This window comes from Populus nigra, chromosome 3 (genome assembly GCF_951802175.1).
Source record: "Populus nigra chromosome 3, ddPopNigr1.1, whole genome shotgun sequence".
Taxonomy (NCBI): domain Eukaryota; kingdom Viridiplantae; phylum Streptophyta; class Magnoliopsida; order Malpighiales; family Salicaceae; genus Populus; species Populus nigra.
Window position 1 is genome coordinate 2,749,630 of NC_084854.1, and position 127,950 is coordinate 2,877,579.

Genomic DNA, 127,950 nt, shown 5'->3' on the forward strand with positions numbered 1-127,950 from the left:
AGTACATGAGCAAGAATTATGAGCCCGTGGGATATGGTACCTTAGCTAGCCCTGAAACTTGTATTGAAAACACTGTTCAGTCCGAACTGTTACACATCTACCCGACACTGTATAAATGATAGCATCAATTCAATTATTACGTGAGAGATACTCTTTTTTTAAAAAAAAAAATAGAAAAAGAAAAAATGCTTCCACTTTTTTAAAAACCACACGTGCTAGTAGGTACCTCCTCCACAGGTACCCAAAAATTCTCGCAGCATAGAGAATCAAGAGGCATGATTTGTTTACTATTTTTTTTTTTTTTTTATTTTAATTCTTGTCCGTGATTGTCTCCTCGATAACATGTTGATGCTTAGGCTAAACGATGCTTAATTGTTAGATTAAGAACAAAATTTGCCATCCAATTCTTGCTTACGTGGGTAACAGAAGGTAGAGTGCATATTTCAAAGGGGTTATTGGTTTGATTTTTGCTTTTATATATATATATACAGTCTTGCAAGAACACTGGGCATTGGTCTTTTAAAATCTCGGGAGGGGATAAAAAGAGAGGGGCAGGACTCGGTGGTTACTTTGTACTCTTGGGCTGGCATGAGGTGCGACTACTGATACTTTGTATATTGGATTGTAGGCTATACATGGGCCTGGGCTATTTCATTCTCTCGTGCTTTAATTACCCCCGAAAAGTAAAATATTGCTTGTGACAAAAGGTAAAAGTTGCGGGTGAGCCACCTGCCGTGTTTGAGAAAGCACGTGTGGTGGTCATTATTAGTGATTTTTTTTATGCTGTTAGATTCGTTTTATTAAGATTTGTTTTTACGGTAGGGAGGTGTTGTCATTAGATTTTTTTGTGTGGTTCATGATCATGATCATGATCATATTCATTTCTTTTCTCACTCTTCTCTCTTTGTTTTTTTGTCATTCTCTTCATTGGAATTTATGCCAACCAATTTTCACTGTTTTTTTTTTAAATGCCGCACTTTTTTACCGTGATTTTTATCAAACCATGTTATGTTTTTTTCTTTCCCAAAGCTAGTTTTCCGAGCAACGTTGGAAAGGAAAAACACCCCTTCGTCTGCCAATACTCCTGCAAAACTATGTTGTAAAGAATTAAAAAAATATTTGTGGTCCAGCTACTACTTTCTTAAATACATATAATCCATTCCTCTTTCCATAGTTCAAATACTTCCGCATCAATTTTGTCTCATTCGTTAATTGGTTGGAATGGAACTTTTCTAGCTAAATGCATGGCTATCACCACAACTTCAATAATAATAATAATAATTATTTTACGAGTGGATGACTGAATAAAAATGGATTTCATGGGACACATGAAAGAAAGCCCATCACGATTCCAACTACATTGGATCCACCCATCAAATAACAAATCCATCAAGAATCAGAAAATTTAATCGGGCCACTAATTATGTTATAAATAATAGTGTTGGAATGTTGGACAATATGATGATTGAATATGATAATTTTTGTTGTAAAGTTATTTGATGTACTTTTTTTTTTTTGATAGTATAAAAATTAATTTTTGTTTTGTTAAAGGCGGTTTTAGTGGACAAATCTTTGTTTCATTAAAAGTGGCAGGACAAACTTGTCCAATTTTATACACGATGATTAATTTAGTTGACTTTGATCAATATAAAAATAAAAATAGTTATTATTATAATTTTAAAACTTAACTAGAAATTAATTTGGAGCAAGATTCGAGTCACAAGTCTGGTTAATTATTGGTCAGGATCAACATAAAAATAAAAAACTTATTATCATAGTTTTAAAATCTGACTTGAGAGTTAAATTGGAACCAGACTCAAGTCATGAGTTGGGTTGCCTATTGATACCGGTCAACATAAAAACAAAAATAACTATAATTTTAAGACTTAACTCGAGGATCAATTTGGGGGCAAACTCGAGTAGTGGATCGGGATCATTGACTTAGATTAATATAAAGATAAAAATAAATATTATCATAGTTTTAATTTACAATTCGAGATCAAGCCCGAGTCACAAAATAATTATTATTGTTATGGTTTTAAAATTCAAGCCGGAGCTAAGTCCTCTGTGTTAAGTTATATCTGAATTGGTATAAGCCATGCAATAACAATTACTCAAGCATTTCATCCTGCATTCCTCTATGGTCATGCCTGCATTCATTGCCCAATTCTTTGCCCTTGGTAGTTTAATGTTAGGAATTAGAATACTTTACAGATCCATCACCGTTGTGGCAATTCAACGGTGTCCTCTGTACACGCCCACTAGACCAGCCTGCCCTTTCCCATTCATTTTGGTTATTCGGCACCAATCTTTCCAAACACCAACATACAGGGGATTGGTCGACGATGCATCTGCCATAAGCACCCCAAAATGCATAACTTTTGCAGGTATCTCCCGGTGCACCTGAGTGTACATTCCGGTCATTCATTCGGTCAATCCAAGTGAGCCGCTGGACGATACCATCTTGATTCGGTGAAACCAATATGGAAGTCACGTTACCACAGTAAGTAAAGTATGTTTCTGTGTCTTTATGAGCAAGAGCACATCTATAAAGGGAGTTCGAATTCAAGGAAGGCACGCCACCAAACCCGACACCGCTCCATGACCCAGAACACTCCAAGACTGAATTATGCCTGAACCAGCTCCAAACCCTTAGCATCAACCTCAAAAGTATAAGGGCCTTGAGAGAAGGATCATCATTGTTCTTCCATGATGATAGAATCACATTCTTTCATGATGAGGTTGGAGATCGGCTTGACGATTGCTCTAAGTTAACGTAAAGTTTACTTTTTACTCATGTTTTACATAGTCAGGTTAGATTAATTATTCCTTTGTTTTCTGTTAAATTCGGAAAAGTTTAGATTATAGACCGGCCGAGTCTCGTCTAATATTTAATAAATATAAAATAAAACAAATTATTCAGTTAAATTCAAAATATAACAAGACAATTATTTATCCAATCTAATTACTATTATTAAACATACCAAACACTAGTTACAATCGTAATTACTTGAATAAAAAAAAAAATGAAGTTATAATTACAAAATCTACCCTAAAATTTATGGTGAATGAATCACACCTCAAATTCAATATGATAGGTTAATCAAGAAAAAATTAGAATTTATATTTTGAATTAATTTAGGTTTTAAAAAATTCAATTTACTCGGATAAATTCAATCCAAATTTAGTTGAGCCAAGTCTTAAAAAACACTGAAATAATATTATTTTAATAAAAACAAATAATTTAAATCAATTTAGTAACCTACTAAGCTCCTATTTGATATTACGGCTCAAATAAAAGTTAATTAAAATTTATTTTTTATTTAAAATTATTATTTTTATATTTTTAGATTATTTTAATATAATGATATTAAAAATAAATTTTAAAAATTAATCACTATCATACTCTTAAACAAATTAATAAATTGATATGATAATTCAATAATTTTATTAAATTTATAACAATAATATTCCCTTTGATTTCTACGTCTATGTCAAAATTCAGTGGAGGGTGTTTTTGACATTTCAGCTCCTGCAGAAATTTTAAAAATCCCGCTCTATACGATCCTTCCATTTCACGCTCCCTCTGATTCCATAACAAACAATCTATCTCTCAAAAAGAAGCTATATCTTCAATGGCGACTACCGCTCCAAGCGAGCTCGATCCAAACCTTCTTCTTCCTGCTGCTCCATCAGAATCCGAATCCGAATCTCTGCTCTCTTCTCTCGTTTACGGTTCGTCTCTCTCTCTGGCTCGAGTTCATTTCTCTCCGTTATTTTTTAAATTTCGTAGTTCATATCTTCAATTTTGTATATTATGCACTCATTACGCTTCGAATAATCTCAATTTAGGTTAGTTTTTGTTCTGGTGTTGCTGTTATTATTATTAAATGATTTTGTTATTATAATCAAATCTTAAACTATCATTTTCAAGCGTTTTATTTATTAATTGAATTTTGCTAAAGCATTCAGTTATCTGTTCTAATTAGATTTAGATATCACATGATTTTACGCTGTTGATTTTCTGTTTTTCTTTTTAATTCAGATCGTACAAATTTTGTTAGTGTCTACTAGAATTTCTGTGGTTGATTTAGGTTAAGCTAAATAGTTTGAGGAAAAAAAATAATTTCATAATAATTAGATAAGGCTGTTTGTTAATGATAATGTTTTACATATTGATCTCTGTTTGGTTGCGATTACTATGCATATTTTGCTTTTTTGGTTAAAAAACGATCTTCTCATGACTCTTGAAACGTGGAATTTTGAATAATTGTGGAAAATTTTAACTAATATTAGCGACATATAATCCTTATTAAGATTATCTGTTATGATTCTTACTCAAGAAACTGAAATGAAGCTCTTGATTTTATTAACGATGGTAAAAAAACGATGTTTTGTGTTGATTTTAGTCATTTTATTCTTCTTTTTGTGTACAGATACGTCACAGCAGTTTCAGATGGCAATGGGCAACATGCTTAAGATGATAACGTGAGTTAATTATCAGCTTTAAGATAAGAAATTTCATTAAAATTTCTATTACTGTTTTAAATATTTGAAAAAAGAAGGTATATTTTTTCTCTTTTTTCTTGAAGTTTTTTAACTTAAATTCTGTGAATTAGTTTGATGCTTGATGAACTCTGTGCAGTGAAATTGATCAAACCACGGGTGGGATAATGGAAGAGATAGGGAAATGCAAAGATACAGCTTTTGAGAGGAAGAAAGACTTGGAGGAAGAGAAGGAAAGGTTTCAGAAAGCTGCTTATGCCGTGCTAGGCATGCTCAATGACACATAATAGGAACGTTAAGCTCAAAGGTCTCGTGTTATTATCTTCTATGTTTTTATCAGAGGCTTGGCATTCAGATTGCAGTTATCGTTTTCTTTTCACGTTAGGATTAGGGTATGCCTGTGGCTACTGGATTATAACTTAGCATGCCTACATAAATGCAAGTGTATAAAGACATAGACCCATGAACACTCACAATTGCGCAGATGTACACCCGCAAAGGTCAGCATATATTACATGTCTTGAACTTTTACCATGTTGTTTACAAAATTGAAACTCAAAAGGCGCTGAACATGTAGGCTGATGATGGGGTATTGGTTTTATGCTCTTAACATTAAAAAATAAACAAGTGATCATTCTCCCTTAAAGCATCCAATTCTTCTACTTCTGAGCCATCCTCCATAAGAATTTTGTTTCCATGCTTGCCAAACTTCGTTTCTGCATCCATCAAATTTAGCAGCTTTGAAGTTCAATTGGTATGCAAACAATGAATGGATTCATGGATTAATTCACATGGGACAGTGTATGTGAACGTGTTAGGCTCTTCATGGAACTCATGGACTGTCTAAGAATGATTTTTTTTGCTCCTCGATAACTCAAATTTATTCCATTTAGTGTTGGAGAACTGTATTTGCGTTTCTTATTTAGTTTTGGCTCCTTGTGTCTTGGTATTGATTGTTAAAACTGATACCAGCATCCGAGGATAGATATGCATTTCAATACACTATATACCTGCTATGTCGAATAGATTTTCTGTTGAGTCAGGCAAATGTATGAGTTTCCCCATTGTATATCCTGTTGTTTCGTTTGGATGATGCCCATGGATTATCACTCTTTTGGGAAATGTGCTTGGCAATGGAGTAGAATTTTCTTGTATTCCTGAAAAAATTATGGGATGGATCTTTCAAATAACTAAAATAAATCTTAAATGTTTCATCAATTAAAGTGAACAAACCCCACCTCACCATCCACCAAAAAAAAAAAAAAACACTAATGAGATGTAGGTACACCAATCTTTATTTGCTGCCCTTTTCCCAGTCTGGCCACCCTGTTGAGTATGAGTACTACTAGTTTTTTACCTTCTACACTTGTTTCTCTTTGAGAATTTAGTGCCTCAGAACTTCGTAACCCCTCATTTGATGTTGCTTTCTGCAAGGATTAGATAATGACCATTATGTAGAGTATACACAGACAGTCATCAGAATTATTGTCAGAGACATTTTATATTGAACAATACAAGCTTGTATGCACTGTTTTGGGGAGATATACACAGCCCCGTCAACAAACTGCTGTAGCCTCTAGGTATGGGTTGATGCTGGCCTGTGCCAGCCATTCTTCTGAATGGTAACAGGCTTGCGCATTTTACCAGAAATACTGTAACATTCACTACAAATCCAATACTCCTTTTGGTGCGAGTTTGATGATGAATGTATGAGAGCCATTATTTGATAAATCACAAATCTGAATAGTGAACTAGAAAGGTCCCCTATGGTACCCACAATTTTAAAGAAATCTGAAATATAGATTCAAATGGTTATGGTATCTTGAATTAGAACTGAAATGGACTGTACTCTTATATCATTGTTCTCTTATTCATAATTACAGCTTAATGATATTGGAAAATGCACTGTTCTCTTACATCATTTAAAAGTTACTTTAAAATTCCAAGGTCAATTAATTTGTGCATACTTTAATACAAGCCTTGTGTTTACTGCCAGATAGGTTTATTAAGATATTACTATTAGTTGAGTATTTATTTACACTAGCTAAATTGGCTGAAGATAGAAATATACCTCCACAGCTGTGTCTTCCAGCAATTCCCTGAGAAAGGGTATTTCTTCTTGCATCTCTCGTTTCAAATCCTTTAGGTACTGAAATCAAAGAGTCAGCATAAATAGTTACCTCAGCTTCAGAGTAAATTGTACTTCTAAAACACGTGCTAGTCCGTGCACAACTGATTATAGTTGGTCATGCAATGAGACAAACAAGTGTTTCAACCTGGATGAAGTTGAAGATAATTTTTTTTCCATCTTCGCTATGGGGCTGCGCCATTTGCTTGAGATGATGATGACTGAGCCGGATGACCTGGGAAAGTCTCCTCGTCCTCACTGTAAAAGGCTGTGGGATGTTGAATACAACCCCAATTTCCCCTGCCATGTCTGAAGATACTAGTTTTGACAAAACCTGTAGAAACTCTCATGAACATAGATTCTTAGGATATTGAAGAGCTGGTTATATGTTATAGGCATGGATTTCATTTGGGTTTCATTATCATTTCCCTAGAGATTGCTTACATTAGTTTGCCTATGTTATCCTATTTCTTTGAATTCAAGAAATTTGTAATACTAGAATAGATGAGGTGCAGAGATAACTGAAGAAGCAGTCTCTTTCTTTTCTTGTGGCCATAAACATCATTATGCTTTTATTATATTTGCTTCGCCATGTTTTTTTGTCTTTCTCGTATTATTTCCCAGCTCAAGTAGGACTGAAATTTGTTTTCTGATATTGAGTCTTGGACTTTATTTATAGGGATTTCTTGCACGTTTTTGTTGATTTGCTGCCACAGGATACGAGACACGATCTGTGAGGCATTATCTTTCAGGGATTTGCATCCTTAGCTGCTGCTCTCCAGACAAAGTGAAGGTTTACATTAAACCATATGCGTGATTCTGTCATGAGTTCTTTGTTAAATAGATCTGTGTCAGAAAAGTTCCCGAATCTTAACAAACAATTAATTTTTCAAATCAAAAGAATAGAACCTAACTGATTATGATAATTAGTGTGATGTAGATGCATAATAAAAGCGTACTTGCTGAGTCTTTGGCTACGTACGTGCATGATGAATCCTCTTTATAATCATCTGTAATAACTTTCCTCTTTCATCTCTATCACCAGAATGGCCTAACTAGTTGTCCTTATATGCACTAATTCCTTTATAGAGAAAAACCTTTTATGTAGAATATGCATCATGCTTGGGATGTCCTTGCTGTACTGGTCATTCAATCAATTACATATCTTAGCTATATAATTATCAGCAAATTTATTTCTTGAGTATTTGGTATTAGAAAATCAAATTTATTTCAGGATTGATGTTTTGATGCATGTATTTGTAAGTACCTGCTCTGTTCCATTCCTGTACACCAGCACGTCCTGCAGTTTGAGGCATAATTAAGATTTTACGTCTTACACAGAGAGAGAGAGATGGGAGGGGTGGCATACCACTGCTCCAGTTACTAAGACGTAAAACTCTGTCGGAATCTCGTTTTGTAAAATAATTTCAACCTTGGGAGGAAAATATTCTGCTTTCATTTCTGATACCTGGAAGAAGTAAGCACAAGTGGGTCCAGAGTTAGCATTTTGGTTGTTGGTGTCAATCATAATTACCATTCTGATCATAATCTCCCTTTTGTCTTAATACCACAATAATGATATCAATGTCTTGACTGATAAAAGTTTCACGGAGAGTATAGGACATTTACCAACTGGGTAATAAGGTCTTCAGATACTCCTTTGAAAAGGTAGGTTTTTGCAACGATGCTATGGAAAAGATGTTGAGCAATGCTAGATCTGATTGCTTTTGGTAAGTTCTCCAACACCTCCTCTTGCTGCAACTCTGCTGTCTTGAACTTGAGTTGCATGTGTGCTAGCATTTGCTTTCTCAATCCTTCTGGGAGTCTATTCTTGCTTGCATATCTTAATATCTGATCGATGGCATTCCTCTGCGAGACACCAAGCATTAGAAGATTATAACTAACACTGTCTACTGTCTAGTTATGTTCTGTTGGATATTGTTCTAGCCGTAGGATTGTTCAACAGCACGTCCTGCAGGATAGAAGAGAATTACCATAGCAAAAGTATGAACTGCGGAACGGACAACAAGGTTCGTCATGTTTCCGATTATATAAGCTGTGAGGCCAATGTTGAATAGCATGTAGAACATGTTAAAAACCTTCTCTCCCGTGTTTTCTGCATGCAAGTCTCCGTAGCCGACAGTGGTTAGGGTAACAATGGACCAATAAATGGAATACGTGTAGCCCAACCAGATGCTTCTTTGTTCGAAATCTTCAACGTGCTTTCCAATCCAAGTATTACCTTCTGTTACATGATGGACAGCAATCCAGTAGTAGATACATCCTGCCGAGTGAACCACAAATAGTGTAACCTGCCATGGATTCACTCGAGTCAAGTAATGCTGTGGTGCTGGGCATAGGAACTAGGAAGCATGGTTATAAGACTTGACCCATTAGCCTAGATCATGTGCCATGTGAGTTGACTCATATATCAGTAGGTTAATTCAAGGTTTGAATTTTTTTTTTAAATAACCTTTGGATTTTACACCGACTTAGTTCGGGTCAAGTTGGTGGGTTAACTTGAATTGTTAAATTGACCTACCAGGTGAGGTTGAATCTTGTTTCATTGCTAAGAAAGTGATTAATTTTTTAAAATATTTTTTATTTGAAAATATATGAAAATAATTTTTTTTTAATTTTTTTATATCAGTATAGCAAAACGATTTAAAAACATAAAAAAATAATTTTAAATAATTGTTTTTTTAAAAAAATATTGTAAAACATGGTTTCTATTGTAAAAACAAAAATGTTCTAAATCTGAAAGTTGTTATAGGGATATGAAGGAATTGACAATTACACTGGTTAGTTTAAATAATCTTGTCCAGAAGTAGCTGAAGTGTGTGTCTTTCTCCAGCCTGTAGAAGATATGTTGTTAATGATTAGTATAGAGAATGAACACATCCTTTTCTGTTAAACTATAGTGAAATTTACCTTTTGAAGAGTTCACCGACACGCCTGAGTCGCCAAAGCCGAAGCAGATTGAGAAAACCGAAGACCTCTCCTTCGTGTATTTTGCCAGTCAAGATTCTGTGTATGATGTGGAATGGCAGAGTCGAGGCTACGTCCATGGGGAACAATAACCTCGTGATATATCTAAGAAAACATGCAAGAAGTGTTGCACGTTTCGAGTTTATTTTTGTTTTGAAGTAAGAAACAAATTTATTATTAAGAGAATAAATGTTAAAAAAAATTTATTTAGCAATAAATCTTTAAATCAATCTTAATTTTAGGATGCATTTATTTCATGATTTATTTTACAATATATGGATATCTTAATGCTCATATTTTATGCCGTAAATATGTATCAAAATAGATCTTCTAACTAAGGATCTTGGAGCTAAATAATTTCTCTTCACAATCTTTTTAGCTTAAATGATTTTTCTCTCTAAGACTTACACGACCTATAGGCTTAGAAAAAAATTGAGATCCTTTTAAGGAACCCATAGAAGATAAGCACCCTGCCGTTAGAATCCACACAGTATGTCTTGTTGTGATTTGGAATCATACCGTAGAGCAATTTTCTTGTGATCATCCACAAGAAGATAGGTTGTATTGTCCAAATAAGCAACAAAGAAGGTTAGGACTATATCGGCGGCAAAGAAGGCATCAACCACCAAATCGACGGGCAGAAATCCTCCGGTAGCCGCCTTCTTAAATGCAAGCTCAAAAGGAGATGCCCATGCTGAGTACACCACCAACACCACAAGGAATGTTTGCCACCACCTTCATCTCATTAACATTAACATTAACATTAACATTAACATTGAATTAATTCTTGTCACGAATCATTTATACAAATCATTTATATTTGTAGCATTTTTACATGTCAAATCATTAAATTAAATTTATTTTATTCGTTTTATTACCTTAATTTTGACTTAATTTTTTTTTATGGATATATCTCAATGTACTATGACTCGTGTCTTGTATATCAAGTCTTTTGAGGATTTATTTAATACAATGAATATAATAAGCCACACAATGTTAATAAAAAAACCCATTTAAATCAATATAGTATATATATTTATTGATGCATTAACTTTATTAAAATATGGCACAAAAATGAATTTATCACTTTTAGAATTTCTTATACACTCATCTATATATAAATATAAATGATATCTTTATAAACCCAAGGTTGTTTCTTTTTTTCTTTCCTTTTTTTTTTAAAAAATGAGAGTATATTTTAGCATATTTTTATGCGTGGAGACTTAATTTATTTCCAATCAAGTTTCGAACAAATCAATCAAATTAATATATTTAGGAGAAATTATTTTTTTACAGCATGCACATGAACTTCAATATTCAAAGTAAAATTATAATTCTTTCTAATTATTTCTAATGCTGTTTTCATTCATTTATTTCTGTTTCAAATTAAAATTAGTAGTCATGCACAACAGTTAAAACATACACGTGGCTGAACATGGAAGTATCCCTTCATAGCAATATCAATTCGTAAATATATGGTTTTTCCGCTGAAAAAAATATATATGGAAGCATTACATTCATGAACAAGAACCTAAATAACTGTTATGGATGGAAGAGTATTTAAATTGTGCCGGAGAAGAGAAGAACTCACCGGTATCTTCTATCATAAGGAGCAATAACATATTTCTTCAGGTGCAAGTAACCATCATCAACATCAATTCCAAAAGCTGGTAAAAGGCTGCTTGAAACTGAGGCTAAATTCTTTGTGACATCTCCACTCGACCTAGTTTCTAACGATGACATTATTGACTGGAGCAATATTAGTGAGAGAGCTTAATTTGTCCTCCCTCCATCTCTCTCTCTGTTTATATATATGAAGTCTTTAATTTGTTTTATTAACTTGGATCTATATAATATTATAATGTTTTTTTTAAATATATGACGTTGAAAACAATTGATTTATAATATAAAAAATAAATTAAATTTGATAAATATAGTCTTTATAATCTATATAGAAAAAACCATATTACCCTAATAACAAGCCAATTATTTTTTTATAAAGGGCAAAACTGTAGCTATACCGTGAAAGAAGTACTTACAATTCCTACACCACTTCTACTAAGCTATCGCAAGCAAAAGAGATTATTACAACTATTTTTTTCTTTTAGAATAAAAACTTTATCCATAGAGTTCATCTCTGCAGCAAAGGACCTTGAAAAGAAAAAAAAAAAAACCAACACAGACCAAGGAGGCCCAGATGCTCTCAGAAGCGACACCTACAATCTGAAAGAGTGGACGTATATATGGTGGTCTGCAGAAAGGTAAGCATTGTAATAAATTGATCTCGTCTTCGGGGGCTACTACTGCTTGAGTTGCTTGAAATCGGCATTGAAACAGTGAGCTCATGACTATCTTTCTTCTGGTTCAGCCATTGCCTTGCTTCATCCATCGATCTTTGCCCTAATTAGTTCTTGATCAACATTGTTTCTTGCAATCATTAATGCTTCGATTTGAATCTTCAAGGTAGAGCCGAGATCAATCTTTTCTTGTGATTTTGCAATGGTTTGCACTGATGTCGAAAACCTAAACACACACACACACACACACACACAAAATAACTTCAACCTCCCTTATCTAAATTATCTATATAATAATTCTTCCGTGCATGCCCTTATATATATAGATGGAGATTATACTAGGATTCTAAAAACAAGTTAAATATATAAAATAAAAATGAGATCAAATTAATCTGATATAGACTAACAAGGATTCTAAACACTAGTTAATTAAACACATGTTCAGAAAATTATAAGATAAAGATCAGATCAGACTAACCTACTCTAAAGGATTATAAAAACTAGTTAAACAAGGATTATAAACCCAAATCCTTTTGATTTATGATTTTTTTTTTCATCTAGGAATTTTTTTCTATCTCAATAGCTGAATGAGTATTCTACGAGAGAGAAGTGCTGAGTTTGTGGTTTTCAATAGCTGTTATTTATGTCAAGAAGTTGTGATTGGTCACATCACAAGGCGGGTGATGCTTGGTAGAAAACTGTTATATAAAGGAGGGTGTACTGAATAACAGTAGAATTCTCGAGGCATATCTAAAATTTCACGGGATAATTCTAAAAAATATTCAAAGTTTTTCTCGTGTTTTTATTTTTTTCTGTACTTTGAAAAATTATATTTTATATCATAGGGAAATAAATTATATTTTACTAAAAAAAAAAAACCCAAATTATTGTTGTTGTTGGTGGCAACGGCAAAGATGAATTCCTAGCAAGATTTGTGGTGAAAGGTTGGGGTCGAAGAGGAGAAGGAGGGTTTGTAAGTGGATGGTTGAATTCTGTGTTGTAGACGAAGTGTTTGATGAAATATCAAGTGGTTTTTTTTTTTAGTTTAATAGCAAACCTGTAATATTAATATTATAAGGGCTCGAGGGAGATGTTAAATGACCTTTCATAGAACATCTATTATTTTAAAAGTTGGGACGATTGTTTAATTAAATTGGATCTATATAATATCATAATGTAGTTTTTACTTTTTAATACATGACGTTGAAAACTATTGATTGGTAAGATAAGAAGCCAAATTAAATTAGCCAGCTCAAATCTCGAGCTAGCAACAGCTAGTCTCGTGCTGCTGCTGCTGCTGCTGCTTGGCAACTTATACAGCGTGCTGACATTACTTAAGTGTATTATTTGTGCATATTCTCCGCATCAACATAAATAAATAACATTTTGTTCCTCAACTCCTCTATTTCTTTAGGCAACACGTCTTTTCCCGCTTCTATAAAATCGATTGAGTCATTCATATTAATTTCCATTTAAAATGAAATGTATTAGAAAAGCAAATATGAAGAAGAAAGAAACAAATGGTTAGGTGGTTTGCCCTTGTTCTATTGATGAAGATAGAGGAACCGATCAATCCCATACCCAGCTCTGCTTGCGCAAATACAAAATCCCAATCTTTTATAGCAATAATTTTGCCTGCATGCTTGGAAGGCGAAAGCATCATATATTGCTTGCACATTCACACCTACAATTTTTTTTGTCTGCTCAGAGAAGTCCTCAGGCAGCATTTTGCTTTTGTCCCACCATTGGTATTATAGCGCTTACTAATATTATCTTCGAATGCTTGAACTCGTGTTGACCACAAAATAAGCTACAATAATACAAAATATAACAAGCACAGAGAAACGTCAAGGAGCAGACGCCCACGAAATTATTCCAAAAGGAAAACAGAAAACCTGCTATCTCTTTCTTTCTGTTGTTTTCATTCCTAGTTATCTAACCACATAAATTACAGCTGCGAAAATGAACAAATTTGAAGTGAAGTCGAAGCGGTTTCAGTGCTATACATCTTTTTATACCCACAAATTCCTGTATAATGACACAGACGAGCTAGATCCGCCCCCTTACTTTGCAGTCGTTGCACCGTTATGTCATGTATCCAAAAGGTTCCAAAATTAAAATCTCTAGTATCCAAAAGTATTCCAGTTGAATATCTTGTTTGCGTGTCTGGGCAGAATGCCGATGAGCTCCTGTGTAATATCTGACTAGCCTTGTGGTGTAGTTTTCTCTACATGTCCTCGAGACTTAGCAACCCATCAAACACCATGCACGCTGTGTTCAATGGTAGGGATTGTAAGAGCAGCTCGAAGCTAAAAAACATAGGAACAGACATCAAATGCTGACGCTCTGAGAGTTCATAAAGTGCAGGTTTTGAAGGAAACTGTGTTCATCTCAGCATCCTCGAGTGGTGCTTGGAATTACTTCTATCGTTACAACCAATCATATTGGCCTCGAGTAAAACTGCACTTCTCATGAGCTACAAATTACATGTATTGTGCCAACCACTGTTTGCACATATCAAGTACTGGCAGTGCATTTGCATGTAATGCCTGCAATATGGTAACAAAAGGCTATGAGATTTTTTCTTACAAGCAAGTGGGAAGAAAAAAGACAGTAATAAAGAACAAAAACCAAGACATTCAGAAATAATCAAAATATAACTGACGGAGCAATGACGCTCTGGCTTGAAATGTGATTTTCATAATGTTATTGATACAACAACCAGAGCAGTCCAAGCACAGTAACTGGATCCTAAGGTTATGTATGGTCCTATGAAAGATAGTCACACTAGAATCATAACTCTTCGAGTATATACTTAAACAGAAAATCCACTCAACCAAAACAATAGACCACTGGATTTCACACTGGTTTCAACATGAGTTTCCAAATAGCAACATACCAAAAAAAGGAAGCCAAACTGAGTTTTCAAGCCAATTAGGTCTAAGGGAAAACATGTTAGGCACAGGTAGTTTGGACCTTGGGTCAGGAAGCCCAATGATAGAGCCTCTCTCAAGCACAATTTTGCAGCAATTCTTAAAAGAAAACTACTTTCATCTGAGCACAAAACCAAAAAACCAGCAAGAGCATACTTGGCATCATAATTAACTGACTACACAGTACAGAAAGTCATGTGCATATGCAATCCTATTTTTCTTTAAATATAAATCTGTATTTAAACCATGAGTCAATTCAATGCATCTGAAGTTATGATGACACAAATTCCCTCGGTGAAATCTACGTTGATAGAAAGAATAACCTGATGAGCAACATATTGAACATCAGCCACACTTCCACTTCGAGACGCAATTTGAAATGCACTCTTTAGACGACCACAGACAACACAAGCCAGCACCTTCCTGCACAGACAAAAAAATACAGAGCCTTTATTTAAATCACATAATAATTTCAAACTAATTAGTAAACAGCGAACAGAAGTAAAATATCAAGATATACAGGCTGTTTCCAAGTACATGTTTCAGGCTGCCAATTACATCTGTTACAATCAAGTCCAGAGCTCACCACAAACTTAATGGCCAGAATATAGGAAGTTACAAAAACATCTAAATCAACCTCTGTGATCCTTCTTGAAGAAGGCATTGCTTAATCACACTTGTTTTCTGATAAATCTTCCTTATGATGTTTCTCCAAAATGAACTAAAATTAATAAAAGTGAGTAAAATTATATATAAAAAATTACCTGTGACTGCTGGTTAACATGCCGATGAGACGGTCAGGACGTTCTTTATGTTTATTAGCATATATGTTTATTGCAGCTCCCAAGACCTATATTTAAATGTGATCATAAGAACATATGCTTACTGTAAATAGAAGCACAGATATTATGGACTTCGAAAACTTGTGAAGAAAGGAAGGTGACGAAAGAATCAATAATTAGGGGGGGAATTAGGATAATGTATTTGATACTAAGAAAAAAGCAGGAGTATGTGATAAGTTACCAGCTTTGTTCATATTTTCTTGATGTCTTAATTAGACATCTGCATTTTGTTTTATTTTCAATCAAAACATCCAGCATGAACACATCATTTTGTTCTCTATCCTTTATTATCGAAGGAAGGATGATCATCATAATGATGTTTCTTAATATTAACATGTGAGTAGATAAATCAATGGGTTCACCAAAAGTAGTCCCCAGAATGTGCCAATTTTCCAATTCCTCTGTAGAATACCATTGAGAGAGGAAAAAGGACGAATAGCAGATAATATGGCTTTATCATTGCCATTTATTACTTGATCATACTCAAGAAACTCTTGTAAATTTATTATATCAATCTAAGTGATAGTAGCAAGGCATCACAAAAATATGTTGCAAACAAACATGTAGCCACTTGAATGGAATTCACTTGATGCAACTCTAAAATTCAGGGTGACACACTCCTGCTCCAATCCATTCAATTCAATTCTATTGAAGATAATATTTATCACTTTCCCATTTCAACTCTAACTAACCAAAACATACTCTTCAAAGGACATTAAAGGATGCTTTCACCATTCCCAATTGTCATAAATGTGATATCATTACCTGATCCCAATCATCATCATCAATAGTCCCTTTAATATTTCTAAAAAATTCAGTCAACTGGCTGCCTCTTTTTCTCTCAGCAAGTGATGCAGCAACACCAGCATATATATCAACAGCTGCAAGATGAGAAGACTTAAAGAACCATAAAACTAGTGCAGCCAACTCCAAAGCTATACCAAGGAGAGAGACACTGAAGCTATACTAAATTGTGATAAAATTTTAGATGAAGATAAGCAACAATTTAATGGATACCTGGAAGATTAAATTCATAGATTATTTGGAAAGCCAAATCGAAGTTCTTTTCAACGAGTGTTTCTGCAATCTCACACCTTCTCCTGTGGATCGATGACCATTGTCAGACAAATCTCTCTCATCATTATATTATATTGGTCCAACCAGCAACAGAAAACATTAAATATTAAAAGAATAAATCAGATATTTAATGCCATCCCATCATCTGGATATAAGATACGACATTCTTAGGATTTTTTAGATCCAATTCCAACCTAATGAGATATAGGATAAGAATGGAAAAGAATTCCCAGCTTCCCAAACTGATGATTCACATTTTTTCCCACCAGAACAATCTGCCAATATCCCAATTGTGTCCCACAAAGACATCTTGTCCATATTTTCTCTAGCTATTTCTTTTATTATTTTTTGGATGGATATCAGCTCTTACTTTTATTTTCTCTTCTAGTTACAAAGACATAACATACATCCTTCCAAGCATTAGGGCTAAACCCATTTGAGCTCTTAATGAGTCTTTTACTAACTATCAAATGGGAAAGAAACTAAGTGTAATCAATAAAAACTGAAGAGCCATAGCTTATAAAATAGACAGCACTTCGCTGAATAAATTTTTTTTACATGCTACATGATCTTTAGCAAGCAATCTGTTAAGCAAGATAGTTTTACTTATTTTTTGATAGTTGATTTTACATATAAGAGGTGCTATTAATACTGACCTAAAGGTTTCTGTATCATTTGGGTTTCCAAATAGAGAATGTTTCCACTGAGGTCCATCTGAATCATTAGAGGATTTCACAACTTCCACCTACAAATGAAATCCACTGACAGAGTCAAACAAAATAAAAAATACAGGCAACTTTAACATAATTCCGATCTTTGCCCATGTTAAGTATACCAAGGCAGTGTTTGTTTGTGCAGCTGGACCATGATTTTCAATTTTTTTGATTTTTTTTAGCTTCAAATTAATTTTTTTCGGTGTTTTTGGATCGTTTTGATGTACTGGTGTTAAAAATAAAAACAAAATAAAAAAAGTATTATTTTGATGCATTTCCAAGGGAAAAACACTTTAAAAAACAACCCCTATCACATTCTCAAACACGCTCTAATTGTTTGAAACCACGAAGAAAACATGATCATTTAAGGTACTAATGATTTTGTCTGTTTGTCATGAAATACCTTATTGTTCTTTTCTTGTTATAGAGACAGCTTACACAATGATGAATCAAAAAATTGCATGTATCCAACATGTTCGCAAACTTACTGTCTTTGTTTTTGACTGGTACTTTATTACCACAGATCTGTACTTTGACAGTTCATAAATAGTAAAATCTAGAAGAAAAACCACTGAAAGACTCAAGTGCAAACAAAGCTAAATGCTACAAACAACCAAAAATGTGCCCTTAATGGCCTCTAATGAAATGCTTGAGTTCTTATTAGTTGGAAGATTAAGTTAAATGGTGGTTTTAGCTCATGGGATGGGATGAAATCTTCACAATTCCAATGGTAACATAAACGTGCAAACATAATCCACAATACACTTACTAAATTACTACTTTAGCGACACAGAACTAAAACTATAATCTAGAAACGAACAACAAAAGAAAAAAGGATGTGTCTGGAGCATACTATGTCTGAAATCATAATTGAAAGAGCCTCACATGTGAAAATAACCACTAAGTATTAACCTTCAAAATCCAGGAGACATCTTTTCTGTGTAGTAGGACCTAATTACCTGGATTGAAACCCTAGCAGAAAACTTAACAAGTCCTTCTTCTGTGAGCTTCTCAGAGGCACTTTTTCCTCGAACACCCTTGGTGACAAGTTTTGTAGAGTCTCCACCTTTGTATCGAGCTGATAATCCTTCATCAAAATGCATCTATTCCAAGAAGAAAAATTGATAGAAACAGAATCAATATAGACAAGGGTACTAACAACTTGAAAATGGTGCTAAGAGAACATTTCGTAAGAATATAATTTTCCTATGATCACTGCATTGCCATAGTTCTCATAAGAAGCAGCACATGCTGGCTGTGATTGAGCATGAGCTTAAAACCAAGACTTTTAGTTAGTCAACCAAAGATGGTTGAAGACTGCCATAATTGTCAGTTAATTGACCCATTTATTCCAAATGTTCCTATTCACCGCATATGTTGCAACTGATTCAAATACGTTAGCTTCACTGATTTCAAGTTTGGCAATAACTACCTTTCACATTATAATTCAAGTGCTTAGGATCATAAAGATCATAATCATTACAATGTATTTATTAATTTCTTTTGAATTACTCATCTATACTTGCAAATTATTATGCACAATTACTCATCTATACTTGATAAATTCCTATGCATGTACAATTTCTGTTATGTGATCATTCGGAATTGTCTTTAATTTCAAGGATTGCTCCAAGAAACATAGCCATCGTGTAATTTTGGTGATCTGGTCTAAATGAACTCTTTTGAATCATGACAGAGATCTCTAGAAGCATACCAGTTGTTAAATATATTTCATAACATATTTAGAGCAAAATACTGTAAATGATGCACTTGTGAGAGAAAAAAAAAATTCATAAGTTTCATCTCTCATAACAGCAATCAAGAAATTTTTGTTGTTAAGTTCCTTTAGACGAGTTCTTTTCATTAGTATGCTTTTGAGCGCACACATACATATATTGGAAAGTTTACTTCCTCAAATTGGAAATGACCTCTACTAATGTCACTTTCCTTGATAGTTACCATTAGATATTGCCTCTGTAGATCTATCAGTCTATGGAATTTTTCTTGCACAAACACAAGCCAGTTTCTACTCAGCAATGTAACAAAGGGGCTGTGACTAGAGAAAAATCAAGTAGTTACCTTTGCATTCTCCAAGTGTTTAACAGCTTCCTCTTGTGAAAAAGAATTCATAAATAACTGAATACAACATAGTCCAGCAGCAACATGATCTTTCTTGATTACCTGAACCAATGAGTGAATTTAAGTGAACCACAGATGAGCCCTACTTTAAAGTTTTTTTTCTTTCTTATAAATTCATAATGACACAAATACAATCCTACTGAAGGTGATTGAATCAAAATGACAAAGTCAATCATAATTCCCCAAAACCTTGGAATAGCCCAAAGCTATGACATAGTGTTGGCTTGAATTTCTCCCATGTTCACCATCCGCTAATGCAAAGTGAACAATATAGCAAAGAGAGGGTTTCTACCCTTGAAAGGAGCAATGCATACTTTTGTCTCCCCAACTGTCCCACCACTTTTTTTTCATGTGTTCTGTTTTCAGATGCTACATATCACTTTCTGAAAGTACTTTATGCCTGGTTTAGGTCACCTCATTTTATCATAGTGAGAAAATATTTTTGTGTCAACAATAATGAGAGAAAAAAAAACTGACAGCATGAACAGAACACATTGAAATGTAGAATCAGGTTGAAAACAAAGATTCGCATCCACCCAACCAGATAGTTACTCAGAAGTGTTGAGCGGAAAGAATAGAACATATTTCATACACTGGAAAGGTAACTGTGGTAAAAGATCATCCCTTCCAGATATAATCTGATGCCCAAGAAGCTCCTTTTATCTTAAAAAGAAGAAAGAAAAAAGAAGTGAACAGGGAAAAGGGAGTTCCATTTACCTGAAACTGGTAGAGATAATTGAAATGCCTATGAGTTTCACAATAGGTGCAAATACGTGCAAGGACTGCAGCAGTATGCTGGTTTACATCCTGTTGTTTTGCAGATGCTATTCTTGTCGATATCACTTCTTCAAGAACATTCATGGCCCCATAACCAATACACAAGTCACACAAATCATCAATATTCCCATAATCAGTTGCTAAGGGGTCTAATCTTTGTGGCGATGAAGATGAAGTTGCTACTCCCATGGCTGAAGGTTGAGGAGGTGGTGGAACAGCATTTTGTGGAAAGAACAACATGCAGGCATCAGTGTAGTGGCCATGTCTGAACATAAATCCAAGCAAATGCTGACGAGCATACTGCAGAGTCCAAAGAGAGAAGGAAAATAAGTATAACAGACCTGACCACCAAGAAGAGATAATAGAAATAATTGTGTTATCACATGACCAAGGAGCACTAGAGGTGCAACCATGCAGCACGCAAACTAATCAACAGTTTACAATGTGCACATAGGATTCAAGACACTACGCAACAAAATATAACACAATCATACAACAAAATCTGCTCATGAAGGATCTTTCATTTTTTTTCCTAAGAGGTTTGGTGTATGGATACTCGTGTTACCACACTACACCACTTGCATCCTGTGTACCATGGCAAAGCTATGCTGATTTTGCTTTTATTTATTAGATGAAAAAATGACTAGAGAAATAAATTTCATAAGCTCATTTGGAATAAAGTGGTAGACACTAAGTCATGCATATTATTTTCTTAATAAACATAAATTGTTGACTTGTCCGTAATCATGAATAATTTGTGCCTTTATATTCACTATCTTACATAAAGCCAATTGCTTTATATTTATATCTGTTGAATGGGATGAGATTAGTCTCCTAATTACTCAGCAGAAGTAAGGTGAAAAAATAATTCAAAGATAGAAAAAAAAGAAATTAAATTACTATGCTAAAAAACATGACTTATTTAATTTCTTAGTTCGCAAGCATATCCAATAATCAATTTTTTGAGAACAATGTTAAAGAAAAAGTTGTCATGTGAGAACTTTACTGATTGCTATTAAACTAACTAGTTAAAAAGTAACATTCTTAGCAAGACATTATTATTTACAGATAATTCTAGTCTTCTTTAATGCATGCATGTAAAATGTAAGTGCTTTTTCTCAAATAAATTTTAAAATTACTTAATTAAAGTAATTATTCTGTAACCAATAAGGAAAGTCAAGTTTTATTTCAGAAGCAAGATTAAATTTCCTTGAGATTTTAGTTTATTTCATATTTGGAGGGGCCATTGTTATGATTTTAAAATAAACTCCACACAATATACATAACATTACAAAATCTTGCAGTATCTTTTGAGGAAGGAAAGAGGAGGTGTATACATGCCGCCCTAGTTAATCATTTGGTTGTGCCCACATATGAGTGTTTGAAAATAATAATATATTCACCACAACCTGACAGAGTCAAAAGAATGTCCATAAAAAACTAAAGGATATGCTAAAGTTGGAAAGGCAGTTCAACTTACTTCTTGTAAATAATTAACGCACTCAACATAACGAACACTGTCCAAATTGCTGCGAGGTCCATCTTCAAACTCAGAGCTGTAAGCTGAGTTATTATTTGCAGATTCTTGATAACGCCTAGATCTCTCTGAACGTGGAAATGTAGATGGCATGTTCAGAACATTGAGATATGAATCAGCTGAAAGAGAATCATCCAAGATGGTTGGTGCACTTCTGGCCAAATGTTCATACCTGCAGTATCAGTCCTATTAGTATGATTTTACGAGGGAATCATTTGGAAAGTATATCCTTCTTATTCTTTTACTACATTTTCTACATATGAAAAAAAAATCCTTCTCAAATTATGCATGCCAAAAAAACAGTATTAGTTCCTCTAAAATAAAAACCACACCAGTTATACTAGAGTTGCAACATTTAACAATAAGATACTAAAAAACTTCCTAGCCAACACATCACAGCAAGAAACACCACACTATCTCTCCAAATGGAAAGACATTATTGTGAAAACAGAAACTGCTCCAGGCCCGAGTCTTTATACAACGTTGGCTCAACTTCTAATCATTAGAAGCCCTACAAACAATTTTATGCACAAAGATACTTGTATTCATAATCATTAGAAGCATATATAAGAAACTTTCATGCCATCTTACATAGAACGAACAGCTGACACATCCACTGGTGGACCTCCTTCAATTGTATTGATAATTTCTTGAATGATGGCAGTAGGGTCACCCTTGTGCAATTGAAGAGCTTGCCTGAAACCACCAAAGGAAGAATAAAGAGTGAGGTCACGATCACCATGGACGAGAGAGAAAGCAAGATCATACTTATGGACAAAAAATGGCAGCAGATATAGCTTACTTGAATTTCACTCGAGCTTGCGCATAGTGTTCCATCCGAATCAAAGCATGTCCCCATGCATTCCACACAGGGAAAACATCAATCTGACAGAAGCCCCAAAAATTTAGGAGCTCAACATGAGCAATATAGAGTGGTAGCATATATTTAGAATCTCAAGATATGACATTTACCTTACACTTCCGGCAAGTATATACAGCCATGCTGTACTGTTCATCAACAATCAACCTGTCACGGAGACGAGCAGATGACTCTTTATCAGCAATATCCTCAAGAGAAGCAGCAATTCCTGATCCCAGAAGGCTTTGGAGCAACTCAGCACGTCCTAGCCAAATGTCTGCCTGTGACAAGATTTCAGATGGTTCATCTGTGGACTGACTGCCTACACTAGAGTTACCAGCATCTGAAGAGGCATCATCAGCATCCCTACTTCTTTCAGAATTACTTGACAAGTCACTCCCCCCAACAAGCTTCCTCAGCAAGGATTTAGTATAAAGTAGCCCCTGCAAGTGCAACATGAGAATCAATGTCACTATCCACTTCACCGACAATATTGCAGCTGGTGGCATCTGAAATGAGGTAATATCTTGGGTAGCAATGATAACCACATGTTGCCCTAGTTGATGTGGCAATTTTTACCATCTTAATGGAGGACAGTTGTTCCCATTCTGTACAAACTGGGCTAGGCAAACACCAATACCTGAACAAATGTCTCTGTCGCATGATATGCTCTACCAATTGTTTCTGTCGATGCATTCTCCGATAACTGTCTTGCACTCAAAACATTCTTCATCTGATTCATACATAAATCCAGAGCACTTTTGGCGGCCATCAATTCATCAGAACACAATGATAGCAGCGCCTAGAAACAGAAGACAAAAATCTTCAGCAGATCAACAGCATAGTCAACAATAAAATCAGACAAAGCAGGAAAAGCCGTCATCTTCTAAAATTCAGGATCATTGCATGAATAAGAAATGTGTGCTTTATAAAAGCTGAAATTCTTCGATTCAAGCAAAGCAATTGATCATTAATTTTTCACATCACAGGAACAGGAAATATACTAAAAATCACCTGTGTAACAGCAATCTGCATAAGTTCAAAGTACAAGAAGACTCAATTTTTTACAGTGCTGCGCTTTGAAATTGGTAGTAAATCTCATAAATATCAGGCATGAACACAAAGTCAAAGCATAGATTCACTTGTTAATAAATTATGATATAGATAATAGAATTCAATAACCAAACTATCACAGGCATACCTTAAAAAGTATAATGTCAGGGGCACTTTCATATCGGTGTGATGTGCGAACAGCTTCATCCTTAATAGCATCACCAGTAAGCATCCATTCCTCAGCAATTGAAACTGATGGGAGCCGTTCCTGCCCATCTGTAGAATATGATGATGCATGATCCTCTTGAATTCCAGTCATTGCCTCCCATGCCACTCTTTCAGTTGGTGGCAAACCAGAACTCTTTCTTTTGCGATAAGAATCTTTTGTAGCATTCTTATCTCCATTATTTCGTGGGGCCCAAGAAAAGGCTCTGCGAGCCTCTTTTTGCAAGTTATTTAAACTGCTAGTAAAAGATGACCTTGCAGGCACACCTGCTCTCGTTTTAGGTTTTGGTCTTGTTCCAGATACAGAGATCCGTGGTTCTCTGGCGGGAGAGTTAATAATAACAGCAATTGCTTTAGCAGCATATGAAACAACTAAAATGTTGTCTCTCAGAGAAGGAAATTCTTTAAGGATCTGCTCACAAATATTTTCCAAAATCTCAATCAGGATAGCAATAAGGGAAGTGCGAAAAAACTTTTACAGGAAGAACAAGGCATGATCTTGGATATAATTGCATCCAAGGAAATACAAGCATCAGGATTTTTATGCAGTGACATATAATCATGAAAGTGGTATTTGTGATACATTAGCAACTCCAAAATCCAAAAAGTAATGAGCAAAAATGAAGACATTTGAGTAATATCAGTCATTTTATAATACCAGAGCAGCAGACTGCAGCTGTTTCCTCATCAGAAGAACCTCCAATATCAAATGCGGGTGCTCATGCAGGGAAGAACACCTTTGCTGCCATGGCAATGGCAGGGCAGCAAGAACACGAAGGCCCAAAGCCCATGAGTTAAGCCGGGCAACCTCGACATCTGACAGATTCCCATCTCTTCGTTTAAGGAAAAAGTGTACCTTCAAGAAAAAACAAATGGAAAGAAAAAAACTCAAGTTCTAAAGAGATATGATCACTTAAAACATATTTTCAGAAACAATTAATTACAAGAAGTTGCTTTGAACGCAGGTTGGGTAATAGCTGCATTGCACCCATTGCAACTGGTAAAGCATCATCTGAATCACGTAGTGAAGAAAGAAAGCGTGAAGCTTCTGCAGGACCCCCTCCATTGAGTGGGTCTGCAGTAAGAAGTTTCACAAGTTGCCGACCCTTGAGTTCTCTCCTCAAGTCTGTTGACAGTCCTGCACTCTCGGCCACTTCTAGGGCAGCAGAAACAGCTCCTTTCCCAGCTAATCTGAGTGCCAAGCCTTCAGGATCTTTCTTACACTCTTCCTCAACCTGACAGCTCCAGTAAAAGCATAAAACAAAATAGAAGGTAACAATAATCAGAAAAACATTTAAAAATGAAAAAAGAAATCCTAGTTAATTAGGACTTCATTTTATTTTTTTGAAAACATTGACTTTCCCTATTCCAATTAAAAAGAAGAGAGTTATGACCTCTTGCCAGCTGCTATAATGATCATCTGCAGTTAATATATGGTTGTACCTTTGCAAAGCCTTTCTCCTTTGCAAGACCTATGACCCAAAGAATAATGTCATTGCTGGGAAAATATGATAGCGAAAAACAAATCATATTGCTTGAAATATCAAACTTCATCAAGGAACCAATAATTTAAATTCTGGAATTTAAGAGCAGTAACCAGACATTGTGTATAAAAACCAGTACCTCATTCCTGACTGGATCACTCTCTGGTAGGTGGCAGCTGCACATGGTGAGTACATCTAGAGCAGCATCAAGTTCCCATCTGTGCATATACCTGGAAGAGAGCTTCTGATTTGAGAAAAGGGTAATTTGCATTATTTATCTTGATTGTGAAAACAGATCCTATGAGTTCACATACTTGAGGGCAAGTCTAGCTGCCAGTTGTTTATCCTTCAATCGCAAGCAATACTGCCAGCTATTGCTCCAGATACGATGCCCCCCATAACCTTGAGGTCCAGAGAATGGATGGTCTTCTTCTCTGCGTTCAATGAGTAATTGAAGTAACTGGTTCGAGGCTCCATCACGTAAAAAGCGATCCGAAAGTGCAAGAGCATCCATTAATTTTCCTTCACTGATCAATCTGTGAGAAAGAGTAAAATAAGTCAAAATAAATACATAGATTAGAATTTTTTTAAAAAAAATGGCAATAAGTTTGATTTGTTACTTCAATTTTCAGTCTACAGAAAAATACAACTGCCAGTACGTAAAGTTTTCAGTCCTAAAACAAGCCTCCAAATATATGGAGAAGAAAATGTTGGGAGAACTAGATGGGATTGGAATGGGCATGTATTACACTTACAACTAAGAAAGGGGATAGCTTTCTCTTTACCAAACTAGACTCACATAACCAGAAACGTTTTCCATGACATAAATTCTTAGAAACTACAAACAAGCCTTTTGAGAGCTTATGGAGTGTGGACAGCTTTCCATTTGTATTCTCACCCTAAGAAAACCGGTCGGTTTTGTTTATTAATTCTTTAATAGTACCAATAGCAACAAACAGGAATGTTCGCATGCAACAGCCACATAAAGAAAAGGCAAGGCAACTGCATGACAGATAAGACAAGGGAAGCGAGGGGAGGGGAGGTGGATGTACAAAAAAAAGTGTTAAAAGGTAATACCTCTCCACTGCTTTCTCATAAGGTTCTTCATTTTCCCAATCCAGGGAGAGAAAAGCTGTAGTGTCCAGTTCAACTGCGTCAGATTTTGAGGAGTCCTCTTGTGGTTCAGGAGCTGAACCACCTTGACTGCCAAGGTCTGGCAAAGTAGTTGAAATAGTACTGCTACCAAAAGTGTCATCAACTTCTGACTCGGTATCACTATCTCGCTCACGAAATCTCTTAATAGCAACCCTTGTGTCGGCTTTAACCTCACCAGCATCAGCTTTTCGTCCAGATGTCACAGCAAACTCTGAAACTCGATGGAGGTTCGTTTGCATTTGTATCCACCGGTTTAAAGTGGGGAATCTGTTAACATTTACCAATTAAACTAGGGATTTAAGTAACATTACGCAATCATAATGTAAACGAGTTATACCAGTTCAATTGTCAAGCAATGGATATTACCTCTCAGATTGATCAAGAGCAAATTCATAAAATAGTCTGTCATTGTCAGGTTCCTGCAATGAACCATCATCCATGGAACCAGAAATAGAAGAGTCACTGCCACTGTATAATATACTCCTCCCAAAAACACATGCTAGCACAGCCCTCACTGGGGATATTTTAACGAGATGTTTTACAATATCCAACTGGAGGGGGTACAAAGGAATTCCAGGAGTTGCTGAGAAACTACTGTAGCAATTAGGCTTAGCTTCTTTGCAGGCTGGAGACAACACTTTATTCTCTGCATAACTCTTATGGAAGGTAGCAGCGACAGGAATGCAAGCCCATGCATGACCAGACCGAGGTGGATAAACAGGAGGTACACATGCTGAAATAACTTCATGGACAAAATCAGCACACATAATGTCAGCAACCTTTCCAGCTGCGTCAGTGCTGCCTCGGTCAAAGACTAAACGAGTTAGAAGCTGCAAAATAAAATAGTTAAGCATAAGCATATATGACATAAGTGCAGTTGAAATTGCATGCTCAGGTTCAAATCAACTCTCAACAGCAGAATTTTAAGAAAAATGACAATCGGTTTCAATGCCAATCTATGCATTCAACAGATATTGTAGGCTTACAGCACCTAAAAATCAAAGAGTAAGGAAATTCTTTTCACTTAGGGAAAAATATGTAACAAATCTCAATAAAAGTAAATCAGATCAAAATATTGGCTCATTCCTTAAAAAATTACATCACATAATGCTGCATAGTGGGATTCCCTACAACTAATACAGCCAAATCTTAGCGTTCACATAATGCTGCATTGTTGATGGATCAATGGTACCCAACAACTTTGCATGTCCTCGAATTCAAATTTACTATGTGCTCAACTATTTTTCAGTACAAATGAATACATAAAAAGAACAAAAAAGGTGACACCATTCACCTCTCAGAACATATGTTATGGAGGTCAGCCAGATGGGAATAAATTGAATGATTTGCGCGGTGAATTCTAGTCCCCACTAAAATTTATAGTAAATGTTCCCATGAGGTGCTCATGAACAAATCTACCAGGTTCAGAATTTGTGTGATGTATGAATGTCTATTGGCCTGAAAAGCAGTCACCACATAGTACTAACCTCACATATTGTAAGAGTTCTTCCTAATGTTCAAAACACTTGAATGTTGCAAACTTAATAATATTTCATAAAGAATTCACAAAACTACTCCACCTGTCAACCAATCAAAACTCGACTGAAATTTTTATTTTATAAACACTACATGCAAGCCAAAGATCAAAATAAATGCATTGACAGAAATAAAATGATATCAGATGAAGATAATCAACAGCTTACATCTTTAGGCCATTCATAAACGAGTGAGAAAAAGTTGAAATCATGAGTTGTATCAGTGCCATCAACTATGTCACCAATTGCAGCAATATGGAGAATAAATTGTGAAAGATACGTTGTAGGCTTAGCACTCAAAGGACCAAACAATCTCTTCCCTGTATCTTTTATATCATAACCAACAGACTGCAAGCTAGTTTCTCCACCAGCAGAGCTTTTGGGTGTCTGTTTTGCAACTTTTAACCCAAGTCCAAGAACCCCTTCCTTGTCAAAGTGAGACAAGAGTTTACGCTCCGCATATGGGTTGTCACCTTTTACTATATTTACCTCTGTTTCTTCATCAGCAATAGCTCTTGCAAGATTATGAAGCTTACCTAAGATTTTATGTGAAAATGATTATCAGAATCACATTGAAAATCTTCCCAGTATGATAAAAGCAAAAACGCATAAATCCTCCTCCCACAAAATGTCATAAAGAATAGGATACCACTCAGAAACTGTCGCTTCCCCCTGTGAGCATCTTCAATCATCTGATGCAAAATAGCAAGAGTACGTTCTCTTTGCCCCTGCCGGAGCAACTCCTTTGATGACGATATAATAATCTCCCCAGCCAGAAATGCCTGGAGGCCAGGACCATCACCCTAGAACAATAAATCAAATCATGGGATCAACAATAAAACATTCAATCAGAATATCATATACTAAGCGATCCTGATGAAGAGGAGGAGGATAATAAAGCAGCTGCACTGACCCTTTTTCACATCTCAAGCATTGAATAAGTGAAGCGACTAGTCAATAAAAGTAACTTTAAGGGTAAAATTAGTTCAACAATTTCCCACTATTTTCCCTCCCTCAAAGAACTTAAAAATTTTGATTTTAAAAGTACAATTCGCTCAACTGTTTTCCGTCCCTTAAAGATCTCCCACACTTTACCTTCTCACAGTCAGAAGTATCAAAATAACAAGTTGGTTTCATATACTAGAAGTCAAGAATAGGTTTTCTATGAGAAAAAGCTCTGTAGAAAGCATTTCTTTCATTTTCTTTTGCATTGAAATAGGGCATCTTTAGAAAGCATTTTATTCTCATCAGCAGTGATGGCTGAAAATTGCTAAACAAAAGAACAACTAGACCGTGGTCCGTCTAGACTTCCCTGCCTTAGCAGGAGCATTTTAATCTTTTATAAATGGACTGAAGGAAAATTTATGAGGGAAGGCATGAAAGCTAAAACAAAATATGAAGAAAAACTTCCTCCTGAAAACGCTCCATGTTATAATGGTCCTCGTACAAGTTTTCAGCTCTAGCTAGCATTTGGTTCATTTGCAGAGAGGATAAAATAATTTTGAAAGAAAAGAAAAGATGAAAGAGTAAAACAATGGATACATTAATTTCCAGATCTTATTGTGGGCAAGCGCTATAAAAATGAGAATCAATCAAGTATGATCAAGACAAAGCTTGCTTGTGATAACTGTTGATCTAGTAAGTGAACTTACTTGTTCCAAGAATTCATGTAGACGCTTGAGAACACGTCGTGATACAGAAATAATTCCCACTTCAAGAATCTGATCCCAGTAAGTCGAGCCTATCTTTGGAGATGCTCCTGGATATATCTCAGATAACATAACTTGAGCCTGCAACATGGCCAACGTAAGAGCGAAACTAAGCCACTATTCTTGGTACATGAACTGGGACCAAAATGCCCAAAGAGAGAAAATTTTAGAGAACAATATGCATGCAGCAAAATTAGAGAGATAAGATGCATTTCAGTGGTTGGGCATCCCCAAAAACAACGCTTTCATGGGTGCTTGCTACCATGACTTAAGTTGTGGTAATATCAGTTTCGGTTACATAAAAGGGGATGTAATTACCAATTTGTAAGCAACATATTATACTGTTGTATTGTAAAACATGTAAAACTACCTTAATTTTTTAAATTTTATTTAGGATTATGTAGCGAAGTCACCATAGTTGTGGTATGTGAAATGATTATATGATTCACCTTTTTAATGCATATTATTGAAAAAGAACATATAAGCCCTGTGACAAAACCAACCATGTTATGGAAAAGCTTTGATGGAACTCAAGGCCTCTTGCTTGGCTTCGACAGATGCATCATTTTCTTCCTAAAAGCCCTAACAGCCCGGAGAACACAAAAAGGCCAGGAAGCATCAGTCAGATCCCTAAAATTTCTACTCCTAGCAGAAGAGCCTTCCTCTATAGGGGTGCTAGCGCTTTACTAATAGAATATCATATCAAGTAAAGGGGTCTAAAAACCATTAGATAAGAGGCTGATATTCTAAGCTTGCTTCACTTCTTCAAGTTCCACTCCTTATCCCACAGTATAACAAGGATATCATAGGCAACTGGTTTCATCCTTACTAATGCTCCAAAGAAAATTTAAAAAATAATGATTTCTATTTAGGCCAGACCAGCTACAAATTTGAGAAGTTAATGAAGTTAAATCACAAGTGTTGGTGAGAGGAAAGGGGGATCTCAATACCATGGATGTGCAACTAAGACATTGCAAATGTTGCTCAAAACCAGAAAGAGAGAAGTGCAGAACATAGGGTTAAAATAGCAGGAATTACAAACTTCAAGTTCATACGTATGTAAGTACAACCTGATCCAGGAGTTGTTGAGACATATGTGCCGACCTCGCAGAAGTTGCAGCAACATCAATGCATAAAAGAATCTGAAAGCACACAGTAACATCCCTGCCTTAAATAGCCCTCTTACTTGAATTGAGAAACATGGAGTGCAAGTTTTACAATTAGAAGTGCTTACTGCAGCCAAAGAACCCAACTGGGATCGTAAAGAAGAAAAATCTAGGTCTTGCACTGCTGAAGTCCCATGCACAGCACGAGACACTGCATCTTCTACCTGGTAAAAAGAAACGACACATAAATTTAGTTGAGACCGACTGCAGTGTGAAAGTTACAAAAATTCTGATAACCTGAAATTTGAATGTAAAGTTCCTTGTCAACAGAAATAGCTACGTTGAATACATGATCAGATTAAACAACAGGTAGATGGGAAAAAATCAATGTTTACAGATACTGTAATCATTTATTAAAACATAAAAGCAAATGGTAATGGACTGACCAATCTGGATTCAGACGCTCTTCTAACAGCACCGTCAACCCATTCAGCCAATTCAAGGGTAGCTCTATCTTCTGCTGATAAAGAAAATCGATGAACTGCCTCTTCACCAATGTCATACTTCGCTCTTTGCATGCAACTGCAATATAAAATGCCATCAATGACAACACACTCGCATCAATTCAAAGTGAAGGAATAAAGGTTCCTGTAACAAAATAAATGGCATATCCTCAGTCATGTTTGATATAATATACACAATCTCTCCATTACATGTAATCTACTATTACATGACATCTAATTAGGGCAGCGATGACTTAGTCCAGCCCTTGTCAGCGGTCAAAACATGAGCTGTCACAAGATGGAAGGTGCAAAAAACAAATCATTCCCCTGTCATAGTGCAGTAAGTCATCAAACATTGCACAGCAAACATGTTGCAGATAAACCACAAGTGTGAACTAGTTGATATTTGCATACTAGAATGGATTGTCAGAAAAAGGATATATCAAACTTACAGGTTAAGCAGCTTGGATGGGGCTGCACGTAGGACAGTCAGCGCCTCCTTCCATCCCCATTGGCACTCAGATAATGGTAGAAGACTTTGCAAAACTGACAACCGCCACTGCCAATCCTCAATGAAATGTCTAGCTATTGATATTCTCCACTCTAAGGCCTGTCTTCCATCTATACTCATACCATCATTTGGTGTATGCTCTTCAATCAAGCCTGGTGGAAGATTGCGATGTAGAATATCAAGTAGCAATCCTGTGAAAGAAATAACCATTTCTTTCCCTCCTTCACAAAAAGTGACATCAGTATGGTCCCAAGCACATGTGGAGGATGATTCAGAATTGCTCCCTGGTGAGGCACAATGCGTCAAATTGAGAGAGATATCATCCATATGTAAAAGTGAAATTATAACATTCACCATCAATATCTGCATCATTGAATAAAATCAATGTTATGTAAATGTTCCAAAATAAACAGTACGGAGGAAAGAACTAAATTTAGACATCTGACACCATTGCCTACTAAGTAGATGATTGGATAAAAAGGTAGCAAGGCAAACTTAAAGAGGTGAAACAAAATAAGTTCTGTTAAATTGTTGCCAGCTTTCTAGGGAAACACTCAGATCAATTCATAATCTAAAAAAAAATTGCAGGTAAGAATAGTCTAAGATTTTCTGTTATATCAAACCCAACACAAACTGCAAGCAGATAACCTTGCGTGGAATATTGGTAATAGCCTCCAAGTGGTTCCTCAAGTCTTTCAAGTGGCAAAGAGCCACTTGAAGATGACTCTGTCTTTCATCAGTCGTACACCTCTCCATCACTCCCAATGCAAGAACAGTTGATTCCAGAGCATAACGCATGTGCATTAGTTCAATATCTTGCATTCTATCAAAAACACACAGACAAAAGAAAAATGGAATCAGCATATTGAAAATAAGAAATCCTAATTTGACAAGAAGAATATGCTAGGACAAAGAAGTAATTGTAACAAGGAATTGGGAACATATCACATGAAGGCTTGGGCCTTCCAAGTGCCCACATAGCAAATAATTACCATATGTAATGTTAAGGTCCTTAAGTTTTGAAGCTAATGACAATCATAGACAATCATCGAAATTTACAATGCCCAAAGACCATGAAGAAATCAAACCAGCCTATCAAAGAGTAGTATAATTATTTTAAAAGAATTATAAAGGTCCAGCTAAAGTACCAAGAGGTTCTGTCTGATAGACTGGGTGAGTGAATATTGAACACTAGAACCACCAATCACAAAGCAAATTCTAAGCATACAGCAGCCTAGCAAGTCAACTAAAATGCCATGTATAGTGAAAACAAACATCCATGCAGCACTCCTCGGCATAACAGATAAGTTTCCAAGCGTTTCCAAACTTGCATAACCTAAAGTAGGAAAGATACAGAATAAAATGGGCACACACACCTTTTCCAGGCTGCTATGTCAGAACAAATTGGCTGCATGCTAATTAATTCAATAGCATCCTGAAACTTCATGGTTGGAACAACATCAAACAATACCTGCAAAAAGGCAACAAAAGGAGTAAAAAAAAAATCTTTACATTTATATATGAAACTCTACTTGAATGCCACTGACAGCTGAAATTTTTTCCACCTTCACAATAATCACTCAAAAGAAAAGAAGGCAAGGTTCGACTTTTGTTACAATTCCCAAAATAGAACATTTCATCAAAGCATGTATAAATCAAGAAAACTATCTATATAACCAATAAAACAGGCAAAAACGAACATGATTGTGTAAACGCGGACTCCTTGCTGAAAGATGACACTATGGCACCATTCAATATCAAAGCAGTTACCACAAACTCGTCTTCTTTGAGCACAAATTTCAGTGTGAAAAATTAATAATTGTATTGACAAATTCTATAACCAAACATATCCATGAATTTTGCAAAGGACACCTTATGTGAATGCAACCATATAAGTGCAGGAGACTTACGCGAAGAGGGCTTTGAACAGAAAGTCTTTCCAGCACAAAGTTTTCAACAAAATGTTCTGAATGATTATCCTCGCTTGCAGAAATTATTTGTTGGTTTCCAGACAACAACAGTGATGACTTTGAATTCCATGATTGACCAGAATTGACACAAGAAACAAAAGAGGCAAGATCAAGCTGATAACATAATGAATCACATAGATGCTCCACGCAAGACATCTGTCAAAACAACGAGAACAAAAAAGAGGGACTTACATATTCAACTCTTCCTTTGGACAAACAAAACCATTATGTAAAAGATTTGGAAACAGAAGAAGAAATTACCTCATCCAATTGATTACCATATGTTGCAGACTCTTCTAGTCGAAGTATTTGCGACTTCCTGCTTGTCCAGAGAAGTTGCATTAATTTCCTCCGAGCAGTTGTTTTACCTGCCAACAGATCCCAACCCATGGCAGCTACTAGGGGCCTAAGCCGTGGAAACAGCGTGAGAAACTGCAACATGAATGAAAAAGATGAGATTTTCTAACATTTTCAATTTGTGTAATACTGAAATGTCATCTTCAATTCGAGTAAGAACGAAATTTCAAACTCGCATGTTCAATTTAGATGCAAAAGTGAAACATACATAGCTAGCTTCTTGAAGCTGCTCCCTCTTGACAGCCGAGAGGGCTGTATCCATGAAGCATTCAAGTACATGTACTTCTGAAACACGAGCATAGTGGTACATCTCTCTCATGCAAATACTGACAGCCCTACTGAAGGAAAAAGCTGGGTCATTTGAATCTTCATCCAGTTTCATTTCCATAAGATACCCCTGAAAGTGCTCTAAAGGGAGTGGAATTTGTTTGTCAGCATGTGCTTGAGACATCTCAATCTCTTGACGGAGCAAGTCATCCTGGATAACCTGCACAAAACCACATTGGACAATCAACACACCTGATCACAGAGCATTCCATAATAATATTAGATAAGCTCGAATTTCATGAAATCAAACAACATATTCCCTTACAAGGACAGTAGATGATAATCATTAATCTTTTCTATTGAAAAAATTGAGCCATGTAATTTCTTAGCAAAATCAAGTGCATCCTTTACAGCTTCTATTGGTGTAACTAATATTATAAAATCCAAACTACCTAAGGGACCCTTTGAGACTATTTTTTTTTTCATATGGAATCCCGCACAGACTTTGCCTAAGTTTGGACTTTTGAAAGGACATGTTTCAGTACAGAGTGGATGCTCCAAAGTTTTTACAAGACAACTGAGATTAGAAATTGCATTCAATTCATTAACCAGGTTTTATGGTTTCCCCTGCAAACCACCAACAATTAAGCAATCCCAAAATCTTTAAACAAAAGTGTTCTGAGCATTGCCTGAATCATTTCAACAAGATCTCTACAATTCGATGAAAGAGCCTCTTCATAGATCCGAAGCAACTTTTCTTGCATGACATGCCATGAGGTTCCATATCCTTTCCTTGTTGACAAAACCCTCACAAGGAGGTCTTGCAGCACAATGCTATAAAGAAACACAAAACGGAAGGCAATAATTATTCAGAAGAGAAAAAGCATACAGCATGCAACACCTTTTATTTGATTCCCTCAAGCTCAAAAAGTTAAAGAAGACTATCAGAAATTTATGGTAGTGATAACTCATCAGAAAGAGTTTGTATAAGAATTTGGGTGCATGATACCAGAATACATCAGGGGAAAAAAGGTCACAGCAGTCGCAGCAAGACAAGTTCATTGCTGTCCTTCAACAAATGAAAGGCAGTAGAGCAGGCATAAAAGAGAGGCAATCCTGTGAGCAATGGTAGAGACTGGGCACAGGCAAGGTGGCCCCAACTCACGAAAGTTTCAGGGACGCTAAATATAATATCTAGTACCACCCTCTTCCTCATCCCCAAAATTTAATCACAGACCTCTTCCCTTTCTTAGGCACTGTTTGAAAAACAAAATTCCCACAACTGCCTATGGGGAGGAAGAAAACTTCAAGCTAAAATTTAAAATTTAGAAGGAACTTCAAGGAAACAAAGAAAAAACAATCACACTTAAAGCATCTTTGATAGCCCTGACTTTAGACTTATATAGCTATTCCGTCCCTGCAATGCCCTTAATATTAAGCTCCAACACGACAAACGACACAAAACAAGGAGGGAATGCTTTCCAAGCCATCTCAAGTAGACAGCCCCATAACTACTAAAAAAATGCAACTTTTGCACTGGCAACATACATGTATCTTACATACAAAGGTAGCTGATATAACCCATGTTGGTATAATACTTTGACTACTTTCAACTCATGCAAATGACTACTGAAAACATGTAAGACCCCAATTTGGAAGGAGACAATTAAAAACATGCATAAGGAATCCTGGAGAATAATATTGAAGGTGTTTCCTTCCCTTGAACAAGCTAATCCAAAAGCATAACCATATTAATAACAGCTTTACGCATTAAACAACTGATTCCAAAACCAGCAGTAACCAGTCGAAAACCCAACAACACTCGCCTATCACTACCACAACATTTCATTTCAAATAACAGAAACCCAAAAATGCACATACCGATACTCACTCTCCTCCAGGCCACGATCGAGATGAAGAAAGCGGATATGTGAAAAAACTCCTTCATCTCCCTCTTTTGAACACTCCTTCATTGCATCCAAATGCGCTAACTGCACACACTTTCTAATCAAATCAAACAACTCCACACCTTCCTCCTCCACTTTCTCACTCTCCTCCCCCCTCACCGTTACCTCCATACCTGAATTCTCATTCTCAACCTTCATCCCCTTCATTTGGCTCTCTACATTCCAACACAACGCATCAAAAACATCCGCATTGTCCAAAATCACCTTCCTCAAACACATCATCTCCCCTTCCTCAATTGCCACAACACCACCCGAACTGGAACCCTCCCCTCTCCCACTCCCTCCCACTTCATTCCCGTCCAAATCCACATCACCCTTCAATCTCTTCACACCAAACTCCAAAACCTTATCCAAAACCTCTAACTCACCACTCCCATCCTTCAAACCCTCAAAATTATCTAAAAACCCCTCCTCCTCCTCCTCCTCCTCCTCCCCCCTTCCTCCAGAACTCTCTCCCAAGCCAATTTCCCCCTCTTCTTTCTCAAACCTATCGAGATCGACATTCTTGCGCAAACTCTCCGTCACGCGATCAATCAAAAGTTGAATCAACAACAAAAACTCTACACGCAACCGAAGCGTAACGGAATCGAAGCGCCATGTATGCGAAGTCGGATTGTTAAGTTGTAAGAGCTCTAGGGTTGATAAAAATGTGAGGAGTGATGGATTAGGGCAAGATTGGGACCAGAGAATGTTATCGAACCTGCCAGAATTGGATACTATGGTTTGGAGAATTGCGAGAGCGAGGTCAGGATTTTTGGTGCGGAGAGATGTGAGGATGGCTCGTAATGGCTCGAATTGAGCTAAGTGGAGATGGTTCGCTGCTAGGCGAGAGAGAAGGTCGGTTTCTTTGTCCATTTCAATGGAGGTTATTGTTGTTTTCTGTTAGTTATGGATTTTGATTATTCATTTTTTACTCTTTTTTTTTCGAGGTTTTTGAGTTGGAGAATTTGGGGTGTTGCCGGTGGAGATTTCAATTTTACTCTTTATTTTTTTAATTTGATGCGAGGTGTTTCTGGTTTCTCGGATGCGTGAAGTGCAACGCAGTGCAGACACAAAGCGGAACTACGGGGTAACGGAGATAAAAAGTGAGGGTGAAGGTCAGATAAGTCACTGGACTGTGTATGGATTCTCGATTGAGTTTCCAATAGACAAATATACTTTATTTTTATTTTTATTTTTGGAAATTTTTATCCATGAATGATGAGGCATTGTTTCGCGCAGCAATTGAAACATCATTTTGTCCATTTTTTTAAAAAAAATCAATTATTTTTTTTATATTTTTAAATTATTTTAATATATTAATATTAAAAATAAATTTTAAAAAATATATCTTAATACATTTCTAATAAAAAATACTTTAAAAAATAACATTTATTACTATATTAGTCACCTCCCATAAAATTATTGCATGTTTAGGGTCGTACTACGCCTTAGTCAATTAAATATCTAAAATATCATTTTCTAGACAAATATCATCTCTCCGTTCCATGTGGGTTTGATTCGTTGCTAGGAGTACGTTTGATAATATGATAAGGTATGATTTAAACTAAATTTTGTACTGGCTATAATTTTAAAAGTTTTTATTAATTAATACATACCATAGTTTTACATTAATTTTACTAAAACCTTTTCTATTAAAATTTTAGTTAAAAAAACTATGATTAATAATCTTTTTAAAATTTATTTTTTCAAACCAGTAAAAATTATCAATTAAATCACCGGTGATTGTCTTATTTGTTTTTATGTTTTAAAAATATTTTTTTTTGCTTCAAATTAATTTTTTTTTTGATATTTTTAGATCATTTTTACTCGCTAATATCAAAAATAATTTTTTAAAAATAAAAAATATTATTTTAATATATTTCTGAATAAAAATCACTTTAAAAAATAACTACAATCACATTCTCAAACAGACTCGATGAAATCATCACACTCTATCATAGTATGGTGCATTGAATATGTTAATAAAAAAATCAATTTATCTTTAAAATTAATTTAAAATTTCTTAATTCAATAAGTTTTAAAATAATTTTTATTATTAAAAAATAAAAAAAACCGTGAAAGATAAAATAATAATTATAAAAACCACTTGTGTGATTTCCATGATGTTTTCTAGACGAATTCATAGCACTTGCCCAGCTTAAGAACATCTCTAAAAAAAAAAAAAAAGCTATTTTAATGAGGTAAGTTGATAAAATAATATTTTTAATTATATAAATATAACTTTTTTTATTATGCATATTCCAATGAAAAAAAATCATTTGAAAAATCAATTCTATTAAAGTGGAATAAATAAGTGTTTTATTTTTTTAATAATTTTAATGTTTTTTTTTCACGTTGCTAGATTTAATTAGTTTATTCTTTTATTGATGTCATTTTATTAGTTTGGCTCTTTTAAGATGAATGAAGGAATAGCTTTTGCGGGGAAAAAAATATTTTAGTATTTTATTTGGCTTTTCTTTTTTAATATAAAAAATAAATAAATCAAAATCAAAATATTAATTTTTTATTTTTAATTGTCCATTTAGTTTCTTCCTCTAAACAATGTTAGTTTTGAGATAGTCTATGCAAATATTTGAGAGCTAACAATACGAAACTCTTACAATAATTACCGAGGCCAATTATTTCACTTGCTCGATTAAAATGCATGTGAACTATATGTTATATGATGAATATTCATGTAACAGCTACTTATGTATGAAAAGGATAACAACCAATGTTATTTTAAAAAAGAAAATAACTATTATTTTTATACATTTTAGACGAGAAAGAGGGGGAATAAATTAGAGAGTGTTTGAGAGTGTGGTTGCTGTTAATTTTTAAAGTGTTTTTTACTCATAAAAAGCATGACAATAATATTTTTTTATTTTTTAAAAAATATTTTTGAGATTAGCACATTAAAATGATTTGAAAACATCAAAAACATACTAATCAAAAGAAAAAAAAAATCAAAATTTTTGAAAAGTGCTTTTCTACCACACTATCAAACAACTTCTAATGTAGACATGAGAGGGTTGCTTGTTTTTGGCGTGGTCGTGTTTTTCAAAGACAATTAATTTTTGTTTTATTTCAAATTAAACTTTCTTGTGTTATTGAATCATTTTAATATATTAATGTCAAAAATAAACTTAAAAATATTATATTAATATATTTTTAAGTTTAAAATATTTTAAAAAATAACTGTTTTTATAATAACAAATACCACGAAGAACTTTACTAGTTGAAACATTTCATATTATGTTATTAAATTTGGGCTTGTTATATATAATATTGTAATAAATCATGATTTTTTAAAATATTTTTTATTCTAAAATATATTTTGTTTTTTTTCCAATACCATCATGTCAAAATCATAAAATATATATTAAAAAAATATCAATTTCATTTTTTTTGTTTGAAAGTAAATACATTTAAAAAACACAGACTACTGCACTCAAAAGTCACAGGCATGTGCTGAATGGTAGATTGAAGGCTACAAAGACTACCGTCATCCCATGCAAGAAAAAGCTAAAACAATTAATTTAGAGTAAAAATAAATAAATTTATTTAAAAATACTTTTAGGGCACAAGAAGATTAGATTTCAACACAATAAAATAGACCGGTCTCTCCATTCTTATCCGTTTTACTGTGTTGTCTTGTTTGTTTATCTCACAGGTTCTCAGGTGATTTGGGCAATTAATATAGAAAGTAAAAAGAATAGAAGAATCAACAGAGCAGCAAAAATTATGAATGAAATATTACCATGCTACACCTACTCTTCCCTCTGGACATTGTTCTTAAACAGTATTAAAAATTTTATTTTTATTTTAATATTTTTTTAACTACCATACATTTGATATTAAAATAACAATCCTAATAATAAATCATTTATAAAAATTCAATTCAATTTATACTTTGGTTCTTATATTTTTTAAATACATTATAAACATGATTTTATTTCATTTACTATATATTTGTCTTCTAATTATGCATAAAATATATATATTTTTTAATTTGTATGAACAGTCAAATAATTTTTTTAATAAAAAAAATTAGGGTAAAAAAACCTTGAGTGCGCTGAAATAAACAAGAAATATTGATAAAAAAATATTTTAATAAAAAAATTCAAAATAATTGTACGTTCACAAAAAAATTGATCCTCCACCGCGCAATGCAGACACGCAGAGGAGCATAATTTATAAACATAAAGATATTATTGAGAAGAAAGAAAAACTAACAGCCACTATCGCAGTTTTTGAAAACCACTCCCTTCGATTCTGAAAAAGTTTAATGACTGTCGCTAGCTTCTTGTGTTTTTAAGTTAAAAACAAAAACCTTGTCAAGTCTGCTGTCATATCACATGTAAAATTAAATTTAATTTCACGTAACCTGTTACATTTGCAATAAAATATTAATATTGAATCCAATTAATTATTTTAATTATTTTTCTTTTAACTTATAATTTTTTTAAGATATATTTGGGAGTGTGGTTGAATTATATTTTAGAAAACTTTGATTTTTTTTGTTTTTAAATTTTTTTGACAGTTTTTAATTGTTTTACTATGTTAATATTAGAAATAAATTTTTAAAAATAAAAAATATTATTTTAATATATTTTTTTTAAAAATACTTTGAAACATGTCATTAATGCTTTTCATGGTGACTTGTACCGTAGTATTTGGTATTGTGATAATAGTTATTTTTTATTTATAAATATATTAAAATAATATTTTTTATTTTTCAAATATATTTTTAATTTCAGCACATTAAAACAATTTAAAATAATAATAAAATAATATAAAATAAAAAAACACTTTCTAAACACAAAATAAATACACTAGTAATAATCACAGGTATTGTCTAAATAGGATCGTTTGGGAACACAGTCTAATCCACGTTCCTAAAATTTTTGAAAATTATTCTACTTAAAATTAATATTTTTTAATTTGTTTTAATATGTTAATATTAAAAATAATTTTAAAAAAATAAAAAAATATTATTTTATTATATTTTTAAATAAAAATATTTTTAAAAATAACCATACCCCTGGTCCAACTTTTTTATCATCTAAAGATGAAACTCGAAGAAGGCGATATTCCTCTACAATGAATACAAGAAATGCGGGCTACTCTCCTTTCCTTACTGGGTAACAAAGAAAAGGCATCATTGTGTGGTGCCGGGAACCTGGAGTTATTTTTCCCCTGAAAGTACACACTGAGAATATTGGTACTCCTCACAGTTCGTTCATTTTATCATGGAAATGACACGTGCTGCTCTTCTTTCACTTTGGTTTTGTGTTTGTTGCCCTGCCTTGCTTTCTGTTTCCGCACCGCGAAGCATGCTCCCCTGGTTTTGATCCAACGACCTCGTTTTATAGTTTAAAGATCCTGCCTGTGTCACAGTCCAATTATCACGCAGAAGCAATTTTCCGTGTAACGGGGATTGAAATGCACGCTTTCTCGTGCTCTGCCTATTTTCCCAGTGACCCTTACTGGGAGCGTCTACTGTTACGGAGGATGGGTGGCCTGTTGCAGAAAAGAAAGGGTATTTTTGTAATAATATTTTCATATTAATATTTAAATAAATATTCTTAAAAGAATTTCAAATACAAAATTGCTTGAAAAAAATTTTAATTTCAAAGATTCCAATCGGAAAACAAAAATATACAGAAATATCTTTCAATAGTTATTGCAATTTGGAGGACAAAATCCAATAAAATTGATTTTTTTTTAAATTTTAAACTAAATTGAATTTAATCAAAAAATTAAATCAAACTGATTCAAACTAAAAAATTAAATTAAAGGTTTGGTTCTTGTTAAAACCCAAGCCAAAAAACTTTCATCAAAATATGTTTTTTAAAACAAAAAATAGCTGTTTAATTATATATATGATCTTGATTTTTCTAGTTAATTTTCCAGTTTTGTTTTTAAAATATAAAATCATAATCGAATTAAACCAATCTTTTTTTAAAAAAATTTATTACCGGTTTTTTTGTTTGAGATCTCGAATTGTTATTTTAATTAATTAGATCATTTTTTATAGATATTGTGCTCCCTGCTTTGCTGGAAAAATTACTGGCCAAAACGATGGCGTCTAGCAATTGAAACAACAAAAATGCACCGCTTTACGAACAAGGAGAAAATAAAATAAAAAGTGGGAGTGAAGGTGTGCTGTGCTGTCCTCCCCTCCTTTTCCAAAATGATAGCCTAAAATTAATTAACTAATTAACCCTAGAAAAGGTAAAGTAACCTCAACCTTAACATTAATCCAACCACGATCCTTACTCAGGTCAGTAAAATTCATTTAGGCGGGAAACAAGTCCCCTAAATTTTTACCGCCTCCCCCTCCCTCTTCCTTCTCTATTCCATCTCTCAATCCACCTTCTCTCTCCGCGAAATGACAGACGACGAGAAGGAAAAAGGCGTCGTCGTTTTGGACGACGACTCTTATTTGAAATCGGAAATCGAGAAGATTCGTGGACGATGGGAACTCGCTACGGTTCTTAATTTTTTGAGCGTAAAATAAACAAACAGCCCCCCTTCTCTCTCTCTCTGTTTTTTTTTAATAAATATTTCGTGTAAAAAGCTGGAGGTTTCTTGTTTACAGGTTTTTGAGCCAGTCATTGGGGTTGATTTAAAGTTACCGGCAGAGGAGATTGAGAGTGCTCTTGTTGAGCCTAATAAATCACTTGCTCAGCTTCATATTAAGCTATTACAGGTTTTTTATTTTTATTTTTTATTTATGCTTGCTTTGATTATTATTATTATAAATAAAATAAAATAAAATTAGCGAAGTAATTATCCGGTGTTATACATTTTTAATTAATTAACGAAACAATGTTTTTGATTATCATGATGTTTGCAATCAATTGATTCTATCAAGATGTATAATTTATGATCTGGGTGAAAAATCATGGCACGAATCACGACATAAGATAATCACAGGTCTTGCTTACTGGGCTCACGAATTCAATGGCTATGATTCTTTTTTGTTCTTGTGCCGAAAATTTGTTTTTGTAATATCTAGTGTAAATGATTCAAACAAAGGGAATGCGTATTTTGGCTATGAGGGCATTGCACGCTTATCGTGTATTTGTTTGTGTGTTTTCCTTTATTTTGTGCATCAATGTATTTGATGCACCGAGGAAGCTGTGCTGATTTTTAGCATTGAAAATCATGCGTGTGGATGTTATGATAGATAATTGATTCATATAATAAGCCATAAAAAGCAAAAGGATAACGCTATATGACATGAAAGTATCACATGGAATCCCACATGAAAGGGCAAATCGAATGGCTATGGACCTTTTGTGTAGTTATCGATGTCATTAGTTTTGTGCATGTAACACTTTGCAAAGTGAGAAGGATTGGCTTTGCCTTCACGTGGTTGGCATTGCGTGCTCTCTAACTTGGAATTTTTTCCATGCGGATAATATCTTTTTAAGTTTTTTATAAATATGGATTTTTCAACAGGGGATACCACCTGTGAGTAAAACATTGAATGCATCTGATGCGTGGGTGACCGAGCTTTGTAAGAAACTAGCCATGTGGTGGCCACGGGTATGCGGCTTTTCAACTCTCAACTGTGTAGTTAGGATTTTCATACAGTTTTGAATCTGTACTTATTAGTTGTGTTCTCCTATTACAGGTCGCTGAAGGCGAGTTACCACTGAAGGCAGCCAAAGGGTATCAAACTACTGAATATTTGTCTCATATCATTTCCTAAAAGATAGGTTTTCAATTTTTTATTTAGACTTGCTCAGGTCATGATGGTTTCTTGCTGTTGTGGCTTGTGCAGAGATGAGATGTCTAGATACAAGGAACTAGATCCAGCTAATAGATTGCTGATTTTGAAAGCACTCTGTGAACTCAGAGCTAAAGTAATATGCCTTGCCTTTCTGATTAAACATTTGTTCTCAAATGTTGGAAGTTGTTATTTGTATTTTTTTGACTGGATGATCTTCTAAATGTTTATATTTCTGATTTCTACTTTTGCATTCGGTAGGCTTTTAGGGTATTTTATTTTGTGCATTCTTGGCTTTTTGAAGCCATTGTGTTTGTATCTATTAGTGGATAATCAAGTTCTCTATACAGGTGGATTCATTTAAGATGAATGAGCTGTGCAGCTTTTTTCTAGGTTTCCTTGTTAAATCTGTTGTAAGCCACTCTTTCTGTTTACAGCAAAATGACATTGCATCATATGTTAACGATTCTTTGAAAGATGGAACTGAAATTTCTTATTTCCGGAAAGATAAGATTGGGGGAGATGGAACTGCAACTTCTTACTGGTAATTCTTGAGCATGTTCTGAATTTTATATAATTTCCTGTGCATAGTGTTGAAAATACTAACTGTGCTCTCAGGTATGATGGAAGTTCTGTCATTGGCCATAGATTGTACAAGCAGGTAAACAAGACTGGGGCAAATAGTAGAAAGAGGGGAAAAGCATCAAAAAATCAGCCAGCTACCTGTTTCCAATGGGAAATACTTGCAACCAATCTTGAGGAATTTCACAAAGTTGTGGTAAGTTTAGTATTCCCCTGTTTCAACAACTGGAAATTTTAGTTTAATTTGTTTCTTGTTGGTAACGGCAGAATGAACTCTCTTCCAGCAAAGTTGCTGCACAAGTTGCAGCTGGCAAGACCATTGAAACTGATGTCCTGCCTATTATACAGAAATTTCAGAAGGTAAGCTTATGGGTTTCTCTTATAATTGTTTCTTAGTAGTGTGGGTGTAGTCACAGTTTTATTATGCACAAGTTTATTTATCTTTCACATTTATGGTAAGTAATCTGTCACTTTCATTGTATTCAATAGAAGAAAGATAGGGCCCTCAAACAAAAAGAAAGGCAAGAAAAGCTCCTGAACAGTTTTAGACCCTGCACTGCTGGGGTTACTCGTTCCTGCCGCAGTCGCAGACCGATCAGTTATACATTTGGTATGATATCTTGTCTGTATTCATTTTCATAATCTGGTTGTGGCATAATCATCTTTTGTTTGTCTTTTGCTTCTATTTCACTGTCTTGCTGAACTACATCAAATATCTAATTATCATATAGAGCCAATTGAACATTTTTAGAATTATGTAACTGCCTCCCTGTTGTGAAGTGCGTTACTGAGCTTCTATGGGATCTCAAATCATGGATGAGATGGAGAAAAAAGTCACAAACTGAATGATAATTTTCTTGGTTATTTGGGTTTCAGTTCACTTTAGTTTCTTGTTTAATTCAAACATATGTTTTTTTATCTGAGAAACTTGATTGTACTTGTGAATTATTTATAATTAACCTCTTCATTTGTGATCCAATATGCAGATGACTATGATCGTGCTATTGATGAGGCTATAAAAATAACAAAGTAAGACTTCATGAAATTTACTGTCATCACTGCATTTCTATATTTCAAACATACTTGCAACATTCTTTGCTAAACTTGTTCTTAAATTCTTCAACATCTTTGTTTTATGCATTTTGTCCCACATATTGAGAACGAGAATTCATGATCTTTTCCATTGCTGACTTCAATTTATAATCCAGTAAAAGGAAAACAATTGAAGAGCAGAGCAACAATGGCAAACATGTTAAGCAGGAAAAAAATGCTTCTAATGGGGGTTCAAATATGGGCACAAATTCAAAAGAAAGTCATGGTGAAATAGGTGATTCAGGCATGAGTGCAGACTCCAAAGATAATATCGAGAAGGGAAGCTTCTCAGAGAGTGAAAATGAAAGTGACAAGCTTCATGAAGCGGATGATGATGATGATGATTATGATAGCAAAAGGGATCATGATAATGGGAGTGGATCCGACAAATCTGACAAAGAAAATGTAAATTTTGGTGACAAGAACATTGCTCGGAAGTTTGGTTCTCGTTGGAGTTCAAGACTGGCTGGAGTTGCAAGCCATCCTGCCCTGGAAGCTGGAAACTTGTGTAAAAAGAGTAGGTTGAGACAAAGACCCGCTCGTAACGCTGCCCTTGACTCTAATAATGTGCTTGATTCAGATGATGAAACTTTGTCAAAACATACAAACAGAGAGATATCTGGACATGAAGACTCGCCTCCAGTTTCTAATTCAGATGTGGTCTGTGACAGTTAAAGCTATCAAGTGGAATCAACATGCAAGTGATTTTCCTTGAAATTTTTGTTGAGCGAGGAAATATCTTCACAGAAAGATATCTTGAAGTCGGTGCCGGTGAGAAGCAAGTTTTGAAAATGTGCTAATCCCTGTATTCCATATTGGAATCCAAACTCTAGTTTGCAGCCCGTGCCTTTTGTTAGAATTTCTTGAGAGGAAGATGCCACGTACGGAGTTTTAAAGCTACCACTAAGTTGGCAATGGCAGATTTCGTAACCTATGTAAGTTAATTTCTCTGCTTAAATGCAATCGGTTCTCTGTTTAACCGGGATTGTATACAATCCTTTGATGTTCCCTCTCTAGTATCCAAGGATAGCTTATGTATAATTAACTTCCTAATGGCTTGTGAAAAATAAAAGGTAGTAAGATATTTGGAAACATGGGATTTCTCTAATTTTAGGGCTTTCAGATTGATACAATCACCGTGTAGCTCTAGAATAGTGGGCAAATTTACTTTTTTGACAGGTCCCCAAAAACCCTGATCTTTTTCTGATAATTAGAAGGGTTCAGAACATCACTTGAATGCAGCACTCATTCTCCTCCTAATAGAGACAGCATTGCTTTTTTAACAGTGCTGAAGGTTGAAAGTTACTTCCATTATATAGCCAAAAGGTTAACCTGACCTTCAAAATGAACCCCAAAAAAAGGCCTAATTGTAAAGAGCAAACTTAAAACGATGGATTAGAGAGATGATTCAATGTATCAAGGACAGATACAGTGGTTTGATACAAAACTCAATAATAGATTAGAGAAAAGGTGCCAATTTGCTCGTAGCTCAACTGGTATTACTTGTATAAAAAAATCTTGAACTAAAAGCAATCATCTCATCTTCCCAGCATTCTGCACGCACGACTGAGCCTGACCCTGCACAGCTTCTATCTTCACGTTTTTCAAATCCTGGCCGACGCCTGTCAGATTAAAGCTCCTTGAATTCAAGCCCAGCAAATTAATCAGCTGCAAAAACAGAGCAAAAAAGAGCATGTTAAAGAGATGAACAGCTGAAATGTGTGTTTTGACGTGGAGAAAAGAGACATGGATTAAGAGTGCTCTCAGTAAGACTTGCATTTGGATCAGAAAGTTCATGGGATATCTGTTCACATCTTATTATTAGTCTCCTAAGATTAGGCAATCCCCTGAGGAAGGAGGCTATGGTTGGGATTTGGTCTGCAAATGAACCATCGGTTAGTAGAACCAAGTTCTGTAGCTTCTTGAAAACTATCGGAGAATCATTCTGCATAAAGAAAATCTGCAACATCAAAAAAACCTATGCTCATCAGTCTTCTGAAAAAAAGAAAACAAAAAAGGTAATGCTATGTGAAGAAAAACAGGAACAGGAACAGGAACAAAAAGAATAAGGAAGTACCTCGATTGGCCACGTGTTTATACTCAAGAATCTGGCTTCACTTAAACACTGAAGGAACTTGGCAGCACAGTAAATTAAACTCTTTGAATGCTTGCACCGACGATCAGATTCCTCACTTCTATGCCGACAAGTAGGCTTAATATGAATTCTTGCGTTCAATAGCGACACCATACCCTGGTTCAGATAACTAAAATCTACGGGATCTCCAGTCCACCATAAATCCTTGAGTTTGGGAGCAGAAATCGACAAAGGAAATTCATATGAATAAGCGTCTGATGAGCTTACATTCAATGTCTCGAGGTTTTCAGCCTTCATAATAATGCGTCTGCAGGGACCGGCACCTACTTTGATCTCTTTTTTTGGCTTGGAGTATTGGGACCCAATTTCCGGGGAGCTAAATTTGCACTCGGATAGAGTTAAACCTCCAAGGGAAGAGCTTTTGATGTTCAGAAAGCAAACATTTGCAAACCTGCAGCTGCTAATCATGGCATGGATAAGAGATGGACAATCAACCAGGAGTTGGCATGCTTCAAGGAAATTAGACCCACAGACTTCAAGAGTTTCAAGAGACTCACAATCTATCTTACAAACAAAAAATCTGCCAAACTCAGAGTCCTGGACTGTCAGATTTTCCAGAGATTGACAATTAAGGTTAACATGCCACAAGGCTTTAAATTTGCACCTGGATATTGTCAGGACCTTAAGAGATGAACAAGATATGTTAAATTTCCCATCAAAGAAACTATTTGGAAATCTGCAATCACTTATTTCCAGCTCTTCAAGAGATGAGCTTGTCATAGTGAGATCACTAATACCATCAACATTCTCAAGAGTTAACCTTTTAAGACATTTACACCGATCCGAAATTATTTGTCCAAAATATTTATCCCCTATTGTTACTGAATCTAGCCATAAGTCCTTGAGCCAGTCAAACCCTAGTATTTGAAAACTGAACCTTCCCATCTGCAAATTCAATTTCAAAGCCCTCAAAGATTCACATTTATAAACAGAGTCCGGCAAAGAATAGCCTCTTAATGAATCTACATGGACTAGCATGTCAAGTTCCTCAACACCACACTTTGTAGCAACAGTAACCCATGAATTAACAACACTCCCTCCAATATCAAACCTTCTTTGCTTGCAAAACCAATGAACAAGCAAACGTATTAACCCTTCTCCAGTCTTTTCGCGAGATCGCAGAACTTTATCGACATAAGAACAGAAATCAGTATACCTTTTTCTTAAACAGCTATGATCAGAACCAGAATCAAAATCCGCAACAAAATTCAAGTAAGGGCTAGAGGAGCATAGTTTTTTAAACCTTTTCGATACTAAACCAAGACGTGCAGTATCATTAGCTCCAAGGAAGGAGAATATATGATAAATAACTTGGTCTGGAAGACCACTCAATCTATCATGCGTACAAGCAAGGATACGAGTGTCTTGATCAGAGCTCATTGCCATCGACTTAAATGGACTTTCCATGCACCTCAGTGGATAGAATCAACAAAAACAACAGCACCCACTGAATTAAAATAAACGCGAATCCTAACATCAGTAAAGAATCAAGATTATAAAGAACAGGATACAAGAAAACAATCAAGTTCTACTTACACACGCATAAAAGAGATAGTGCTATAATTTCATGAGAAAAAGAAGAGAAGCACCTGAAGCTGCTGGTGTAGACCTTGTTCGAGCGAGCTAAATTTCTAAGATGGTGATCTTTGTTCGAAAGTTTTCGTGTTCTAGCGCAACCCATATACCTCTGTAAGGTTTTTTTATTTTTATTTTTAGTTGCATTGGAATATTCTTTGGGTAGAGGAGGAGGCAAGGGAAGTCACCTTGAGGTTTCTAGGATTTTATTGTATACGACAGGTGACTTGACCACGAAGCCCAAAAGAAAGGGGAGTGCGTTCAATTCTTGAGTGAGGGCTTGTAAGGATGTGGTATTTTTTTTTTCCATGTAGATGACGAAGATGAAAAGAAATATGTTTTTTTTTTAATTTTTTAAATATACAAATTTATTTTATTTTTTCAAGGAGGGAGAGGGGACTGGTAGGGCTGAGCTTTAAAAAAACATTAATAACTTTTTTGTGAATAATTTAAAATTTTAAGGTCAAAATCAGTAGAATTTAATTTTTTACCCCTTATAATTTTAAGGTCAAAATCAGTAAAATTTAATAATTTTTTCCGTTTTTTTTTCTAACAATAAAGCGTTCCCCCTAGGGTTATTATATTTACCTTAAACCCACCTACAGGCTAATAATTAAAGACTGCAAAAATATACTTACAATAATTTGAAGCATCACCAGCCCCAACGGTTGACTGTATCTGAACGTGTTTATATTTTGTATTTATCTATTTTGGGAATATAAACGTCTTTGCTAAGATCTAAAATATTTTAAAACACTAATTTTAAATGAGTTTAAAAAATCATGATTTTATTTTACCAGAAATTAATAATTATGATCCATGAACTCCTCTTCAATGTCTGCTCAACAACCCAAGATGAACTCATTGAATAATTTAATTCATACCTACCGAGGAAATTAGTTGATGTCAAAGGGAAAAATGAAGGTTTTTTTTTCATAATTAATTACCTCTCTAAATTTAATATAAATAGACAGGATTTAATGGTAATTTTCTTCAATGAAACATATTCGGATTCCAATAACTATAATCTATTAAATAATTATATATTAAAGGAGAATTACCTTCATTGCATAGCACAAGTAGTGTGTTCTGACATTACATCACATAATATTTTTTTAAAGTATTTTTTATTTATAAATATATTAAAAATATATATATTTAAAAAAATATTATTTTTTTTCACATCATCACATAAAAATACTAAAAAAATTATTAATTTAATATTTTTTAAAATGAAACCACTCTTGAAACACATAGAAAAACAGAAACTACCACGCTCCTGAGCACTAACAAAACCCAAAAAAATATCTTAAAATCCAGAATCCTTCATGAAGAAGGAAACCATATTATACTGTTAAAAGGGTTTAATAGCCACGAGAAAGAAAAAGCTTCAATACCAAAAAAAAAGAAAAAAAAAAAGGAAAAAGAATTCAAACTATACGCCTTTTGCACTACGTGAAAGCATCCAGCTCATTTCAGTACTCATCTGTCTCCCATTTTCTCCCATCCATGGAACAGATCGCTTTCATGTTGTGATGACAGGGGACGCATATATTACTCTGATTTTACTTTAAAACAAGTCAGGTGAGTTTTTGGAGAAAAAAACGAAAACATAATTCTTTATTTTTTTTATTGCTTACCCTCCCAATAAATAAATTAAAAAAAAAATGAGAATAGTCCCGTCTAGGGTTCGTGATTCCTCTTTTAATAAATATATCTTTTAAAAATTAAATTTATATTCTCATCTTTGCAGAAATATAGCAGTATCTTGACCGCTGGACCAATAATAACATCATAATAATTCTTTATTTGAGTCTGTTGTTTTAATTTCTATAATCTTTATTAACGATGCAGCCTTTCGGTACAATGATGTTGAAATCCGAAGGCTGTTTGCACAAAAACCATTTGACCAGGCGATGGATAATTTAAACTTGTCAAGAGTCTCACACCAGAAAAATAATTCTGATACATTTCTGCTGGCAGAGAAGTGGCTCGCTCGACGTTTTCAGAGCAACTTGCATATTAATATTATTTCCCTTCTCTGCAATCCGTCAAGATGATTGCAGCCAAAAATAAAAAATAAAGGGAAAGAAGATTAGATTGTCAGGCCATGTATTTATGCTGGATTAGCCAGCTACAGATCAACACCGACATCACTTTTATGTAGCTGTTATCGATATTTTTCCAATTAACATGACTATTTTCATGTTAATATTCTTATATAGAGAATAATATACTAGATTGGTGGTCGCATAACATCTAGTACTGCACCAATTTTTTTTCTACAAATAAAATATTTAAAAGATGGTTGTGTTTCTAAAGAAGTAAGAAAAATAGAAAGTATGATAGAAATTAGACGACAATAACAATAAATAAAATTTAAAAACTATCTTCCTGATTAAAGTAGTTAGGTTAACACATGAAATTTATGGCCCCGTACATGAGATTGTGATAAACTCATAAAAGGATGGTTTTGTCAAAAATTATTTGTAAGAAAGTACTTGAAGGAAAAAAAAATTTAAACCAACTTTGCTCAATCTTTCAAATTCGTGACCTTAAAGGTTTACAAAATTTCGATCAATGAAATGTTAAGGGGTGAAATTGAAAAGGAAAGTTTCGATAAGAAAGGATTAAAAATAAAACAAATAGCAATAAAAAAATAAAGACCAAATATGATATAAAATAAAATGAACTAAAATATTGAGGGATACAACTGAAAAGAAAAATCAATTAAGAGAATGATATAAAATAATGGAGGATGCAATTGAAAAAATTATCCAATTAAGAGAATGATATAAAATGTTTTGGGATGCAATTGAAAAAATAATTTAATTAAAACAATAATTAAAAAAATCAAAATCAAAATAACAAGAATCAAATCTGAAAGCTGAAAAAAACAAGGAAAATTTAATTGAAAAGAATTCCAAATCTATGAATAATCTAAAATAAAATAAATAGCAAAAAAAAAAAAAACTATTATACCCCGTCTTCCAAAACCATTTGCGTTATGTTTAAAATAGCAAAATCTTCATTTTACTACTACAATTCAATCTATAACTAAAGTAAAAAATTACACAATAAATATTATAACCCTTTTATTTCTTTTAACTAGTTGACCTGGTCGCTTTATGTTATGACTTAAATTAAAAATTCTTTAAATATAAAAAAATATCAAGATTATATAAAAATTATTTTTTAAAAAATAATTTCGTATACCAACCCATCAAGTCAGATTTATAGAGATTAACAATTTTCTTTTTAGATTTTTAAAACAAAAATCACAAGATTTTCATAGCACGAAAGCTTAAGTTCGCAGGCCCAATACAAGAAAAGTTTACTTGATTCGACCCAATTCAATTAAAAAAAAAATGAAAATAAAATAAAGGCAAGCATTATGACCGAAAAAGCGCGAAGAATGGCATCCACTTCTGGAGAATCAAGAAGGAGAGAGAACGTTGATAGAGGATCTGACCGACTAGCTCTCATCACCTGTCAGATCCATGCCCTCCCACCCGGTTATCCATCTCAACCGTTGAATTCCCTGAACCCACCTCTTCATCTCTCCAATAAAATAACCGGTACGGTACCCCTACTCTCTCTCCTTCTCATGTTTGTTTATAGGAGTTTTGAGAGCCTACAAGAACTGAAAGGATGTGTTTGTTTTTTATGTTTTCATTATAGGCAGATGATGGCGCAGCCCAATTTCTGAGCGGCCCAAACAAGTCATTGGGCACCTTTCCTCTTCTGAAAGAGGAGAGGTGGTGTGGCTAAAAGAAAATGTCTTTACCATGTAAAGTTAGCATGGCTTGCATGTTTTTGTTAGCATTTCCGTTTGTTGAGGGGTGGAGGTATTCGAGGCGATCTATGGCTTGGATGGTTTTGATGGCATTTTCGTTTGCTGAGGGGTGGAGGTATTTGAGGCAATCTAGCATATTCTGCTGATGGAAAAGATGATCATGAGCCGACCACCATTGCTGCTGGACATGGTGGGAGCACTGTTAAACCATCTTCACGCGAATTTGACACAGTTGCGGAAGCATCAATAGCTTCTTCTGCGGAAACAAGCAGTAAAGTAGAATCATCTTTGGCCAAACCATCTAGGTCTACTTCAGGAACAGAGCAAAACTTAAAAAACCACAACGATGGATAAGTAGTTCTGTGACTCCATATCAAATAACCTCTGCCAATGCAGCATCAGAGAAATAATGCTAATGTTATCCGGCTCAATGCCCACAATTTGCATTTGAGCACGAGTACCCCGGATATCGTTGCTGTCCAAGATACTGTAGAGTCCTATAAGGAATTGAATCAAACGAAGCTCTCGCCTTTCTCATATGACCCAATCTAGAATTCCCGGAAAAGATACCATTCCATGAAATCGAATCTCTTTCAATCATTCCATCAAACACCTCGAGTTCATTCTTTATGGTAAATTAAACTTGGCCCAAACTTGCATAAATGGGCATGGGCTTGCTTACCCTTATCATAACAAACAAGCCCTGAACTGGATCATAACAAATGCTCTTCATAATGTGGGTTTCTATTATTATTATTTTATTTAAAAATATATTAAAATATTTTTTTTAAACAAACATATTAAAACAATAATAATAAAAAAAAGTATGATGCACCGCCTTAGTTTTATGAGGTGATGGCTCCCCTGTACACTTCATTGTGTGCGTAGGCTCTTATCATTGCATTGTATAAATACTCATTTGATTCCTTCACTTGCTTAAACAGCAAGGTTGCGTAACCAAGATCCTCACTTTTATCACACATATCTACCATTTTTGTCACCAAGAAGTTGCTCTGTGAAAGTTAGTACTTGATAACGTGAGCATGGATGCTCTTCAACTATACAATGTCTTTTCAGTTCTGCAAAATGTGCACAAATAAATTCTCTAGTTCTCTGATTTTCAAGCCACCAATTCTTGTTGCCATTGCTTTCGGTGTTCTTGGTAATCAATGAATAGGGGGTTGTTTTCAGTGTTAAATGAGAGGCAGAAATTTGCAAACTTTTTGCGGTTTTGTTCAAAAAGTTTGTTACTTGATCAAGGAATGCAAGTACATGGAGCTTTAGTGAAAATGGGGTTTGGTTTTGACTTGATGTTAAGCAATGATCTAATAGTTATGTATGGAAAATGCGGTAGAGTAGGTGTTGCTTGTGATGTGTTTGATAGAATGCTAAAAAGAAATGTGGTTTCTTGGACGGCTCTTATGTGCGGGCACATACAAAATGGGAACCCGCTAGAGTCATTATTACTATTCTCCAAAATGGGCTTATCGGGTGTGAAACCGAATGATTTCACCTTTTCAACGAATCTTAAAGCCTGTGGTTTGTTGAATGGCCTAGATATTGGGAGACAAATTCATGATATTTGTGTGAAAACTGGATTTGATATGGTGAATGTGGTAGGGAATTCTATCATTGACATGTACTCAAAATGTGGAAGAATCAATGAAGCTGCCTGTATGTTTGAAGTTATGCCTGCAAGGAACCTTATAAGTTGGAATGCTATGATAGCAGGATATACTGTTGCAGGATTCTGTGAGAAAGCTCTAGTTTTGTTTCAAAAAATGCAAGAAGGTGGGGGATTCCTCGATGAATTCACGTTTACAAGCACGTTGAAAGCTTGCAGTGATCTTGGTGCAATCAAAGAAGGAAACCAAATTCATGCTTTCTTGATTACTGGTGGTTTCTTGTATTCTGTTAATACTGCTATTGCTGGTGCTCTCATTGATTTATATGTGAAATGTGGGAAGTTGTTCATGGCGAGAACAGTGTTTAGTCATATTGAAGAGAAACATGTGATATCATGGACGGCACTCATTCTTGGTTACGCTCAAGAAGGAAACTTAGCGGAGTCCATGGACTTGTTTAGGCAGCTTAGAGAGAGCAGCATCCAAGTTGATGGGTTTATTCTGTCAAGCATGATGGGCGTGTTCGCTGATTTTGCACTTGTTCAGCAAGGCAAGCAAATGCATGCATTTGCAATTAAAGTCCCCTCTGGTGTAGACATCTCAGTATGCAACTCAATTTTGGATATGTATCTGAAGTGTGGAATGATAAATGAGGCAGAGAGACTTTTCAGTGAAATGCCTGCTAGAAATGTGATTTCTTGGACAATTATGATCACTGGATATGGAAAGCATGGTCTCGGCAAAGAGGCAATTCGTCTCTTTGATGAAATGCAATTAGATAGTACTGAGCCTGATGATGTGACTTACTTGGCAGTGCTCTTAGGCTGTAGCCATTCAGGACTAGTAGAGAAAGGTCAAGAATACTTCTCAAGGTTATGCAGCTACCATGGGATCAAAGCTAGAGTAGAGCATTATGCATGCATGGTTGATCTCCTTGGCCGAGCTGGGCGCTTAAAAGAAGCTAAGAACCTCGTCGACAGCATGCCTCTAGAGGCAAATATAGGGATATGGCAGACATTGCTGAGTGCTTGCAGAGTACATGGAGACTTGGAATTGGGGAAAGAAGTAGGTAGCATTCTTTTGAGGTTAGACAGTGAAAATCCTGTTAATTATGTGATGATGTCCAACATTTATGCTGATGCAGGCTATTGGAAAGAATGTGAGAGAATAAGAGAATTGGTGAAGTCAAAGAAGTTAAAGAAAGAGGCAGGACGTAGTTGGGTAGAGATTGACAAGGAGGTACACTTTTTCTATGGCGGAGATGATACGCATCCCCTCACAGAGAAAATACATGAAATCTTGAAAGAAATGGAGAGGAGGATGAAAGAAGAGTTAGGTTATGTTTACGGGGTTAAATATGCATTACACGATGTGGAAGAAGAGTCAAAGATGGATAACTTGAGAGTTCACAGTGAGAAGTTGGCAATAGGGTTGGCATTGGTTTGTGGGGGTTTAGAAGAGGGGAGAAAGGTGATTCGTGTATTCAAAAACTTGAGAGTTTGTGGGGATTGTCATGAGTTCATAAAGGGTTTATCGAAGATCTTGAGAGTAGTATTTGTGGTGAGAGATGCAAATAGATTTCACAGGTTTGAGGATGGCTTGTGCTCTTGCAGAGATTACTGGTGATTTTGTATTACAGTCATCTTACCCTCCTGAGATTTCATACCATTTTGGGCTTGGAAATCCCACTTAAGAGGCCTCCTTTAATGCTGCTGTAAAATTAGCTTCTGGCAGCCAGGAAAGAGAGGGACTATGGGATACAATATGGAAAAAACATGTAATTGACGTCATGGAGAGACGAGCAAGCATACAATTTGGAAGCAAGGGATCTTCAGGCTTAGCTTCTCCCCCCTTTCAGTGTTGAGCAAGGAGTCTCCTGGCGTGCGAGCAACAGCACTGTTATTTGTTGAAGACTTCGGTGCTTTAAAATGTTGAAACAAGCTTTTGAAGGTTCTTCATCTCCATTTTTATTAAGGTAACGATTAGTTGAGTTGGAAGCTCGAGCTCATTTCAGCTATTATTGTACACCTTCTGTCCAAGTCATTACCACCAAATGCAACTGAAATTCTTTCGTCTAAACCTCAGCTAAAAAGTCTTGACTTTGACAAATCCTCTTTTCTTTATACAATGAACAAAATCTTGACCATCAAAGAAACAACCGCCTCGCCGAATCTTCATTATTTATTAGCTTTATGCTCAGTACCATGCAATGCCATGTTATCCAAAATCAGGGTTCCATTCAACTGAGATAAGACTCGAAAGAAAAAAGGGATTTCCATTGATTTAAATTGTACATGTACAAGGAGATACAATAACTCATGGTCAAAGCCAGCCATCCACGTCAAACCATCACATAGATTTGCTTTGATGTGCAGTAGCTTAAGTTGGACACTTGAAGAACGGATGATTAAGAGCTTGCCAAGCTGTTAGACGTTCGGATGGATCATATTTTAACAAACCATGCAGCAGGTCAATGAGTGAAGATCTTGAGCTGTCTACGTGTTGAGATATCATAAGCTGTGTTGTTCATCGTTAAAATCCAATATCAAGATCATCAATAATCCAATATCCAAGGTCTAAAAATGAAATCCAAAACAGAAAAAATAGAAATCACCTTTAGTCGATCAAGCTTCTTCACGGCTCTGATACTTTCCCTAGAAACTGCTCCTTCAGGCCAATTCAACCTGGATCCTCTCCGAAAATATTTCTCAGCTCCACGACTGCATGTAACAAAAGTGGATGGAATTTCAGTAAAATTGGAAGAGAATTCTATATTCATTAATAGCTCAAACATTATGGGAGTAATGCATAGGGAAGACATGGATCATGAGAAAAAGGAATTGGGAAAACAATAGAAATTAACCCAAAAACTGGACTAAATCAATTTAATCCACTCAACCAGGTTTCTCCCTCAAATATTAGAAAGGAACTTACTTAGCCCTAAGAATCATGTGCTCTGGCAGAGGTCCCAATACCCTCTCCATCATAGCTAAATGTTCCAAGTTCTCGTGTGTCTGGAATAGAGCTTCGCCCTGCATAAATTTTCCCACAAATTTAAGTATTTCTGATAAGAAATTCAGAATCAAAGCAAGGTTCTCATGCAACAAGAGACAAGCAGGACTAACCGAGCATAACTCAACTAGTATACAACCAATGCTCCACAAGTCACATGGATAAGACCAACCTAGACCTGCAATGAAAATGTATGCAGCAAGTTAGGAAATAAGATTTAATTATAGAATAGTGCAATCCGCAGGCAGTAAATTTCAGAGAAATCTTCATCACAAAAGCACATTTAGGTAGGAAGAACAAACGAAACAAAACTACATTAATCAAGCACAAATGATTTCACACTCATGAACTAATTTTGAGATATAAGAGACAAGCAAAGGTATCACTTGAAGTTTGTAATAGAACCATATAGGCTTGAATTTCCCCGGTGGTGATCCCACAATGAAATCCTTTGTGCCTGTTTATGTATATATTAGTTTCTTGTTTTTTTTGTATTTTTAACTATTCAAAGGAAATTTATCATACATCGATCAAAAACTTCCAAATTTCAAGTATAAGCATTTTGGTGGGAGGAATTGCTAGAGAAAAGGAAGAATAGAAAACCTGCACTTTGACAACTATTGTTTATTAGTCTCTCTAAGAGAGAGAAAAAAACAAGGGAACTTGAAATTAATGGTATGGTAAACATGGGTTATAAGAAGGCCATGCAGAGAGAATGAAAAAACAAATCCAAAAGTACCATGGAAAACACAGCCCTTACAAATTCAAACTTTAAATTTCTCTAAAACTATGCATGTCAGTAGAATCTGTAATAAATTTTCCCACTACAGATGTCTGGGGGAAAACATAACACATTGAATGTATCATCAGATAAACAGTCCTCTACACAAACAAGTTGAAACAAATGATGTAAGGTTCTAGAAAGAAATGAAAAAAGAAACTATTAATGTCAATCCAAGAATTGTTTTTTTTAATGAATTGAGTGTCTGATCTAAAAAGAAAATTTCTGTGACCTATTGTCCAGATTCTCAACCCACTTCTGAAACATCTAAGCAAATTCCTACACCCATATCCCTCTACCAACCACCAAGTTTTTTTTGTACCTTCCATGAGAAGTCGACACATGTAGAAGCAACCAAAGAGGGAAACACATTCTCATTTGCCAACACAGTAACTTGTTACCTAGAATGACCTCAGGGGCTCTGTAATGTCTCGTTGAAACAATGGAGCTATGGTTCTGATTATCAAATGCAGTACTACCAAAATCAATCAGCTTAATGGAACTTGACTTTGGCAAGCACCTGAAGTGCATTTCATCTGAAGAACTCCTCTGTACCATTTCAATCATTTTTAAGGTTATAACCAAGCCTAAACCCAAATCTTAAATGGTATTATTTTTCAATTGTGAAAGGCCAAATACCTTGGAGCCTGGAAGCTTTATATATTCAGATGACACAAGAAGTATATTTTCTGGCTTCAGGTCAGTGTGAATTAAGCGTAAATCATGCATATCTGCCAAATATGACAAGTCATGGAAAATAAAAACATTACACAAGGGGTAAAAAAGAATCAGAGATCCCTTGCTAGCCCTGAATAAACAAAACAGGCCAAGAAACAGATCTGGGTGATTGGTTAAGAAATATAAGGAAAGTAACAAGACAAGAGCCAAGAACAATCCACACACATGCTACAGATTCCAAAAGCTGACGTCCAAATTCCCGAACAAGATCCACAGGGAATGGGCTGTATTTATTTCTCTTTAGAAAATCAAACAAACTTGGTCCAAGCTTCTCAAATACCTGGTAACACCATTAAAAATCCATTCAAAGGAAGTTTTCTGTTTAGTTCCCACTTTCATGAATGAAGTCCATGCAGACAAATTGATATTAAACCATCATAATTGACTGAAGATAAGTTACATGTTCTGAATATATATTAGTGATAAATTGGTCAAATTTTGAACACCAAAAAGTTCAAAGGATTCACATTTGGACATAAGCAACATAAAAAAATGCACAGAAAATGAGACAAATAAATCTAAGGCTTAGTTTCCAGCCACTTCTTTCATCATTTGAAAGGATGGTTTGCCAGTGAATCCAACACAATCTTCCTATAAAATACAGCATGAGAAAAGGAATTACTTATAACAGAGATTTAATTGGAATACTTACAATACAAATGTGATTGCGGTAATCAAACCAGTTCCGAATCTGAACACATCTGCATAGAGGAATCAACAAGCAGGAGCATGAGAACATGTCGCGTGATGGGTGAAGACTGATGACATGCAAGCAACTTTTCTCTCAGCAGAAACTCATAAAACATATACCGTGAGCTGGCTTTTTCATTCTTGGCAACACGCTGAAGTATATCGACTTCAATCATTGCTGCATCACGATACTTGTGAATGCTACGTACTACCTTGATTGCCACATACTCTCGTGTTTGGCGATCCCAACATTCCAAAACTCGCCCAAAAGTGCCTACAATACTAGCAATTTGCTGAATGGCACAAGCAGAATCACAAAAATTTAACATCTTGTAGATAGCAAGACGCTTGACAGCTAACCTTCACCCATTTTGCTCAATATTTTATCTGCCAAACAGTGCAAGAAGTTCCTAATCAGAGATTGGGCCAATGTTTTGCACAAAGAACGCAATAAAAACATTGCATGACTCTTAACTAACAAAACACTTCACATAAACTTTTATAAAAACTTAGTACATATAATTTATGAATTTCAAATGTTTTTCCCCACTAGATCTGTTCCAAAAAAAAGTTCAGTTCCAGTTCCAGTTCCTTTTTTTTATATTCTTCTCGATCTCTTCTTGAGATTCCCTTTTCTTTTCCTTAAAACAGGAGGATATTATTAAAAAATTCCAAATTTTGAGATTTCCCAGTCAGATTTTAAAATCGCAAATAATAAATTTGAAGAAAAGCTTACATCTTGGAGTCAAATTCTCGCCGAGATTAAACATATAATGTCCTTCACGATCATCCTCCCTTCTCGGCGGGGACACATACCTAGCCGCCATCCCCTCATTTCGAGCCACCACTGGAGCCCGTTCCTACAAATACCAAAAACCAACAGCAATTTTAACCCCAAGTCAATCTCCCTGTACCAAGCGTGATTTTCAAGATCTCTCATTATCCTAACCCCCCAGATCTCCGAAAAAAAAATAAACCTCTGGTTGTGCGGGGCCTACGTCCCACGCGAATCTTGGCCGTTTTCTGACACGCTGCTGCTTCTCCATCCTTTCGATATCGACAACTGCTGCAACCATTCGAGCAATCAAGATTTCCCTCTGCAACACAAAAAAATCCTGAATTCCAGGAAAGTTAGGGAATTTGACTTTACAGTGGCAGCTTATAAAATCTAATTAGGGTTTGCTTGTGATGATCGTGGGAGAGATGTACGAATACGATGTAAGAAGTGTACGGGTGGGAAAGAGGGGTTGTTAGGGTTAGGGTTCGGTAAAATTACAAGAAAGCTTTGCGCTAATTTATTTATTTGGTCGTGTCGTCCTCAACTGCCAGATGTGTTTCTTCCGCGGTCCATTAATGATTTCCTTAGATATTTGGGCCTGGCTTGTTGGACCCTAGTTTTAATCTTTCAATTCAATTGGATCTAAACTGGGCCACATCAGTCAAATTTACTAAGATTGAAAAATAAACTAAAAGAGAACGGGAAGTTATTATATATTTCCTCGTAAAATATTATTTTTAAAAATAATATTTTCTCTTTATTTTTTATTTTTAATATATTTTTTAAAAAAATTTGTATCTTTTAATATTAGATTTATTAAAAATTAAGTTTTCATAATAATTTTAATTTATATTTATTGAGATTATTTCAAATTCATAACTCAAATCAAATTAAAAATTTAATCAGTTAACTCAAATTTTTTATTTATTTTTTTAATTTTTTTTTCAACTTTATCTTTTAATATTTATTTTATTTGAAATTAAATTTAATAATTTATTTTGATTTGATTTCTATTAAGTTATTATAATTTCATGACTCAGTATGAAGATTAATAAATTAACTGAGTTGACCCGAATTAATCAAATATATTATCGTTTTAATTTTTATAAAAAAATATCATTTTAAATATTCATTTTAAATCAAACTATGTTTTTATCGATCATTTAATTATCTTAGAACCAATAAAAAAATAAATCATATTATATCAATCCCCGCATGATTTTGTTTTTTTCTACTACAAAAAGAATATCAGCAACACTTAAATCATTTTTTTATAATAAAAAAAAATTGATCCAATATGTAACACAAAGCATGCCAATGGTTTAATCTTTATTTGTAAGGGCAAAAAAAGAGTGCATGGTATCCAATTAGGTATTTTTCTGCAAAGCTCCCCAAGAAGTTTATTTTTTTAAAATGGTATCTTGCTTTTTTTTATTTTTTTATTTTTATGATATGTGATTACATAACGTTAAAACTAAAAAAAATGCGATGTGTTGCTTAGAGTTGGGACAAGAGCTATTGAGCTGTACGTATTGCAAAAATAAAGACGTCCCTGCCTCATATGTTAATATAAAATAAATATATCTTTTGAGAGATTTATAAAAAAAAATACATTTTATAATTTTAAAATGTAAAAAATATATTATATTTATTTTTATTATCAATATATCCAAACACTGTTTAAATCTCCCGATCTTTATATTTAGTTACATTTCAATAAGAGATAATTTTTAATCTTTTACATTCTTTTTTTTAAAAAAAAAACTTACATGAGATGTCCACTTAAATTTTTTTTATAATATTAAGTAAAATATACGAATCATATAAATAAATAAATTATTATATAAATATCAAACAAAATCAACAAAGATAATCTTCAACAAAACTATATAAATTGTTTTAAATGTATATTGAGAATATTAATAAACTATCGATATAAATAAATGTAGCAAATATAGGCTGCATTTTGTTTACTTGCAATTTTTATGTTTGCGGTGTAAAAAATATAGTAAAATGTTTGACAACACATCAAATTGCATTTTTTATTGTGGGTCTCGTTAAAAAATTGAGTTTGAAACACAGTATTTGAGAAGCAGTTTTTACATGCTTTTGTAACAAGTTTCGTAAAACTTTGTTTGTTTTTGCGTTTCAAAAGTGTTTTTGAAAAAATTAATTTTTTTACTTCAAATTAATATTTTTTTTGTATTTTTAGATCATTTTGATGCACTGATATAAAAAATTAATTTTAATAAATAAAAAATTAATTTTGATACATTTCCAAATAAAAAGCATTTTGAAAAGTATCTGCAACCACACAACTATCAAATATTTTATACATGTTTTTTCCTGTACATAAACTTCAACCATATTTTTGACCAAACATGTATTTAAATCCAACTAACCATACTTTTTAAAACTTATTTTTTTCAAATTAAAATCACAAAAGCTACTTTAAAAACAAACGCAATATAAAGGTGCTTTAACCAACTCTATTTTATGAACAAATAAAATATTTTTACCTATTTTCACTTTCATTTCATAAAGAAAAAAATTCCTTGGTATTCATCCTCATTCAAATAAATAAAAGCAGATATCCATAGAATTGGATATAATTATCATCTCAAAATAAAATAAAAAATTAAAATATGTCAACAATATGACACCACCGTGGCACCATTTGGTCAATCGTCACCATGGTCCCATTCCAATTTCAAAGCATTCTAAAACAAGGGGAAGAAGAATCATCCTCCCATCGTTTTTCATACTTCCCACTCTCTCAACCAACCAAAAATCGCCACATGTCCAATTGCCTTCTTCTCCAAATAAAAATGAGCGTCGAAACCACGCTACGGCCACAAGCCGGCTCCTATATACATATGAAGTACAATCCTCGCAAGCATCAAAAACCAGAGATCAGACTCCATAAATCAACTCAGTTAAACGGGAGCAATGCAGTCATTGCAAGAGAAAGCCTCCGAGTGGAGTGGAGTTGACTCTGCTGACGCGTTTGCTATTGACAACACTAACTTGTTTCAAAAGCTTGGCCTTCAAACTTTCATCAACCTCTCCACAAATTTTTATAACAGGTGAGTATTTTTTGTTGGATTAAAGGGGTTTTTGTGTTTTTTTGTTAATGGGTTTTTGTTTTTAGCGTTTATGATGATGAAGAAGAGTGGTTTAGATCCATATTTGTGAATTCTAAGAAAGAAGAAGCCATTCAGAATCAGTATGAGTTTTTTGTGCAGAGAATGGGAGGGCCTCCTTTGTATTCTCAACGGAAAGGTATGTTTTTTCAAGTATATAAGATTTTTGGTTTTTGTGGCTTCAATTTTTTTATGATAAATTGCTGTTTTTTTTTTATTTGAAGAATTTCTGCTTGTGATGTATGGTTTTAAAAGGGTTAATTTTTGGTAATTATTAGCAATTAAATGATAATGGTGGAGGAATCCTCAGGATTTTTTCTTTAATATAGATTCAAGGTTAGGATTCAGTATGATTTTAAAGATTAATCCACTGGACCAATCAATTTCTTTACGTGATGATAGAAATGAGCTTGTTCTCTGTATGTTTTAGTTGATTGCTCTCTAGTTCAATAATTAATGAAATAATGCGTTCACTGAAACTGTTGTGGAGTAAAACCTGGTGGAGTGGGTATGTTGTGTTGCTAAGCGCAAGTTATGAGCATAAGTTGGCCTCCTTGCTGTTAATTCAAAGAGGCTAGAATTATCAGCGTGGGCTATTCTGTGCCAGGTTTGCTAAGGAAGTTCATATAGATCAGTTTCAAAGTTATTCCGTCTGGTTTGAGGTCTTCGGGGGAAGCGTTTGCATTTATAAACCGTTGGAGAGGATTGTTTCTATGAGGATACTGAGAGTTTATGGTTGTCAGTTTGCTTTTCCTTCAAGGCTTAGCAAGAAGAAAACATTATGTTAAGTTGCTTTGGTGTGGATGATTTGATACTACTTTTGTTCATGCAGAATAACATGTAACAACCCTGTCTGATAACCATCTTTTCCTTTGACTTTGGCAGGTCATCCTGCTCTAATTGGACGCCATCGACCATTTCCTGTCACACACCAAGCTGCAGAGAGGTGGTTACATCACATGCAGAAGGCAGTGGACAGCACCTCAGATATCGACGAAGACTCAAAAATCAAAATGATGAACTTTTTCAGGCATGAATTCCACCAAATTACTTCTTTGCCAATTCTAATTAAACCCATCTCAAATAGCACTATAGTTCTCGTCATTTATTTTGCTTCATGGTGATGAGAGATTGTGTACATTCTTCTGCTCTCTAGGCACACCGCATTCTTTCTCGTGGCTGGAGATGAATTGAAGAATCAAAATGGGCGTGTTCCTTATAAGCATGGCGCCAGCAAATGAGCTGCTGTGTAAAGAAAGGATTCATCGTGACAAAACAATGGAGATACCAATTCTTTTCAAAGCTCTTGACGATATCACAGCTGTCCAAAGGCAAAACTTTCCTACAGTATTTATCAATAAATTTGGGCATTTGCAGTTACATTTATTCGTGTTCTGATGCAAATGCAAAACTTTAGTGAACTTCATGTAGTTTTTCATTAGCTTTGCTGTAATAGAAGAGTTAAGACTGTAATCTAGACTCTCTGAAACTCGGAACAGACGGAACTCAGAACTCGGAACTCGGGATACAAAGGGAACCAAGTTTTGATTGATGTATTAGAAAATCTTCTAATTCGCCAAAATTCCTCTCTATGTGGTGGTTTAATTTGTTTTGGTACATGGATAACTGAAGAACTCCTAATTCAGTAATTTGTCAGATTATGTTCATAATCCCCTCCTTCCCAGTTGATCTGAATTCTAAAGAATTGTGTTTTTTTTTTAATGGGAAACAATTAACGTTAAGGCATGCATTTAGATTAGATATTGTACAAATGCAGGAAGAAAGTAGGATTGATTTGTTACTCGGAGGATCCCTGAAATGACCATGAAAATCTGAATTGCGATATCAAGGTTTTGGTGGAGGGATAAAATATATGAAAACTTAGAAAATAGAATAAGCATTCCGGGTTGCTACAATTCTAATCTCAGTTCTCAACCTTCAAATCTAACCTTGTGCATGAATTAGAGATTAAAAGGGTGATTAGGAGTGCGAGATAACAGTTTTTATTTTTATGAAATATATATATATATATATATATATATATATAAAATTTAAAATCTATTTTTATTATTAGTACATTAAAACAATTTATAAACATTAAAAATTATTTTAAAACAAAATTTTTAGTTTTTTTAATAACAAACAGGTTAAAACTCAATCGCAAACTAGATTTAAACTCAATTACAAACTCAATTAAGCTTTTTATATTTTGAAACTCAATTGATATCGTAGAAGATTCCACTAATTAAGTATTCATTGTAGATCATCTTTCCTTTAAAAATGAAATAATATTCTTAAAGAATACATGTTAATCATATATAAATTTATAAAATTATCATGTAAGGATATGTTTTTGTGGTGTAAAAGTATTTTTAAAAAAATTGAATGAATTTTTTTTACTTCAAATTAATTTTTTTAGTGTTTTTAAATTATTATTTTTTTTAAAATAATATTATTTTAATATATTTTTAAATAAAAATTACTTTAAAAAATAACTATTTCTTAATAACTATCAAACGAACACAAACTCTAATAGTGCTGAATAAAATAAAATGTTTGCTTTTGAGAATTATCTGTCTCAATTTCCAACTCTCATTTGCTCAAGTAAAGTGAAGAGGGATGAATAGTCCATGTTAGGAGATCATTGTGAAATTTCATATGATGCGAGGAGAATCTCTGCTGAGTAATCTGCACTCATAATTAAGCCTCGAAGGGGGAAACAATAGGTAATAATTCCAGCAACTTTCTGCTCTGGCCCAGAGCATAGATTTAAAAGGGAAAAAGATGAAACCATGGAATAACCCATCCATCATCAGAGCAAAACCCCTTAAAACTGTGATTTTGTTTAAACGTTCTCCTGCAATGGTGCTGTTATCTTCCCTTTGCTGATCAGGACTACAACAAAAACAAAAACCCTCATGGATCTAGCAAGATAAAATCCTGTGAGTTTAGGCTGTGATGGTTGAGGAGCATATCTTGCATTTTAATACACTAACTCTGTGAGGTAAGCCACTTGTTAGCTCATCCCAGATGTGTTCATACTTGTTCAAAACCAAAAACCTTTTGTCTGTAGTATTTATGATCCTATCCTGGATGTCAGGTTTATGCCTTAAATAATACACAGACCACTTTGTTAATAGATCTGAACCATTTCAGCATATCTGTTAGGATATGCATCATCAAAATCTATGCTTTAGAATAGTGGGAAAATCCAGCTAGTAAGAAATGGGAACTTGCCTTAAACAATTAATGCCTAGAATTTGAAGAAAACAAGCAGTGAGGCTGCAAGATTCTCTCTGCATCCATCACGCTGTCTACCACTTGAGAACAGTAAAACGTTGAAAATCTAGAGCTGCCATCAGAAAGGAATCTTGATCTACTTGGGAGTAAAGTGAGTAGGAAAAAGAAACTTTCAATCCTTTGCTTTTGTCTTGTGCTATTGCCTTGTATTGAGACCACAACCTAGGCTCAACTAATTGCCGAAAGCAAGATAAAAGAGTAGGAAGAACATGGACATGAATCACGAGACACGCATGGAAACAGCGACATCATTGTTAGTCTATTTCTATACAAAAACTTCCCTTATGCTTATGGATCATGTTTCCATGAAGAAGTGCTATCAGTCATCATTCATCAGTCATATGCCTTCACAGTGAACTCAAAAACAGGACTTCGGCCTAGTGATTGAGAAACATTCCAAGAACAAAGTCAAAAACCAGGAAGAGAAAAACATTAAGAAGGTGAATTTGGTTTCAGAGATAAAAAAGGCACTGGAAAAAAAATGTACACATCAAGCTTGCTAGAATTATCTAACAGTTTTACTCTTTTGCAAAATTCTTGAAGGGTCAGCATATCTAGCAGAAAAGGACCTTGAAAGAATTTCTGGCTCAGCCCAATCTGTTCCTTGATCAAAATTCTGCGAGTATTCATCTAGATCATAAGAAGCCTGCGATGTAACGGGAGACACGTTGAATATTTTCTTCTTGCCTCTATTTATTTTTCTCCAAAACACTTGCCACCTTGGTTTCGGACCATCCTTCACACCTGGAGTCCTACCCAGATAGATAGTCTCTCTGCCAGAGCCACCCCATTTCTTGAACAGTGCCATTTCCCTATAAAGATTGAGAACCAAAAGAAGGGTCAAGTTTAAACTGCAAGCACTCCTGGTTTTTGTTGAGAGTATATATATACACAAGAGCATGTAACATGGAGCTTAATGATGTAGACGACACTTACTAATTAATTAAACAAATGGATAAATTAAGTAGTGAAAATGGCTTGGCTCTCATTGGCAACTGGCTCTAGAACTACCAAACTTGGCTTTGAAAAGGCTATATTAAATATTTAAATCCATGCCCTTATCACCTAAAAATACATAAAAATGTTGACTTTATTCTTGAGAAAATTGAAACACCAGAAATGGTTTGAAGGTTATGTGCATACATTGAATCAGAATATCATTGCCAAAATGTGTCATTTTACTTGTAGATTCTGGGGTTAATAGTCAAGGGCGTCGAGTTAAAAAGACGTGTGCATCAAATATTTCAAGGATAAACGAAGAGTTCTTGGTTTAAAATCATAGAATTGTCATGATTCACATCAGCTCTAGACGAGTCTGTGGTTGGTTTTGTTCCGCTCGGCAATAATTTCACAAAGGTATGAGGTAATGGTGAAGAAAAGTTTCATTTTACTAGCTAGCAAGACTCACTCTCTTTTGAATTTTGATGCCAAATGAGAAAATATGCAAATAATAAATGGCTGACGGCTGAAACGGGTTTAGCCATGGAAGCAAAACAGTACAAGTCTAGAGGAGGGAGCCCATGCCAACAAACCTTAGCAAGTAGGAGTTAAAGTACTAAATTTTTTAAAGGTCAAAGTAAGAGCAAGGCCGCCGAAAGAGTCTAATTCTGCTAGCCGCGTGCCTGCCCTAATCTAGAAAACAACTGCTACTCTAGCTGGTGGTGTGTCCTTGCTGCTCTTTGTTTATCAAGTTTTACCTTACATTAACAGAAATAAAATATTAACAATGTGATTATAATTATTTATTTTAAAAAGATATTATATTAATATTTTATAATAATTTTATTGTGTTGGTATCAAATATAAAAAAAAATGTTTCTCACTCGGGGAGAAAAGTTGGATTATGTGGTGGATGGACTTTTTTATAAGTATTAAAATTTTGGAGGGTAGATTTTTCTGGCATCAATCTCAGAGTTTTCAAGAAGTTTCAATCTAACCCTTTGTTTCAAGATAGTTAACAAGCAAAGGACCACATTGAAACTCTTGATAAACTATGAGGTTGGTATTGGAAAACATTTTAATCGCAAGGGACATAAATGGAACATTGCTGAATCAATAGAAATTAAAAACAGTTCCTCATCTCCACCCAACCAGATGGCATGGATCCTGTTGAACATTCCAAGGCTCTTTTGTCATTGCCTGGCGATCCTGCTAAGATAGCAGAAATATTGGACTTCCAAAACCCCGTTGCCAAGGACCCTTTTTATGAGAATACGACTACATCGAGATATTATTTATGTAATTGTATAATTATAGATTAGATTTTAAAATATTATTTAGGTACTTGTATGATCATAAATAATAGAAAATAGCTTAAATCATTGAGATATCTAGTTTTAGCTTATATTTTTATTTTTATTTATTTAAATTTTTAGATGAAATTTCTTAATTAAATTTTATTTATTGGGTTTAATTTAACTATTATTAGATATTTTATTTATTTAACAAAAAAACTTGATTATTTGTTCTAATTGGTATTTTAGTATTTATATCTTATTTTTTTTAAATGTTAAAATTATTAATAAGTTGAATAAAAATTCAATTTTTTCAACCCTCATTCTTCTTTCTTAACTTGGTTACTTCATCTTCAAATCTCTTTTATCCCGCATTATTTTTCAAAAAAAAAAAAAAACAATTTCATATCATTTTCAAGTGATTCTCCCTCAAGAATAAAAACTACCACACACACTGCAACAAACAATTTTAACTAGCAGATATTAAAAGACTTGCAGAAAATTTGGCCGCCTTGGTGATCTCCCTAATCCTAAGTCTTTACTGCCTGGTCGATAAACAAAATTTTGACCAAAAGTTAGTAATTCTTTCATCTTGCAATTAGTAGAAAGTCAAAAGCAGAAGTTAATGTCTTCAAGTTAATTACATTATCATCACTATTCCCTAAAACCTCCAACTAGGCTAACCATACGTCCTTCGAATAAACCACCAGGTACAAATAAACAAGAAATAACTAGAGATCTATGCAGGATCACCCCTTCCTTGATGCATGCATGCATGCATTTGGAGGAATATAAAACTAATTTTTCTTCACAAAAGGTGCAAAATAACAGTAGCCTGCAACAAGACCCGACTGTCTCGAAGAAAAGGTACATCTGGTTGAGGATTAACTTAAAATAGTAATTTTACTAACTAAAAGAAGCTTACATCATTATGCGTGACTCTGATTTGAATTCTTCTGCGAGTGTGTGATGGACCTTAGTTTCTCATAAGAATCAGAACAGGCATGAGCATAGTCTGACAGAGCGCGGAACAGTTCAGGCAAGCGAAGTTTGAGACTTCCAACTGATTTCTCTCTTACCTGAAGGCAATGTTTCTGGTGAGCTTCTAGTTCCTCCTTCAGCCTAATATTTAAACTCTCTACTGCCAACTGCCTCTCGGAGACAGGATTGGGATTTGTGTCTTCACCTCTATCAGCATCTGTTCCGTCAGGGGTTCTCCGCTGCATGTATTTTTGGTGCCATTCCTCAAATGCCTGGTTCTTGCGCAAAAGCTCCTTCCTGGTTTCCTCACACTTCTCCTTTAGCTTCATCTCTTCTTCCTGATGGCGTACTATGGTTTCTATCACAGCTGCAAATGAAAAGATGGCAGATTTGGCAAGATCATCTGGAAGCTTTTCCAGATTGTCATGCCATGAATGGAGAAGGGCTTGGATAGGGGGATTCTGGGCTCTCAGTGGAGATGATGTTTTCTCTTTTAAGCTGCTTTCAATGGGGATCAGATTTAGCTTTAACCAACTAGTAAGAGTGTGAATGTATTGCTTCTGGTGGGTCACAAGCTTTTCGAATTGTGAATGCCATCCTTGGACAACTTTCCAAAGTTGGATTGTGCGCTCATGATGGTGTTTGGATGTTTCCTTGATAGCATGGTTGACATCAAGGGATTTAAGGTCTGTAACAATATTCAGTTGGCTGTCATGATGCATGCACATACTTGCCCACATTTTCGCCATCCTGCAGCATTGCATTCAATGTTTAACAAGTATGCAAGAGGAGAAATAATATGATATCATTTTTGAAATTATGGTATTACTTGAACAGTTTTTGTTGGGTGCGGTGCTCCATAAAATCAATCTCCCATGATTAAAAAAAGAGAAAATTACCCTGATCATTTTATAGTTTAGTTGTTTTTACACTTATCCTCTGTGTTTAAAAAAATTACAGTTTACAGTGAGTGTAAAATAAACTAAACTATATGATGATTTAGATGTAAACTGTAATTTTTCAAAACACGAAGGTTAAGTGTAAAAACAACTAAACTATAGGATGATCATGGTAATTTTCCCTTAAAAATACTAATTTTCAGACAGCTAAGGGAAACTGAGACTTAATGTTATTGCTGTAACAACATAAGAAATGAAAAAAGCAAAGAATACCCAAAAATTGAGATAATTACCCATGGCATACTGGGGGGGCAATGTGATGGTTAATCTAATTTTTCTTCAGAAACACAGACAATTAACTTCTGTACTGTGCTTACAAATCAAATGGGCATGCGCCACCTATTGTTGCCTACTTTTGACATTAGATTGCGCTATAGAACGACAATTCAATGGGCAAATTCATGTGTGGTTCAGCATTTAACATCTATATTTTGGCATGGGATAAATCCAACCCCAATCCTAAAGATTAAAAGGAACATATTCAAATCCAGATTTTATCTAGTTCACCAAACAGTTTGTAAGTGTCAAATTTTTCACTCCACTCCATACAACACTCTTGTTGGGAGAACAAAGCATAGAGCGAGCAAAAGTTTAATTTAAAACTTTCAATCTTTTCCAAAAAATACTTACCCGTCAACAAGACAAACAAGTTTTGGATACAGCTGCTGATCACGTATTTGATTCACTTCTGCAACGGTTGAGTCCATGGATTGCATGTCAACTATATATCTTGTATGCAGATGACTCACAGCTGCTTTTGTTTTCTCCAAGGATTCAGTACTAGCACCACGTTTTTTCTGCTTATTTAGCAAAGCAACCTTCTTCTTGTACTCAAGCTTCATAAGCTCCCCTTGCTAATCAACATTAAGCAACAAACTTCATCAAGACCCAGTGCATGAAAAAGGCAAAATGACTTGAGCATTTCCCCAGAAAAAAATGGAAACAAAAGAAAAAAAGATTCGACTTCACACCATTGCTAAGATTTACAAGAATGTGTCAAGCATCTATAAAAGTCTGTTTAGAAATTGTAAGCCTTTAATCTAATCATAGAAGGAAAGTGAACATTTTCTGATAAGATAAGCAGCATAACTAATAGCTGGGATGCGAAACTCAACATGGTGCGCAAACAGCCAAAAATCAAATGATGCAATGTACCTTCACTTCATCATAGAGTTTCTTTTCCCATGCCAACAACTTATCCAAAACAGTAGCGTGAGTTTCATAATCTTCAGTATCAAGTTCATCCTTTCCACCTTCAGCCCTAGGCTCACCTTTGAATGACCTATTCCAGGTGATAACACGCATAACCCTAGCGGAATGATCAATATGTCCTGCAAATGTTAATACCATATCAGCAAAAAATATCAACAAAAAAAAAACTTCTACCACAGGCAAGCTAAAATATCAAGAAATAATCTTATGCTTACAACTTTTAAAGAAGAACAACAGATCTTTCTAGGAACAGCACATCAGGATTGCATAATTTTCCTGTTAACTTTTTTTTTTTTTTGCTTTTGATAAGAGATAACCAATAAAAGCAATAAGAAACCTGAGGTTCTCAAAAAAAGCTTCCACAAATGATGAAGATGGCATAACAAAGTCCAATTGGGGTAAAAAACAGCTACTGTCATTCAGAATAACAAATCCAAAATGATTACAAATTTTATATCATTAAATAAAAGCACAAATGCTTTCAGCTTCAATTTTCCACACACAACAAGCATGCACATTTTAGAAACTTTCATTATAAAAAAGATAGCAAATTTGATGGGCCCTAACAAGCAACTTCAACCTCAAGCGGCAAGAAATTACAATTAAAAACATAAACAGCCAAAACACAACATCAAGTAAACAAAAAATTTAAACACTAGCAACCAAGGTAAGCCAATTATACCTCGATTGTCGGCAAAATTAGAATGGTAATGCAAGCGAGTGGCCTCAAGCATCTTACAAACATCTTGTGCACTCTCCGATGCTTTTAAGAAATGATCATCAATTTCGTTCAAAACCTGCATCAAATTCACACTAGGAACAGACCCCCCTTTCCTCCCCGTCAAATTCACCGCACTAAACTCTGGTGGTGCCGTTTTTGAATGCTCCATTTGCTTCCTTTCATTCTTCTCCACATCCCCTTCCTCCTCCTCTTCCACCACAGGATCCATCTTCTCCCCCGCCTTCTCCGGCGTCTTTGGCTCAACCTCATCAATCTCACCACCACCACCCTCTACCCCACCCCTCAAATCCCCAACCCCAGCAAACCCAACACCGACATTCTCAACATTCCCAAAATTACCCCCATTCCTACTCACATCCTCCTCAGGATCCAAGGACGAACCCGGCATATTATCCGTCATAAAGAAATAATCCCAGGCCATGTTCTTCGCCTCCGGCATCGGCGGCATCACCGAGGAATGACTCTCCACCGTCCTCGGTGGGGTCCTCGGACGCGTATCCTCCTCCCCTGGCCCCACACCCCCATTGTTCTGTGGGCCCCGCTGCGAAGCCTTCTCACTATTTTCATAATCCTTATTCTTTCTACTCAAACTCCTATTCCGCAACTCCTGCACCTCCTCCTCCTCCTCCTCCTCCTCCGCAATCACATCAGAATCACCCATCTGCTTCCCGTTCATCACTATATCAGGCATACTCATAGCCCTCTTAATCGGACTGGGAGAAAAGTTAGGAAGCGGCGGCGGAGGCGGGGGAAGATTGTCCATCGACGGCGGATGCGGGGGAGGGGGAGGGGGAGGAGGGGGAGGAGGCGGCGGTTGAGAAGAAGGCTGTTGAAACTGAGAATCATCATGATTAGCTTCTCCATGGCCATAATCACTCAAAGCAGCACCAGTATTCTTTAAATAAATAGCATAGCCTGAATGACCAGCAGCAAAAGCATTTCTTGCTGCCACCGCTTCTTTCATCAAGATTTTCCGCTCTTTGCATCTTGAAACTGATTCTTCGTTATCCACCTTTGACTGTGCACACCCCATCACAGTTCAAGCAGGATTCAATAACAGATGAGGTTAAAAGGAAGGAAAAAGTTGTGGGTTCTTGATGATAGAGGAGGAGAGCATGTTAAGACAGCCAGACAGAGGGAGATATCGATACTGACAAGGATGAACAGAGAGAGGTAAGTGTGGAGTGCGAATGGTGTGCGGAGAAAAGATGAGAGTTTTTCTTTCTTGTTGTGTATTTTTGGGTACTCGAGAGAGTAGGGAAAAGGGGTGTACTCGCTGGGTTTGGAGGAGCAGGTGCGCTTGTTTTGTATTTAAACTAACGGTCACATTTTTTAAGGTGGAAACGATGTCGTTTTGCGAGGATTAGATGACGTGCAGGCAGAGAATGCTCGCCGGACCATATGATTTATGAGCAATCTCTCTCACCCCTAAAGCAAACAATCTAGCCCAGAGATGGAAACCTGCAAAATCCTTGTGCCGAGAATTGTGTTTTCCGAACTGTATTCATGTAGAATCGGTGGCTTCCGGATGTTGTTCAATTTGGAAAATATTAATTGCCGTAGTCAAGAGTCTAATGTGAAAAATATTATTCAAGGCCTTCATCTATTAACATCTATGCCTAATCAAACTACTCAATCAAAACTGAAAAAGATTCAGCTTCTGGAAATGATGGCAATGGATGGACTGATACAACTCTCTTTTTAGATTAAAAAAAAAAAAACCACTCAAATTCACGTTTTCTGTTCAAGGCGACAACGACAGTCTCAAGCTTTCGGCCACAGAGTAGTTGATGCATAATTGAAATGTCTGCTCTAGACGAAACAAGGGTCTAATAGAGCGTAAGGGCACAAGTTTTATCTTGCTTGGTCGTACAAAGGTCAACATCAATTAAACCGTGACCAATAAACATGTTTTTTCACCCAGCCAATGAGAGAGGAGACGCTAAGAGTAATGCTGCCTAAACCTAAACCATCTCCACTGAATTTTCTACAGTAACTCTTAAAAGAACCAGTAAAGAACAGCTCCCTCGCTTCTGTTCCAAAATGGCATCGAATCGAAACCTTAGCAATCTATGCCTAGTCATCCATCCAGGCTGACGAAATTTTTTAACATGAACCAGATCTGTTGACAGACCAATATAATTTTAATTTATTGTACGGATTGTTGGCCACGTTCACCGGGCCAGGACCATGTGATTATCTCTCACAGACCAACATGCTATTGTTCTTCCCGGGGAAATCTAGCAATTTATGAAACATGAGGTGTGCTATGACCAGCGGCAACGGTCCGGTTCCTTAATGAACCAGTGAAAAAAAAAGAAAAAAAGAGGGAATTTCAGGATGCCAATTAGTTGAGCTCATAAAGTCACCTGGGATGGACTGAGTGACCTAAAATAAAATGTGCCGTTTATTTATAGGAAAATAGTTTATTTTTAAAAAATAAATTTCAAAAAAATAAATTATTTTTTAATATTTAATAATATCATAAAAATAAATTAAAAAACACTATATTATAAAAAATAATCTGAAAAATAACTTATTAATATTTTATTTTTTTCAAGTTTATTAAAATAATAAAAAATAAATCTTACAAATTAAAAAATTAAAAAAAATTAAAATTAAAAAAAATCTAATTTCATAAATTATCTGAAATAAAATAAATAATAATCAAAATAATAGAGATCAAATCTAATAAATAAAAAAAATTATAAAATTATAAAATTAAAATAATAATAATTACAATTTCATAAATTATTTTAAATAAAATAAGGATTAAATTTAATAAATAAAAAATTTTAATTAAAAAAATAATAAGAAAAATAAATAAATAACAATCACAAAAATAAAAACCAAAGTTAATATAAAAATCAAATTAAATCAAATTTTAAATGATGAAATTGAAAAAAAAAATCAAACAAAATATATAATAATTAAAAGTTTAAAGATCAAATTTAACATAATCAACAAATAATATAATATTTCTAATTTTTTCATAATTTTTAAAAAATATTTTCTACCTAAAACAAAAAAAAACTTTCCTAAAAATCAAGCTAAATTTTTCCTTGACAAGAAAATATTTTTCATTAACCAACTTTTCTAATGACAAACACATAAAACTACTTTTTAGTAGTTTTCCGGAACCACTTTCCGGGAAATAAACACACCCTAGATTGAAACTGTTTTTTTGTTAAAATTTGTTTTTTTAAAATTAAATTTATTTTAGTATTTTTAGATTATTTTGATGTATTAATATTAACAATAAATTTTTAAAAATAAAAAAATATTATTTTAATACATTATCAAATAAAAAACACTTTAAAAATCAACTTTTATCACCCTCTCAAACACCAATTTACCACAATGTAACCCAGCCGCCTGCCGGAGCAAAAAATGGCAGGAGAAACTTACAAAACTCCTAGCTGGTAAAGGTAACTAATCGAATGGATTATAATATTTACATCAGCCAAACGTAGTCCAACCAGATGAATCAGCCAGCCTAGTAGTTGTGAAAAGGACCTGATCTCCAAGTTCTAACAACGCCCAAAATCTGATCCACCTAACGTATATACTGCCGCACAACAAAAATAGTGTCTTGTTATCTAATCAGTGGAGCTCCGGCTTTCTACATATACATTCCTTCTTTTCTGAAAACAGATTACCAAGAAAAGCATTTCAGAATTCAATAATCACCCTTGTCCAATGCCATGATCAATAACATACAGGAACTAATAAGACTTGAGCTATGACTATGGAGGTGGGCAAGGAAGCGAGTCCAACACAAATAGAAGTTGATGAAAGGAAGTGACACCAAACTCATTAATAGACAAACCCAGACAGCACAAGCTCTCCCCTTTGACTTCTGATGATTGACGGAATTTAAGTCCATCTAGGGACTCGCATCTAAAAGAGCATATATATTTTTTAATTTTTTTTTGAAAATGGAAAAATCATGAGCAAGGACTGAAAACTTACAAATGGTCCTATATATTCACATAAACTAAAAGGATAGTTGGAAGGCACAATGTTTCTGTGTTGGAAGTGCTTACCCAAAAGGAGCAATTCTTTTAGCCTGCCCTTTCTCACTGAGATCAGTACAGTTCATTTACACTTCAAAGTAACCCAAAGTTTTCTCAACTCTTGCCTTTGTTGCTGAAAAAAGAATCAACATACCCAATTCAACAAAGAAAACAAAAAACAATACTAAACAGAAAAAAAAAATGACAGCATTCTAGCTGATATTAAAAACCCAGAGACTATCAAATCCAGAGCATTAGTTGAATTAATTACAGAGACCTGGCGTAGCTTTCTCAAAGCTAGATCTGATCTTTCTTGTAGCAGGCACCAATCCATTGCCATTTCATACTCAAGTGTATTGGGCTGAGAACAATGTGAAGTAGATACTGCTTCTTTCTGAGCAGAAAACATATTTTAATCACAACAGGCGGGGGAGCGACAAAACAAAAGTTTCTCCACTTAAGTATTGTCTGCAGTGTGTGCAAGCATGGTTAAAGCAGGAATAAAATGTACCATCTCACGCTGCTTGTGGATTCTAAGTTTATTGATAACAAGATGACCAAAAAAGGTTGAATGCTTTCCTGGGAAACAAGGAGCAGCGATGCTGCCAACCAGAGGCCTGCAAAAATGAATATCAATAGAAGGATAAGCAGCAGCATTATCTACCAGATGATCATCTTTACCAGTGTGGAACAGTGCAAACTGAGCAGCAACACATTGATGCAATACAATGCCATCCTGTAAAACAAGGTTAGCCAGGCAAAAGGGCTACAATCTCAACATGAGAAAGGGAAAACAATAGAAGACTGGAGGGGAAAGTATAGATGCCACGAGGGAGATGCTCTATTGTCCCAAGTACTAACATGCAAGATAGTTTGGGGCTTGACTTCATAATTTTTCAGTTGAGGGGGACAATAATATTGATAAAACTGGAAAGCTTTGGCTGGAATTTCTACTGGTAAAGTAGAACCTCTGAGCAGGAAATATTTAATTGATGTGCACCAGTGCTGAAATAGGGTGAAACCATACCTCCCATTTGATAGCATTAAACAACCTTCATCTAATTTTGCAGCTGCCATCTCTGCTACTTCCCTTTTCTGGAATATAACAAAAGCCTGACCTGCAGCATATACAAGTAAAAAAATCAAAGTCCAGTAATAGGTAATTCTTTTTACAACAGAAGGGAGCATGTGCAGAACAACCCCCCCTCCCCCAACACACACACACATGAACACAAAAGAAAACCGTGCTTGCTTAACAAATTTATGATATTTAACGAGTGATTGGCCCCTTTCATTTGTACCAGAGTGAGGGCTGGCAAGTGCAGTCCTTTGAATCATCTTCACAGTGCAACTTTGCTTGAAGGCATGCCAAATGATATCCTGATCCATAGCAATTAAATTATGAGCCTCAACACAATCTAAGGAACAGTACCGGGCAGCAACCACTACATGGAACATGAAAGAAAATAAGGATAGCAAGTATATACTGTAGGAAAACTACACGGGAAGTGTTTTACTACAATGCAGTTGTGATGTGAAGCACAAATGAATGGAAGAACATAAAATTAGTAAAGAAAATGTATTCTAGAATTAGAATCACCTCTACTTCTGCTGAAGTATAAGACGGATCCAGATTCTGTAGCAGGACAAGAGTTCCTTGCTCGTGAGCAGTTTGCATTCTTTCTTCCCATGGCTGGTAGGAATATACAAGGCAATTCAAAAATTAGCTTAATGGGTCCCATTTTGACTTGTTTCTAATGACATCAACATTCTATGACAGCGCCTGCATTAAAAATCACTCTTTGTTTTTATGATGGGCCTTTGGCCCAACTAGTCCATCCCTGGGGCTAGAGCCTCCCTATATGGGACAGCCCATACGACTCCAGGATGAGCAAGCGGCCAACATCAGATTTTGTGGCCAATGGGCATTGAATCCTAAATCTTTAAAGAGTATCGGCAAACGTTGATTAAATAACATTGTTTCATTGGTCCTATAGAGTTTTTGAAAGCAAAATGTCAACAATAAATATTTAGTTAATTGAGATTAATAAATCACTTGAAATCAGGAACCACAGCAAGATTGAGAAAGAATACTTACAAGTCCCCTAAACCACTTGCTTCTATCCTGTCAACATATCAATAACAAAGATGCAAGTATTAAATATCATTTTCACCAAAAGTTTCTCACCAACAACAACAAAACAAGCACTATAAGAGATCAATGAGCACAATAAAAAGCAGGGAATATAAGACATCAATGAGCTAAAAACGAAGGAATTCAGGAAATCAATGAGGCTTGAGTACATCATTCCTTTTGCTGTAATCCAAATCACAAACATATATAGTTTATAATTTGTATAGAAACCACCCTTTTTTCATCTTCCATCTTTTCTTTGTTCAACATTAGTGCTCTTACCCTCTCCTACCCTTCCAGCTCTTCACTTTTGTGTTATTTTTTTCTTAATAGAAGTATTGCTGCTAAGTAAATGGTAGTGCAACACAAAAGACATTAATAAATAAAGGTAAAAAAAGACTCCTGGCAATGCAACTTACAGCTTCTGGCCTGCGAGTGACTTCCTGTATTTGGCAGTTAGTTTTACTGCCCTCCTCTGAAGGCTGTCTTAGAGATGCTTCAGGAAACTTGCCATTAGCAAGTCGAGTAAGCTTCTCATCAGGCTTTGGCCTTTTGGAAAGGCCGCTGTTGTTCTCATGACGATCTTTAGTGAGATTGGATTTTGATTTATCTTCAGAAGCAGGGGTTGTTTGGGCTACAGACTTGGAGTTGCTGCCATTGGAATCATGACTTACTTTCTGCACACCTTTCACCTTGTTATCATAAGATGCTTTTGCCAAATCATCAAGCTTTGCTTTCTTAGATGGCCGGTCATCTAAGTCACCAGAGTCTTTGGCAACTTTTACTTTCTCTTCAATTAGAACCTGATCAGCAAAGACTTTATCAACTTTACTTTCACTCCAGCCAACATCATCTTTAGAACTCGAATCGATGATGTCACTCGGTATGCCTTCCTTTTTATCAACTTTAGTCATTTCACCTAACCCTAAATTAGATGCAGAATTTTCTCCTGGTGAAGATTTCTGGTTGGCCAATGAAGGTTTTATGTCTGAAATTTGCTTAACTTTAGAGATTGAACTTGCCGTCTCACCAGAATTATCTACCAGCCGATCATTTATTTTAGTCACTTCATTAAACTTTACATGTGAACTAGAAGTAGCCTTCTCTCCAAGATAAGATTCTGTCCTGGTCAAAATCCTTGTGTCATTAGCAGCCACAACATTTCCACTTACTTCTTTCTTGTTTGAATCAAGTTTTGGAACACCACTGGAACTCTGATTACCCACTCTGTTCAATAAGACCTTCACTGCAGCAATTGAAGACGCAGCAAACATACAGAATTTAATGAGCATCAAGCAACTGATCAGATAAGAGCACAGGAGAATTGAAGGCAAAAAAACACATACCTTCAATCCCAGCAATTTTGTCATCTATCTTATCCAAGATCCTACAGTTCCCAACATCAAATGTACGATAAAAAACAAAGTCAGCCTCTTGAAGTTCTTCATCTGATGGTTGTGGATTCCTACTATCCTTTGAACTGCATACCACATTGCATTTTCCAGCAATTGCTTCCTGGTTTGATGCATGAGAAATTAAGATGACTAGTAGTACCTCAAAAGCACCAGCTATGTTTCCATTTCAAAAAACAATAAGAAGTTCAAGTCCAGCAGGAAGATTTCTAAATTTCAGTAAAAAATATAAAATCGATGTTCCAAGGCACTAAGAAATAACAATGTTTCATTTCTGTTCAAAACCATTAAAGTTTATATGCATGATTGTCAGTGGACCACATAACATACCAGAAGGACCAATTGAAGATTTGACTATGAATTAAGAATAAAATAGACGTAATTAAAAGTGTAAGTATTGAAAACAATACAATTTTGTTAAGAACACATTGGGTTATTTTCCTTGAAAAGGCCCAAAGAACCTAAGTAATACAATCCAAACAAAAAACAGAGGACTGCTATATGTCCAACATAATCAAAGAAACCTAAAGTTAAAAAAATAACTGATTGTGCCTTTTCTCTCTCTCCCCCTCATGGTGAGAGCAGGCTAGGCCCCTCAAAGATGTCATGCCTGAAGTTTTTCACAGGTCCAATACAGATAATATACCAGTGTGTGTTTCATGTTATGTTGACACTGGTACCACCAAGGTAAATGATGAGTCCGAGCAACAAAGGGCCCAGAAAATTTAAAGAAAATTAACAGCATGCTTGGCTGCTAATTTTGCTAACTTATGGCACCCTATTTTTCTCCTTTTGCAAATATACAGCCCTCTGGTTTTCAGATTTTATTTTGCGCTATAAGACCCATCACCTTAGTTTAGCACTTGTGAGGTTACCTGATGAGTATGCTGTTATGAAAGCGCTCCTTGTACAACTTCAACACACAGCACATATTTATATGTGTTCGTTCTAATGTATTAAACATAATGTTATTCCAATATCAATTGTGTCGCAAAATTTACACTAGGCTTCCCCACTCCCCCAGTAAGAACTATATGTCATCCAAACAATGTCATTAAAGTCATAATAAGTCACTACCAACAAGCCAAAAGTTATATTAAAGAAAGTTATAGTTTAAAATTAATTACCAAACAATATGTCATTATAGTCATATAATAAGTCACTACCAACAAGCCAAAAGTTATATTAAAGGAAGTTATAGTTTAAAATTAATTACCAAAGGATTAACATTTGTGCTGCCTACACCTTCACCAGATGCCAAAAACAATTCATTCTCAGCAGTCTTCTCATCTCCAAGATAATTGGAAATCTCACGAGGACAGAAAAACCACAGAACCTTCACTTTCTTTGTCTTGTCAGCATTCTCCCATATCTTTAGGAGCTTCCCAATATAAGGCTCTTTCTCACCTTCCTCGTACATGTAAACAGAATCATATAGAGCATACTCCACACCATCATAGGAGAAAGATTCATAAAATTTTACATCTTTCTTTTTCCCACCAACTCCTCTCTGTTTACCCCACTTAAATTCGATGTTCTCAACTTTTTTTGCTTCTACCATACTCAAATAACAGGATATTCCAGATTTTTGTATTCAGTAAAACGTGTAGAACCAAGCTGGAAAAAAAAACAGAAAAGGGGAAAAACATTTCAGAAATAAGCATGAGAGTTAGAGCAACATCAGAAGATGGCTAAAGTAATTTAAACAGATAGTCATGAGGACAGGACAATAGGAGGTAAAAACACTTGAATTATTTCTAAACCAAACCTTACTAAGGTGGAACCAGTAAATAGCTAGTCCTATATGTAAATACCAATCAAGTGACATCTATAAACAATCCACAGGTAATTTATTCATCAAGATTAATCATGCAGAGTTAGTTAGCCCCGTGATCATGCATAAATTTGTTAATTAGCTTATCTAACTAAAAATCTAAGCATTCTGAAGACACAAAAACTTAGACAGAGATTATAACACATAATCGCAATGTGCGGGTAAATAACATTTCACTTTCAACTGTAAGCTATCAGCAACTTAACTATCCACTCATGAATGCCGCAACCCTCCCTGTTTTTTATCTTTCCAAAATCAATCTTAGGGTTTTGCCCCCTTCTTTTGATGAAATGAAATGCTGTTATGGTATAAAAAACAGCAGCATTGTAAAATACCTAAGTGCTCTGTGATATTTTACATTATCAAAACAACAATTAACCCTAGAAACCCTAAATTTATAATGGCATACTAATGCCACAGTAATACTCTGTATTTATGTATAATTAAACAACTTGGCACCAAAACAAGAGCAAAAGTATGCAAAATAACACTACATTCATGTATATGAACAGAAAATAAAGTAAAAAAATACTCCTTCCACGTAAATAAAATAAAAATCGTCGACTAAATTCTTGTGAAACAAAATGATATCGACAAAAAACGAACTATGTGCTTTTCTCGAACTCCGGATTACGTGATCATCGAAAGATTTTCAAAAGGAAACGGAACCTGAAGTCCACTTGTGTATTCTATGTTCCAGGGAAAGCAAGTGGTGCCGTTTTAGCACACGAAGTAAGGCGTCTTCTCGCTCAAAAGCGCAGTGATGGTTACAAATCAGACAAGGAATTCGCCGGGAAAAAACCTTGAAGAAGAAGAAGGAGATTGGGAGAGAGAGAGTGGGTTTTTGTTTCTCTGCGAAAACTGAAAACCCTAGCGAAAGCGCGCTTGATTTTATTTTCGATTTTTCTCTGTTTTCTTTTCTTTTTAATTCTAGTTTGATTTGATTTGATTTGATGCAGGCTCCAGAACATGAACGGGCTACTGCCTGGTGCCTCTCAGCTAGTAATTGAAAGAGCTACGTGATTTATACTTTAGTCCCTATGTGTTTGGTAATATTTCACTTAGATTTTCATGATTTAAAATTTTTGATATTGACACTATAATGCTGAGTTGTTAAACCCATAAGAGTTTTTTTTTTAAAAAAAAAAATCAAAGCAACGTTATTTAAAAAATAAAAAAGTCAAATTGAATTTGAATAGCTCAATTAGGTGTAAATAGGTCAATTTGGATCAAATATTTTTAATTTGACCTACGCTTGAGTCTTGAAAAACTTTAATTGTTAATTTTTATTTTTATATGCTAATTTATTAAAAAAAAATCAAATAATAATAATCTTTTTAAATGATCAAAAAATATTTTATAAATTAGATAAAGGTAAAAAGGATTTTGCACCCTCATTCAGCACAACACAGTAAAATTATTTAATCGCCTTTACAAGCAAAATTTTCTAAACTTGACTTTAAGAGCTTTATCATCCTTTTATTTTTTTTAAAGAGTAAAATTATTAATTTAACTTTGATTTTAAAAATAAATATTATTCAAGGGTTTTTTATTTTTTATTTAATTTAAACATAGTTAAATTATACCATTGCCCTTCAAATTAAAAAAGCTTGCCCTTGGATTTAGAGTTACTTTAGGCCCCGTTTGTTTGCTGGAAAATAGTTTCTTTTTGAAAAGTGAATTCCGAAAAAGTGAATTATTTTCCGATATTTGGTAGTGTAATGGAAAATAAGTTGGAAAATACTTTCTAGTGTTTAGTTATGTCATGAAAAATGAGCTGGAAAATAACTTATTAATGTTTTATTTTCTCAAGTTTATTAAAATAATAAGGAACAAATCTTATAAATTAAAAAGTTGAATGAGGGTGAAATTGAAAAAAAATATAATTCCATAAATTATCTCAAATAAAATAAATAATAATCAAAATAATAGAAATCAAATATAAAAAATAAAATAAAATGAAAGATGAAGAAATTAAAATAATAATAATTAACATTTCATAAATTATTTCAGATAAAATAAGTAACAATCAAAAGAATGAGGACCAAATTTGATAGATAAAAATTTTCAATAAGAAAATGATAAGGAAAAAACAAATAACAATTATAAAAATGAGGACCAAAGTTAATATAAAAATTAAATTTTAAGAGATGAAATTGAAAAATAAATATTCAAAACAAAAAAAATATATATATAGCAATTTAAGAGATGAAATTGAAAAATAAATATTCAAAACAAAAAAAAATATATATATATATATATATATATATATAGCAATCAAAAGTTTGAGGATCAAATTTGATATAATCAGCAAATAATATGATATTTCTAAATTTTTCATAACTTTCAAAAAGTGTTTTTCGTCCAAATTTTCCAGGAAAACACTTTTCTGGAAACCAAGCCAAATTTTTCTTTGACTGAAAAGTGTTTTCTGTTGACCAACTTTTTTAATGACAAATAAACACAGAAAAGTTTGGAAAGTGGTTTCCTGGAAACCACTTTTTAGGAAACAAACATGGCCTTAATCTTCTAGATTTTATTATTTTGTAATTCTTGAGTTTCATTAGGGATGATAGAGTCATTCGTTAAATAAGATTTTTAACCTTGCCTCATGTTTCTCACTTTATGAGATTATGAGTATTTGTAGATTATCGAGTCCAGTATATACCAAATATCAAGTGTGTTAAAAATCCCCGACCTAATTTAGCCCCTTGCTTTCAGTAAATAAAGAAAGCTAACCATGCAACAGTAGAAAAATAGAAGTTCTTTGGGCTTACAGGTTGTGCTTTCTATACGTCAATCCTATTCCTAAAGGATCTAAAGCTGGCTACTATTATCAGCAGATTATTCTTAGATAGAATTACATTTGATGGAACACATTGTTGGGATATTGCCACTTATGTGGCAGCAGCCCTACTCCAGAAGAGGGTTGCCATTGTCAAGAGCCTGCAGCTGGAGTTGCACCAACCATGTGCACCCATCCAAGATATCAAAGGTTGACAACCACCATTGTTGAAGAAGAGCTAGAGTTGGCAGTCATCTTTGTTGAAGAAGAGTTGGAGCTGGTGGCACCATTCTCCCGTGGATGTAGGTGTTTTTGCCGAACCACGTTAAATATTGTGTCTCAGTGTGCTCAACCTCCTTTGAACAGCTATCAGTACACCACCGGTCCGCGCATGGGGGAGTCGGAATCCCCAACACACTTCTCTAAGGACTCCACATTAATTGAACTCCCTGCTAAGCCACATGGTGATGTTTTCATCATGATAGCTGCAAGATGGACTAGAAAGCCTGAAGATTCTGTCAACTCAGTGGAGCGAGATCAGACCAAAAGGTTGGCTATGGAATTCTGTATGGAATGGGTGCTAACAATCTTGCTAAACAATTGGTTTGTAGCTCTGATGAAGCTGCAGAGAAAAAATAAAAGTTTCAAAAGTTATTTTCCTGGTGTTGCTTCCTGGATCCAAGAAGCAGTTGTATCTTGCTGTTGAAAAGAGTAAGGGTATTGAATTTCTTTCTTATTATTTTTTATAGAGTTTTACTAGAGATATGGAAAAGAATGATACACAATGAGAATAAGACACCCACCCAAACAGCAAATTATCCGTTGCTAATTTTGTTGCTAAGTTTTATTAGTAACATATTTTAATTTTATCTACAACGGACTTGTTAATTGCTAACAGGTTTGTTTTTTTAGTAGTGATAGGAATCTTAATAGCTGTACATGAAGAAGCCATAGAAACCAAATAGCTCCTATACCAAATCTGTTGGAAATAAAAGCAAAAACAAATAAGAAAGAGGAATTAAAAGGATAAATAGTAGAGTTGCAGCTCAATACCAGAAGCAATCTTATTATTCCTTGTTGTTCTGCTCTGTTCAGCTTTTTATAATACAAAGAAGAGTAAAAGACTACAAAGCTGAATTAATAAAGAAGTAGAAATACCTAGACTTCCACAATCTAGAGAAGACCAAGAGAACAACAGCCATAAAAGCTAATAATAAAAAGACATTGAATCGTACAAATTACATTTAACACATAGTGCGTTTTTAGGTACACTATTATTTTAAAAACAAATAGATCGTAACTTAAAAACATTCCAGTTTCAACTACTGTTGACAGATGAGAAGGAAATGACAGGACTGCAGATTGCAAACTTCTAGTTGGAAAACCACACAACATGATCCTGAGGAAGGAAATGGCAGACTGGTACGGTTCCTGGCTTAACGTTGAGCACCTGGAAAGCCAAATGCTTTGGGTTCCATGCTGACGTATCTGTGTGGCACACTGCCACAGCTTTAACCTTTGTTCCATCATCACCCTCCAAGGGAACCGTGTAAGCCCTCGTGGTTTGCGTTGCATGGCAGTAAAAGACGGAATATGCATAGTTCTGCTTGTGGCACACTACAGATTTGTCTCCTGCCATCTTCTTTACTCCGGTCTTGATTGTATACTTCTGCATCTTGGTTTGGTTGTCCACTTCTGTGGAGATTGCCTGAACATTCTTTCCTAATTTGGAAGTGCTGAAGTCAATCATTGACTCTAGTGAAGTCGCGCAGTATTTCTCCTCTCCTTTAATTCCAGGGCTTTCACATTCCTTGATTGTATTCTCCATCTCCGCAGCTTCCACTGATCCAGGTTTCACTGAAAACTCACTGTAGATTTCTGGCAATTTGTCAGATGAAAAGGGTATTGAATCGGCAACTTGACGTGGTAAGAAAGTTGCTGCGTTAGTGTTTTCAGTGAATTGCAAGTTCATAATTTTGCCTGGATGCATGTCTTTCTCCAAGAAAAAAAGGGCTACATTCGGGTCATCATGGAGTTGAGTCTCAGTTGCAGCATAAATGTAGTTGAACGGGCCTGGCCCTGGGCGTACCACAACAATTACGGGCTTGCCATGGTGCCCTTTGGTCACAGATACTCCGCCTTTGCCAACACCAGCATCGGTTCTCTTCCCTGGCTTTCCAGTGTCAACACCAACACCTTTGCCCCCGACGCTGACATCGGTGCCGCTGCCTGGCTTTCCTTTCCCAGCATCAACATTCACACCACCCTTTCCTACATTTACATTGGTTCCTCCAGGTTTTCCTTTCCCTGCATCAACACTCACACCACCCTTTCCTGCATTAACAGCAGTGCCCCCTGGCTTCCCTTTTCCTGCATCAACATTTACACCACCCTTCCCTACAGCAACAGAAGTGCTTTTGTCTTCCACCAAGTCTGCAATTTTAGTGACATCAATATTAGAAGTGCTTTTCTTTACCTTAGACACAGCAAAAAGCTAGAGCAGAAGTTTCATTCAAGTTATTAAAGGATGTTGCCAAAAAAAAACAAGAGTTTTTTAGAGAGTAGTTCGGTTCTTAAATTCTCACCTGGGTGTAGAAGATCTCTGACAGATTTTGGCATAGGAGTGTTAGGCAGCACAGAGTTCCAGTAAAGTTCAGGTGGCAAGGCAGCGTGGCTTACCACAAGTGCAAACTGCAACAAATAAAGGTAAATACAGACTTTCATTAGATATTAAATAGGAAAGTATATAAGTGTAGAACTGGAACAGAGAAAACCATCCGAAACACCAATCTCTAATGTGTTAAAACAAGTGAAGATTCAGAAGCGTACAGAAAGGAAAGCAAGAATGTGTGTAAGATGGAACTCCATTTTTAGTCTCTTATCGTGCAACAGAAAACTAGGTAGGTATTATAATGAGAGAAAAGAACAGAAAGCTAAACGCTGATACTGTAGGAGATAGCAAGTTGCTTGCAAAATTTATAGAGGGATTTCGGAGGACCAAGGAGGCTGCTCTTCAGTTTGAAGCGACTCGTCACCTACCTTGGCAGCCAGCTTAATAACTTGCAACTGCCCCTGGGCCACTCACTTAAATGCAAACGTGAGAGCTGTAACAAAAACAAGAGGCCATGGACTCTTCATGTAAGGGTGAAGATTACAAGAAGAAATCAGCAAGTGATGGTTTATATTTTGCTTTTGGAAATGTATGCTCACTCTCTGCAAACATGGAGACAGAATGGCTCATCGCTTATGGACGTCATTGTCGGTTACTGTTCATTGCGTTCATAAAAATTTAGATGTGGAGCAGTCTTATTTGCTTAGACTTTTAGCTTGATTTTAACAAGCAACCACCATATTAATGGGGGTAAGTAGAGGGGTAGAGACTGCCCATCTTCCATGATTATGTTATTCAAAATGCAGCATGGATTTGTTTACGTTTTTTTTCCGATTATCATATCATGTTTTTTGGACTATTTTCTTATACGGTTGGAATGGATTTTGTTCCTTCCAAAAATCTTCCTTCTGCACTCATTTTTGTTTTGGAATTATCTATAATGGCTGGAAACTATCGTGGCAATAACATAATGCTCTCATGGGAGCATCTATGGTATTAAGGAACAGAATGCCATGTGTTCTTGTATATTTGATATCAACTATTTCGCTCGTCACTGCTTAGATTTGCGTTAGTTTGTGTTTTTTTTGTTTGTTACGTTTTAAAATTATATTTTACTTGAAAAATTATTAAATTAATATTTTTATGATAATTTTAATATATTGATATAATTTTTTTTTTATTTTCAAGTAAAAGAAATTACAAAAAATAAATTGCATCTCAATATTAAACACACTAACTAGCCATTATAGCTTCGCCATTAAGTAGACATATATTTATTTAGGTTGTATTTGGTTGGTGTCTCCAAATAGAGAAGATAATAAATACAAAAAAGATAAAAATATATTTAATTTAAAAAATAAATATAAAAATATAAAATAAATTTATTTATTAAATGATTTTTAAGTGAATTTCTGTTTTTTCCAAGCAAGAAAGTCAAGGAAACACATCTCATTAATGGTAGGGGTGATCATTTTCGGTTCGGTTCGGTTTTTATTAAAAACAAAATAACCAAACTGAAATTTTTTTAAAAAAACCGAAACCGGTTCAAACCGACCGGTTTTGATTCGATTGGTTCGGTTTTTTGTCAAAAACCGGTTCAAACCGGTTTGACTCGGTTTTTTCGATTTTTTTTCATTTTTCTCTGTTTAATTGATTTTTCAATTTTTTTATTCACCCTGATCAATTATACTCTCTTTTATTTTAAACAGTAATCAAACACAATTTTTAAACTTTTAGAAAGCTAATGATGCCGTAATGTTTATAAGCGATTGTTTTTGCATTACAACTAGCTTTGTCTAAAATAAATTAAATTAATATTTTTTTAAGTGTTTTTAAATGATTTTAATATATTAATATAAAAATTATCATTTTAATAAATTTTAAATTAAAAAACAAGACAATTCGCAAAACCATACCAATAAATAATGTTCTAGACACTATCATTTACGTTTTAGTTTCACCTTTCCCAGCTAGCATTAATTAATGTGACTGAATTTTAACTTCAATAACGTGCGGTATTTGCAATATTCTGTCCTTCATTGACTAAGGAACTTAACAAAATAGTACACCATGTCCACTTACCTGGCTCAATTGAATTGAAAACCCTTACGACCAAACCACCTCTTGGAAACGTGGTTTAACTTGTATTTTTAAAAAATTTTAATTTTTTTTTGTTAAAATATAATATGGTTTATATATTTTGGATCGTTTTGATGTGCTGATGTAAAAAATAATTTTTAAAAAATAAAAAAACATTATTGGCATGCATTTTAGCACGAAAAGTTATTTGAAAAGCACCCGTAACCACACTGTTAAACAAGCTCTAGAAAGAGACGTCACCACAAAGTGGCCTGGACTTGGGACCAGGGCTCGTGTTGGACCAGATCAGTATTAGACCTCAAGTTGCTTCACCACCCTCCCTTGTTCCTTGTATAATTGCATTTCAATTATTAATCAATAAATATGGTGATGCTATGATCCATATCTTACCTTGATTTATGGTTTTAATGATTTATCTAAGATTAATGCCCTCCCTCCCTCGTTTTTTTTCTTTTTGGGTGAGATCGGGAGAAAATAGTGAAAAAAAAAGAGAGATTGATGTCCTTTAAAAGCAAAGTTAATAAACTTGGCACCTTACCTGAGATGTATATGTTAACCTAGATGAATCTAAAATGATGTTTTTTAAAGATTTTTTTTTAAATTAATATTATTTTTTTTAAAAAAATTGTGTTTTTAAATAAAGTTAAATCGGGTTGTAGTTTAACCCGCTGGATTAACTATATTTAACCAAGTTAATTTCCTTCCAGTTTAATTTAAAAATCAATCTCTTTCAGGTTTCGGCTCAATAATTATTAAATTAACTTGCTAAATTATGCTAAATCGAGCTGGTCAAAGAACATGAGGCTTGAGTGGTCTTATTTATAGTACACTTTGGCTCTCTTCAATGAATTTTCTTTGCTCAACTGTGACATAATTTTAGATAAGGAAAAACCTATAATTACTTATTTTCCTAATATTTTATTAGTTCAATAGAATAATGGGCCGAACAAACCTAAAATTTATTTAAATTTGTATTAGATACAAGTAATACATTATGTTCCGGCTTGAATAAAAAAAATTTAAATATAAAAAAATATTTAGACCATAGAAAATTATTTGATATAATTATTAAATTCAACCCAATGAATTAACTTTTAAATTTTTCAATCTAACTCTTTACCTAGTTTGGGTTTAAAATTAAATTGCTTGAGAGTTGTTTCGACTTAACCTTATCAACTTGGTAGATGTAAAGATAACTTAGACAATTGGTAAAAACATGGTTTAGTTTTAAAAAAAAAAATTAGAATGATATTTTTTTTAATATTGAAATGTTGACATATAAAATGTTCGTAATTTTTACTTAAGCAATAAATACTTAAGTACAATCCCTTGTGCAAACTGGTTTTCTTAAGCAATTTGTACTTAATTATATTATAACAAAAATAAAAACTTGTAAAATTAAATATAAACCAAGTACAAACCAAATATTAGGATGTTTGTTTGAAATTGCGATAACCTTGTATAAAGCAAATTAAAATAATTCAGGAAGAAAAATTAAAAATTAAACAAATATTAAAAGATAAAATTGAGAAAAAAAAAGATGAAAATGAACAAAAAAATGAACAAAAATGCATTAGAAAAACAAAAAAGAGGGAAAATGAAAAGAAGAAGAAGAAGAAAGATTATCTACTTCATTGTTTATATGAATAGTATAGAAGATCCCCACTCTTTTAAATGTCTTCAATAATTTATTAATATTTTTTTAATTTAAAGTATTGTTATTTGTATTTCCTTTTTTAAGAGACACAACAGAACTACTTCTAGCTTCTTCTTCTTCTTTTTTCATATTTTATTTCTATATCAATATTGTAGATAACTACTTAGCTATATACTTTGAGAAATTTTATTTACTAAATTGAGTTTTCAATTAAAGATTTTACTGTAATTTAAATAAAGAATTCCATTATATTAATTACTCAAAAATAAAAAGTTATTTTGATTAAAAAAATCATATTAATGAACCTAAAACAACATGAGATTTCATATAACTAGTTTACTTTATAGTTGTTGAAGTCAATTCAGCTCAATCTAACTCGGAAGGTTAATTAAAAAAATTTATGATTTGAAATTTAATTTGAGTCAAGTTATAATTTAAATAAAAAAAACATTAACCTAACTAAAATCAATAGACGTTATCAATTTTTTAGTGACCGATTAACATTGCCAAGTTAACACCAAAACTTATTTTTTAGAAAATGATATTATTTAAATAAAAAATAGATAACCTAATAATTCAATGACCTAAACTCTTTTTCCGGATCAGTCTTCCAACGCCTGGCAATTATAGTTTATCTGAAGCAAAATAATCTGAACGTATGTACTCTCGGCAAGATGTTCAGGCAATTCCCAACTGCCCCGGCGGTGCTCATTTATGTTTCTCTTGAGCAAGGAAGAGCTCAGCCTACATCAAAGATCGGCTGTTTTTTTGTCCTATTTTGGACCCCATTTTTCCTTCTTTGGGTTTCAAGCCTATCTTGAACAACATTTTTCGGCTCATAAGATCTTGGGCTTTTCATTACCAATTTCATGTGTGCTAGACATTTGTGCTTCTCCAATTTTTACTAAACCACTCAAATCCAGTGTATTTTCTCACATCCCTTAGAACCAAATCAATGCATGAAAACTTGTATATTAATTTGGGGTTGGCCCAGTATACGGCACAGATGACATATCTGGTTTTTTTTTTTAAAAAAAAATATTTTTTAATAAATTTTACTAAATTACAAATAATTAAGTTAATTAGATCAACTCTAAGATAATTTTTACGTGTTATCCTTCTCTCTCTTTAAAAAAGAAATACAGAGTAGTTAATTTTGAGTTAAAAGCTAAAAGGGTTCGAATTTCATGAATAATTAATACCGATTCCCTCAATTCCTTCTCTAGTTGAGTTTTAAAGTGTATTAGAATTTGTACGTTGATGAACTTCTTTCTAATTCTGAGTTTAAATTTGACATTTTGTTTTGTATAATTATTTTTAATTCTAACATAATTGAAGCAATTTTCTCTTAGCTTCTGGAACGTGAATGAGATTTGGCCTGCTGTCTTCAAGAAAGGTCGAGCTAGTGACATTAACACCTATCAACAACATTTTCAATTGATTTTGCTTCAAGCATTTGGTTCTTTACTTTCAATAAATAATAAATAACAAAGCTAGCACCAAAAAATAAAGAAAGAGAGCACATTTTCATGCAAGGATGGCTCAAAAGGAGGCCAAAAAACTAACAAAATGAGGTTGCAAAAGCTTGGGGGTTAAGCCTTTTTTATTTTCTCATTTATATATATATGAACTACTACTATCTATAAATCCTATCCTTGATGGGCACTATCTTTTTTAATCTTTCTGCTCTCACATGTAAGCCATTTCATCAAGTGTATCTAAAAACAAGCTTTTGTCCACTAATGTGTTCCTTTTGCTAGCCTTTTGTTGTGTTCTTCCTACTAATCTCTTAATTTGGTGGGCACAGTGTCTTCCACTCATTAAAGAGATTTTTTTTTTCACTTCATATTTTTTTTAGCTATAGCTCACTGAGTCAATCCTTGTGATGGTAGTTTGGCATGGAAACATTGGTGGGGCGGTTTACATTGCCATATGCTTTTGTTGTATATATGGGAATTCAAAAATGGGAGGGAAATGATTGAAGCAACTTAGAACATCTAAATTATGATATCGATCGGCATGCCATGGCTTTACTTGCATTAATTTTTGGACAGTTCTCTTGTCTAAGGATTCATGATTTCCCCGAAGACCAATTCTTCCACACACACACACACACACACGAACTCACATATATGATGGCATTTTATCATGTTCGATTCCAACTTTCAAGAATTTTCTATAGTAAATGTATGCATTTTGAACCCAATGGACTTTGATCGATGCTCCTCTCTTCACTTTGTTCTAGTATTATTGTTTTTTTATTGAAAAAGGTTTCCCGAACTCAATATGCTTGGTTGTATAGGAGGATCACGACCTAATCTCTTTCCAAAAGGGCTGTGATTAAGTTTAGCATGTATGAAGAATCTTATTGGTTTAACCCTTCAATAAAGTCATGAGCATTCATTGTGCAGTACTGCGTGAAGCCATTCACCATTGATTATCCGGCTCTCCATATGTATTAAGAAGAAGTTTATTGCTAGTGTCCTCAACATTTTGTATAAATTAATTTGATTTTGATTTATACCTTTTGAGCTAGCTAGCTGTAAGGTGTGATCGATGCGTTACAATGACTTAATTATTTTTTAAACAAAGACTCTCTAAAAGGCACAAGAGTAAATTATCCCAAAAAAATCGTGGTCCAAAGGGAATTAAAGGTGATGCAATATATAGGTCATCATTTGATAATAACCTAGGTCGGCTATTCAAAGATGATTCCCATATTGTTTTCTGGGAAAACCTTTGCAAATACATAAATAAAACAACCATGCAAGCATTCTTTAAAGGAAAATCACAGTGTCTCGCCTCAAAAAGTGAAGAAATGCCCTAAAAAGTCTAGGGTGAATTAGTATGTCCAATGCATGTGTACATATGCTTGTTATTAATCATGATATCAATGTTTTCTTGAAAAGGAAAATAATTAAGAGCCTTGAAATATTATAATTAGGAGAAAGGAATTCGAGAAATATTAATAAAATTGAACACTAAAGTTTGAAATGATATTGATTTGATGTTCCTTTCCAATTTCTCAATGTTTATTGGATGTAATGTGTTTTGTCATTAGGGTTAATGCAAAGCAGCACTCACCAGCTTGGTTTCAATACATGATTGGTTTATATTATCTTCTTGCCGATTGATCACTGTGTTTTGGGATTAAGAATCTTTCGAGTTATGGAAACGGTTCCTTCGGTAATATATAATATATTATTCATTACAAGGCGTTAATTAAATGTTTTCACACTAATTAATGGTGTCAATCAAGTTACAAATTCATGTGGGTTGCTTACAATCTTCGAATCATAAAAGGGTTTGAGGACAAATGCACTTTAAATCACGGAAAAGTTATGGCCCCACGGCAGTCTAATCAAGCTTCAGACTTGAGTGATTAGAACATAATTAATAATATAATCAATATATAATTAAAAAAGCTTGAAAGAGTGGAAGTTGTGCCCACAATGATTCTATCTCTCTCTCTCTCTCACACACACACACACAGTAGCTGCCCTTTCAAGAGAGTGGAAGAAATGATTCTCATAAAGTAGCATTTTCTTCCTTACATATGTAAAGAAACCGGGACTCGTAGAATGTTTGCTTCTAGCTAGCTTTTGCGAGATTGCTTGGGTTTGATTTTAAAATTTTCTCCCTTCTCCTCTCATATCAAGATGTCTTAATCAAAGAGATACATCATTTGTGCTCAATGATACTTGATGGAATATAAAGTGTTGTTTTGTTCCATAAAAGTTCTCTTTTGAACTTATTTTAATAGGAGGTTTGCAATCATATGGTAGTGAGAGAAGAATCCACGAAAGCTTTCCATGTAAACAAAGTCCCATATGGATCCCAAGCATCATCAGACACATATATATTACATGTTCGAGCACCTTCACCATTAGACATGAGCATAAATTCCATCAAGTACAATGGAATGAACCAAAATATTGCAATATTTACCTACAAATATGATCATTCCTAAGATTTTCTTGATTAAAACATCATCAGCCCATGACACAAGTACAAATCCTATCAATTCCTTACGACGTCTAAATTTGCCTAAAAAACGGAAAAGGATTGGATGTTCTCTTTGTTTGGTGAGAATTAATGATGAAGACCGAAGAAAGGAATAACTCTAACCTTCCTTTTCTCGTGTAATTTTCGATGTTCTTAATTGAATGGATTGCCTTTCATTTTTCTCGTCTTTTATTAGCCAAGCAACTAGATATATTGTAATTAATCTATAATTTCTTCTCTTTATTTTTTAAAACCAACATAAGAAATTTTTACATTTTGTGAAAAAACCTAGGTTTCTTGCTAAAACAATCTAATAAAAAGGTGATAGGTTGAAGCTTGTATCCATAATTAACATCCCTAAGCTTGACAGAATGTGAAGCTTAGATGACATATATTTGCTCGTTTTCAAGTCTAACATACTTGAGGTCATTCATATGCAAAGTTCAAGTAGATATATAATTGGCGAGTTGCCTGGCCCAACATCAATGGGTCCGCTACAAGCCAAGTCCAAACAAACATGGGTTTGTTGTCATACCCAACATCTTTGGGTCAACTACGTGCCGAGTCCAAGTGGACACACAACTAGAAAATTGATAAATACAAATAGAAACACCGATGAAATTTTTCTATCAATATTTTATGGTGAACTTTACTGACATAATTTTTCATCCATGTATCCACCAGTAAACATAAACGGAATTGCAGTGGAAAAATAAGAAATAAAAAAAGCCAAACAGTACGATGACGTGTAACTTTTATTGACGATGTTACCGATGAAATTAACCTTACAGTAAAGTACATTCTTAAATATGCTGACCGGAAAAATCTCTTCATATGTACCAATGATATTACAAATGGTATTACAATGGGATTTAAAAAAAAAGCAAATCATACGATGCGGTGGTATTTTTACCAATAGAATGACCAACAAAGTTATTCACGAAATATTTTTGTCGGTCATTCCATTGGTAATATTTAATTTATGACCTGATGATCGTCTCTCCTCTCCCTTTCCCTCATTTCTCCTTCTTCCTTGTGCATATTTTTCTGCAACAAACAACCACCCCCTTCCCTAATCTCAACACAATTCAACCTTCCATAATAAATTCAGTCACCACAACACTTGATTTGTCAACATCCATGTTCTGATTAAAATTTTATTAAGGACTTTCCACGTTAAGTAAGCAAATCAACCTTCTTTTTTTATTTGAACACAATTTTAAAATGTTAATTTTTTTTCATATTTTTGTAGTATATGTATCTTGTCTGGGTGTTTACTTGTTTTATAGTTTTTTCACATACAAATTAGATTTGTTGTATGGATTTATGATTTGTACATGTTAGGATTTGTTTTAGATTTTTTAAAATTATATTTAATTGTAAATTGATGAAACTTATATCAAATTTTTGACTTCGTTATTTTGTGATGAAATAAATAATGGCTTATTTAACGGGTTCGTTTTATATTTTTGTCAATTTTATTGACGAGTTGTAATTTTTGGTAAATGTGTAGAGATTTAATTTTATGTAGATAATTGATAATGAATTAAGAGAGCTATTAAAATAGATTGAATAAATTTGAGCTAAACCAATATTTTTTTAAATTTAATTAGTTAACATAGTTAATTAATACATGTTATCATCATTATTTTATATAAGTCTGATATAAGTAATGGATGTATGAGATTCACCCAAAAGGTTGCGAATTATAGATTGTTGTAATGGGGTTCAGGGTTTTATTAATTACATATTATCTAATCCTAGAAATATTAGTGGATGTGGTATTAGATGTCTATGCAAGAGATGCAAGAATAAAAAGTTTCTCGATCCAAATATTGTAACGATGCATCTTCTATCAAAAGGGTTTATGGAGAAATATCTGTGTTAATATGCACATGGAGAACCATATCTTCCTCATGATACCATGGTAGAAAAGGGTGGTTGGGTCAACTTCTAGTGCTAATAACGTGTATGGAGTTGTAGATGACAACAATAATCCTTATATGAATATAATTATGGATGCAATGAGAATGAATCAGAGTCATGTCGATCAATGTCCAATTATAGATGAAGAACCTAATGTAGACGCGACCGGATTTTTTTCTATCTTTTGAAAAATTCTGACAAACCATTATGAGATAATTGCATAAATTACAGTAAATTATCGGTCGTTGCACATGTGTTCATCATCAAGTCAGATTATGGGTTGAGTGAGGTTGGTTATGACAGAATTATCGAATGAGCGAGAAGCATTTTACCAGAAAGGAATAAGCTGAAATAAAACTTTTATGTTGCTAAGTTCGTGATAAACCTTCTCGGCCTAGGATACCAAAATATTGACATGTGTCCAAACTTATGCATGTTGTACTACCTTGAAAATACAAAATGGACATAGTGTATAACATGTGGGCATTCTCCTAATGACACCATTGGTAGAGGAATCAAAGTATATCCCCATCATGATTTGGTCGAAATTAATTCAAAGGTTAGACTCCACAACATCAACGATGTCTTTGTTTTTACCAAGCAATGCTAACAAGTTTATTACATATACACCAGATTTAAGGCCTGGCTATTCCGATTGAGAATACGGAAGAGGCTATGAAATAGAAGAAAGAAGGACCATTCAAGAGTTGATTGGTTATTCGTAGTGAAAACTAAACCCAAGAGTCGTGTCGATGTTGTTCATGATGGGAATGATGAATTAACTGTGGGAAATGATATCTTTCAACTTGGTGAGTTAGTTGATCCATATTGAGTTGCTCCGTCTAATGACTTAGAAGAAAATTCAAAATTTTCCTTCGTCAAGAATACTTTTGTTGATGTTGACGCTAAGGAGTTGAATGATGTTTTGAGCTCCAATGAACACACATAAGTTGATAAAGATGATGATAACAATAAAATCAACGTAAAAGATTATGATAGAGTTGAGGATGAGTCAATTGATGAAGAAGAAGATAATTCTGATTAATTTACAAAACACGAATGTGTAATGCCATAAACTATAATGTAATTTTTATGGATGAAATTCACTTCAATGTAATGACAATGATGTTAATTTATTATTGAATGACAAGTAAATATTTTATTATTATTGTGATGTGAATTGATGCTATTGTGTTATACGTGCAACTGTGAATTTAAATATTTGCATGATGGATAGATATGGAATACATATCAAATCTGGTACCAAACATTTTTTTTACTCCAATGAAAATACCAATGAAATGTGTCAATCGGTATATTTCAGTGGCAATGAGAATTATTTCCCTTCTCCGTGGAACTGTTCACGATGTTCATTACACATGAGTGTACTAATAGACTGTTTCCATTGATATATTCCGGAAACTATGAGAACTTTTCCCCTTCTCCCTAGCACTCTTCAATTCTCAAGACACTGATAATTAATGCTTTTGCTAACAGAATCATCGATAAAATGCTCTTTTTGACGGTTGACTATTTGCTCTTTTGCCGATGGCATCACCGATAGAATAAAAAGCCGTTGATAATATGTTAGTAATATTTGGAGGGTTTCTAAAAATTTTCAAGCACAATGAAAATTTCAACTAGACTGCACAAACAGAATCATTGACAAAAATTTTAAAGATATTAATATTTAATATTTCATTTCATCTATCATTCCATCGGTGAAACATAATATAAAAGACCATGGGCACAACAGACGACGCTTTATTTTATTCATTTTCGTACCCTCTCCTCTTCTCTTTTATATTCTCTTCTCTACTCTCTGTCAATTGTTCACGTTATTTTTCTCTTCTCATCAAGCATTATCTTCTCTTCTTATCCCAAGGTATGTTATTTTTCTTCATATTTTTCTTGTTTTCTTGTTTTTTTAAATCTCTTTTCATTTATTTTGTTTTTATTTTTTTTAACTCTAAGCCGAAACTAAGCACGCCATAATGGTAAGAATTTTTCATCCATTTTTCTTCTTTATATGTGTGTTTTTTTTTTTTGCATTATTTTTGTTTTTTTAGGTCATTATTTTTGTTCAATTTTGTGTTTTTAATAATTTTATGAATTAATAGTTGTGTTAAATTTTAGTTGTTATTCAAATAATCTTTGCATTATTTTATGGAATTTTAGTTATTATTTTCTATTTATTTCATTTAGAATATTTTTTTTGTAAATTTAGGATCACAATATTACCACTTAGAAATAATTGTGTTGAATTTTAGGTTTTATTGAAATACTTTTTTCATTAGTTTGTTTGATTTTAGTTTTTTTTTCAATTTTGTTGTTTAATTTCAATTAAATATATAGCATTAATTTTCATTATTATTTTTAATTTTTGTAAATTTCGATTAATTTTTTTGAAAATTTAGGATTATATATATTAACACTTAGAAAATGATAATTTTATGTGAAATCGAATTATTGTAATTTGTTGGAAGAAATTGGATAAAATAAATTGGTTTGTGACATATATATTGTGTACTTGCAGGTTTAAAATTTTTAGGTAGTCTCCCGTATAGAGAGGTGCTGCTAAATTTTTTTAATAATATAAATCATTTAATTTATTTCCATTAATTTGTGTAAATGCCTAGGGAAAAGTCTATTACACATTGTGAGGACATGATTGCTACTAGTTCTTTTAGCAACAATGCTGACGATCACGAGTTATTAGGTGCCGACCAGGAATAGACACCTGAGGCACAAGCATCGACTCATGATGTAGGGTCGTCAAGTGTGATACCGCTACATCAGGGGAGGGTACTTTTACAACGGGATCCATTTACCTGCAAGTATGAGGCTTAGTGGAAGGATGACCTTTCAATGTAAGTTTGTTTTGTTTTCACAACATGTTTAATAATTTTTTTAAGAATAATTTTATTGAAGAAATACCTACAAAAATTGAGGCTGCAAACATCGGCCTTTAAATCGTCAATGGAAATTTTATTGTTTCAATTGAGTTAGGTTTTCAAACATCCTGAATGGAAACTGCAGGTTAATGCATGATTTTCAAGGTTTAAAGTTAGTATTAACTTAAATATATTTTTTTTATTATATTAATTTTGTTAGTTTATTGAAATTTCTGAAATTTTCCTTTTATATATTTTTACTACAAGGGAAAATCTGAATGGGAAAGAACTGATGATAATGTTGTGAGAAGAGTTTGGGAGAATCATGTTGCAACTAGGTAAGATTGAAATCATGATAAATTTTTTTCAAGTATTAAAATTTTATTTTTCATTTACTAACAGATAAATTATTGGTAACATATACGTTGCATGATTTTTTGTACGAGGTTCAAAAGAAAGCAAAAACATATGTGAGAAAAAGTGAGCTTCCAGTTTGGAATGATATGGTGGTTTGAAATGATTTCAGACTGCTATATATCTTGAAGGTTGTATGGATGGAATACATCCAACATGTGATGTCCGTGCGCTTCACGCAACGGTCATAGTTTGGTGCGGAGAACCAGCACCGACGTGTTCACGGTTTCGTTACCATGCATACCGGCGACTCTGTTCTGTTTATTTTGCATGCAAAACAGATGATAAGATTTTTTTATTACATCTATTTTTTATTTTTATTTTATATGTTTAATTGACAACATTTTTATCATGCAGGCTACGGTTCATGGAAGAGAACTAAACCCGATGGACCTTTTGGTTGAAAAGCATGTGCAGAGTGATGACCGCCAAAAAGAGATGCAACAATTCGTGGATAGTCAAGCTCAACACTTTGTGGTATGTTGGTTTTCAACCATTTTTTTATTAAGTTATAATTTCCTTCAATTTGATGAATTTATTTTTTTCTTTTTAAGATACATATAACAACCGCTTGAAGAAGATATATGAGGATGATCATTCGAACCATCCAGATATTGATTCAAATTTATGGTTAAAGGCAGGATTATCCAGTAAGCCCGGTAGAAATCAAGTGTATGGACTCTCTAACATTACAACTAAAAACTTGTGGATGACCCGTAGTATTTTAACCGTTGGATGTTTTCAATCAGTTTCGAGCACTCAAACTCCAAAGTTTACGGTGATGTTAAATTAACAATTATAGGATCAAATGGCCCATCTTAATGAAAAATATGAATGACTCACTGCGGATTATGAAAACTCCGCCGAGTGGTAATGGAGATTTGATCACATATGGATGATCCATGTGTTCCTCTTTATTGGTCCAACGATCCCGACGACGATCAGTCTCCCCCTCCTTCAGCGTCGTCTCTATTTTAGATTTATTGTATTTGAACCTAAAAATATTTAAATTTGTAATAAATATTTAATTTTTATATTATTTTAATTTATTTTTATATTTTATATTTTTATTTGATTTTAATATATTTTAAATATTTTTCTATTTATGTTCAATATATTTTTTTAAAACAATATTTTAAATTATTACGGGTTACCAACGGACCATTTTCGTCGGTATATTCTAGAGGGTTGAAAAAGAATTACTGCAAATACCACTGTTATTGTTATCTATCCGATGAAATTACAGATGGTATACCATTGGTGATAAGTTATATTTTATGGACGGATATACCGATGAAAAAATAAAAACACCAATGAAATTACATATGGTTTTCATGTCGGAAGTATGTTAAATTTACCGATGGATTTAACAACAAAATGAAGTGAGTAGATTTTTTTTGGCGTGCTTTGTCTATCTGTAAATCCATCAATAAATTTGTTACCAACGGACTCACCGACAGACCATAAGTTATCAACGAGGGTTTTTTCAATGGACTATTTATGTCCGTGATCTCGTTGGTAAAATAATACTGACGAGCTGTGAGAATAAATACCAATGAAAAGTTTTGTTGGTAAAATTATTAAATTTGGTAATGACGTGGGTTTGGCTAGCTTTCGGACCGATTGCCCCTAAGCTTGGCTACATGTCAAACCCATTTGGTTTAGGTTGATGCAGAGCTATAAGACTCTATTTATTTATTCTTAAGACTTTTAACATAAAATGTTCATGTCAGGAATATTTATCTCCTTATATATATGGATGTATAAAAACTCTCTCAATAGCCAATCATATTCCCAACTCATTATTGATGTATAAGGGGTATTTGTCCCTTATATTTATTACTCATTAATGCTATCATAAGAACAATAAGATTCATGGATTATAAATACCTCATAAACCATTAAGGTAAAAAGTTCACAATTTCTCTCTTATAAGTATTCATAATTTAATTCATATAGCATTGATCATATAAAAATAAGAATAAACACTTTTATTCTTAGAATTTAAAGTTCATTATTTTATTTATTGGAATCTCTAACTAAAAAGTCACTGATTTTATTATTTGATGGTCTCTAAACCCCCACTAAAATGAACTGTTTAGGAGGTATTGGGTTCTCTACCAACAACCACCTACTTCCTAAGCTCCATAGGATTATAATATTGACTTAAATGTGTGATTAATCACTATCCAAACACTAGGAAACATCATTTCTGGGATATTAAATTTTGAAACATTATCACTTAGAATTATACCATGACAAGATAATTAATTCTTCTTTTTGTAATAGTTGAGTTTTTTTATTGATTAAACCATAATACTATTAAGTCTATGGTATACTGGTTATTAAAGAAAAACAGTGATAGGCAGTATTGAGAAATAAAATTTTAAAGAATAATTAATTGATTAATTCTTCTCTAATCCTCTAAACTATAAACACACAATGATAAATTGCTTTTAATTAGTAATTTGTGGTGAAGCAAATCACCTCTTTAGACATGCAAACTAACTGAAGATGTATCTTAAAAGAATGGTATTTTCCTTAACAATGACAATAATAATAATAATAATAATATATAATAATAAAAGATAAAACCTCTCAAATCTCAACAAAAAAACCAAGTATACAAGTAGAATTTGCAAAAAAAAAAGCAAGGAAATTAAGAGGAGTAATAAGATTTCAAGTTTCCATGGCTAACTCCCTGAATAATTTAATTAAATTAATCAAATGAACAATAAAGTAGCAGTATAATGTAGAAGAAGAAGACGACACCCTACTTTGCATATTAACCATTACTTTATAACCTCCACGCAAGTCAACCAACAAGTGATTAAATATAATTTCCCCTCCCCTAGATATATTTATTGCCTGTTAACTACTCCCGTATGAAATATTCCATCTGCTTTCTACTGTCAAGGTACTTTCCAAATGCCTCAAAAGATGAAAAGAAGACAAAATTGCTTGCGTTAATTGAAGAAAGAAAGTACTTTTTAATGTTTTTGCCCTAAGTTTTCCTCCTTTCAATTCATCCAGCTTCAAGGAAGTAGTTTAAAAGGGTCCAAACCACACACACACAACGAAGTAATACTTTCATTTTTCAACTTTTATTCGCCTTGTCACTCTAGAATCCATAGATGCATAATTAAATTAATCTATCTTTTCCCCCATTAACATTAAAAAAATAATTCATGTTATTAGTGCTAAGGCTCTTTTTTATTTTTATTTTTAAGTAGTTCCAAAGCTAGTTGCTTTACTTTCCCCTTTCCTCACGACCCCACTTAATTTTGCGATGATTAGATGGATTAGATAATTATATATCCTTAATACAACTCACTTGGAGTATAATGTTAGTAATTAAAGATATTTTCTTAGGATCATCCTATATGCTTTCGGTTTAATGTCTAATCAAGGTTAATAAGAACAAAGGATTAATGTCAACTTAGACAAAAACTAGAGAGTTCTTTTGGAAGGTTAAAGTAGGCATAGGAGCACGCGGGTCGTAGCTTTCTATTGTTAATGATGAGCATAGTTACTGATTATTTATTATCACTATATGCTTGTATTAATTAGGATTAATTGTTTAATATTTGTTTATTTGCATCTTTAATTATTATTTTAACGTGGGATTATCCATGTTCTTGGATGATTTCACACTAATCAAGCATCATGTGGTGACCTTCTTAATCATGCACAAAGTAAACGATTCTTGGAGGATTGATTAATTAATGATGTAATTAAAGCTGGAAAATTACAAGCCGTCAAATAAAACAAGGATAAGACTTGAGAAAACACACAATAATTAAAGTTTAGATGGAACAATTAATATTATTGCTTTCTTTCTTCATCCAAGTCTATAATATATGTGGGGTTAATAAATCTTTCTTACGATCCTTCCTGTTTTTTCTTGTTTCAATGAAGATCATAGACTGACGACCTTTCCCCGTCACATCTCGAATTTATGCTGCTATGTGATGAAACCACCTTTTCTTCTGGACCTACCAGATGTATTGGCATCAAGCATATAACCAAGAGAAAAAAATCTTGATTTGGTGAAGGTTAGTGGCGAGGGCTTGTTGGAGAAATGGCTACAACTTGAATCAATGACACAGATGTGATCGAGCAAGTAGTATTATAATGTATGGCCATCATTGAGTTTCTGTGGGCGGGCTAGCTATGCATACAAGATATATATATGTGTGTGATTTTGTTTATGATCATGACCAATATTTAAAGAGGATAAGCATAAGAAAAAAGTCTCTAAATTAATGGTTTATTAAGTGGTGCGAGATCCTTCTGATATATGTTTCTATATACATAAAGTAGAATTAATTCCATTCTTAATTATAGGTAGAATATTAAGGAAAATTAAGAGAGAATTGGGAGCATCAATAAAAGGTTTTCTTTGGTTTTAATTTCGTAGATTTAATTAAATACAAATTGAAAAGGATGTTAGCAATTGTCCCACCCAATCCCAATTTGTATTTTGTTGACGTCCAAGTTTGTGTATTAATTGGAGCACGAATTAGTGCGTGGAAGCACCCTCGATCGATCCCATCCATAATTAAATTAATGAAAAATAATTATATATGTAACTTTTTAATAACCCTTATATATTCTTTATTCTAGCTAAAATTTGATTACACTATATTATATGAGTTGTATACATCTCAAATTTAAAATAACCATTTCCTGAACAAATATCTTAGTGAGTTGAACACTTCACCGGACAAATTCTCTTAACAAATATCAATGGCTATTTGTTTTTATGCTCTACCTTATTTGTGAGGACACCCATCATCACGGCTCTACTCTTTCTTTGAATTTAATTTATGACCCTTTGATAATTTTTATTTTTCAAAAAGTGTTATTTTAATTGATTTTTACCTTAAAAACATTGTATTAATGCTTTTTAGATGTTTTCTTATAGTTTTGATGTGTTAATATAAAAAACTAATTCTGAAAAAATAATTTTAATATATTTTTAATTAAAAAACTCTTTTAAAAAATACTCTACATCACATTACTAGGGCTGTATTTATCATTGTAATAGCAGTTGTTTTTTAAAATATTTTTTACTTGGAAATACATCAAAATAATATTTTTTAAAAAATTTATTTTTAATATTAGCACATTAAAATAAAAAAAATTATTTAATTTAAAAAAAAATTAAAAACCATGTCACAGACACAGACAAACGATCACTAAATACTAAGAATACATGCACGAGCCACAACAATTATCATGTAGAAATAAGATATTTTTTTCTCACAAATAAGATATTTGTGAATGATGATGGAGCCTCTTTCCTAAAATTAAATATTTCTCACTGAAGAGGCTTATCTTTGCGTATCCAATGAACACTTATAGTTATCAGACCTGATCCTAGAGTTGATATAGTAAAAAAACTAGATTTCAGGTTACATGAATTGACCCGGGTCAATCCTGAAATTCTTTTAGAAAAATTAAAATTTTAGTATTTAATATGAAAAAAATAAAAAAATTATCCATGTGAATATAGGCTATACATGTTATAAATAATGAAGTTTAAAATATTTTTTCAAAATATTTTTTTATCTCACATTAAAAAGATATTATGTTAGTATGTTATCTTTTTAAGTTGAAGTATTTAAACCAAAAGGATTTTTTATTCTATATTGAAAAAACATAACTTTTTCTTGTGAACATAGAGTATGTATACTAAAAAGCTTCAAATCCCACATTGAAAAAATAATGTTTTTCTTGTGAATATAGAGTATATATACCAACGGGTTTCAAATCCCACATTGAAAAAATAAAATATTCCTCTAGTATTTATATAGTTAACTTTGAAAATGGTTAATAATCAACTAAAAAAAATATAAAAAATAAGGTATTTGGCTAGGAGAAAAAACACATTTGAAAAAAAAATCAGGTCTCAGCCAAGTTTTGTCAGGTCGCCCGGGTCACGGGTCAACCGAGTTTTGCCAGGTTTTTGCTCATCCCGATCTTTTAACTTACTCGGATCAGTCCAGCTACCAAATCGATCAGGTTCTAAATCGATCCGTCAAGCTGATCCAGATTTAATAACTATGCGAACACTATAAAAGTTAGTTTCTCTGACCTATTCTATTCTAAAAGAGAAATGCTAAACCACACAAATTAATTAAGAACTTACGAGTAAACACATTGAAAAAGTGGTACAAAAGTTGCATGTACTTACCTCCATGTTATATTTGTGTTCACTTCCTGTCCATGACTTCATAATTTTTAACATTTTTTGGATCATTTTCACAAATAAGGTTAGCTACCCCACTTTTTGTGGTATTGTCTACGTTCAACATAAGTTTTAACATTCAATTTCAATTGATACATCAAGTTGATGTAAGGAATACATCATTGTTGTGAAACATACAATATAAGGATGATGAAATCCGCAAAAGAAAAAAAACAAAAAAAACACACATATTTAACATGGTTCGACAGTATATATATACTTCCATAAGAGTGAAGAATTGTATTTCACTATATATCAAATTAGATTACATTATATATATTCATAGTAAATCCTAGCTATACAAGAGGTATTAGTAATTTTCAATAATGCTCTCTGCTCAGTACGCTTTGCTCCCTCTCACTCTGCTTCGGCATTTACTTATTAGCTAAATACTATAACAATCATTATGATCGTCTAAGAAAAAAACTTTATCTAAGTTGACATGCACGCTGGTTTAAAAATATCTTTTATCATTAAATTAAAAATTATCTTGAAATATTAAGTATTAATTGGACGAAAGATTACTTGGAATGTAATTATTCAAATATTTTTAAATAATATTCTGTATTTATTAAAAAACCATAGTATAAAACCATCGTGATCTTCGCCATAGTTTAAAGGTAAAATTTAATGTAAAAATTCAAGAATAAATTAAAGAATAGCCCTAAAATATAAATATGAATCAATGACTTTATTTAAATTATGAAGTGATTAGAGTATATTTTTATATTTTCTAATAAAGCTCTTTAGTTATTTTTTGTATGAATATGGAGTTCTCATGTTACTAAAATGATATGAATATCAATTTTATCATAGTTTCGTAATTTATTTTTGAAGAATAATAAAATTGATATACACAACCAATCCAAACTAGAGTCATGTAAATTTATATTTCATAACATATGATTGTAAGTGTTTTTCAATTAAAAAAAAATATCAAATTAAATTAGAAATAATAGTGGTTACTCGCGTATAAATTTTTTATTATATTCCTATCTTATTCATAACTTATTAAATAAAAAGATAGATATTTATATTCTATTAATCAAGTTTAAATTTTAAATACTTATTATCTAAATACTATCAATTATTTATCAAATAATATAAATATGTAAAAAAATTATTTATTAAAACCGGCTCATCAGTATTTATCTATCTATCAAGTCAAATTAAATAGTGATCCTTGAATCGAACACTATTGACTATTCCCTAAAGCGCTTTAAGCAGGTAAAAGACGCGCTTCACATACCGTACGGAGGGCCACAGTAGGGGGGACAAGTAGGAGGCCCGCGTGGTTAGGTCTTCGGTAGAAGAGAGTCCCCTAGGCTAAGAAAGCCCAAAACAATGGCTGGTTTGGGCTTTACCGAAAAGCTCCTTTTCACCAGTCCCCATCAATTTTAAATAAATACAAAATGGTCCCCATCTTTCTTTTCATTCATTCTCTCTCTCTCTCTCTCTCTCCGACCATCTGTGTTTATATTTATTTCCAGCCAAAATATAGGTCGGCTTTTAGTATTGGTAGGCTAAGCTAGGTTAGCCTGCAATTCTAGTTCCCATTTGAGAGGGACTCAAGAACGGTTACTATTTTTAGCAATTTTAATCTGATCCAGCACGAACTTTTTGATCGACCACTTTTTCCTAGCAAAAAAACAAGGCTAGCTAGCTAGGTACTCTATAATCTAACCTAACTTTTCCTTCTTTTTTTTTTTTAATTGTTTGTTTATTTCGTGCGTGATTTGTAATTTAAATGTGATACATGGTGTTTTTTAAAAACATATTATTTAAAAATATATTAAAATAATTTTTTATTTTTAATATTAGCATATAAAAATTATAAAAAATATTATAAATTTAATTTAATATTTTTTCAAAACAATCATATTTTTTTCAAAAAAATCTAAAAAAAATACAACATTGCCGAACTGTACCTAATTTTTATACTTTTTTCCCTTTGATCTCCTGTGTTTGTTTTATTGATTTTTTTTTTAAAAGAAAAATTCTTCACTCACAAGTTACATGCATTGAACCCTTAATTATAATATAAAGAATGCTTTGCAGGCTGTTCTTTTGTGTAGATTGATTAGAGTTTTAATTAGTTGTTTAGCTATTTAATTTATGTTTGATTTACGCCAATAAATTGATTCAAGCTTTTACATACAATTCGAGACATTTGCATTGTGATCAAGCAAAAAAACAATAAAATTAAAACCCTCAAATCAAATGACATTTAATTATTGAAGGCATAAATGTCGCAATTTTGAATTATTGATCATGACGGGGACAAAAAGCATAAGTCTCCTAGCCTCTAGAGAATATATGGCTCCCAACGAATAATCAAGGAGTCTTAAATCAAGATTTATATTTGCTACCTCTTAACTCCATACATGTGTCCTTGTGGCTTAGAAAACTTTAGAAGCATCTTTCATGAATGGGACATTTATAGACCTAGTTCCAAATTATTTAATTACTAAAAGAGGATCGACCTAACAATTTTTTTTTAAATGGAAAAAATACATCTATTATTAAACTCGGCTCACTCGGCAAGTTGACCCTAAACCTAGTCAACATGTCCCCTGACTCGATCCGTGTGTAAAAAATTCAACCCAAAGTTGACATGGTTTGACTCTATCGACTCGACAAGTCAATTCACAACTCGATCAACCCCGGTGAAAACCCGATTTAACTTTTAAAAAGCAACATATTTTTTATTGACCCAGATTAACTCCTCCATCTCTTAACTTGATCTCGTGTCGGGTTGATTCTTGGATCGGTTTTAATAAACATGCTTAAGAAATATGTTAAAAACACTATAAAAAAACTGACAAATACAAATGGAAGCACCAACATAATTTTTTTATCGGTATATTGCGATGGCCTTTACTGCCAGAATTTTCCAACCTTGCATTCATCAGTAAACACTGACAAGAAAATTCTCTCGATATATACCATGAGAATTGTGGTGGTAAATAAGGAATAAAAAAGTAAAATGGTATGATGACATGTAACTTTTACAGACGACATTACCGATGAAATTAACTTGATGGTAAAGTATTTCTGTAAATATGCCAATGGAAAACTTTCCTCAGTATATAGTAAAGGAGTTATGGAGGGTATTACAATGGGATTTCAAAAAGAAAAATGATACGGTGGCATAACATTTTTACTGACAGAATGATTGACGGAGTTACTGACAAAATAATTCTATTGATCATGTCGTTCGTAATATTTAATTTATGACCTGACGATTGACCCTACTCTCCCTTCCCTCATTTCTCATTCTTCTTTATGCATTTTTTTTTCTATGACAAATAGTCACCCCCTCCCCCCTAATCTTAACACAATTCGACCTTCCATAACAAATTCGGTAACCACAACTCTCAGTTAGTCAACATTTGTGTTCTGATTTAAATTTTATTGAGGATTCTCCATTTTAAGTAAGCAAATCTACCATTTTTTTATTTAAACTCAATTTTAAAATGTTATTTTTTTTCATATTTTTGTAGTAAATATATTTTGTTTGGGCATTAAAAAGTTTCTCAATCCAGATGTTATAATGAAGCATCATCTACAAAAAGAGTTCATGGAGAAATACATGTGTTGGTATGCATATGAAGAACCATATGTTCCTCATGATACCATGATAGAAAGGATAGTTGAGTTAACTTCTAGTTCTAGTAACGTGCATGGAGTTGTAGATGACAATAGTAATCCTTATAGGAATATGGTTATAGATGTGATAGAAATGAATCAGGGTCATGCTGGTCAATATCTAATTGTAGATGAAGAACCTAATATAGACTCGACTAGTTTTTTTGATCTTTTAAAAGATTTTGATGAACCATTATGGAATAGGAATGATTGCACAAATTACAGTAAATTATCAACTATTGCACTAATGTTCACTGCCAAGTCAGATTATGGGTTGAGTATGGTAGAATTGTCGAATAGACGAGAAACATTTTACTTGAAAACAACATACTGAAATATAATTCATAGGCTGTTAAATTCATGATGAAACCCCTCAGTCTATGATATCAAAAAATTGACATGTTTTCAAACTTCTGCATGTTGTACTACTTTTAAAATACAAAGTTGACCGAGTGCAAAACATGTGTGTATTTTCATTATAAACTCAGAACTGGCAGGGAAGGACTCTTGTCACACACAGAAAACTTAGATACTTCTCAATTACACCTAGACTGCAGAGATTGTTCATATCACTAAAGACTGCTAAGCACATGACATAGCATCAATCACATGATGCAGTAGATGGAGTAATATCAATGATGAATTAACTGTTAGAGATGATGTCTTTCAACTTAGTTGATCCATATCGATTTACTCCATCCAATAACTTAGAAAAAAATTCAAATTTTTGCATCTTCGAGAATATTTTTTTGATGTTGACGTTGAGAAATTGAATGATGTTTTGAGCTCCAGTGAACATACACAAGTCGATGAAGATGATAACGATGAAATCAACGTGAAAGATTGTGATGGAGATGATGACGAGTCAATTGACGAGAAAGAACATAATTTTGATTAATTTGAACAACACGAATGTGTAATGTCATAAACTATAATGTAATATTTATGAAACAAATTCACTTCAATATAATTACAATGATGTAATTTATTATTGTGGTGTGAACTGGTGCTATTGTGTGTGTGCAATTGTGAATTTAAGTGTTTGCATGATGGATAGATAGGGAATACAAATACAATTTGGTATTAGACATTGTTTACATCGATGAAAATATCGATAGACTATACATTACATATGGGTATATCAACAGAATGTGTCCGTCAGTATATTATAGTGACTATGAGAACCGTTCCCCTTCTTCTTGACACTATTCATGGTGTTCATTACATACAGGTATACCGATGGAATGTATCCATCAGTATATTCAAGTGACTATGAAAACTATTTACTTCTCAATACACTGATAATTAATGTTCTTTTGACTCTCTTTTTTTTCTCAACGGCATCACTGGCATAATATTTAAAGGGCTTTCTGAAAATTTTCATGCAAGTTAAAAATTTCCATTTGACTTTATAGATGAAATCACCGATGAAAATATTAAAAACATTAATATTTAATTTTTCTTATATGATTCTATTGTTAAATATCATCCAGATACCAAGACCATTAAATTTAAATTTGAATTTACAAAAAAAAAATCACTGATGAAAATATTAAAATATTAATATTTAATATTTCCTTGATAATTTTGTTGATAAAACTAAAATAAAAGACTTGAATCAGAATAGACGGGGCTCCATCTTCTTCTTTCTTTTTCTCTCACAATTCCATCTCTCTCTCTCCTTCTCTCTCATTCTTAGCCAAAATCGAGCATTATATTCTCTTCTCATGCTCAAGTATGTTGTCTTTCTTCATTTTTCTTCTTATTTTTCATTTTCTTTTTGGTTTATTTACAATTTCTTTTCTTTTCTTTTATTTTTATTTTTTTAATTATTAGCCCAAATTAAGCACACCATTGAGGCATTCCTTTTTCTTGTTTTGTTTTTCATTATTTTTGTCATTATTTTTGTTCAATTTTGTGTTCTTAATAATTTTATGAATTAATAAATGTGTTGAATTTTAGTTGTTATTGAAATAATTTTTGCATTATTGTGTTTAATTTTATTTTTTTTTCAAATTTTTTGTCCAATTTCAATTAAATATGTAGGATTAATTTTAATTATTATTTTGTATTTATTCCATTTAGAATATTTTTTTTGTAAATTTAGAATTTAAATATTATCACTTAGAAATAATTATGTTGAATTTTAGTTGTTATTGTACTAATTTTTGTATTATTTTGTTGAATTTTAGTTGTTATTTTTTCAATTTTGTTGTTCAATTTTAATTAAATGTGTAGGATTAATTTTAATTTTTATTTTGAATTTTTATAAAATTAGAATATTTTTTTGTAAATTTAGGATTAAAAATATTATCACATAGAAAATGAAAATTTTCTATGAAATTAAATTATGCTAAATTGTTAGAAGAAATTGATTAAAATCAACTGGTTTGTGGCATATATGTTGTGTTTGCATGTTTAAAAATTTTGGGTAGTCTCCTATATAGGGGAGATGCTGCCAAAGTTTTTTTTAAAATAAGAATCGTTTAATTTTTTTATTCTCTAATTTGTATAGATGCCTAAGAGAAAGTCTATTGCACATCGCGAGGATGCGATTTCTGCTAGTTCTTCTAGCAGCGATATTGTCGATCACGAGTCATTAGGTACCGACCAAGAACAAGCACTTAAGGTACATGCATCAACTCATGACGCGGGCTTATCAAGTGTGATGTAGTAACGTCATGAGGGTCTCTTCACAAAGTGATCCATTTACCCGCAAGTACGAGACCCAATGGAAGTATGAAACTTCAATGTAAGTTTGTTTTGCTTTCTCAATGACATGTTAAATCATTTTTTAAAAAGTGATTTCATTTAATGAATGTAATTTCAATTTTATAAGTATTGAGTTTGCGAGAACGATAATATTGGCCTTTAAATTGTCGATGAAAATTTTATTGTTTCAATTGAGTTGGGTTTCCAAACATTCCGAATAGAAACCGCAGGTCGATATATTGTTTTCAAGGTTCAAGGTTAGTATTAACTTAAATACTTTTTTAATGTTAATTTGGTTTGTTTATTGAAATTACTGATTTTTTTATATAAATTTTAACTTTAAGGGAAGATTGACTAGGGGAGAACTGATGATAATGTTGCGAGAAGGGTTTGAGAGAATCACACTATAATTAGGTAAGATTGAATTCAGGATAATTTTTTTTATTCCAAATATTAAAATTTTATTTTTATTTACTAATAGATAATTAATTTGTCTCATATTAGTTGTGTGATTTTTTGTACGAGCCACAAAAGAAAGCCAAAAAATATGCGAAAGAAAGAGAGCTTTCAAGCTGGAATGACATGACAGTTTAGAAGGATTTCAGACCGTCGTACATCTTAGATGTTGTATGGGCAGAATACATTTAGAACATGGCGTCCGCGCGTTTCATGCAACAGTCATAGTTTAAGGTGTGAAATCAGAACCGAGGTGTTCGTGAATCCGTTAACACGCACATTGGCAACTCCATTCCGTTCATTTCACATGCAAAGCAAATGTTATGATTTTTTTTATTACATCCATTTTTTTGTTAGTTTTTTTTATAAATATATTTAACTGACAATATTTTTATCTTGCAGGCTATGGTTCTTGGATGCGAGCCAAGCCCGATGAAGCTTTTTGTTGAAACGCATGTGCGAAGTGATGATTGCCAAAAAAAGGTGTAGTAGTTCATGGATAGTCAAGCTCAACAATTTGTGGTATGTTGGTTTTCAACTATTTTTTTCTTAAGTTATTATTTCCTTGAGTTTGATAAATTTATTTTTCTTTCCAGAATATATATAACAGCCAATTGAATGAGAGATATAGGGACAATTCTTTAACCCTTCTGGATCTCGATCCAGGTTTGTCATTGGAGGCAGGATGATATGATGGACCCGATAGAAATAAAGTGCAAGGACTCTCTAACACTACAACTGAGAACTTGCTGACGACCCATAGTGTTTCGACCGTTGGATGCTCATAATCGATTTCGAGCACTTAAACTTCAAAGTTCACAGCAATGTTAGACCAACGAGTACAGACTCAGACGACCCATCTTAATGAAAAATATAAACAATTCACTACTAATTATGAAGAACTTTGTCGATTGGTAATAAAGATGAGATCACATATGGATGTTACATGTGCACCTCCTAATAGGCCCCACGGGTCCTGGGACAACCAACCTCCTCTTACTCCCCCTCCAGCGTTGCTTTTATTTTAAATTTATTTTATTTGAACATGCAAATGTTTAAATTTATAATAAATATTTGATTTTTAATTTATTTTAATTATTTTTGCACTTCTGTTTAGTACATATATTTTTTAAAAAAATATATTTTAAAGTATTACTGACAAGGTTACCGACGGAACAACTCTGTTGGTATATTTCAGAGAGAGTTGGAAAAAAATTACTGCAAATATCATTACTACTGCTAACTCGCTAAAAGAATTACAGATGATATTCTATTGGTGATATGCTATATTTATCGATGAATATACCAACGGATAAATAAAAATACTGATGGCATTACATACGGTTTTCCTATCAGTGATATGTTAAATTTACCAATGAAGATACTGACAAAATAAAGCGGGTAAGTTTTATTTTTGACACGCTTTATCCATATATAAATCCATCAGTATATTTATTGCTGACAAACTTATCGACAAACTATAAATTACATACTAGTGTTTTTAATGGAATATTTTTGTTCATGACTAGTATATCGTCATTAATTATGGTTTGAAGTATTATCCACATTAATTATGGTTTGAAATTAATTATTAATAGGTCGCTGTCAAAACTCCATTCTCTTAATTATTACGTGCATGGATGTGCAAACTCAGATAAACCACTAGATCATACCCACCATAAATGAAATAAAATTCAAGCCTACAATTAATTAACACAAATGATCCAGTACATTGCCTATATCTGTATGCAAATGCTTAAGCATTACGAAAGGACGAAAAATTCCTAGAGATTTTGACAGCCATCTCTGTTCCAATTCAATACAATTATAAAATTGTTTTTTGCTTCCTTCCATGTACTAAAATTCAGTCAAAGATGTAAGCAAGAAAGAAAAAAAAACCATTCAAAGAAGAAATCCAAATAATCGGCAGATTCATGGAGGGTACAAGCAAGTCAGGCCACGTTTATATAAATCTAACACAGAAAAGTGTTTTAATGAAATCAAAGAAATTATTTTTTTTATGAAATAAAAAAAAAAGGTGGGAATTTTTTGAGTGAATTGAATCTTGAAAGTAACAACCTAAATATCAATTTTCCAATTTCCAAAGCTAAATATAGAAAAGATTGGTGTAGATCCCATGTTATTTTTTTATTTCATATATTTAGGCTATCTTTTTTTTTTGGATTTTTCATTTTGCATTTTAAATTCTAATTTTATTTTCCCAGCCATAAATTTAAGTAATTAATAAATAGAAATACAAATTTAAAATGCAAAATTAGAAAAAAAGATAGCCCCCCAATTTGAATTTCAAGATACATTTAGATTTGTAATTAAGCAATGTAAACCTATATATGTTGCAATTCAAAAGGGAAGAGATATCGTGAATGATAATCTATCTAAAACGTTCTTGTATACGAATAAATATAGAATTAAAAAAAAAAACAGAACAATTTAAATTTGGATCAACTACATTTTAGTCCTTACAAATTCATCAACGCTCTATTTCTACTTTTATAGTTATAGTTTTTAAAAAGTTCAAACTTTAACCTTATTCTTCATTCTTTTCATAAGCGCGGTTGGACTGCGATGCTAAATGATCAATAAGAAAAAATAGCATGAATTAATATATAATTAATCATATTATTTAACTAATATTAGGGTTTGGTTGAGCATATACATAATGAACATTCAACTTGGATTGGATTGCTAATAATGGGGAAAAGTGATCTTAGTTTCTTATTTATTGGAGTAATAATCTTGTTAGCCAAAAAGGCTAGACAAAACAAAAAATAGAGGTAGGTCATAATAGTTTACGGATCGGTCAAGTGGTTAAATATACAAAATGGATGAAGATTTCGACGATCTTAGAGTGTTCTTCAAAACATCCCTCAAACACTGAGTCAATATATTTCTAATAAATGGCAAATAATAAGAAATAAAAGGGGAACAAAAGAGAGATTATAAAAGATATTTCAAGTTACTAGTTATAGCGAGCCTACCTTAAATAATGATTTGGACCTTTTTATAAAGTGAGAGGTGATTTTCTAAGGATTTCTTACTTAAGCCCAAATGGGCTCTTTTCTGTTAGGTATTTGATAATTTCTTGATAGATGAATAATAAAAATAGAAAAGTGTTTTGTTAAAGAAATGAGATAAACATTTAAAAATAAATTTGTTTATGATGTAATTAAGTGTGAATTTCTATGTTTTCAAAACTAGAAGTATAAAAGGGATATTTTCTCTTTGTTTTTAATATTTATATATTTTCTATCCAGAGATAATAATAAAATTTAATAATGTTAGCTCAGATCATAAATAAATTTATTTTCTATATTATTTTAGAGAGGTTAAAAAATAAATATTCTTAATACATTAATTTAGATATGTATGGTTAGAGCACTTGAACAGTAATCTATATAACACCATGAATGGAATATGAGAATTTATGTTTTTTTAATGATAGAGCAAATAATATTTTAACAACAAAGTAAATGATTTTTTCTCGAAATCTTTGGTCCTTGAAAATCTCGTGTGGCTTTAGGTTCAAGATCATATTCTCAGATTTTTAATTAAATAAAGTATTTTGGGATTTGTTTCCAAGTTGTGACCCAACTAATATTATTGTTAGCCTCGAAAGTACTAACATTCCATTACTTTATAACATACTTTTTCAAATAATTTTTTTAATTCCTAATCATTTTACTATTAAAAATTTAATATTATATAAAGAATTATTTTAACTCGAGAATTTAATTAAATTATCGGGTGGAAGTATAATAATAATTTTTTTATCATTCCTTAACAAAAACATATTAATGAGATTTCTGTTTCGATGGAATGACCAAGATTTATTAGACGTACAGTTAATCATTGAAATTTAAAGTTAATGATGATATAGAATATGTATACCATAAACTATAATATTCCAAGTGGCTGATAAATAAATAAAAAATCAGTAGAATCATTCATAGAAAGCACAATTCCATGATTCCTAGCTAAATTATGACTAGTTAATAATATTCCATTGTTTCCATAAAGAAAGGAGATGGAACAGCATGGAATGAATTCTCTTTCAATATATATATGCATGATCAATTTCACTGGGGATCAAGAAATCAACATCTGAGAGGGGGAGAGAAGGGGGGGCCGGGGGGGAGGTAGTTAAATAACCACCTACATTGTCATGTCTCCGGGGGTGGTGGCCCTCCATCCGTCCCAAGGCTGCCACCCATTTGTGTGTAGCTCCTCTCATTGATATTTCCTCTGACCAAGTTGAAACCCAGCTAGTGGTTACACATCTGTGCTCAGTTTGCTTTCTGCAATCAGATCAGGAAATTATTAGTTCTTAATAATTGTACTTTAAAGTTTGAACCTTACAAGTTTCAACAGTGATGCTGTTTGCACCAAAGGAACATCCAACATGGCTAGAAATTAGAGGGTAGGCTAATTAGCGTGTAATCAACATGCCTATAAGTATATATTGAACCTTGATTTACCTCCGCTTATCAATTTGTTAGGTTATATTTAAACCTATATTGCTATTAATTAATTAACACACTCTTTGCTCGTAATTACCTGTTTGGAACTATGTAATTTATGTTTTTGAATGATTTTTATAAGTAAACTTACTTTGAAAATACACTAAATTAATATTTTTTATTATTTTTTGATGATTTTGAAATGTTAATATTAAAAATAAATTATAAATTAAAAAAGATTATTTTAATATATTTTCAAGTAAAAACTACTTTTAAAAAGTATCATCTATCATAACACCAAACACGCAATAAATAAATATGTATAATGATATAAAAATGATTATTTAGAGTAGGAAAACACCACCTTTAATTTGAGATTTTTTAAAAAAAAATTCAATAATTAAAATATACTAAAATATAAGTGGAGCGCTACTACTAAGAACTATCCATGTAGATTCAGTTTTCTTTTTCCATCATCATCCTAATAAAATTAATATAAACATGAACTTTCAAAATGAATTTCAAATTCAAGCTGCTAAGATGACATTGGGATTAGTTTGGTACAACTTCAATATAAAATTAATGAATAGTTATATTATCTTTAGAACCCATAAAATATAAAATATATAGTACAGATATGGTGGGAATTTTTTCAAATATAAAAGCAATGCAACATAAGCGTGATATTTCTACTTGAAAAAATTAGGTTTGCTTCCCTACCTTTTCACACACACACACACACACATACACACACACCCATATATATAAAAAGTATAGCACCCATGATTAATTTGTTTATATATATATATATAAAACATTAATTAGTCACGTTGGTACGAAAAAAGGAAACTTTCGTTGTTTATTTCTTTTGACACGATCTTCAATTAATTAAATTAACAACGAAGCAATGGGCTGATTAATATTAACAATAATAATAACACTATTTTTTTTTATCATCTTGTTATTAAAAGGATAATAGTGCTGTTACCACTACCACTAAGAAGTTAAATTAATCTTATTTTTATTATATCTTGGGATATTATTTTATTTATAATAATAGCTATAAGATTAGACACGTGATAAACCCCAGCTCAAAATTCAGATTTTAATGGGTTAACATAACCTTTGAGTTTTTTTTCTTTAAAAAATTCATTAACTTCACCCGAGTCAAGTATCAAGCCGACAAGTTATTGAGTTGATTCATCCAACATGCAATTAATTAAATTTTTTTTTGGTAAATTAGAGTTTTTCTCTAAGCAAATCCATTTATTAATATAACCTATGCTCGATCAAGGATTACTTTACTCGATATCGTAGTAGTATGGAGCCATCAAAGCTAGATATACAGAATAGTATTTGCCAACATCGTTAATTCTCACAAGGCATGCATATGGCTATAGCTTAGAGGTAATTGTGTATGTAGTTTCACGGTTGTATACGTACCAGCAGGTAGCTTGACCAACACAATATCATCAGAAATGTTGCTCCGATTATATATAATCTGAAGTCAATTCAAAGTTGAGATAGTTGATTTTCTAATGAATGACTTTTTCTCGATGGAAATTCTGATACTATGAGTACGTCCACTTGAAATTTGAGGCACATCATAATTACTCGAATCAAACACACATGAATGGAAATCTTAGATTTTCACTTCAGTATGTTTTTCACTTTTTGCTGGCCTCAGGCAGCCCTACATGTCCGTCCATGATTACACCTTTGCCTCATGGTTCATCGTGGAAGACATCTTGGTTACAATTCACACTCCACACAAAGCCCAAGTTGGTCCTTGGTCCAACCCATTGCCAACCCACAGAATTACATCACCTCCATCTACAGCATAGCTAAATTCAACATGGAAATCACAGTGCCTATAGCTAGCTAGCTAGGAGGAGTAACATTCTAGATTAGTGGCTCTTAATTAATTAAACTAATCCTAATATATTATCGTGACTAGTAGTTTAAGACTTTAAGATTTGTCAAGGAAGTGAAGTGCTTCAAGGATCTTCACTTGTGTTTTACTAATCCATACCCAATAACATCTCCCATTCTCTCCTGTGACAAGTGGAGTGACGTCGTCGATGGATCTCTATTTTAAGTTCACTCACACTTATATAAAAGATCATTCTAATTATATGGCTTGAAGCATAGCTAAAGCCCTATGTATATTGTGTTGGTAAATGTTAATTAAATATTTCGTACTCTATAGTCGATGCATATAAATATATCTCCACTAGTATGGCCACACTTTACCACTCAAGCCCTTTCTCATATTTAAGTTGTAATTCTATGAACAAAAGGAATATATATAGACATATCACCATCTCTCTCACACTCTCTCTCTCTCTCTCTCTCCCCCCCTCCCTCTCCCCCCCATTCTCTCTTTCTCCCTCACATTCATTGCTGAATGCTGATTTTGCCCCGTAGTTCATTGCTCATCTTCCGGATTTAACCACCATTGAACAACACCACACAACACAAAGATTTTCAAAAAAACAAAACGAAAACCTATTCTCATAAGTGGATAAGTCCTCTTAATCCACTCCAATATTCAAGGAATCCCCTCACAAGACCCTCACAAAGCCTACTCTCCCTTTGGATAAGAGAGAAATTCTTCACTAAATCTCGGCTTAATCTTTCAACTTAGTCCCCCACTTACTCTCTCCTCAATCAACAAGCAATTACACGTTTTATTGCCTAATGGTTTCTCTTCATTTTGCCCTTTCTCCTGAGCTCAACAACCAAACCAGCTTTGACTTGTATTAGTTATAGATAATACAGTTAATCAGTGTGTTGCTAACCCTTTTTTTTTTCAACCACACTCGTATATTTTACTAAGTTCTTGCACTGTTCATGGACTGCTTGAGAGAAATAGAGGGCAAACAAGCTCATGATCCTCTTTTTGACAAAATCATGAATAAATCTTCACGTCGTGTTTTTGTCCCTGGTCCAGTTATTGTTGGCGCTGGTCCTTCTGGCCTTGCCGTGGCAGCTTGTCTCAAAGAAAAAGGTTTCCCAAGTATGGTACTAGAGAGATCTAGTTGTATAGCATCTTTGTGGCAGTTAAAGACTTATGATCGCCTACGCCTTCACTTACCGAAACAATTCTGTGAGCTTCCTCTCATGGGGTTCCCTAGTGAATTTCCAACTTACCCTACTAAGCAACAATTTATTCATTATTTAGAGACGTATGCACGCAAGTTTGAGATTAGACCACGGTTCAATGAGACTGTGTCACATGCCGAATATGATAAAGTTATTGGGTTTTGGCGCGTGAAGACTGTTGGGAAAAAGTTAGAGGAGACTGAGTACATGTGCCGGTGGTTGGTGGCGGCGACCGGAGAGAATGCGGAGGCAGTGGTGCCTGAGATTGATGGAATGGGAGAATTTGGAGGGGATATTCGGCATACAAGTCATTACAAAAGTGGAGAGGAGTTTAGAGGCAAAAAGGTTTTGGTGGTGGGGTGTGGGAATTCAGGAATGGAAGTTTGTTTGGATCTCTGCAATCATAGCGCTAAGCCTTCACTTGTTGTTAGAGATACAGTAAGTATACTCATCTTAATCAAGCATCGTTCTCTCTCTCTCTCTCTCTCTCTCTCTTAAAAACCTTACAGCAAAAATTAAACCCTTAAAAGGTTGATTTTTAAGCCTTTGCTCAGTCCAATTCCGCATGTTTTTGATGAGGAAAAAGGACTGGTTTTTTCTTCGAGGAGCCTTTGGAGAATTTCTATTCTAAAGTCCTGATGGGGAGAAAAGCTAGTTTTGATTATTCAACAATAAGATACACTGTTTTTCTTTTCTTTTCTTTTTGGAAAATTCAATTCGAACATTCAAATCCCTGGTTTTGGAAATGTTTACAAGATGTTTTTTTTTTAATTTATAAAATAAAACTCATTCAAAACTTTTGCTATCTTGGCATGTATTTGAGGCTCATAGGAGTTTCAGGACAATTTCCATTTGGCTGGGTGTGCATAGTGACTTCAAGTTCCAAAAGCTTTCTTCTTGTTTTTTTTTCGTAACATGATCAAAGAAGGAAAAAATAGGGATATGTAGATTTAAATACAAAAAAAAATTGATCTTTCACTTTCTTGGGATTCCCAAGCATGCGCAACATTGGTCAGAGTCGTAGGATCTTACATATATTGTCATAATCATACATCTCCATTTTTTATGCTCCTATATATGATTAATTTTATTTTTCTCTGTAAAGACCTCTAGGCATGCATGTTCAGTTATGGCCTGGCATGAATTAGCCCATATTTACACACCACTAGGGCAACTAGAGGGGGCTCACCAAGATCAACTCAAGCTCTTTTTTAGTCATTCTTTAACCCTTTTGAGTTGTGGTAGTGATAACTTCTCTTTTAATTTTTTGGGGGATGGTTTTTGTTTTGAATGAAGGTGCATGTTCTGCCTCGAGAGATGCTAGGCAAATCAACTTTCGGGTTGTCCATGTGGTTGCTCAAGTGGCTGCCCATGCGCCTTGTCGACCGGTTCCTGCTGATAGTGTCGAGGCTAATGCTCGGTGATACGGCACGATTGGGATTGGACCGGCCGGAAATGGGTCCCCTCGAACTCAAGAACTGGTCCGGGAAGACCCCAGTATTAGATGTTGGGACACTGGCCAAGATCAAAAGTGGAGACGTTAAGGTACTTTCACAATTATATCACGTATCATATAGTGTGTGTATCACATCACTTTTCATTTTGCACTCTCTGGCACCATATGTATGTTTTGAAATGGATCCTACTGTGCCAAACAATCGTACCGTTTGCTTTTCTTGATTTCATTGGTTGTGTCGCGTAATTCTAACTCCCTTTTAATTTATTTTCTTCAATTTTTCATCTTTTTGAAGGAAAAAAGAAGAAGATGTAACCCCACTTTTTTCCCCTTCCTAGCAAGTTCCCATTTGTTTAGTGACTCTAAGAAATTATATTCTTGCCCTAAAATTCCTGAATTTCCCTTTGTTGTTTTAGGTATGTCCAGGAATTAAGAAGTTAAAACGTCATACCGTTGAGTTTCTTGATGGGAAAATGGAGAATTTTGATGCTATTATTTTAGCAACAGGCTACAAAAGTAATGTGCCATCTTGGCTAAAGGTAACTCTTCTTTTTTTTTTCCCCCCTTCATTTCCTTTCTTATCTAAACTTCTTGATTCTTGAGGATATATATGCTAACATTTTTGCACCAAGTTGATGATCAAAAGGCTAAAGAAAAGGAGCATATGGGCTTCAATTTTTAATTTAATTTAATTTTTTGAATTGTCAGGAAGGAGACATGTTCTCGGAGAAAGATGGTTTTCCTAAAAGACCATTTCCAAATGGATGGAAAGGAGAGTGTGGGCTATATGCAGTGGGGTTCACTAAACGTGGAATATTAGGAGCTTCAATGGATGCTAAAAGAATAGCTGAAGACATTGAACGGTGTAGGGATGAAGAAGCGGCACCGTATGATCATCATCATCGGTCAGTACTGTTGTTGAAATCATCATCATCATCACCATCACCATGAAGTTTTTCCTGTTTTGAGTTAGATTTATAGAGGATGTTGATTGAAGAATTATAGCCTTTGAGGCGTTTTTTGGGTGGTATATGCCAATAGACACAATATGCTGATGGTGCCAAAGTCGACATATCATCCTCCAATAGTGGAGAAACTAAAAGGGTTTACATAGGAGGGGGAAACCCTTATCTTGTCAAGATGACACCAACCAAATTAAGCCTAGCTGGGGGAGGAGGGGTCTGAGAGTGAAAGAAGGTTGGTGTAATTGTGTTGTTTTTTGGGGGGACCTCAGCTATATGATCGATCATCATGTACAGCTTGTACAATACATTTTTTCTCTGATTAGGTATGACTTTTAGAGAGGGAAAAGGATGAAGAAGGTGGTAGCTAGATTGTTTGGCACTTGTTTGCTTAGGTGATGATATGATTGCGCTTAACCTTTGTTTTGCTCTTCCGTGGCTGGGTTTGGGATGATGAGACTGTTTAACCCTCTGAAGTTTTTCTCTGATGTAGCCCTTAATTTTGTATGCTTCATTTTTAGGCTTTGTTTTGGGATGGATATATGTCATGGTGACTTTCAACAGGAGGAATTGATGACTTCTAATGAAATCCTTACATATATATTCTTGGATTTAGCTAATTTCTTCTTTTCTTGAGGTCTGATCAGATGCCTCTAGCTCTTTTCTTTTTCTTTTTCTTTTTCTTTTTCTTTTTTGTGACTTCTGCTATAATCTTGATTTTCATAACGTTGCAGCAAGCAGCAGGACCACCACCTTTCATCAGAACCTGTATGTGCACATTCAGAAGTCCTCAGAATCCTATTAAATATATTGCTTCATTTTATAATTCCACTACAGGCAGGCTGGTGTATACACTTCAATGTCCAATCTGGCTCTCAAATTAGTACCGTCTAAATTAATATTAGAGATATTGCTTAATTTTACACAAGCTGAGCTCTCTGTGCAAATTAGTGTTTCCACAAACCATGGAAGCAACACGAAAGATTATGACCTTTTTTTTTTCCCAACAAGTAAGTGGGTAACCTGAAATGGGCAAGCAGATGTGATAAATATCCTTCGAATCTTCCTAGTGATCTTAAAGCAATATGGATGCTAGCTCTTGATAGCCATTACAGTTTTCATCAACCTTAAAGAGTTAAAATGGATTAATTGTGATACATAATCAGGTGGGACTGAAGGTTCTCTGACCCACAAATGTAAAGGAAACTATCAGAAGAAAAGTTGTAAGCATTATAGATTTCTCGACTTTAGCTACATGTTGCCATAATATATGGCATCGGCAATTAGTGTGTCCGATTCTTACAGAATATGACAGCTGCTAGACATGGCAGCAGACATAAAATTACCCAGCGACAACAAATTAACCTGGAAATTAAAATCAACTGTAGTACTATCTTTTTAGATACTAGACCATCAAGATTATAAAAGGGAAGAAAAAAACAAAACTGAATATTTTTATTATTATTATTATTATTTTGGAGAGAACCAAATTCATTAATTATTCAATACACACACACTTAACTATTTTTACCTCTCCTAAAATTATGTTCAGAATCCACAAGCTATCGGATCATGAAACGGGCGAAAAAAGAAAGAGGATCATCCATCGCTATATATAGCATCCAAAGACTCGCTCATCAGATCTCCCGATGAACATGAAAAAAAAAAGAAATGCTTGTAAAAAATCGAAGAAGAAATCCAGAAAAGATTTGATTTTCCGTTAAGACTTAAAATAAGTATAATAGAAAATATGATTCAATGGAATCCCATATTTTTTGCCGAAAGTAAAATTTTGAGGATCTAGTTAAATCCCATGATCCCAAATTAAGAGGAATTGGAAACACAGCTTCGATCAAAATTCCCATCACTATCTATATATATCACTTAACATGATTTTCTTGATTGTGCTCTTTGCTATTGTTGTTATGTGGAAGTGGGTTGTGTCCGAAGTCATTATTGTGCCATGTCTTTTTTACTCAAATTGGCCTTTACTTTTTTTCCCATCCCCCAAGTGTGTGTGTGTGTATGAACAGGGGGGGGGGGGGAGACTTTGAAGTTTCTCCATGAATGAAGACGAAGCTTGTTTTATTCAACTAGTGAATAGCAAATCTCGACCTTGAATATGGTCAAAAGCTCCTGATTCTCTCTCCCTCATTTTGCTTATGTTTTAGATAAAAATATATATAAATTCCCTTTTCAATAACTAGTAATTAATTAGTTGTAAGAACAAGAATGATTAATTAATCACGTTACAATCACAAAACTCGGCATGCATGCCATTGAACTATGAGTTCTAGCTCTTCTTCTTCTTGTTTTTTTTTTTTCAAATCTCATGTTTTAAGATTTTAATGCAAGAGAGGAGAATGGAATGTTTCTGTTCTTGAAGCTTTTGTAAATTTATACTATCCTATACTCATTATTAGATATTCAACACCATATATATTCAGCCAAAAGGTACTATTTTTACTTATGAATGGACCATGAAATTTGGCTCCTCTTTCCTCTTATGTTTCTCTTTGTTTTTTCTTATTTTTTTTTTTGTAACTTATTCATTTTACTTTTCCGTAAATAATGTTTTAATTTTTCAGGGTTCATCTTCTAAATAAATTTTTATTAATGCACTCTATTATTATAAAAACAAAAAAAGTCGACCACAAAATTAAAAGGTTGGATGTTCTTATAATTTTCTTCTTCTTTATGTATATATATAGATGCTCATGGCATGTAGTTGAACGAGCTTGGTTTTGACAATATGTGTATAATTACATGGAAGAGGGTAGTTGGGATTTTTAAGAAAGTAGGTGGTAGGGTTTATTCCGACCGCATAGTGTTGTTGATGAGCATAGGCACATAATATTAAATCGAATCTTGAGGACACTACACTAGTAACAATGATGAGGAGGAGGAAGGATCAACATCAAAGGGGGGCCATTATTTCTCCTGCAAATTCCATTTAAGGGCATGCGAGGGAGGGTAGCTCTTAGCAGGGACTCCTTGCATGGCCCATGAGATCCAAATGCCTATCTACATTGGACCCCTTTGGGCCTTTATTACCCCCATAAACTGCCGTTTCTACCCCCCTCTCTTTGTTCTTGGAATTATTTTGCAACTAGTTTCAGAAAAAAAAAATAATCTTTTTGAGTGCCCATTCAACTCTCACATCTAAAGTTAGATTGGTTTTCTGCTTGCTTTTTTAGCACCCCGCAAAGATAATGCTTTAAGCCTTTTGGACCCGTTGAGCTAAAGGAAGAGCCTTCGTGCACCGTACTAATCTTGAGCTTCTAAAGTCTTGGTGTTCGATATGGTAAACAAATGTATGGGAGATATGGGAAAAGA

At 33.7% G+C, this 127,950-nt stretch overlaps 12 protein-coding genes and 1 long non-coding RNA gene across 22 annotated transcripts; 6 read left to right on the top strand and 7 right to left on the bottom strand.

Annotated features, from left to right (window-relative positions):
• The first annotated feature begins 3,517 nt into the window (after positions 1-3,517).
• LOC133689122 (uncharacterized) lies at positions 3,518-7,702 on the top strand. 2 transcript variants are annotated; one of them, XM_062108872.1, is made up of 4 exons: positions 3,518-3,735; positions 4,437-4,488; positions 4,646-4,813; positions 7,351-7,702. In XM_062108872.1, exons 1-3 carry the CDS (start codon positions 3,636-3,638, stop codon positions 4,791-4,793), a joined length of 300 nt encoding a protein of 99 aa, XP_061964856.1. In that variant the 5' UTR covers positions 3,518-3,635; the 3' UTR covers positions 4,794-4,813; positions 7,351-7,702. The 2 variants fall into 2 exon arrangements, with proteins under 2 accessions (XP_061964856.1, XP_061964855.1); XM_062108871.1 differs by lacking the exon at positions 7,351-7,702 and having other exon boundaries at positions 4,646-5,152.
• LOC133688316 (potassium channel KAT3-like) lies at positions 5,775-11,365 on the bottom strand. Its single transcript, XM_062107751.1, has 10 exons — positions 11,214-11,365; positions 10,142-10,357; positions 9,590-9,692; positions 8,629-8,946; positions 8,264-8,503; positions 8,004-8,102; positions 7,902-7,934; positions 6,771-6,968; positions 6,578-6,655; positions 5,775-5,933 (listed from the first exon to the last, which is right to left on the bottom strand). Exons 1-10 carry the CDS (start codon positions 11,363-11,365, stop codon positions 5,775-5,777), a joined length of 1,596 nt encoding a protein of 531 aa, XP_061963735.1.
• Positions 11,366-13,713: 2,348 nt separating this feature from the next.
• LOC133689979 (uncharacterized) lies at positions 13,714-37,759 on the bottom strand. Of its 2 annotated transcripts, XM_062110103.1 has the most exons (36): positions 36,553-37,758; positions 35,361-35,505; positions 34,613-34,891; positions 34,309-34,479; positions 33,988-34,203; positions 33,454-33,548; positions 32,726-32,900; positions 32,019-32,440; positions 31,510-31,645; positions 31,192-31,287; positions 31,028-31,099; positions 29,901-30,038; positions 28,898-29,051; positions 28,417-28,784; positions 27,080-27,543; positions 26,636-26,980; positions 25,873-26,094; positions 25,698-25,788; positions 25,469-25,546; positions 25,019-25,309; positions 24,733-24,930; positions 23,998-24,486; positions 23,437-23,598; positions 22,910-23,239; positions 22,740-22,822; positions 22,529-22,633; positions 21,881-22,109; positions 20,341-20,700; positions 19,564-19,665; positions 18,444-18,587; positions 17,428-17,516; positions 16,712-16,794; positions 16,460-16,575; positions 15,617-15,702; positions 15,176-15,275; positions 13,714-14,468 (listed from the first exon to the last, which is right to left on the bottom strand). In XM_062110103.1, exons 1-36 carry the CDS (start codon positions 37,491-37,493, stop codon positions 14,403-14,405), a joined length of 7,641 nt encoding a protein of 2,546 aa, XP_061966087.1. In that variant the 5' UTR covers positions 37,494-37,758; the 3' UTR covers positions 13,714-14,402. The 2 variants fall into 2 exon arrangements, with proteins under 2 accessions (XP_061966087.1, XP_061966088.1); XM_062110104.1 differs by lacking the exons at positions 13,714-14,468; positions 15,176-15,275; positions 15,617-15,702; positions 16,460-16,575; positions 17,428-17,516 and having other exon boundaries at positions 16,731-16,794; positions 36,553-37,759.
• A 5,015-nt stretch (positions 37,760-42,774) lies between these two features.
• LOC133689989 (DDT domain-containing protein DDR4-like) lies at positions 42,775-47,129 on the top strand. Its single transcript, XM_062110116.1, has 11 exons — positions 42,775-43,134; positions 43,225-43,335; positions 44,091-44,177; positions 44,266-44,303; positions 44,416-44,497; positions 44,799-44,905; positions 44,980-45,139; positions 45,211-45,303; positions 45,433-45,553; positions 45,930-45,972; positions 46,152-47,129. The coding sequence occupies exons 1-11, from the start codon at positions 43,015-43,017 to the stop codon at positions 46,708-46,710; spliced, it is 1,521 nt and encodes a 506-aa protein (XP_061966100.1). The 5' UTR covers positions 42,775-43,014; the 3' UTR covers positions 46,711-47,129.
• Positions 47,130-47,402: 273 nt separating this feature from the next.
• On the bottom strand, positions 47,403-50,021 carry LOC133689988 (uncharacterized). 2 transcript variants are annotated; one of them, XM_062110114.1, is made up of 4 exons: positions 49,780-50,021; positions 48,113-49,637; positions 47,813-47,995; positions 47,403-47,703 (listed from the first exon to the last, which is right to left on the bottom strand). In XM_062110114.1, exons 2-4 carry the CDS (start codon positions 49,595-49,597, stop codon positions 47,569-47,571), a joined length of 1,803 nt encoding a protein of 600 aa, XP_061966098.1. In that variant the 5' UTR covers positions 49,598-49,637; positions 49,780-50,021; the 3' UTR covers positions 47,403-47,568. The 2 variants fall into 2 exon arrangements, with proteins under 2 accessions (XP_061966098.1, XP_061966099.1); XM_062110115.1 differs by having other exon boundaries at positions 48,113-48,587; positions 49,780-50,019.
• Positions 50,022-53,122: 3,101 nt separating this feature from the next.
• Positions 53,123-54,126, top strand: LOC133688172 (uncharacterized). Its single transcript, XR_009841115.1, has 2 exons — positions 53,123-53,343; positions 53,447-54,126. It is a non-coding gene; the product is annotated as an uncharacterized LOC133688172 (long non-coding RNA).
• A 285-nt stretch (positions 54,127-54,411) lies between these two features.
• Positions 54,412-57,265, top strand: LOC133689771 (putative pentatricopeptide repeat-containing protein At3g15130). The gene has a single exon (XM_062109800.1). It carries the CDS (start codon positions 54,731-54,733, stop codon positions 56,810-56,812), a length of 2,082 nt encoding a protein of 693 aa, XP_061965784.1. The 5' UTR covers positions 54,412-54,730; the 3' UTR covers positions 56,813-57,265.
• Positions 57,266-57,441: 176 nt separating this feature from the next.
• On the bottom strand, positions 57,442-61,735 carry LOC133689772 (serine/threonine-protein kinase AFC3). Of its 2 annotated transcripts, XM_062109802.1 has the most exons (12): positions 61,385-61,735; positions 61,144-61,267; positions 60,768-60,794; positions 60,528-60,681; positions 60,370-60,418; positions 59,883-59,997; positions 59,619-59,710; positions 59,381-59,528; positions 58,312-58,376; positions 58,121-58,218; positions 57,801-57,906; positions 57,442-57,703 (listed from the first exon to the last, which is right to left on the bottom strand). In XM_062109802.1, exons 1-12 carry the CDS (start codon positions 61,481-61,483, stop codon positions 57,566-57,568), a joined length of 1,215 nt encoding a protein of 404 aa, XP_061965786.1. In that variant the 5' UTR covers positions 61,484-61,735; the 3' UTR covers positions 57,442-57,565. The 2 variants fall into 2 exon arrangements, with proteins under 2 accessions (XP_061965786.1, XP_061965787.1); XM_062109803.1 differs by lacking the exons at positions 59,381-59,528; positions 59,619-59,710.
• Positions 61,736-63,966: 2,231 nt separating this feature from the next.
• On the top strand, positions 63,967-65,910 carry LOC133688360 (two-on-two hemoglobin-3). The gene is made up of 4 exons (XM_062107827.1): positions 63,967-64,271; positions 64,337-64,467; positions 65,214-65,358; positions 65,485-65,910. The coding sequence occupies exons 1-4, from the start codon at positions 64,135-64,137 to the stop codon at positions 65,567-65,569; spliced, it is 498 nt and encodes a 165-aa protein (XP_061963811.1). The 5' UTR covers positions 63,967-64,134; the 3' UTR covers positions 65,570-65,910.
• Positions 65,911-70,464: 4,554 nt separating this feature from the next.
• On the bottom strand, positions 70,465-75,033 carry LOC133689949 (protein ALTERED PHOSPHATE STARVATION RESPONSE 1-like). Its single transcript, XM_062110068.1, has 4 exons — positions 73,697-75,033; positions 72,958-73,133; positions 72,433-72,656; positions 70,465-71,593 (listed from the first exon to the last, which is right to left on the bottom strand). Exons 1-4 carry the CDS (start codon positions 74,787-74,789, stop codon positions 70,792-70,794), a joined length of 2,295 nt encoding a protein of 764 aa, XP_061966052.1. The 5' UTR covers positions 74,790-75,033; the 3' UTR covers positions 70,465-70,791.
• A 2,027-nt stretch (positions 75,034-77,060) lies between these two features.
• Positions 77,061-84,138, bottom strand: LOC133688600 (protein ANTI-SILENCING 1). Of its 6 annotated transcripts, XM_062108140.1 has the most exons (13): positions 83,822-84,138; positions 82,535-82,935; positions 81,253-81,421; positions 81,079-81,152; positions 80,326-80,709; positions 79,871-79,897; positions 79,373-79,465; positions 79,074-79,152; positions 78,800-78,890; positions 78,284-78,389; positions 78,050-78,166; positions 77,803-77,905; positions 77,061-77,400 (listed from the first exon to the last, which is right to left on the bottom strand). In XM_062108140.1, the coding sequence occupies exons 2-12, from the start codon at positions 82,877-82,879 to the stop codon at positions 77,855-77,857; spliced, it is 1,536 nt and encodes a 511-aa protein (XP_061964124.1). In that variant the 5' UTR covers positions 82,880-82,935; positions 83,822-84,138; the 3' UTR covers positions 77,061-77,400; positions 77,803-77,854. The 6 variants fall into 6 exon arrangements, with proteins under 6 accessions (XP_061964124.1, XP_061964119.1, XP_061964120.1 ...); XM_062108135.1 differs by having other exon boundaries at positions 80,326-81,152; XM_062108136.1 differs by having other exon boundaries at positions 80,326-81,152; positions 83,759-84,138.
• Positions 84,139-86,976: 2,838 nt separating this feature from the next.
• Positions 86,977-88,924, bottom strand: LOC133689984 (BURP domain protein RD22-like). Its single transcript, XM_062110110.1, has 3 exons — positions 88,767-88,924; positions 88,523-88,628; positions 86,977-88,370 (listed from the first exon to the last, which is right to left on the bottom strand). The coding sequence occupies exons 1-3, from the start codon at positions 88,803-88,805 to the stop codon at positions 87,310-87,312; spliced, it is 1,206 nt and encodes a 401-aa protein (XP_061966094.1). The 5' UTR covers positions 88,806-88,924; the 3' UTR covers positions 86,977-87,309.
• Positions 88,925-121,410: 32,486 nt separating this feature from the next.
• Positions 121,411-125,542, top strand: LOC133688366 (indole-3-pyruvate monooxygenase YUCCA6-like). The gene is made up of 5 exons (XM_062107834.1): positions 121,411-122,634; positions 123,493-123,741; positions 124,069-124,191; positions 124,361-124,557; positions 125,349-125,542. Exons 1-5 carry the CDS (start codon positions 121,945-121,947, stop codon positions 125,506-125,508), a joined length of 1,419 nt encoding a protein of 472 aa, XP_061963818.1. The 5' UTR covers positions 121,411-121,944; the 3' UTR covers positions 125,509-125,542.
• Positions 125,543-127,950: the final 2,408 nt, after the last annotated feature.

Excerpts from the sequence above, each read along its gene's own strand:
- LOC133688360 (XM_062107827.1), top strand. The coding sequence starts at position 64,135 with ATGCAGTCATTGCAAGAGAAAGCCTCCGAGTGGAGTGGAGTTGACTCT. Across the intron at positions 64,272-64,336 it reads TCCACAAATTTTTATAACAG|CGTTTATGATGATGAAGAAG; the intron begins GTGAGTATTTTT and ends TTTTGTTTTTAG. Across the intron at positions 64,468-65,213 it reads TTTGTATTCTCAACGGAAAG|GTCATCCTGCTCTAATTGGA; the intron begins GTATGTTTTTTC and ends TGACTTTGGCAG.
- LOC133689979 (XM_062110103.1), bottom strand. The coding sequence starts at position 37,493 with ATGGACAAAGAAACCGACCTTCTCTCTCGCCTAGCAGCGAACCATCTC. Across the intron at positions 25,789-25,872 it reads GCAGCTAGACTTGCCCTCAA|GTATATGCACAGATGGGAAC; the intron begins GTATGTGAACTC and ends GCTCTCTTCCAG. Across the intron at positions 23,599-23,997 it reads CTGACATTATACTTTTTAAG|GCGCTGCTATCATTGTGTTC; the intron begins GTATGCCTGTGA and ends TTCTGTTTCTAG.
- LOC133688316 (XM_062107751.1), bottom strand. The coding sequence starts at position 11,365 with ATGTCATCGTTAGAAACTAGGTCGAGTGGAGATGTCACAAAGAATTTA. Across the intron at positions 10,358-11,213 it reads CCTTATGATAGAAGATACCG|GTGGTGGCAAACATTCCTTG; the intron begins GTGAGTTCTTCT and ends AATGAGATGAAG. Across the intron at positions 8,947-9,589 it reads CTTCGGCTTTGGCGACTCAG|GTTACACTATTTGTGGTTCA; the intron begins GCGTGTCGGTGA and ends AATCCATGGCAG.
- LOC133689988 (XM_062110114.1), bottom strand. The coding sequence starts at position 49,597 with ATGGAAAGTCCATTTAAGTCGATGGCAATGAGCTCTGATCAAGACACT. Across the intron at positions 47,996-48,112 it reads TAAACACGTGGCCAATCGAG|ATTTTCTTTATGCAGAATGA; the intron begins GTACTTCCTTAT and ends TTGATGTTGCAG. Across the intron at positions 47,704-47,812 it reads ATGAACTTTCTGATCCAAAT|CTGATTAATTTGCTGGGCTT; the intron begins GCAAGTCTTACT and ends CTGTTTTTGCAG.
- LOC133688600 (XM_062108135.1), bottom strand. The coding sequence starts at position 82,879 with ATGGTAGAAGCAAAAAAAGTTGAGAACATCGAATTTAAGTGGGGTAAA. Across the intron at positions 81,153-81,252 it reads CAAAATTGCTGGGATTGAAG|TGAAGGTCTTATTGAACAGA; the intron begins GTATGTGTTTTT and ends CAATTGCTGCAG. Across the intron at positions 78,167-78,283 it reads TCCACAAGCAGCGTGAGATG|AAAGAAGCAGTATCTACTTC; the intron begins GTACATTTTATT and ends TTTTCTGCTCAG.
- LOC133689984 (XM_062110110.1), bottom strand. The coding sequence starts at position 88,805 with ATGGAGTTCCATCTTACACACATTCTTGCTTTCCTTTCT. Across the intron at positions 88,629-88,766 it reads ACATTCTTGCTTTCCTTTCT|TTTGCACTTGTGGTAAGCCA; the intron begins GTACGCTTCTGA and ends TATTTGTTGCAG. Across the intron at positions 88,371-88,522 it reads CAGAGATCTTCTACACCCAG|ACTTGGTGGAAGACAAAAGC; the intron begins GTGAGAATTTAA and ends CTAAAATTGCAG.
- LOC133689989 (XM_062110116.1), top strand. The coding sequence starts at position 43,015 with ATGACAGACGACGAGAAGGAAAAAGGCGTCGTCGTTTTGGACGACGAC. Across the intron at positions 44,178-44,265 it reads TAGCCATGTGGTGGCCACGG|GTCGCTGAAGGCGAGTTACC; the intron begins GTATGCGGCTTT and ends CTCCTATTACAG. Across the intron at positions 44,498-44,798 it reads TCTGTGAACTCAGAGCTAAA|CAAAATGACATTGCATCATA; the intron begins GTAATATGCCTT and ends TTCTGTTTACAG.
- LOC133688366 (XM_062107834.1), top strand. The coding sequence starts at position 121,945 with ATGGACTGCTTGAGAGAAATAGAGGGCAAACAAGCTCATGATCCTCTT. Across the intron at positions 124,192-124,360 it reads ATGTGCCATCTTGGCTAAAG|GAAGGAGACATGTTCTCGGA; the intron begins GTAACTCTTCTT and ends TTGAATTGTCAG. Across the intron at positions 124,558-125,348 it reads CCGTATGATCATCATCATCG|CAAGCAGCAGGACCACCACC; the intron begins GTCAGTACTGTT and ends ATAACGTTGCAG.
- LOC133689771 (XM_062109800.1), top strand. The coding sequence starts at position 54,731 with ATGAATAGGGGGTTGTTTTCAGTGTTAAATGAGAGGCAGAAATTTGCA.
- LOC133689122 (XM_062108872.1), top strand. The coding sequence starts at position 3,636 with ATGGCGACTACCGCTCCAAGCGAGCTCGATCCAAACCTTCTTCTTCCT. Across the intron at positions 3,736-4,436 it reads GCTCTCTTCTCTCGTTTACG|ATACGTCACAGCAGTTTCAG; the intron begins GTTCGTCTCTCT and ends TTTTGTGTACAG. Across the intron at positions 4,489-4,645 it reads AACATGCTTAAGATGATAAC|TGAAATTGATCAAACCACGG; the intron begins GTGAGTTAATTA and ends AACTCTGTGCAG.
- LOC133689949 (XM_062110068.1), bottom strand. The coding sequence starts at position 74,789 with ATGGGGTGTGCACAGTCAAAGGTGGATAACGAAGAATCAGTTTCAAGA. Across the intron at positions 73,134-73,696 it reads TAATTTTGCCGACAATCGAG|GACATATTGATCATTCCGCT; the intron begins GTATAATTGGCT and ends TAACATTTGCAG. Across the intron at positions 71,594-72,432 it reads CTTGTTTGTCTTGTTGACGG|GATGGCGAAAATGTGGGCAA; the intron begins GTAAGTATTTTT and ends GCAATGCTGCAG.
- LOC133689772 (XM_062109802.1), bottom strand. The coding sequence starts at position 61,483 with ATGGTTGCAGCAGTTGTCGATATCGAAAGGATGGAGAAGCAGCAGCGT. Across the intron at positions 59,711-59,882 it reads GCTTTTGGAATCTGTAGCAT|ATATGCATGATTTACGCTTA; the intron begins GTGTGTGGATTG and ends CATATTTGGCAG. Across the intron at positions 58,219-58,311 it reads TACTAGTTGAGTTATGCTCG|GGCGAAGCTCTATTCCAGAC; the intron begins GTTAGTCCTGCT and ends AAATTTATGCAG.